We start from the raw sequence: 143,610 nt of genomic DNA on the forward strand, positions 1-143,610 counted from the left end.
CTTGATTTCCTCTGATTCTACCCTTGGCTCTGCATTACCAGACCTGCCTAAAAGGACAGAGAGAGGACAAGTTCATCCAATAAGCAAGGGCGGGGCCCATGTGCCGTGCATTGTGCTTAGTTACGACACTCGTGCTGGTGGGGTAGAGACGCACGTAAATCATTATGATTGGGTCGGGAGTACTACAGCCAAGCGGTGTGAGAGCTCATGGGACAGACGAGGCAGAAGTGACTTGTTAGTCTAGGGAAGTTAGGGAAGTTTTGTGGCGGTGACACAAGTTAGATCCTGGTGGAGATGGAGGAAGGAGAGAAAGGGCATTCCAGGCAGAGGGGAGAACATGTACAAAGGAAGGGGGATGTGAAATAGCATGGCAGTTTGGAGTGCAACAAGTTCTGTTTATGTGGAAATGGGCTTCTTGCTTTCTTGATTTGAGTAAGCCGATTTGGGGTCCCACTGCCCTAGATGAGGGGCCAGGTTACCAATTCTAGGTTATCCCTGAGAATGTAACTCTTTGTGACTTGTCTAGCCAAATTCTTGGTGTTCTACGGCTGAGTAGAAAAGATGATTGTTTAGCTAATATTTAGCAAGTTCTACTGTATGCAAGGCACTGTGCTGGGTGTTGTGGATAAGGGATCATGACTCTGAGTGCTATGGGGCCATGGGAAAGAGTCTGGGGCTGAGGGACTGTATGCCGGGAAGGAAATTTTGTAAAAGGGTCACTCTGCCCCTACTACTCTGCTAAGGGAAAAAAGAATTCGTGTTGCAATTTAAAAAATCTCTTTGTTCCCTACTCACCCCTGTCCCTTATGAGCAAAACTTTGTGTAATGTGTACGTCCCTTTTCCTTGCTGCCTCTCTAGCGTTTACCAAACCATTTCCCATCCATTATATGCTTAATCCTCACGATAACCCAATGACGCAGGTGGCCTTGGTTGGTCTCCATTTTATAGGTGAGGAAACTGAGGTTTGGTGACTATCCAAGGTTACATGCTTTATAGCAGTAGAAAGTTTCCCCATCCTGATCTCATGTTTGTTCTATTACACACACCGCCTTGTCTTCTAAGTCAGCGGTCAGCACAGCCTCTGTGCTGTGCATGCCAGGGGTTCCCAATGGCACCCTGGGGTGGGAGGTGTCTTGCTGTACATCCTGAGGTAGGTATTGAGAATGTTAAAATCAAGGCACAGATGGTGTTGCATTGGAACCTAAAGCCCAGCTGTAAATGTCTGGCTCAGTTAGAGCTGAGCCAGGAAATTCTAAGTGACAGAAGTTATTACACTATTTTCTCAATTATAGCTCCAAGGAGTCAAGTTGCCCTCAGATCAGGATGAATATGGACATAATATGACCTAGCCCTTCCCTCCAAGTGACATTGTGGTTTTGGATAGTTTAGCCGGACAAGCCTTGAGGTCAAGAGGCGGGTAGAATAGGCTTGGTGCAGGAAAGCTAATTGTGTGTGCGTGTGTGTGTGTCGTGTGTGTGTGTGTGTGTGTGTGTGTGTGTGTGTGTTGGAGGTACTGGCACAGCTTGCTGTTGGATTAGAGCATCAGATATGTGACCTCACAGCAGACAGTCAACCAAAAAAAAAATAGTTGCTGCCATGCCCTTTTTTTTTAAATAAAGGTATTTATTTTTATTTATTTATTTTTGGCTGCGTTGGGTCTTCGTTGCTAAGTGCAGGTTTTCTCTAGTTGCGGTGAGCAGGGGCTGCTCTTCGTTGCGGTGCGCAGGCTTCTCATTGCGCTGGTTTCTCTTGTTGCGGGACACCAACTCTAGGTGCGCGGGCTTCAGTAGTTGTGGCATGCGGGCTCAGCAGTTGTAGCGCACGGGCTTAGTTGCTCCGCAGCATGAGGGATATTCCCGGACAAGGGCTCGAACCCGTGTTGCCTGCATTGGGAGGCAGATTCTTAACCACTGCACCACCAGGGAAGCCCTGCCATGCCCCTTTAAAGGTGGTTTCAATTAGAGCCGGGAGATTTTTCTGGGCTCCTAACTAAGGCTTGGGGTCTGAAGTCATTGTTGCTCATCAGAGTCCTCTGTCATGTTTTCCTCATGAATCACGTAGGAGCTGTCTGGTTGATACTCTGCCCTCCTATTGTCCTAAAAAGTCTTATTTTTCCTCCAGTTGACACCCAAGACTGATACAGTTCTAGATAGTAGCACTTACTGATGCTAGTCATGAGGGAAGGAACCAAGTGCCCAAAAGCCCAATAAAATTTGGATCCTTCTGCATTTATTGGCTGCAGGTCACTGAAGGAAAGAATTCTCAAGTTAGGAGGGACCAATAGGGCCCACATTTCCAAGGGGCAGGCTCATTTAGTCCCTCTTTCCTAATAACATTTTCTCCTCCACCATCCATGCCATCTGGGTAATTATAGTATTATATTAGGAGGATATTGAAACTCCAAGGAGACTGTGAAATGTCCCCAGCAGAGTTCTTCTCTTATATATGCCTTGTTCAAATTGTCCATTTTGAAGCTAGGCTGTAGATGACCAAGCCCTAATCATTGAACAGACAGGCAACATGGAATCTCCAAGAGTCCGAGGACCAGATATCCTCTATTAGTTACTCAAGGATTCCGAAGGGTCACACTACTAAAAGAGGGGGACCTGGCATCAGGAGATTGTGAATGAGAGGTGATGTAATTTAGTGGTTGAGAGCTCAGACTCCAGAGCCAGGTTGTCTTGGTTCAAATGTCAGGTTTGTCAGTTATTAGCTGCACAGTCTTGGCTCTCAGCTGCCTCCACTCTAAAATGACGGTAATAATAGACGATACCTTGTAGGGTTGTGTGAGGATTGACTCAGATCAGGCATATAAAGGGCTTAGCACAGCTCCTGCACACATTAAGCACCTAAGTGTTAAACGCTATTATTTCTTAAAGGGAGGATTCTTTTCCTGCTCTAGGGTGTTTCTCCTCCTTATGTCCTTAACGCCCCATCCCCCTTGTTTATATTTCTGAAGCCAGCTGCTCCAATATCCTCTCTTCTTCTGGTCAGGCATGCAAAGGAAAAACAGCTTGCACATGGGCATATTTTCTTCTGTATTGCTTACAGCATCACCTTAAACCAATATACTACAGTTTATTTTAATCCAAGAGCTAAGGGCCCTTTAAACCAGCCATTCCTTATTTATTCTGTTAAAAAAAAAATCAAGGTCCTTTTGTTTCACATTCCTTTATCGTATTTTGTAAGGCACCGAGCACATATTGGATGCTATGTAAATGTAAAATACTCTAACAATAGTAACTGAGACAGATGAGAAACTCAAGGAGGCAAAGTTACCATTTTGAGTTTAGCTCTTTATTGATGGGCTGAGTGATTTGGAAGAGACAGTGTGGCTCCAAAGCTAAAGAGCCCACAGGGATTAAGAGGGCAAAGGTTTGAATCTCAGTCACAGCAGCAGCTCTGGCGACCCCAGGCAGGAAGCTTCCTTTCCCTGGACCTCAAATTCTCCCCATGAATACTAGGATTAATTTCACAAAACCGTCTCCCAGGGATGTTAAGCCAGGGCTGCCATATGTGGTTTTACAGACTATGCAGTGCACAAGGGTGCCAACTGAGGGGGTAAGTGGGGGCTGAAATGTAGCCCACACTCTGCTCATCAATCTGTGCACCCTGGTGATGGACAGGGTCCACCTGGAGAAAGGGACACTTTATTCTAATTTGCACAAAGTAGTATATGGGCTCGTAGAGGCCCTGTGTGAAGCAAGGTGATAGTGATAGGGCACAGAGCTCAGCTCATAGAATGGCTGCATTTATTCAACACCCGGTTTCTGAACACCTACTATGTGCCAGGCCCAATCTAGGGGCTGAGGATATGGAGATGAATGTAAACAATTTCTGCCCTTGCGTCCTCTTTCCTTCACCAGCCCATCCTCCCCTAACGTTCAATCATCAGCAAGTCTTGTAGACTCAAACTGCAAAATATATGTCAAGTCCACTTAACTTTTTTCTTTTCTTTTTAAGTCTTTAAAACATTTTTTTTAACTTAAAAATATTTTTATTTATTTTTATTTTTTAGCTGCGTTGGGTCTTCGTTGCTGGGCGCAGGCTTTCTCTAGCTGCGGCAAGCGGGGGCTACTCTTCGTTGTGGTGCACAGGCTCCTCACTGCGGTGGCTTCTCTTGTTGCGGAGCATGGGCCCTAGAGTGCACGGGCTTCAGTAGTTGCGGCATGTGGGCTCAGTAGCTGCAGCACGCAGGCCCTAGGGCCCGCGGGCTTCAGTAGTTGTGGCTCTCCGGCTCTAGAGCACAGGCTTGGTAGTTGTGGCACATGGGCTTAGTTGCTCCACAGCACGTGGGATCTTCCCGGACCATGGATCGAACCCGTGTCCCCTGCATTGGCAGGCGGATTCTTAGCCACTGTGCCACCAGGGAAGTCTACCACCCACCTTTTTCACTGCCAGCCCTTCATTTTATAATTTCTTACCTAGACTACTGCAGCAAATGGGCTTCTACTTCTACTCTGGTCTTCCAAACAAAAGCAAGAGTGACTGTATAAAAATGTCAATCAGATAACATTACCCCCTTGTTTAAACATTTTGTTGGCTATAATTTAGTCCAGGGTCCTCATCATGTCCTCAAGGCTGTGCACATCTGGTCCTAATTACCTTGTCACGTCATCTGGATCACTCAACCCACACTCTTGCCATCTGTATGAGTCAGGGATTCTTCACAGAAATAGGAACCGATAGGATATATATGTATCTCCTACATATGTGTATATAAATAGGATAAATATATATCTCCTATATAGCTGTATATATGTATGTGTGTGTATATATGCATATATAAAAGGAGATTTATTGTGAGGAATTGGCTCATGTGATCTTATTGAGGCTGAGAAGTCCCATAATTTGCTGTCTGCAAGTTGAAGACCCCAGAAAGCCAGTGGTGTAATTCCAGTCCAAGTCCGAAGGCCTGAGAACCAGGGAGCCGATGGTGTAAATCCCAGTTTGAGGGCAGAAGAATACCAACAGACTGATGTCCCAGCTCAAGCAGGCAGGCAAGAAGGGAAGGACTCCTCCCTTTTCCCTTTTTTATTCTATTCACACCCTCAGCAGATTGGGTGATGCCCACCCACATTAGGGAGGGCAAATAAGCTACTTATCTGAGTCCACCCACTCAAATGCTAATCTCATCTGGAAACATCCTCATAGACACACCCAGAAATAATGTTTGATCTGGTCACTCAGTGGCCCAGTCAAGTTGACACATAAAATTACCTTTCACACCATTCCACAAAACTGACCATACTGTCCTTCAAACAGCCTAGCTCATTCTTTGTGTGGTCTCATCCCTTTGGCTGGAACACTGATTCCCTGGTTCTCCCCTTGATCATCTCTTTCTCATCCTTCAGTGCTCACTGGAAATGTCACCTCCTCAGAGAAGCCCTCCTGGACCACCTTGTTAAAGTAGCATAGTATTCTATGTCCACCGCCACTCATTGCCAGTATGTTCTACAACAAAGCAGCCCAGCTCAATTTGTAAGCACACAGTTCTTTGTTTACATTCTGTCATATCTGCTAGACTGTAAGCTCCATAACAGTAGGGACCATGTTTGTTTGTTCTTCACTGTAAATCCCTTCAGCATTTTGCTAGTCTCAGGTGCACAGTGATAAATATCAAAAAATATTTGCTAAATGAAGTCGTTACAAAGAATTTGTCTCTCACATGGGAGTAATCACTACAATACAGTGTAGAGATGCATTTTGAGACACAGGCAGTGATATGCTGGTAAACTGATGCTCAAAAGCAAACAAACAAACAAAACCCCCCTGATTTGTCATTTGCTGATTTCCATGGTGGTGTAAATACTCCCATCACAGCTGATTTCAAGTTACCAATGGTTTAAAAACGGACTTGTAATATTCCTGAATATTAAACAGCTTTTCAAAGCTGGAATGAGCTGGCTCTAGCCTATCACTGAAAGAGAGGTCAGCATGGGTGCAATGAGAACCCAGGAAAGAACAATTAGTTCATCCTGGGAGAGCTCAGCAAAGGCTTCCTGGAGGAGGTGACACTTGATTTGTGTTTTGAAGGTTGGGTATGTTGGCTCAGGCCCTTTGCCTCCAAAGTGGCTAACACAGCCCTGCTGCCAGTAGCCCATGTTCAAATGTGCCTGGCTCCTCTACTCAGCTAGCTCATCTCTGCTTGCCCGGGAGTTATCACCTGACGTAGTCCAATCCTCAGAAAATCCTTCCATGAGCCTGGTATTCTACTGGTTTGCTTCGAATGCAGCAGAGTAAGACAGAAGTTAGTCAAGGGAGAAAGGGAAGGGTTTTCCAAACAGAGGAACAATTTATGCAGTTCAGCATTTCGGTAAATCTAGAAGTATATAGGAGGCAGTGGGAGGAGATTAGCTCCTGACAGGCTTTGTTTGATATGCTGATTCACACCATAGGGTGGGTGGCAGAGGGAAAGGGAAAGGAATTGATTACTTTTCCTGCATAATAATTCCTGCATAATTCACAGCTGGTAATTGTGGGGTTTTGTTTTTGTTGGTTTCATTTTTTTGGTATGGGATCATTTGATTAATATCTATCTCTTCCAAGAGACCATCAACTCCACAAGGGCAGGGACTGTCTTGTTCACTATTATTTTCTCAGTACTCAGCACAAAGCCTGGTATATAGCATCAACCAAATACATCTTGCTGAATGACTGAATTATCTGGGGAATGTTTAAAACATGCCGATATCCACCTACCCTGAAATAAGATCTGCTATAAATCTCTCTTCTCTGAACCTCCGAACCACAACATGTGTAAGGATGGAGAGTAAGTAGTGGGGCTGGTGTCCATATTTTGTAAAAACCACTTAGGAGATTCACTTCCATTTCTCTTCCCAAAGCCAATCAAGTGGATCCTTTAAATGCTTTAACCAAAAGTGTGATATGATTAATTTTTGCTGGCTGCATAAATAGGCCTGATGGCAGTAGGGAGGACTCAAGAGGTGCTGAAGTGCTGGGACCAGTAAGGAAGCCCACACTGTGACCAGGTAAGAAATGAGACGGGTCTGAGTTAAATCTCTGGCAGTGGTGTGAAGAGGGAGCAGATTCAAGAGATACTCAGGACATAGAATCTACACAATTTGGTGCCCATTTGGACATAAGTGGATGAAGGAGTGAGACAGAGGGAGGAATCTAGGTTGAAGGTTGGAGTGAATATTAGTGAATAGGGAGGAGGGAAGAGTCACTTTGAAATTGCTACATTTGAGATGCCTGTGGGACACTTAAATATTAGTGTTCTCCAAGAATTCTTGTGAACACTAATATTTAAGAAGCAGGTTAGAAAAAGAATTGTTGAAGGAGACTGAGAAGAATGACCGGAGAGGAAGAAGGAAAACCTGAATAGTGTCAGAAAATAAGTGATAGTGTCCAACAGCGTCAAATGGTGCCTAAAGCTTAAGTTAGATGACATGAGTGGTGGCAACAAGACCACTTTCTGTGGGGGCAGAAGCTGCTGGGTAGAGGACGAAGGAAGCGGAGACAGCAAGTTTAGACTAATTTTTTCAAGAAACTTATCTGTGGAAAGAGGAGGGATGGTATGATTGAGCTGTATGTGAGGAGATTTGAGCCCGTTTACAGCTAACAGGTAGGGGAAGGGTTGAGCAGACGGGATCGCAAACATCTGCCCTCTCGCGCCACTTTGACTGCCTCCTCCTCCCACGTGACCGGGAGGCGGCCCGCGGAGGCCGGCCTCGCGGAAACTACAGCCCCCAGAAGGCCCCGCGGCGCTGGGGGGGGGGGCGGAGCTGAGGCCTGGCGTGCGCCCCGACGGCGCGAGCGGAAGAGCTGGAACTTTGAGGAGGCGGCGGATGCGGGGATCGACTGTGCCGCCGGTAAAGATCCGCTGCGCGTCCTTGTCCCTCCCTCTCGCCGCACACCAGACTGGGGCTCGTTGCTTCCACTTCTTTCTCCACACTTGGCACAAGCTTTCTTTCCCCTTTGTTATCGGTGTTTTTCTTCTCAAGTGAGGCGTGGGGCCGGCCCCCTCCTGGGGCGGAGGTTACTGGGAAGCTCCCGCCCTTCGACCCCAGCGGGCCCTGGGTTGCTGGGGACCCTCTCAAGGCCCTTTTTACTTCCCAGGGCTGCGTGCTCGCTTGGGGCCCTCTCCCCAGTTACTGTCTGCGGAGGGGCCGTTCCTTTCCTGGTTTCAACAGGTACTGAGCGGGGACGTGGCGACCCCTTTCTCTCCCCAGGGGTACGGGGCTGTGGACGGCGGGGGCCGCCCGAGACGACCCCGGGGCTGCCGGCGATTTCTCTGGAGCGAGTCTGCCGCGCTGCCAGGGAGCCCCGGGCTGTCGGCTGGGAGTGAGCAGTCTAGTAGAGAGGGTGTACTTCCTGGTTTTCTTGGGCCGCCCTCGGAAAACTCCAGGTCCGATTTTTAAAGTTTTCTTTGTCAGTAAAGCCTCCTCTCAGGGTTGAGTAGGGAAGAAGCACGGGATTTGGAATCTGACGTGCTGGGAGGAGTTTCGGGTATGTCACTTGCTAGATTTGTGGTCCTTTGTAGCACATTTACCGCAGCCTCGTTTTCCCAGTCCGAAAAATGGGGGTAATCGTCTTTGGCCTGCCTGCCTTGCGGTGTTATGGGGTTCAGCAGAAGTGACATGAGCGAGAAAGCACGTTTCAAATACAGCAAGCTCACTGTCTTTCTGTCTACACACACTCTCACTCTCTCTCTCTCTCTCTCTCTCTCTCTCTCTCTCTCTCTCTCTCTCTCTCTCTCTCTCTCTCTCGCTCCTCTTTTGCTTTGTTATAGCCGTCCTTTCCTCAGTGCTACACAGGTACGAGTATCCCAGAGAGCGCTTAATGTTCCTCACATGCGCTAAGCTGATGCCTGTCTCCAGATGGTCTGCTGTCTCTTCCCCGTTTTCAGATACTGCTTGTACTAAACCTAGCTCTGATTGTAATACGGTACCCCTATCCTGTGTATACTAGCTGAAACAAGAAATATTGGGGTTATTTTCACCTCCCTAGGTATATGTGTTCAGAGTCTGTGTTACCTTACAGTTAGAATTCAGAATCTAAACAGCCAATATTCCAGCCTAGTTTTTATTCTGGCTGTTCAGCTCTGAGACTCTCTATTTTTCCCCTTGTAGAGAGAGAGGATTTTACAAACAACTTTTTGTGGGTTTGGAGATATAGTAATGAGGTAATCTTGTATTTATTCTGCAATCATTGGTTGAAGAATACCTGAATGTGGTTCTAAAAACAAAGAGGATGGCAGTACAGTGACTTAGTTGAATATACAAAGTTGAACAAATTTGAGTTCAAATCCCAGTGCTGTGACTTCTAGTTTATGACTTTTGGCAAATTATTTCTCCTCTCTAAGCCTGTCTACTAATTTCTAAAATGGAGATGATAGCATTTACCTCACAAGGTGTCTGTCTATAAGGATTAAATGAGATGTGAATATAAAGTAGTGTTGGAGTGAGTACGTGCTCATTATTTTGTTGCTGTTGTAATTGATGACTATGATGATGGTAAAAAATGACGATGATAATTTTGGGTAAAGTATTTTCTTGGGATTCCATTTCTTTTTTGTTGTTGTTTGTAAAATGAGGATAGTTATCCTTAACTGATAAACTTAAAAAAAAAAGCTGTAAGTAGAAGTGCTCAGATTGCAGGGTTGTTTTTTTTAAATTTTTTTTTTTTTTTTTTTTTCGGTACGTGGGCCTCTCACTGTTGTGGCCTCTCCCGTTGCGGAGCACAGGCTCCGGACGCGCAGGCTCAGTGGCCATGGCTCACAGGCCCAGCTGCTCCGTGGCATGTGGGATCTTCCCGGACCGGGGCACGAACCCGTGTCCCCTGCATTGGCAGGCGGACTCTCAACCACTGCGCCACCAGGGAAGCCCTCAATTTTTTTAAGCAATTGCATTTTATCTAAAGATTATATTAGGCTATGTTTTACTTTTAGAGGTTTCCAAAATGCTCATGTTGTTGGGGTGTGCTGTTGGACTGGTGCTTCATTTGTAACCCATAGTAAGAATGCAGTTTTCTGTCTGAACAGTTATCTGTGTTTATGACTTAGATATTGACTATTTACTAGGACAGAGTTTTTGTTTTTTTTTTTACATCTTTATTGGAGTATAATTGCTTTACAATGTTGTGTTTCTGCTGTACAACAAAGTGAATCAGCTATACATATACATATATCCCCATATCCCCTCCCTCTTGACCCTCCCTCCCTCCCTCCCTATCCCACCCCTCTAGGTGGTCATAAAGCATTGAGCTGATCTCCCTGTGCTATGTGGCTGCTTCCCACTAGCTATCTGTTTTACATTTGGTGGTGTATGTATGTCCATGTCACTCTCTCACTTCGTCCTAGCTCCCACCCCCACCTTGTCCTCAAGTCCGTTCTCTATATCTGCGTCTTTATTCCTGCCCTGCCCCTAGGTTCATCAGTACCGTTTTTTTAGATTCCACATATATGCGTTAGCATACGGTGTTTGTTTTTCTCTTTCTGACTTATTCACTTTGTATGACAGACTCTAGGTCCATCCACCTCACTACAAATAACTCAGTTTTGTTTCTTTTTATGGCTGATTAATATTCCATTGTATATATGTGCCACATCTTCTTTATCCATTCACCTGTCGATGGACACTTAGGTTGCTTCCATGTCCTGGCTATTGTAAATAGAGCTACAGTGAACATTGCGGCACATGACTCTTTTTGAATTATGGTTTTCTCTGGGTATATGCCCAGGAGTGGGATTGCTGGGTCACATGGTAGTTCTATTTTTAGTTGTTTAAGGAACCTCCATACTCCATAGTGGCTGTATCAATTTACATTCCCACCAACAGTGCAGGAGGGTTCCCTTTTCTCCACACCCTCTCCAGCATTTATTGTTTGTAGATTTTTTGACGCTGGCCATTCTCACTGGTGTGAGGTGATACCTCATTGTAGTTTTGATTTGCATTTCTCTAATGATTAGTGATGTTGAGCATCTTTTCATGTGTTTGTTGGCAACCTGTGTGTCTTTGGAGAAATGTCTATTTAGGTCTTCTGCCCAATTTTGGATTGAGTTGTTTGTTTTTTTGATATTGAGCTGCATGAGCTGCTTGTATATTTTGGAGATTAATCCTTTGTCAGTTGCTTCATTTGCAAATATCTTCTCCCATTCTGAGGGTTGTCTTTGTCTTGTTTATGGTTTCCTTTGCTGTGCAGAAGTTTCATTAGGTCCCATTTGTTTATTTTTGTTTTTATTTCCATTACTCTAGGAGGTGGATCAAAAAAGATCTGTCTGTGATTTATGTAGGACAGAGTTTTACAGAGCATTTTTTGTTAGTTCCCCATCCTCCCCACCTTTCTTTTTTTTAAAGCCAGAGTATTTGACTGTAAAAGTTCATTCTAGTGGGTAGTGTCCAGAAGATTTGGTGACCGTCATTTTTGAAAGTGGAAACACTTAGTGACAGGTGCTGATGGTGGCACTGGTGTGTGTGTGTATCTGTAAGGAGTGAGAGTTCAGAGAAACCAAGGAGGAGTGCCTAATAGAGAAAACTGATGTGTTGGTCAAAGCAAAGTCTTAGAGTTAAGAATTGAAATGTTTACTTTTCATTCCTTCAGATGCTGTGTTGACTACAAGATGTCTGCACATGCAAATGTTTCCTTTACTGTCTTTTTTGATGTAGTTTTCCCTGACTCTGCTTTGCCAGTTTCATCCTGACCTATAGTTAAGAATCAGCAAGATAACTATTTTTTTTTACTACAGACTTGTGTATAAACTATGACAGTAGAGAGTCATTTCCATTAAAATCTACTTTGTGTGCTATAATGTGTTATTTTTTCCTTTATGTCTTAAACATTTTTGTTCTTGATTGGTTTTTACTTGAGTTTTTGGAAGGTAGACCCATTTTCAGGCTTAGTGAAAGATCGTATTATTACTATATTTAATTTTATTATTATATTTTTTCTTACAGTCATGAATTTTGGTGATACATATATATTCATTCCCAAAATGCTTCACATGATCACTGTATTTTTTTGTTAGTCAAGGTTAAGTTTGTTGACTGTGACCATTGAACCCTGAGAAACAGCAAAATTAATTGGCTAATAATTTTGAATCTGTGACCCTGTCCTCATTAGCTCCATAAGCTCAGTGTTCACAAAATATCTCACCAGAATGAATGATAAGACTGGTATATTGTTGATTTGGCACCTGTGCACTCATTAGATATAGTAGAAGTAAATGAACTAGTGGCAGAAGTACAAGTATATATTTTTAATTATAAACCTATAATACAAGACTAGCCGTCACACTATGTATAAAACTGGTGACCTGTAGGATGATCTTTGACAGTCACTAACCTGAACTATAATTTAGACGTTTCTTTTAGTTGTTGAATTGTATTGGTTGCAGGCTTCCCACCCACAGGAGAAGTGAGAAGAAATGGAACTAGGCTGTTCATGTCTTGAAGGGGAACCCTACTTCTACTATGCCACCCACCGAAAATGTGCTCTTACCTAGTGGGGAAAAACATTTAGAGTGTTCTGTTAATGAGCCCAGTAGGATGGATGAAGCCCCGGTAACTCGTAAGAGCTTATTGAATTACAGAGAAATTCCAGTTGTCAGAGGTTTAGATAGGAGAGAAGTTATAGGGTATTGCTTTGCAGTGGTAAGCCTGCATTTGAAGAGGATTTTCTCCTCTCAGTAAAAACATGGACCAGTTTCTACCAGTTTGTGGTGTGTATTTTTCACGATCTCATGCTAGCCTTCTGTCTAGTTTTTCATTCTTCCAATTTGCTCTTCAGTTTCATTACTATCTATTGTCCCTCCTGTATCTCTTTTTTTTTTTTTTTTTTTAAGTCAAACATGGCTGGTTTTGGACTAGGGATAAAAACAGACAAGCAGAGAAACACTGTTGGAAACAGCAGGTTCTGGTGTCTAGTATTCTGAGGTTCCCAAATAACACGGGTTAACCTGTGCATATGATAATGGATTTCTGGAATGGGCAAGTGGCTGACAGTTCATGACTGTTTAACCTGGTGAAGAGGCAAAAATATGGGCAAATGGTGTGTGGTGCTCCTTAATATCAGGTTTGCCTCTAAGGAAAAAATATGTGTAGTGTTAATACTGGCTTGCATCTGGGCTGCTTCAAGTTCTTTGCCACGGAATACCAGAAGAGTATTAAAGAAAGAAGGGAAGCACTTGGATTTAAATCTTCACCTCTCAAATTTATACCAATAATCCTGTTTGTTTTTCTTTATCATCTGTAAAATAGAGTTAATAATATCAAGCCTGCTTATTTATAAAGATTAGAGGGAAAAGTTAACAAGAATTTCTTGGAAATGGGGTAACTATAGGGGAGAGACTTATAGAAAGGCAGAGTCTGAGAGGGGAAAACACACACACTGGGGTGGGTCACTTAGGAGAGATAGAAAGAGGAATACACACACACCAAAGGCAGAGAGTTAGGGTCAGTCAGAGATAGAGAGGGGACATTGGAAACACAGAGGGACAGTCAGACTGAGGCATTTAGAGTTAGAAAGAAGGGTAATCAGAGATGTAGAGAGAAGGGCTGACTTAGAAATGACAGGTGGATGCAGGGAGGGAGCTGGAGAAAGAGAGACTATGAGGGGGAACAACCAGGAGGGCATGACCAAGAGATGGGAGCTTATTGAGTTAGTTTTTGTCTGTTATTTGGGGAGATCTTGTAGACATTTGTAATTAGCCAGGAAAGGGAAGAAATGCAGATATTAATAGTAAATCAAGTAACATGTTTATGCAGTTTTTATTACACTAAAATTTTCCCTTAAACACTAACTTTATTTTGCATATTAAACATATAAACACCAAGCCAACTTTTGTTACAGGCTTGTTGACTACTTACTTGACCGCTTCATAGTATAGTTTAAACACATTTTAAAAAATGAAATAAAATGATTATTTTCTTTTTTAGAAATATTTTTTCTTAAAAATATCTAATATATGCTTACTGTAGAAAACTTGGGAGATCCAGAAAAATTTAAAGAACAACAAAACTCATAATCTCGCAATCTAAGCAACACATAATGAGGCCTGCATTTTTCATGTTTACTTACAGTCTTTTTTTTTAGGTATTTATTAAAGTTCTTCTTTCCTAACAGAACCAAAAAGCTGTTTATAAGTCCAAAATCATTTTTTAAAAATTAATTAATTAATTTTTGGCTTCGTTGGGTCTTCATTGCTGCATGTGGGCTTTCTCTAGTTGTGGCGAGTAGGGGCTACTCTTGGTTGCGGGCTTCTCATTGTGGTGGCTTCTCGTTGCACAGCATGGGCTCTAGGCGCACGGCCTTCAGTAGTGTGGCACGCGGGCTTAGTTGCTCCGTGGCATGTGGGATCTTCCCAGACCAGGGCTCGAACCCGTGTTCCCTGCATTGGCAGGTGGATTCTTAACCACTGTGCCACCAGGGAAGTCCCCAAAATCATTTTTAAATTAACTATTTGTGGTGGAGTTAACTTTATATTCCTATTTTGGCACTTAGGTACTTCCATAAACTGTAGTATTTGTGTACCTATTTTTATTTCCTACCTCCCTAGGTTAGATTAATAACTAGGCTATCTGTTATTCATATTTGTGTTTTAGACTAACCAAGTGTCTTACATATAGTAAGTACTCAGAATATATTTGAGATGAATTGTTAAGTTCTCTAATTAGAAACTTTCCTATTTAAATAGTTCTGTCCAATTTCTCATCGGCAGACTGGATCTTCCTTAATGTTGAGAAAAGCTTGATTTTAGGCTGTGTGTGTGTGTGTGTGTGTGTGTGTGTGTGTGTGTGTGTGTTTAATATGAAGTTACTGAACTAGGAAAAGGGTGCTTTTTCTGGTTAGCTTTCGTTATGTAGCAAGCTACTCTGAAATTTAGTGATGTATCAATAAAACAGCATTTTATTATGCTATGGATTCTGCCAGAATTCAGACAGGGCAGTGTGGAGATGGCTTGATGAACCTTAGCTAGAAAGGCTTGAAAGCTGGTGGTAATTTTGTGGCTGGAAACTAGAATCTGGAGCCTTCTCCACTCATGTGCCTCATGATTGAAGTTGACTGTCCCCTGGAATACCTACATATGGTCTCTCCACATAGGCTAATTGGGCTTCTTCACAGCATGGTGGCTGTGAAATCTTTGACATTGAGTTGTACGAGTTCTTCATATATTTTAGATATTAACTCCTTATCGAACATATCATTTGCAAATATCTTCTCCCATTCAGCAGGTTGCCTTTTCATTTTGCTGATGCTTTGCAAAAGCTTTGCAAAAGCTTTTGAGTTTGATGTAGTCCCATTTGTTTATTTTTGGTTTTGTTGTCCTTGCCCAAGGAAACAGATCCGAAAAAATATTGCTAAGACTGATGTCAGAGAGCATGCTGCCTGTGTTTTCTTCTAGCAGTTTTATGGTTTCAGGTCTTACATTTAAGACTTTAATCCATTTTGAGTTTATTTTTGTATTTGGTGTAAGAAAGAGGTCAAGTTATATTCTTTTGCATGTGGGTGTCCAGTTTTCCCAACATCATTTATTAAAGAGACTATATTTTCCCCACTGTGTATTCTTGCCTCCAGTGTCATAGAGTAATTGACCATATAAGTGTGGGTTTATTTCTGGGCTGTCTGTTTTGTTACATGGTCCGGTCAATCTTTGCAATTCTTCGCATTCTACTAGATGAACTGTATGTTGAGGAATGCAAAATATAGCAGTATCTATTTGAGGTTATTAGGCCTTCATGGAAGAGGAGGATCTTGAAGGAAGTGATAGAATGACAAATTGACTTGAGAGGACAGAAGAAAATTCCACATAGGGTGATGAGACGTTAGAAGCCAAAAAGTACAATATATGTGAACTGAATGAGACAAAAAGGGTATTTTAAAAATATTGCACAAATGGAAGGTTTGATTTTACTAATGATGATGAGTAGTAAAGAGATGTGATTTGTCAGGTTTACATGTCTGTGGGGGTAATGAAGAATTAATGGGAAGCTTTGAGGCTAGGCTGAAGAACTTAGATTTGATCCTATAGATGATGGTATTTTTGTTGAAAGTCATATGATTAAAACAGTATTTGAGAAAGGTTGTCCTGGTAGCTTTGTGGGATAACCTCAAGCAGGGAGTGGCTGTAGGGTATCTCAATAGGACAATCATGGAATAATATGGAAATAGAAAACATGATAGCTCTTGTGAAGGAAGAGGAATAAGAATGGGGTTAGAAAAGCTGAAAGAGTCGGAATACCTCAAAGTTTTGAGCCTGACAAATCAAGTGTATTGTGGTGTCTTTTTTTTTTTGCGGTACGCGGGCCTCTCACTGTTGTGGCCTCTCCTGTTTGCAGAGCACAGGCTCCGGACGCGCAGGCTCAGCGGCCATGGCTCATGGGCCTAGCTGCTCCGCGGCATGTGGGATCCTCCCAAACCAGGGCACGAACCCGTGTCCCCTGCATCGGCAGGCGGACTCTCAACCACTGCGCCACCAGGGAAGCCCCAGGTGTCTTTTTTTTAAAGATCTATTTTGATGTGGACCATTTTTAAAGTCTTTATTGAATTCGTTACAGTACTGCTTCTGGTTTTTAATGTTTGGTTTTTTGGCCTCGAGGCATGCGGGATCCTAGCTCCCTGACCAGGGATTGAACGTGCACCCCCTGTATTGGAAGGCGAAGTCCCAACCACTGGACCACCAGGGAAGTCCCTGTTGTGGTGTCTTGATAATGACATTATCTGAGAAAGGATCTCAGATAGGTCTAGGGAGAAAGATAATGAGTTCAACTGCTAATACAAGTTTTAGGTATTGGATAATTTGAGTGGCAGTTGAAAAAATCTGGTGCTTTAAAAATAAAGAACTTAATAATATAAATGAATGCTGTCCCTTTGAAAGTAATCCATTTTTAAGACCATGCATTTATTTTAGCAAATAAGTATTCTTTGGAATTTGTCTTTTGGAACTGCTTTCAGAACCAGTAGAACCATATAAGAAAACCAGGCTCATTACTTGATGGTCATATCTTTTGTGCCCAAGAGTATTATCTTGCTTGATCACTCATCTGATCTACCATTGTTATTTCTAAGTGATATTTCACACTTCCTAAAAGTTAATCTGCAGAGACATGAAATTTATTACCATGGTGGATATTTAAATAACTGTCATCGTTAATGAGGACAACCTTAAAAAGCTGTGACAGCATCCTTAGAAAAGGTGCTAGTGCATGCTGGTTAAGAGGGTGGGTTCTGGAAGCCTAGATTTGAATGATCTCTTTAGTGCATTAGTTCTGTGTATTGAGTTACTTAACTTGTCTGGGTCTCAAATGGTGATAATATGCCCTACTTCATAGGATTATTGTGAGGGTTAGCTCTTAGAACAATGCCTGGCAAATATTAAGAGCTCAGTAAATATTAGCTGTTTATTACCATCACAACAACTACCACTACTGCTACCACCACCACTTTGGCTATTTATCTTTTTTGTTTTAAAAATCACTTGTGTTCCTGTTTAATTATGTCTTGTACAAATGGAATGATAGACAGCTGGAGATAGAAGTAGAGCTCAAATAAATGATCAGACATATAGTGATGAGGTTTTATAGAATGTTTGACCTAGAACTTAGTGAGAGGAGAGCAGAAAAGACCAAGGATGGAATATTGGGGAATATTCATAGTAAGGGAGTGGGAGGCAGAAAACGAGCCGGCAGAAGGGCAGTGGAAGATTGTTTAGAGAACAAAAGAAAACAAGGAGTGTTCATTAGTATAGAGGTTATATTAATTAGGATTAGACTTGTTTGCAACCAAATAACAGAGACTTAAGCATGATAGATTTCATTTCTCTTGATGTCATGAATTCCAGAAGTAGTCTAGGACTGTCATGGTGTCATGTTGTTGCTCCACTGTGCATGGATTCACTTGATGGTCTAAGATGGCTGTTGGAGTTCCAGCCTTTTCATCCACGTTCGAACCAACAGAAAGGAGGAAGAGAAGAACATATCTCCCTCCCTTTAAGGATACTTCCTAAAAGTTATATGTACCACTTTTGCTCATATTCCATTGGTCACATAGCCACATCTTCCTGCAGGAGAGGTTGGGAAATGTAAACTATTTTGAACGGTCAGTGCCTGGGAGGAAAAAACAGGAACAATAAGGATAATCCAAGGGTAGCTAGATGAGGACTATCAGGTAGATAACAGAGTTAATTGTCTTTAGGATAGTTTAATTCATTATTGGTAATCCTTGATAAGAGTTTCAGTACTTGGCGAAACTATGAGTATGAAACTACTCTTATCAGATTGCATCAACAGTACTTTATTTTTAGGGTATAATCCCTTCATGAATCCCTACTTAATTAGGATTATCAGTCTCTTATAATGAAAAAGATTATGGGTATGTATATATACGTGTGACATATACATGTATATATCTTCTCACTTAACATTAGTGTTTGCCAGAATTTCTTCATATGGCAGCAGCATGCAGTAAAATTGATGATAATTAAGCCTCTGATATCTTTCTTTATTTGTTTTCAGCTTCTAATTTACCTAGCCTTCTATCCACTCTCCAATTTGGTTGTTTTGGGCCACTGTTTTTAATCTGTCTCTGTCCTTTTATATTACCACTCTCTCTCACTGCTGTTAATACTTCCCAAAATAGATAAATGAGCATATTTAATTAAATGTGTTATTTGCACTGTCCTGATCATTAATCAATTTGTAAGTAACCTACAATCTTCCTAGTATTACCATGATTGAATTCTATCCACTAAATTGGTAATTATTTGCTTTAGAGTTTTTTTTTTTATTTTTAAAGCTTCTATATTTTGTATGTTTATGTTCTTTTAGTGTTGGAAATATGACGGTCTTCTAACAAAAAGGAGACTATGTTTTCCCTAGGATTTTTGTCCCTTTCAATTGAAAATGTTTTATTTTTATATGTTTGAATGATGAACAATATATTTAAGATAAGAAATTCATATGTTGCTATTTATATTTTGTCAACAGACATATAGTTTAAAATAGATGTAGTTTAAAAAGGGTTTATAACAAAATACAGTGAATAGTTACTGTGTCATTCCTGCCCATTCTCTCTAGTCCTCTCCCTAAAGGTAACCACTTTCAATTCCTTAAGCTGTTCCTTCTGGCATTTACAAATCTCCGTATTTTAAAATAATATGTGTGTAATGCTGTCTTTTGATTCACCAATTTATTCATTATATGTTGTGTTTCTGTTATGATAAAGTTTTATTGTTCTTATAAATTTATTTATTTATTTATTTATGGCTGCATTGGGTCTTCGTTGCTGCGCGCGGGCTTTCTTTAGTTGCAGCGAGCAGGGGTTACTCTTCGTTGCGGTGCAGTGACTTCTCTTGTTGCAGAGCACGGGCTCTAGGTGCGCGGGCTTCAGTAGTTGTGGCACGCAGGCTCAGTAGTTGTGGCTCACGGTCTCTAGAGCGCAGATACAGTAGTTGTGACGCACGGGCTTAGTTGCTCCGTGACATGTGGGTTCTTCCCAGACCAGGGCTCGAGCCCGTGTCCCCTGCCTTGGCAGGCGGATTCTTAATCACTGTGCCACCAGGGAAGCCCTGTTTTATTGTTCTTAAACCACAGTCACCACTGCTACTCCTCCCCTGGCCTCCCAGTTTCTGTTACAATATTTGGTTAAATCAAATAGTTAATGTTGTGTTTACATTATGTCTGTGCAAATTTTATTTGCTTATAGTGTCTTAAATAGTGGCCTCTAAGTGCAGTTTTCCACAAGGTAAGTGACAGTAATCTGTCATTTCAATTTTTCTTTCTTTTTTAAAAAAATTCTTGGAAATTTCTCTTCTGGAGACTTTCTTTGTCCTCCTGTCTGAGCCTACTGTTTGGGCCTGCTGCACAGCTCTTTTCCTGGGATGATTTTCCTTTGTTGTCATCCTTAGACTTTTCTCTGTTTTGGGTATGATTCCCAATATTGTTGGAACTCTTATCTTCATTCTTCATTTACCCTCTTGCTTGAGTGGAGCACATCCTCTAGTAGTTGTGTTGTATTAAAAAGATGGTACTATGGCGGAGAGCCTGGGGATGACTGCCTTCAACATGCCTGTCTCTGTCACAAAGCTTTAATCTGAAATGGTTGCATTCTACTTCTAGTTCACAGTTAGCATCCTGGAATTCCCATTCACCAATATTCCTTCACTTCTCTCTTGTGTTGGATATCCTGTTTTCCATATCCCGTGTCTTTCTTTGTTTTGATTTATGTATTTGATTTATGTGCCAGGTACTGTGCTAACATCTTTTTTCTGTTTAGTTTATGTTGACATTATTTCACACTACAGAAAATTACAAGAATGAACAAAAAATTTACCCAGATACCCCAAATGTTGCCACTTTACTGTATTTCCTTTCTCCGTCTCTTCCCCCCAACCTGCCATATTTGTTTCTTGAACTGTTTGAGAGTAAGGTACAGACCTATTCCCCTGTGTACTTAAATACTTCAGAGTACATTTTCTAAAAACAAGGACATTCTTGTATGAATGCACAGTACAGTTGTCAATATCAGGAAATTAACATTGATTTAATATTATTATGTAGTCCACAGACTTTTTCACATTTCACTCATTGTCCCAATAATGTACTGTTTTATAGCAGAAGGAAATTCTGGCTCATGAAGTGTATTTGGTTGTCATGTCTCTTTAGTTTCCTTTAATCTGGAACATTTCCTCAGTCTTTGTTTTTGCATGAGATTGACATTTTTGAAGAGTACAGGCCAGTTAATTTGTAAAGTGCTTGTAATTTGGGTATATCTGCTGTTTTCTCATGACTGGATTCAGGTTATCCATTTCTGGCACAAGTACCACAGGAGTAATGTTATGCTTCTCAGGGCATCATGTCAGGAGGCACAGGATGTTGAAATATTAGTAATGTGATCTTGGATCACTTCATTAAGGTAGTATCTGCCAGGTTTTCCACTATTTTTCCTTTTATAATTTTTCTTGGTTGTAAAATATACATAACAAAATTTTATCACTTTAACCATTTTTTTAAATTTATTATTTTTTTAACATCTTTATTGGAGTATAATTGCTTTACAATGGTGTGTTAGTTTCTGCTTTATAACAAAGTGAATCAGTTATACATATACACATGTTCCCACATCTCTTCCCTCTTGCGTCTCCCTCCCTCCCACCCTCCCTATCCCACCCCTCTAGGTGGTCACAAAGCACCGAGCTGATCTCCCTGTGCTATGCGGCTGCTTCCCACTAGCTATCTATTCTACGTTTGGTAGTGTATATATGTCCATGCCACTCTCTCACGTTGTCACAGCCTACCCTTCCCCCTCCCCACATCCTCAAGTCCATTCTCTAGTAGGTCTGCGTCTCCATTTCCGTCTTACCCCTAGGTTCTTCATGACCTTTTTTTTTTTTCTTAGATCCCATATATATGTGTTAGCATACAGTATTTGTTTTTCTCTTTCTGACTTACTTCACTCTGTATGACTGACTTTAGGTCCATCTACCTCTCTACAAATAACTCAATTTCATTTCTTTTTATGGCTGAGTAATATTCCATTGTATATATGTGCCACATCTTCATCCATTCATCCGATGATGGACACTTAGGTTGCTTCCATCTCCTGGCTATTGTAAATAGAGCTGCAATGAACATTTTGGTACATGACTCTTTTTGAATTATGGTTTTCTCTGGGTATATGCCCAGTAGTGGGATTGCTGGGTCATATGGTAGTTTTTTATTTGTAGTTTTTTAAGGAACCTCCATACTGTTCTCCATAGTGGCTGTATCAATTTACATTCCCACCAACAGTACAAGAGTGTTCCATTTTCTTCACACCCTCTCCAGCATTTATTGTTTCTAGATTTTTTGATGATGGCCATTCTGACCGGTGTGAGATGATATCTCATTGTAGTTTTGATTTGCATTTCTCTAATGATTAATGATGTTGAGCATTCTTTCATGTGTTTGTTGGCAATCCGTATGTCTTCTTTGGAGAAATGTCTATTTAGGTCTTCAGCCCATTTTTGGATTGGGTTGTTTGTTTTTTTGATATTGAGCTGCTTGTAAATTTTGGAGATTAATCCTTTTTCATTTGCAAATATTTTCTCCCATTCTGAGGGTTGTCTTTTGGTCTTGTTTATGGTTTCCTTTGCTGTGCAAAAGCTTTTAAGTTTCATTAGGTCCCATTTGTTTATTTTTGTTTTTATTTCCCTTTCTCTAGGAGGTGGGTCAAAAAGGATCTTGCTGTGATTTATGTCATAGAGTGTTCTGCCTATGTTTTCCTCTAAGAGTTTGGTACTGGCACAAAAACAGAAATATAGATCAATGAAACAGGATAGAAAGCCCAGAGATAAACCCACACACATATGGTCACCTTATCTTTGATAAAGGAGGCAAGAATATACAGTGGAGAAAAGACAGCCTCTTCAATAAGTGGTGCTGGGAAAACTAGACAGGTACCTGTAAGAGTATGAGATTAGAACACTCCCTAATACCATACACAAAAATAAGCTCAAAATGGATTAAAGACCAGAAATGTAAGGCCAGAAACTATCACTTTAACCAGTTTTAAGTGTACAGTTCAGTGGGATTAAGTGCATTGACATTTTGTTTGTAATTTTGAGGCATCTTTGCAAAAATACTTTGAGATTTTATAAATATCCTGTTACTCCTTGAACTTTTACTCACTAACTTCAGCATCCATTGGTGATTTCTGCCTGAATCATTTTCATGATGGTTCCTAAATGTCGATTTTCTAATTCCATCATGTCTAATACACTTATTTATAATACTTTATTTCATTATTTATTTTGACGCTGTTCCTGATTTGGCCAGTGGGAGCCCCATTCAGGCTGATTCCTTCTCCTTTTGCCTTGCCCTTGTCATTCTTGGAGCACTTCCCCACTTTTTACCACAAGATGTTCTAGGCTTATCTTGCACTCTCCCAGCCTGAGTCCTGCAATAAGTTATTTCCTCAAAGAGCTCTGGTTTGTTTTAGTAGAGAATGACTCTGTAAGCCAGGATCTGGACTCTAGATGTCCATTGACAGTGCTGCTGGGTGTCAGTATCATTGCCTTTAGGCCCTTTGAGTAGACATCTAGGAAATAGAAATATGTGATATGTGTGTGTGTCCACACACGCTCATATACATCTTTATCTGTCTACTGAAAGCAATGAGTTTATATTGATAACCTCTGATTCCAGTCCAACACTACAGGGTTTATTCATTCTGTATTTATAACTCCCTGTTCCAAAAGTGAGAAACCTGCCCCCATTATTCATGTTTTTACTTATTGGTCTAATCCTGGAATACCAGAAAATAGTTTAAGAATTGCTAACTCATACCACTACTTAAAAGACACCTAGTAAGTAGAGTTCAATATTTGTTTATAGTTTTTTCCTGTAGCCTGTGGGCATATAGTCTAAATCTCCACTGGCCAATAAAGTAGCCACTAACCCAGATGAATTGAGATGTGTTGTGAGTGTGAACTGTACACAGTTTGTAAAGTTAGTAAAACTTAGTATGAAATAAGAAATGTGAAATACTCATTAATATTTAAATAATATGGTGGTTATGTGTTGAAATATTTTAGATATGTTAGGTAAAATAAATTTATAAAATAAATTTTACCTATTTTTATTTTAATGTGGCTACTAGAAAATATTAAATTTCATATGTGGCATCCATTGTCTCTCTATTGGACATCACTGAGCAAGAAACCATGTTCAAAAGTTACTTGGATTAGTTTTCTCTCCCCAACATTCTTCCTACAACGTGGTTATGTTAGCTATTTGAAGTACAGTTCATTTCTATTGTATTCTAAGTTTTTCTCCCCATCCTAATTGATCTTATTTATTTTTGAGCATGTGAAACATTAATATGGTTCCAAAAGTCAGAATTGTATTAAAAATATATATATATATACTCAAAACATTGTCACCCATTTCTTCTTCCTTTTCACCCTGTTTCCACCCATCCTCTATAGGTAACCAATCTTATTCTCTGAATTATCCTTCTTGTGTGTTTTTCCCCCAGGAATGAGGAGATACATGTTTATTTTCTTATTTCTTAACTTTTTACACAAAATTTAGCATACTATAGATAGTCTTTTGTACTTTGCTTTTTTAATTTAACATTTCACTTAAATATATTTTGGTATCCATATCGTATCAATTTGTAGAGCTCGCCCTCCCTCCCTCCCTCCCTCCCTTCCTTTGTCTTTTCCTCCCTCTTAGGGTTGCATAGTACTCTATTGTGAGGATGTTAACCATTCTCTATGGCCATTTCCAGTATTTTGTTTTGTTTTTTGTTTGTTTGTTTGTTTTTTGCAGTACACGGGCCTCTCACTGTTGTGGCCTCTCCTGTTGCGGAGCACAGGCTCCGGACGCGCAGGCTCAGCAGCCATGGCTCACGGGCCCAGCCGCTCTGCGGCATGTGGGATCTTCCCGGACCGGGGCATGAACCCGTGTCCCCTGCATCGGCAGGCGGACTCTCAACCACTGCGCCACCAGGGAAGCCCCATTTCCAGTATTTTGAATTTATAAACATTGCTGCAGTTTATAACCCTGTTTATATATATTTTTGTACGTTGGAAATGTATGTTTGGGTAAATCCCTAAAATAGGAGAGTTGGGTCAAAAGTTTAAAAGCAAATATAGTTTTCTTAAGTATTGCTAAATCCCTTTCTGTGGGGGTTGTACGTATTTGAATTCCCACCAGCAGTGCATGAGTTTTCCCACAGCCTCATCATCAGAGTATGTTGGTATGCTTTTAAATTTTTGCTAACCATTTATAGTTCAAAAGATAGTATCTCGATACAGTTTTAATATTCACTTAGTAGTAGTTAATGATCTTTTCATAGAATATATAAAGGCCATTTTAATATCTTTTTGTGTGAATTGTCTTGTATTTTAAAATTCATTTTTCTATCAGGTTTTTGATGTTTTCTCCCTCGATTTTTAAGTGTCTTTAAAAATATATATATATATAAATAAATATATATATATTAGCTGTTTATAGTGATATATGTTGCACATATTTTCTCCCAGTTTGTCAGTTGTCTTTTACTGTGTGTGTGTGTGTGTGTGTGTGTGTGTCTGTGCGTCTGTGCATGTGTTTGAGCTTTTATGTGGTCCAATTTTTCAGTCTTTTGTTGCATCTGAATTTTGGGTTATAATTAGAAAACCTTTCCCTTTACCCAGGGTAAAGAGGAATTCACACACGTTTTCTTCTAGTACTTGTATGGTTTTAGTTGTTACATTTGGATCCCTGATTCATTTGGAATTATTTTAATGCATAATGTATGAGTTACTAATCTTTTTCTAGATGCTAATTACTTGTTTCAACATATTTTCTTTAAAAAGTACAATCTTGCCCAATATCTTGAAATGCCACCTTTATCCTATATTAAGTTTCCATTGAGTTTATTTCTGGACTTCTGTTCTTTTATACCAGTTTGTTTATTCCTGCATCATTATCACACTTTTAATTATAGAGGCTTGGTAGTATATCAAGGGCTAGCTTTAAAATTTTTTATGTTTTATTGGCTATTCTTACAAGTTTATTTTTCTGTTGAATTTTAGTATCAGCTGTCTGTCTCTGTAAAAAAGCTTGCTCATATTGAGATTTTTATTGGGATTACATTAAGTTTATAAATTAATTTAGGAAGAACTGACATCTTTATGATGTTGAGTTTTCCATCCAAGAATGAGGAATATCTTTCCATTTGTTCAGATCTACTTTTTGTCTTTCAGGAATGTTTTAAAGTTTTCTTTATATTGTTTTTGAACACTTCTTGTTAAATTCTCCATTTCTTAAAAACTTATTAATATGGTTTGTAGATTTTTATGCCAGTATTTGTAGAACTACATTATTGTTTTTTTAAAAATAAATTTATTTTACTTATTTTATTTTTGGCTGTGTTGGGTCTTTGTTGCTGCACGCGGGCTTTTCTCTGGTTGCGGCGAGTGGGGGCTACTCTTCGTTGTGGTGTGCAGGCTTCTCATTGTGGTGGCTTCTCTTGTTGGGAGCACAGGCTCTAGGCGCGCGGGTTTCAATAGTTGTGGCACACGGGCTTAGTTGTTCAGCGGCATGTGAGCTCTTCCCGGACCAGGGCTTGAACCCGTGTCTCCTGCATTGGCAGGCGGATTCTTAACCACTGTGCCACCAGGGAAGCCCCACATTATTCTTTTTAATGTCTGTATTGTTTTCCATAGTATAAATGTACCATAATTTAACCTGGCCCATATAGATGGACAGTAAAGTTATTTATAATTTTTCACTATTATAAATAGTTGTGGAATAAGTATCCTGTAGAAATCCAGTTATTTCCTTATGACACATTCTTTGAAGGAGAATTGCCTGGTCCAAAGGTCCTTTGATATATAAAAGATTTTGAAATATTGTTAAAATGCTTTCTACATTAATAAAATGTGTACCTCCATGAACAGGGTGGAGTCCTGTTTAGTCTGTACTTACCAAAACAGGACCTTATTGCTCTTTTTTTCATCTTTACCAGTTTGATGGGTAAAAAAATATATTTATTTTGGATTTCTTTGCTAACTGATGTGATTTATTTTTTCTTTGCTAACTGATAAGGTTTATTTTTTATTCATCCATCCAGCCATCCGCTCAAAATATTCTTTTTTTTTTTTTTTTTTTTTTTTGTGGTATGCGGGCCTCTCACTGTTGTGGCCTCTCCTGTTGCGGAGCACAGGCTCCGGACGCGCAGGCTCAGCGGCCATGGCTCATGGGCCCAGCCGCTCTGTGGCATGTGGGATCTTCCTGGACCGGGGCACGAACCCGTGTCCCCTGCATCGGCAGGCGGACTCTCAACCACTGCACCACCAGGGAAGCCCCACTCAGCATATTCTTACTGAACATCCACCATGTGCCATCCTAAAAGTTAGAACTATAGTAATGACTAGAAGTTGAACATCTTTTTGTGTTTTGATCATTTGTATTATTTTCTTATCTCTCTGTCTCTCTTTTTTTGATGGCAGTTAGTAGATGTTTTGTCCCCCTCAGACTAGTTCTCAGAGGACTGAGAATGAGAGATACATTTCCTTATTCTGTTTTGTTGTTGAGCTTCTAAAAAGTGTGTGTTTATTTTCAATGCACTTTCTATGGTAAATCATTGTGTTAAACTGTTAGTATTCATGAAATGAGATCATGAAAGTTAAATGCACAGACAGGTGTCAAAGAAGTGGTAACTACATATTTTTATAAAAGTAACTTTTATTACTGTTATTTTCCAGGTGAGGCTGCTATCTGTCAGAAGGGAACTTTTTGTACCATTTGCCTCAGACACGGTCTATCTGCACGTTCTAGAGTTTTATTATTCAAAAAATAAATGTCACTTATTTGGTAAGTCAGTTAACTATACTTATGTATATTTTAGAAATATTGTTTATTTACTCTGTTTGCTTATATTTTGTTCTTTTAAGTGTCATTTTATTTTGTAACTCTCATGTAAAACAAGTTTGAAAGTGGCAATATCCTGAAAGGCATTCAAGGTCTTTTGAAGATTTTCTTGCTTCTATTTACTGTCTTTCTTAAATTTTGGTTTTGTTGTAGAGAGAACAGGGGCTGGTTAAATACTGGAATTAGTTCTCAAAGTTGAATTACTATCTTTGCTCTTTTCAGTCTCTTTCTACTGTAAGAACTGAGAATTAACATCCTTCCTGTCCAGCTCTAGCTTCCCTGTAGTTCAGTTAGGGAGCAGCAAAGATGCAGTTTTATTGTAGAGGTTTGATGAACTGATTCGGGAAGACTAGGTGGGCAATTAAATCCTCAGTAAAGCATAATAAAGCAGAATGAGTAATGCTATCAAAGAACTTAGAAATGAAAACTAATTAGATAACTAGTAAAACTGATTTTAATTTTTAAAATATTACTGTATAGGTGTTTATTTTTAATTCTTTTTTCTAAGAAGACTTAAGTTGATATGACCTGCTGTTTTGTGAGAGGTTTTTCTTCCCCACATCCTCTGATGATCTTTTCAGTCTGTTCCAGCTTCTGACTCTCATGTGTAGCCAGTGGCAACCGGGAAGCTGATATATGGGATGAAGGATTTTTCAGAGGGTCAGGCACAGCACCTGTCAGAAGATGACTGTACTTGTGTGCTGCTGAAGCACATGGCAAAGAATTGGATGGAAACTATAATGAAACGATACTGGTGATTTCCAGAATTTCCTTTTAATGTTGATATCGAGAGCTGAGCTTAAAACAAAGTACTGTCAAATAAAATTTAAGGATGAGGAGCCATAGGCACAGAAAAAAGGGGAAGGAAGATTCTCCTTTGATATGTTTTTTGGTAGCCTCTTTGCTTCTGTTAGCATTGGAAAGCTGACTTCAGATGTTCCTAGATGATGTGCATGGCTCGTGTGAGTAGAGGCATGGGATTTTATTGTACCTGACTCTGAAACGGCCCAGATCTCAGAGCAAACCAAGTGAGTTTTAATCTTGGTTATTTAAAATCTCCTTGTACCTGTCTTATTGAGAGTATTATTTTTTTTAAGAAGAAACTAATTTGCAACTGGCTATAAAGAGCGACATTGTGTCCGGGCAAATGCTGTCCTAACACACTGAGCTGTCCTACAGAGGTAATTCTCAAGTCCCCAAACACAGTGCTGACAATCTGTGGCAGCCTGTGAATTGTTGGGCAGCAGTTGGGGAGGATGGACAGCAGAGTGAGGTGGTCGTGTGCAAGTTACAGAGGAGATGGGAAGGGGGAGAAATGAGAGAAGAGCAAAGCATCTCAGGTTCTGTGGGCAATTAGAATGGTAGCTATTCTCCTTGTTAGCTCTGCTGATACAATTGTGAAACGAACAGCTGGAGTTGGTTTTGGTGGGGTAGAAGTAGTGTGTTTTACTTTTCCTTTCAAGCTGTTATTGTTTTATTCTGTCTTCAAAACTGTAAGGTTAGATGTTCTATTGATGAGAGTAGGGATTGGATGGATTGAAAAGTTTTGAAGAGACTAGAAATATCACTTCATGCTGGAAAATGAAACTATAAAAATCAGTGTAATGGGGATGGGTCTTTATCTTTTCTAGGAACTGTTGCAATGGTAGTAAGGCCAGTTACCATATCTAGATCCAAAATGACTGGGCTTTTATCTCAGACAAATGTATATCCTGTTACTTATTTGTTTATTAGATTTTATACACATATCCATATATCACCAGCTATTTGTTTCAGAAACACTTGGCCAACTATAGGAGTCTTCATCAGGTATTAAGGCATGAGTTTCTGGGTATTATTTGGATTGTGGAGTAGAATATGATGTGGGGCAGGCTTCGGTTCACTTCTTTCTCTGGTTCTGAGAATGGTTATACAAAATAAGTGTATTTGATTGCTCCCCTAGATGTAATGTTTGTTACTGAGTATGGGATTAGACTTGGGGCACAGTGTTTTGGAGCCCATCCCTCCTGTTGATCCTGTTTCTGGGTTTTGGTTAAATGTTACACTTGCTCATTGATACCATCGGGTTAAGCAAGCATAAGAGAGATGTCAGTGTTAACATTGTGTGCTGTCTCATCACCTTTACCTGATGGTACCTATTAAAAAAGATGACAGGGTAAATGAATGGGCAGATGGTGTAAGGGAAGGTATGGAGAACTAGAGACACAGTAATAATAGTATCACTTCTCAGGAATTGTCTGTATGGTCTAGACTTGACTCTCCATTGCTTGGGGTACTGAATGTCTAAACCTAGTGTTGAACGCCCTCCAGGCTGAAAACAATCTTTCTGGCAGAATGTTCCACACTTTCCTATATTGAACCTTTGGCTCTAGTAGTTTCTATAGCTGTCTCCAAAATAATGCTTTTTTTAAAAAAATTTATTTATTTAATTTATTTATGTTTGGCTGCATTGGGTCTTCGTTGCTGCACGTAGGCTTTCTCTAGTTGCTGCGAGCGGGGGCTACTCTTTGTTGCGGTGTGCGGGCTTCTCATTGCAGTGGCTTCTCTTGTTGTGGAGCATGGGCTCTAGGCGCGTGGGCTTCAGTAGTTGTGGCACACAGGCTCAATAGTTGTGGCACACAGGCTTAGTTGCTCGGCAGCATGTGGGATCTTCCCAGACCAGGGCTCGAACCCGTGTGCCCTGCATTGGCAGGTGGATTCTTAACCACTGTGTTACCAGGAAAGTCCCAAAATAATGCTTTTTGCTTACTGCCTCTTCAAATTGTTCAGGCTATTCCTTTTACTTGGAATATCTCCCTTCAATTCTCAGTCTGCAAACCAGCTTCCAGTTCCTCCTACCTTTTGACATCTTCTTCAGCTATTCCAGGCCCTAAGTGATAGCTCTCTTTTTATCATTTACAACTTTTCTCTTTGTTTGGCAATTATATACTACCTTAAAACAACTTTTTTTGTTTTTCTAAAATTTCTTATCTTCCCAATTGAGTAAAGATAACTTAAAGAGGAGGCTACATTATTCATGTGGTTCAAACCATGTTCTTGTGGTCCAACTTTACAGTTTCCACTGTCCCAGCATAGGTCTCAGTACAATATGTGCACTTAATAAATATTTGTTTGCTGCAAGAAAATACCATCACCTATTGTTAGCTTTTACCAACCTTTAACATTTATCTTGCTTTTTGTATCATAAAAATAATAGATTAGAATAGGATTTAGTACCTGAGCCATGTTTGTTCAGTAGATTATTCTACTTCGAAAACCTTTTGTAGCACTCTGTACAGTCTTCCTGATCCTTAAAGGGGCAGTTCTCTGAAGATATCACTGTATTCTAAGATAATTGTTTGTTATTCTTGAAACTCTAATTAGTAAACTTTCAATCTGCGTATAAGAGAAGCTTTTATTAATTATCTGATGTTTTCTTTGCCTGCTTTAAAATGAAGCTTGCTTCTTTTGGTGTCTCAGTTTCTTAGCCACATTTGGCTTTCACACTTGGTACTGTAGCTACAAAGAGGAAGGAGACATAGAGTTGTTGTAACTATATCTCTAACATAAGTACTCCATCTCCTTTACAATTATTCTCTTTTGTTATTATTGCACTTTGGTATTTCTGTTTTTTAAAACTATGCTATGCTTTATTTTACCCCATTTTTTAGAAGGTATGTATTCTAGTCTACTGTAGTAGTTAAGTGCAGGGACTTCGAAATCCTAACCAACACTTGGAAGCTGTGTGATCTTAAGTAAGTTTCAGATTTCTCATCTGTAAAATTGAGAAAATAATAGCTACCTCTTAGAATGTACTTGGGGTCAAATGAGATAACATATATAAGACACTTAGCACAGATTAAGCCTAGTAGTCTCTACTTTCAAAATTTACTTAATGGTTTATTAGCTTTAGTTTGTGAATCCTAAAGGGGAAAAAAATCAAGCTTAATGTATGTCAGGTTTGAGGCACAGCCCTGAAAGCCTTATTCATTTCAACTCTTTTATTGTCAAGTACAGGATATCAATGCAACCCAGGAGAGACCCAGGAGAGGAACTAATTTCAAATAAGTCTAGAAGGACAGACCAACCTCCAGATGTATAGTGAGGGAAAGAAATTTTAGGAGGGAGTTTTCCTCTCCTCTCCCTACCACCAGGTATATATACAGAGCTGGTAGCAGACTTTTCTCTCTACATTTCTGTTACACATTATATTGCTGTTGTTCAGTTATATTAAAGCTTTGATCTGACTACCTTTTGAGGTGGTCAACAGTAGGTGCAAACATTAAATTTGGAACAGTTAAGTTGGTGAGCCATGGGGTTACCACATCAGTGGAGTGTGAAAGAGACTAAGTTGCGGACTGTTTCCCAGCCTGTAAAGCATGAAATCAGTTGGTGCCAATGCTTGGCGACTGTGGCCAGTGGAGTGTAAAATAAGTTGGGAGTGTGAATTGTGTTATGTTGTAAGAAAAACCTTTTCATGCCATAGTTTGTTTACATATTTTGGGGCCCTCAAGATCCCATTGGAATCATCTATCCAGACAATCATCTTTCATTGTCTTGATACTCACATTTTTTGTGAAATGTTTCTTCCAGTTATGCAAGCTATATTCTTTGTTCAACTGCATGCGCAGAGGCGAAGGCTGTAAATGTCTGAAGCAGACTAATATTAAAATACTGTAACTGTTATATTCTGTTTAAGATGACATCTGAAAATACCTTCTGCAGCAGGTATTTTATGTACAAGTTTCTTTTCTTTTTAGATTCAGATTTGAAAGTGCACCCTATATTCTGCTTTGAAGGCTCCTGCAGTCTAGGAACTGTGTCATCAGTTTCACTGGTCATTGTTCCCGTGTTCCCATGTGCCTCTGGAGAAAGGGAAGTATGTAGAGAAGGGTAACGTTTTCAAATGGTCAGGGCAGTTGGCAGGAAGAAGTATAGAGATTATTCTTACGGGGAATAGAAGAGAGGGAGTTCCTCTCCTGACACTTGGTGAGGTTCTTCACCATATGGCTTTGAGGATGAGGCAAGGTGAATGAGGAAGTTTCAGAGATTGTAGTAGATTATTATTGTCAGCACTTTTAAGTCTGGAAGGTTATTGGGAGTAGTCATGCCATGAATGCCTTAATCTTTCATTCTTATCCTAGTTGATTTTCCTGTTTTACTGCAGCAGTCTTTGAGCTCTCTTTGGTTGCTATGCATTTATACAGATTCTAAGCAAATTGTTGATATTTATGAAATTAATAGATGATTGTAAGAGATCATCTTGCTGAATATCAGGCAATCTAGTGTAGTAGTTAAAAGCAGGGGCTTTGAAATCCTAACCAACACTTAGAAGCTGTGTGATCTTGAGTTATTTAAGCTTCAGGTTTCTCATTTGTAAAATTGAGGTAATAGTATTTACCTCATAGTATTATAGTTGGAATCAAATGAGAAATTAGATATATGAAATATGTAGCACGGTCCCTGTCATATCTAAGTCCTCATTGAATGGTAGGTAGCTGTTTAATTTTTCTTTCTCTTCCTCTGCTACTACTGTTGGTACTACTTTGCCACTACTTCACTTTCGCTTGTAGAGCCTACACCTTAATGGAACAGAAAACGTAATTAGATGTGATTCACAGCAGCAGATTTTGAAAAATATGTCACTGTTCTCTTGCTTAATCTATTGCTTAATAGATCTTTCTTAACCAAATAGAAACTCTATAAAAAGACTTTTTAGTGAAAGGAAAGGATCTTTGTGTTGGCTTGAGATAGCCTTGTAAATAAATTGATTATTCTAACGTGTATTTGGTTAATGCAAATAAAACAGCTTTTCTATGAACTTAGGGCGTATATAGAAATAAAATAAGAGTTTAAAGAATTGTCATTCCTTATTATTCACCTACCACCAGTTATTTTTTCTGAGGAGTTGCCTTTTTTTGAATTCCTAGGAGAAATGTTTTGTCTGGTCCTAAGAATAGTTGTAGTAGAGTTCTTGTCCAATGTTCGAGGACATTTTTGTGGGAATGGGAGGGAAAAGTCATCCTGATCATTTACTAATGAAGATGTGCATTAGTGTGAATAATATATTTGGTTTTGATGTGTATTATGTGATTTTTTTTTGTATTTTGATGTGTATTATGTGATTATTTTTGCAGCACAATTGACTTCCTGATTAAACTTTGCTCAGCTAGTATATCCTGAGTATATATACTAGGTGGAAAACCGGTTAAGGCAGCTATGATGGTGATCAAACTACTTAGTTTAGTTGATGGGAGATCTGGGCTCTGGTCTCACTTACCACTCAAACAGCTACAAGTCTTAAGTAAATTCCTCAAACAGTTTCCTCATCTTTAAAATGAGGAGGTTATAGGACATGATTTTCCAAGGTCCTTTTCAGCTAGCTGTAAGGTATAAAGATCTGTATGGAGTAGCTTGACAATCAGGAAATGCAGCAGTGACACATTTTCACCAACAGAGGGTGAAGTCCAATCAGTCAGCTTGTGCTCTGTATTTGACCAGTATGTGACAACCTTGGAAATTAAGAGGACACATTGCTCCTCTATCCATTTAATTTAAGTTGTGGAGCTTCTTGCTGTTACGATTCTACTTGAATTAGACATCTTTCTGCTTTTTTTCTTTTCAACCTTCTAGGTAAAGAAGGGAGAAGAGAAAGGTAGCGGTTTCTAGTTGTCAGGGATTCATCTAATTTTGTTCTCTAAGGTAGAGAGTGACTCTCAGATGACCCATTGGCAACTTTGATGGGAAGCACAATAGTATGAGTGGCTAAATTTAAATTACTTGTGGACACCTTCCTCCCCACAAACACACAGGCACACATACAAATGACATTCAGTCCTTATTACCCTCACTCCCTCTGAAATCCCAAGGATGAAAGTGGGATGTCTGAGAAATATAATAAAATAAGCACAATACTTTTAATTGAAATCTGGGTTCCAGTTTTGCTTTGCTACTTAGTATCTATCTAACCATGCACATTACAAGCTCTGATCCTCAATTTCTTTATTTGAATTCTGACCTATACAGTCTTTTTCAATAATGTAATTTAAGATTCTGTAAAAATTCTTTAATGTTTATGTGAAGGACACTGCTATTCTTTTTTTTTAAACATCTTTATTGGGGTATAATTGCTTTACAATGGTGTGTTAGTTTCTGCTTTATAACAAAGTGAATCAGTTATACATATACATATGTTCCCATATCTCTTCCCTCTTGTGTCTCCCTCCCTCCCACCCAACACTGCTATTCTTGATAAGACATTATAATTAAGCAATATCTTATAAAAATAGCACATGATTTTTTTTCTTTTTCTTTTTGCTAGGAATAGAACTATAGGTGTTGTTAAGGCACAAATATTAAAGTATTAAAGTAAACTACCATTATGGCAAGAAGAACGACAATTGCCACTCCACTGAGACATTTTTCTAACCCCCAAAACAAATACAAACAAATTCTCTGAACATTGGCTCAGAGTGGCAGCCAGTCAGTCAAGAAGGGCAGGACCACGAGCCAAGCCAAGCTGATTTGGGGTATAGTTGATAGTGAAGCATTTAGAGACGTCATCTGGGGATGAGTGAGCTTAGAAAGAGAGGGCATGTGGGGTCTAGGAATCTATATCACAAAGCTGGATTCAGAGTCCATTTCTTTAACCACATGAATGGAAGTAACTTTGATATAGAGTCCAGTTGTATGAGTCTGAGGGCACAGGATAACATGGAAGGAACAAAGAGGGCATGTAGTCCAAATAAACAAGCTGAGATAAGTGTCTAGAAGGTGACAGACAAGTGGATGTAAAAGTGTGCTTGTGAAAACAGGCAAGGATTAGTACTTATGATTTGATATGTACACAAGAGAGTAGAAGCCAGCCAGGCGAGCTAGATAGAAACAGCATTTTAGGATTATGTGCAAAAGACAAAATTTTAATCTATCCTGGTTTTAATCACCCTCCTTGATGTTGGTAGTCATGCCAACTTGGTATATCCAGGGCACCACACGTTTGAGGCTAGTGATTATATATCACTGACAAACTCTGCATGGTTTGTATGCTTCTAATAGCTTCACACTCCACTGGATATGCATAGTCACAGATCTGTTCACTACAACTGCAGAATTCATTTCACAGAACTGGCTAGTAAAAAATTTGGCAGGCAAGTTAGCTTTTCAAGTGCTCCTAGGAATGGAGCCCAGCTGTTGGGCTTTGAGCCGTTGGAATTCATTGGGTTAGCAGCTAGAAAGAATGGACTGTAACATTTTCAGCCTAGTTCCTGACAGCAAAGCAGAGGTGTTAGAATTTCTGTTCTAAAGGTTTACACTGCAAGTAACTTAACCTGATTGCGTGTCTTAATATTACTGGGCTTCTGACCGTTGAAATATGGCTTGGATCGATGGTGGTTTGGAGAAAGTAGAAAGAGGGCTATCCATCATTCAGAGGCTTCATAGAAGCTGCCTGATAATGCTGCTTTCACCAAGCAGCCATCTGTCCATCCATCCATCAGTAGGATGAAATGACATTTAGCGGAACAGGCAGCCGTAACTCTGAGACACTTTGTAACCAACGTTTGCAGCCTTGGCCTTAGTCTGACCACAGAGCACCGCGCTGGGGTCTGGCGGGATGTGACAGCAAGTGCAGTCACATTCCCGCCACTGCCAGCCTAGAGTGTGTTCAGTACGAGGCTGAAGAACAGCCGAATCTCCTATACAAATATGACTAAACTTTGGGTGACGAGCAAACAGTAATTCTCTTTCAGGTCCATTCTGTTTTACAAGTTGAGCAGACTCTTTTGATGGAGAATGTTTTGTTTGACTTGGAGAAGAAATAGAATTAAGAGCTGATTTAATTTCTCTGGAATCCTACCACACAGTTTAGCCTTTAACCCATGTCGTATATTGGCAGGCGGCTTTGTAAATGCTAATGAATCAGGAAGATCACCTTTTTCTCAATTGTAAACACTGTGGGTACTTCTGCTGGCAATTCTCAGTTCGTCATGGTAATGAGGGATGAGGCTAAATTAAATTCAGGGATAATTCAATGATTTTATTTTATACAGATTCTTTTTCCTCTAAAATTGAAATTTTTACCTAGGTTGTTAGATAGCAGAAATTGCTTATTTCTCTCTACTCTGTATTAGTGGTGCCAATATGAAAGAAAGGAAAATGTGGACAGGAAAAGCGGTAAAAGATTAGAAGCAAGAAGCTGGATTACCCCTAAAATAGATAATCAGACTCTAAGTATTGAATGTTAACTGTTATCTCCCTGCTTTTCCAGTGCACTGAGACTTCTGAGAGCCTCTTGGTCAGTATAGCTCTGTGCTCATGTTACCTATCCTGGTGACTTCCCTAGCCATGGCCACATTCTTTGACTGTTTTCTTTCAGTGGTCACTTTAGACCTCAGCTCTTGCCCTTTGTTCTGAAGCCTTGCTTTTCATTTTAGACTCGGGGAGGGGTCGAGGGAGCCTAATGTACCGGAGATGCCTCGGAAATGAGAGCCTTGGATGACTTCCTGGGCCTATTGATCCACCGGCAGTTTATGCATCCTGACATTCATAATCTCAGTAGGCTGCTGATGTTCCTGATTAATGGGACCAGGGGCTGTCCATCCGTCACTTCACATTAATTACCGAAGAGGTGTTTTTCCAGTGATTTACCTGACAGTGGGCTGTGATAAATACCCCTAAGCAGAGTGGGCAGTAATTTATCACAGGGCCGCCCCCCACCCCCACTTACCCTTCCACCTAACCACAGGCCAGCATTGGGACCTGACCAAAGAGTAGCCCCTCCCCATAAGCTATCTATCTCCATAATTGCTTGTGGATGCATATTTATTGGGGCATGGGAGCTGGCAGATAGCATTCTAGAATTTGTGCTAAAGATGATAAAAAATAAATCTTCCTAGTAGGAAGAGTAGTAACTGGTATGTTTTTTCATGGGGCAGAGAAGTATATATAAGCTGCCTTTCTGTTACTTTTAAGAAATCGGACAGAAATATTTTCTGCCCTACTGTGCATGTCCTGTAATAATTGCTCTGTGAGCTTTAAAGAGGGGAGAAAGCACAGTTTTGTCTTTTTGATGTTTGTAGTCTGTTCAGGGAGAATCTGAAGAAATATGAGAAATAGAGAACATTTCAAGGCACTAATATAATCTTGGGGGGATTGGGATAGAACTCCAGGGTTCCATTTCCTACTTTGTGGCCTTAGAAAGTGAAATTTAGTTAAATATTTAGATATTTGAGCGTTTTCCATGTGTCAGACATTGTATTCAACTCTGGAAATATGAAGATGAATGTGATATAGCAGCAAACCTCAGGGAGCAAAGTCTAGTGCCCCTAGCTTTAGTCTCTCAAGCTATAAAGTAAGCTTTTCCAGAACGTTGTGTAAGTATTTTAAATTAATTTAAAATTAATCTGAAATTAAAGGGATTTAAAATTAACTTAAAATTAACTTCCACATTAATTTTTTTCTCTAAATATTTGTTGAGTACCTTTTGTATTCCTGAGGATACAAGAAGCATTTGAGAAACAGTATCTGCCTGCAAGAAACTATTATAGAGTATGAGAATGACAGTCATAAGTAAAACAGGAACATAAGGTTGTTTGTAATGACAAATGAATACCATAGGTAATGAATGTACGTGAATTCACAGAAGGGTGAAATCAGCGTGTCTTCAAATAAAGACGTAAGTCTTTTGAATGACTAGTAACTAGGAGTGTTTAAGCTGAGATAATTCATGGAGGATATTTCAGAATTTGGAATGAACAGATCATGAGGCCATTTGGTACAGAATGGAGGATTTGTGTCTGAGAGTGGTAGAAATATGATTGGAACAGCAGATTGACACCAAATCATGGAGAACCTTGAATGCCAGCTAAGTTTAGTGACTCTGGTGAATCACTAATGTTTTTGAGCAAGGAATTATGAAAAAAGGTGTTTTAGAAAAAATTATTATATATTCATGTGCCAATGTCATTTGGAATTGCCAGAGTATCTTAGAATACACCCTTCTTTTCTAAGGTTGTTCAGAATCAGAATATCCAGATTTATATATCTCCCTGAATGCAATGCAAAGAATTGTGTTTTGGTTATATATGGAGTAAATAATAGAGTTGACAGTCAAAGGAGACCAAGTTTTACAGTTTTTACTCATGCAAAGTTGAGAAGACAATGGAAGTTTTAAGTAATGACTGCACAATTAAATTAGGAAAGACTGTAGCCTGAAATCCTGAGCGAAATTGATCTTTAGTCATGCTAATATAACATCATTGAGGCTGCACTGCTTACTCACTGTATAAAATAGGTATATTTTAAAGGCAAGAATCAAAAATTAAAGAGTCAGGGGGGTCAGCTATGTTTTGGTAGGAATTTCTAGAGAATGTGATTATTTTTCATTTAAAAAATTAAGATATAATTTATATGAAGTTCACTTTTCTTAGAGTACATTCTGTGAATTTTGACAAAAGCATAGTCATATAACTCCCATACAGTTAATATACGGAACAGTTCATCGATCCAAAAAATTCCCTTGTACCCCTTTGTAGTCAACCCCTTACTTGAACCTGAGCTTCTGGCAACTGCAGATACATTTTCTGTCCTTAAAGTTTTGCGTTTTCCAGAAGTCATATAAATGGAATTGTATTTCCCTACTGAGATATGATGTTGAGCATTTTTTGGTCTTTATATCTTCTTTGGTGAAGTGTTGTTCAAATTGTTGTTTGTGGGCTTCCCTGGTGGCGCAGTGGTTGGGAGTCCACCTGCCAATGCCGGGGACACGGGTTCGTGCCCCGGTCCGGGAAGATCCCACATGCCGTGGAGCGGCTGGGCCCATGGGTCATGGCCGCTGAGCCTGCGCGCTCTGCAACGGGAGAGGCCACAACAGTGAGAGGCCCGCGTACCACAAAAAAGAAAAAAAAAAAACTTTAAAGAAAGATGTTGAGTATGTAAGCTTAATCTATATATGAAATACTGAGGCTCAAGGTACCTTAACTGTCCTGAGGTGAATATTTGAGCAATTCAGAGTATCATATTCTATTTAATACTCCCCTTGTGTTTCTAATAATATGACAAAGCTGGTATTGACAGAATTTCTAATCTTATAATTGCTAACTTTTTGTTACAGGATTTAAAAACTATTGTAAATATGCCTTTATTACAGTTAAACTCCGCATCTCTTATTTTCATCATCAGTTTCTCCCTTCCTATTGGGTCATTCTTCCTCACCTCATTCCAGTGAGGTGTTTATCTCCCCAACTCCACTGAAACTATTCCAATGTCACCAGCAACCTCTATCCTGTCAAATCCAGTAGAAAATTCTCAGTTCTTACTACTTGACTTTTCAACATTTAATGCAAATGATTACTCTTGCCTTTTAAAGAAATTTCCTTCATTTGGTTTCTGGGATACTACATGCTTCTGTTTTCTTCCTATTTTCTTCCTCCATCTCCTGTGCTTGGCTGCATCTCCCGTTCCTGACCTCTAGAGTTGTAGTTCCCCCATGACTCAATTCCCCCAGCCTTTTCTCTCTCTGTCACTCCCTGGGTAGTTTTATTTCTGTTCTTGGCTTGAATCTTTATGGTGATGACTTCCAAATTTTTATCTCCAATTCTTACACCTCCCCTGAGCTTCAGACTTATATTTCCAGTTGCTTCCTTAACAACTGTACAATGTCCAACAGGCATTCAAATTTAAAGTGTCCATGTCACAACTCTTGATTCCTCTTTTCTTATTTCCTTCCCCAGTCTTCCCTACCTTAGTAAATTTAACCGTCATCACCCAGGTTGATCAGACCGAAACTCTCAAAGTGACTCCTCTCTTCCCGTTACATCCCATAGAACCATACCACCAAGTTTTTGTTAGCTTTGCCTTCAGAATATATGATTAATCCAACCTTTTCTTGTGACCTCCTTTGTTACTACTCTAGACTTGCTGCATGTCTATTGTTAGACTTTCAGATTTTCCTCCTCATTTCTTATCCGTTATTGTCAATTCCTCACATTTTTGCTAGAATGATCTTTAGCAAAGGTTAAGTGAGATCTTGTCATTCTCTTGCTGAAACCTTCCAATGACTTCCCCACACATTCAAAATAAAATCCAAAGACCTTGTCTTGGCCTGCAGGTCCCTGTTTGTTCTGGCCCTTAGCTGTCTTACCAACTTCGGTGCCCCTTTTTGCTCTGTTACTGCACTTGTTTCGTGTTATTCCCGGAACATTTCAAGCTTGGCCTGCCTCATAGCTTTTGTACTTGCTCTTCTTTTTTTCCTGGAATTCTCTTTTCCAGATAATTTCTGTGACTCATTGATTCAACTCAAGTATAAACTCAGGTATTAAATCCTCAGAGTGGTCTTCCCCACTTTTCCATATGGTCTTCCCTTCTAAAATAGCCACACACCCATCACTCTGTATTCCTGTCCCTCCTTCATTTTACTCCATCACATTTACCACTGTCAAACATTATAATATATATTTAAATGTTTATTTTTTATCTCCACCATTACAGTGTAAGCTCCATGAGGCCAGACTTTGTTTTGTTCATTGCTGTGTTCCCTGTGTCTAAGAGGGGACTTAGCACATACTAGGTATTCAATAAATGTTTGTGGAGTGAATGGGACCCCAAATCTCAACTGGGGGTTGGGAGAGCATCACCTATTGAGAAGTCTTACTTGCCACGTTTTAACAGATAATATTTATTTAGTGCCAAATGCAGTGCTATGAGACAAAAAGACACTAACCCTACACTGAAGGAACTTACTGTTTAGAAGAGAGCCAGACATTCAAACACATACCTGTAAAAGCAATATGATAATTGTTTTAATGAAGGTATTTGTAACGATATGTAGTGGGAACTTATGGGCAGGACCGTAGTATATCAGGGAGTCAGTGATGAAATTATAGAGGAGGTAACCTTTAAGGTGAGATTTGAAGGGCAGGTATGAGAGTATCAGGCAGACATCAGACTGAGAAAATAATGTGTCTTAAATCACAGAGATGTGAGAAGGCAGCTGGGCATGTTTCTAGTACTGTCAGGAGTTGGAATCAATGGACTCTAAAGTCTGATATTAGGAGCGGCTGGAGTTGAGACAGCCCGCTGAGGGCAGCTAGGCAGTTTTAGTGTGGCAATGGAGCTAGATCATGTAGGGCCAAATCTGCTATGCAAGATACTTTATGTACGTGATAAAGAGCCACTGAAGAGTTTTGAACAAGGAAATGACCAAATCTGACTTGTATTTTAGAAAATCACGGGAAGCAGTATAGAAGTAGAATGAACAGGGCTTGTTAATTGATTGAAATGTCATAGATAATGACTTCCAGGTTTCTGGCTTGAACTGCTGGGTTGATAGTGATACAATTCACCAGACTATGAAATTAGCGAGTGAAGGACAGTGAATCTTCTGAGGGGATGCCTAGAAGTTAAAAGTGTATAATTATATTTTAGTGCTCAGAAATCTATTGGTTTACGTGTGTCACTTAATATATTTTGTATATTACATTTAATTATAAACGTACTAAATCTACTTTTAGGATACTTTTATTCCTTTACAGATGCACATATATGCTACCGAACTGAAGGCTGTTGGCGCTTCTTAGTTTTGCCCACTTCTAAGTAGACCAGTGAGAATGTGAATGCTCTTGATAGTCCAGTAAAACAAAGGCAGTTGTTAAATGATTCTAAATCTAAGGCCCTGCACAGTTTTAAACATATGTGAAAAAATGCTCCTAAATTTGTTGAGGGTAGATTTCACCACATGGGAATGTCCAATCAGTCTTATTTTCTGATTTATGAAATATAAGTAGACTTTACTTCTTCTGATGCTTTATTTTTTTTATCATTATGAAATTTGGGAAAATTAAATTGTTTGTGCAGAGATAAGCTTATCTATATTCATGTTTTAGTTGATTCCTTGGTTTGGTACATTCCCTTTTTGCTGAAAGTGAAAAAACCTGAAACAGGCAAGACACAAGAGGAAAAGCCAGACTGTGTTCTTGTGGCATTAAGGACATGGCAAGATCTTAGACTAGTGCAACGGTTCCATTAGAAATATAGCACAGACCAAAAATATGAGCCACGTATGTAATTTTAAATTCTCTAGTAGCCGTATTAAAAAATATAAAAATAAACAGATGGAATTACTTTCAATGTGTTTTATTTAATCCATTATATACAAAATAGTATTATTAAACATATAATCAATTTAAGAATATTAATGAGGCATTTTACTTTTTATTTGCTATACCAAATCATTGAAATCCAGAGATATTTTACAAGCACAGCACATCTTAATTTAGACTGGCCACTTTTCAAGTGCTCAGTAACTGCATGTGGATAGTGGCTAGTGTATTGGACAATGTAGTTCTAGATTATTCTTAGACCAAAAAGTAGAGGTTGCTCAGCATTCTGCAACATTTGTGAGATTATCTTTCCAATGTCAAGTAATTTCTGTGCTGTTCGTTTTATTATCCTATGAAGTATATTAAAGAGTTGCCCTTTTCTCCATTCATCATTTTCCTACTTACAGTAATTTTGTCCAATAAGGATCTGTTTGTCAGTTTTCATTACCTTTGCTTTCTCCTACACCAATGTATGGTAATGGCCTCTTATACTAAAGCAATAGCATACCTTTAAATTTTAGTGATTTTGTTTTTAATTACAAAAATAACTACATTTATTGTAACAAATTCAAACAAACTGAGGTAAATGTATAAAAAGATAGTAATTCTTAATTCTTTTCCCTCTCTCATTTTCTGCTCTCCCAGATGTAACCACTGTTAACAGTTTAGATGATAGCCTTTCTCCCCTTAGGAATATATATTTATGAGAAAACTTTGTTAAATGAGAAAATTGGTACTTCGAAAATATGTCTTAAAGTGGACCTATTTAAAATGGAGACTAAAGTTTCATAGTTATTAATGAAAAAAACCTGTTAGGTTTTTTTTTTCTGACATGAAAATGTTTATTTTACCACATATTTAATAAAATTGAGGTTGTAATTACAGTTGTGCTAATTCTTACAATTAACAAAGAATGATATAAGTGCTTTCTTTGTATAATTTTTTTTCACTAAAATTGTGTGATAGTCTGATAGCATCCTTTACTTTGATTTTCTTAGTATTTATCATACAGATTAGACAAGAGCTTCAGTTTTACCAAAACTGTTGAGAGCTTTAACAGTTTCTCAAGAGAGTTTTCTTTAGCCCTTGACATTTCCTTTCTTGATTCCTGTCCTGTCATCATCCTTGTTAGATCTTCCCTTCTTCAGTTGTTCACTGGTTTGATTCTGCCAGAACTTCATTCCCCAAGGGTTTTGCTCTGAGATGAGTACTTCCTTCAGTATTTTTATAGACTTCATGAAATCCTGCATTCTTTTCAATATTTGTATTTTCACTTTACAATTGAATTGCATTGTGTTTACTTTGTATTATTGGATGCTTACAACATTAGACTATTAGTGAGAGATTGATGGGCAAAGCCAGGATACATAGTTTCAGTAGATGTTAGTGTCAAGTAGAAATGGATTTTATATGTGATCAAGGCACATTTTGAATATTATTGTATTATAAGGACTTTTGATTCCTTGTGTAAACTTGTAACTTAAGGAACTCAACTGCCTATTTAAATAATAGCTAACTTTTATTGAGACTTTTAACATGACTAGCAAGTTTCTATATGTGCATCGTTTAATTAATCTGTTCACTGTGTCTATGAAATAGGTCTGTTGTTATCCTCATTTTATACTTTGAGTAAACTAAGGCTTAAAGTGGTAACTTCTGCCACAATAAAATTAAGTAATTTGTCTGATATAAGGGCTAGTCAAACGTTGGGCTGGGAACCATAGCCTATACTTGATGGTACACTTTTGTGCAAAAACAAACAAACAAAAAAAATGAATTGGATTGTAATTTTCTTGTTTCAGTTAGTATTATGTTTTGGATGTCAACCCATTATGTGGATGGGCTGTAATTTTAAGACAGTTCCCCTATTTAGATTTTCTTTACAGTTTTTATTTATTTTTTATTTTACTAATGTTGACGTTCTTGGTAACTAAGAGGCTTGGATTTTAATAGCCATGTGGGAAATAAGAGTGGAGGCATTGGGCCTGAGAGAGATGAGTTGGAACTGAGTTCACCACTTAAAGCCTTAAATCTCAAAGTGTTATACCCTCATTCAAAGAGTAGACGAGGGAAAAAAAATTATTCAGAGTTACAGAAAGAAAATAAGGACGCTTGTCTGTTCTCACCTGGGTTCTGAGTGAGGGGGGAATGTTTCCTGAGATTGTATAGCTACTGTTTTACTCTCATCTGGGTTTGTGTTTCATATTTATATTTACTGCATCATTCAGAAAACTTCAAACTTAAAAATTCACATTAATGAAGAATCACTGTATAGAGGAATATTTATAGTCTGGCTGTATGGAATTCCCACTGATAAAGGTGCATTGATGCTGAACTCACTACCCAAAGTTACAGCACCGCCACCACCAACAAAAGAAGACAGTGCTTTAAGTAAAAGTCAGAGACACAAGAGACAGCAGAGTTAAATCCTCAGGAACTTCACAAAGTAGAACTATTGAATAATAAATATTTAATATTAAATAATTAAAACCAATTAAAAATTAATTTAAAAGTAAATGCCACAGTTATAATAATGAACATTAAATAATAAAATAGAAATGTTAAAAATGATTAAAGATAAAAGAAGAAAACAAATAGAAGAACAACAAAACTATTAAAAACATGAGGCCAGGGAGAACAGAGGCAGGGTGGAGGATAAATAGGACTTCTATAATAAAACTTTAGTCATTAAAATTAAAAAAAAAAAACGGATTGGATAGGATAGAATGCAAAATAGACAAATGTGAAGAGAAAACTAGTGGTTTAGAAGATGGATCTGAAGGTACTGCCCTGAATAAATAGAACTGGTAAAATTCAAAAGCATGGTGTTATCCCAGTAGAAAAATAATACAAAACACAAACTAAAACACATAGTACACACTTGAGAACACCATACACGTAATAGAATATCTTGAGAATCATCAGAGAGGAAAGAGAGACCACTTACAAATCAGTGACAAACTGACAACAGATTTCTTAACAGTAACAGTAGAAGTCAAAATCCATTAAAGAATGGGAGCAATGTAAAGATATTTTCAGACAAAAACTAAGAGTATATATGAAGGGATTGTAAAATAAAACCACTGTACAGTTGTCTAGGAGACAGATACAAATAATGATCAACTTGAGATATTTAGACAAGTACTCATGTTATTGATAAAATGATAACAGACTAGGAATATAGTATAGAGCTTTCTGAGCAGTAGAAGAAGAACTCCATCAACCTGAAAGAAAGCAGGAAAAGAAGAAAACTACAAAAAGTAGGATAAATGGAAAGGAAGCACAAAATAAAAAGGTAGAAATACTTCCAGATGTATCTATTATCACAATAATGTTAATTGACTAAATTTGACAGTTTGACATTGACAGAATGTCAAATTTGATTGACAATTTGACAGACATTAAATAATTCATAATTTGATTGTATACTGTTTGCAAGAGACACCTGAAACATGATGACACAGAAAGTCTGAAAGTAAAAGGATAAGAAGAGATACCTAACTAAGTAATATAGTTGCTATAGCTATATTACTTTTGGGTCGTTCCCCCCCCCAACCCTGCCAATAGAAGGGATCCCCTTTAGGGTCACCAGTAGAAGGGATCACTTCATAATGGCAAAAGTAACAATTTACCAGGAAGACAGAACAATCCTAAATGTAAGTATCTGATAACATTACTTTGACAAATTATATAAAAATTAATATACAAATGTAGAGAAATCAATAAATCCACAAACACAGTGGGTATTTTATCCATATTTTGCAGTGATTAAGCACAGACAGTAAATAGTATGATTTGAACAATACTTTAATAAACTTGATTTTTATGAATACACATACACAGAACCCTAAAATTTAGCTGTTATACATTATTTTTAGGCACAGATGAGACAGTTACCAAAATTGACCATTTACTAGACCATGAAACAAAATCAACACATTTTAAAGACTTGATCTCATTTATACCACAGTGTAATTAAGTTGGAAATCAATTTAAAAGTAATTTAAAAAAATATATATATACATTTGGCAGACACTTCTAAATAACTTATGAGATGAAGAAAGCATGGAAATATGTATTTTCATTATCATGTCATTGCAAAAATCAATGTAAGATTGACTATGAGATCTGAAAAGGCTTAGACACAGTGACTAACCAAGTAGCAGTGAATTCCTGTAGTGCCCATGTTAAAATACTATTTTTCACTAAAGTGAACTAGGGCTTCTTGAAAAAAGTGGCTGATTCCAGCTCTGGTCTAGTATGACAAGCTGTCATACTACAAAGCAAGGAACTATCAAGGATAACTTGGGCTTGTGTAGAAAGGACCTTGAAGGGGCTGCCATTGGCCAAAGATAGTTTGAGCTTCAAGAGGAATAATTATTGCACTGGATTGAAACAAAATAAATGAAAATCTGTGAGGTTTTTTTGTTTTGTTAAAATCAACAACAACAACAAAATGTTGGTCATGGAACCAATTCATTCAGAAACTGGTAAATAAATAATCAAATATTCTGTCTTATCTATATAAACTGTACCTCAGAATCACAAAATAGTTGATGAGGGAAAGTTTACTGTAAAAGAATTCCAGCTAACAAATGCACAATGAATGTCAGAATTAGAATGTCATCATTTTGCAAACCCTGATGAAACAGTGTATCTTGGCAGTATTCCTCTAAAGCTATTAAAACCACTGGGTAAAAGACTGAGAGGGAACTTTATAGTGGACGGTTCAGACTGATGGACCTGAACCCACTGATCAATGTGTATTATTACAAAAAGGAAATAATCAGACATTATTGCTATCTGATGTGATGCAGTAGGAAGTTCATAGCACCACATATGACATATTCTTGCTATAAAAAAATTAAACCCCAATTTTATCAAGACTCTAGATCAACCACTACTTTTTAGGAAGCACAGAGATTATATATAAAAACTTATTAATGCTAAAGAGTACAATGAGCAAACTCGAGAATGTGGGAAATTCTAAAGGACATATAACCCAGTTTCTTTAACAAATGAATGGCAAGATGGGAAAACAAAAACAAAGCCAGTGCAACAGGCACCTATGAAAGACCAATGCAGTGTGTAGATCTTTTTGGATACTGATTTTAACAAAACAGCCAGTGGTGGTGTATTGGAGCATCTTCTACTGCTGTAAGAGCTAACTGTTTAGGAATTTTTCAAACTGATTATTAAACCTATCCATTATTAACAATTAAATTATAGCTCATTATTAAATAAGTGACATTTATAAAAAGTTAATAAATATTTAAAATTCATCACTTCCTAATTATTTCATTTTACTATGATCTGTGCTCTTGAAGTTATTTATGTATAGTGTGCCTTTATGGTTGAAATACTGTGTCATGGTGGGCTACTGTGTGTCCTTTTCCCACCTCCAGGTTCATTGATAACACCACATTGGTAGCTTGAAATTAGCCACGGTAGAAATATTTACATCACAGAGATCAGCAAATGCCATAAACCACAGTTTGATTTATTGCTTATTGATTGTCTAGACTTAAAGTGATGGAGAAATGGTAATAATGCTGACTTACAAAAGTGCTATGTCTTTAGCTATTTATTATATTGTGCATAGCTCAAAAAATTGAGAATATATTCTTTCATTCAAAAATAATTATCCACTTCCATAAAGAAGTCACATCACTCACACTGGTGACATCATTGATATAAGTGGAAATAATACTCCAGACTACACTTGGAAAGCCAGTTGCTAAACATTTACCACCACAGTGCTGGATGGGCATAATTGAATTCAGTGCTTTGGTAAGAAATAGATAATAATATAAATTTATTATACTGTTATTCAGCTTTTGAAATAACCATGATGACATGTAGACATTAACTAAGAAAAAAAGAAGGTTGAGTTTTAAAAGCCATTTGCTGTAGCACAAAATAATTTTAAATTTGAAGCCTTTGATATATGTCTGTTGTGTATGACAAATAGAATCATAATTTAGAGTTTGAAGAACACTTAAAATTAATCCAGACCAATCTGCCTTACAGATAGAAATTCTTTCTCTAGTATTAGTCCATCGTCTAGATTGTATTTAAATTATTCTAGAGACAGAATGCCTGATAATGGCGTTGGAGAACTCTAAAAGTAGAGTTCTTTTTTATATTGAGGTAAACTTTGTTTTCTTTTAATTTCTACCAGTTGGTTCTGGTAACTGACTTCTGAGCAACCAATCTGCACTAAAGGTAGCTGGGATGTTTCCATTTGGACCTTTTTGGGTAAGGAGTATACCTTTAGTTCCTTTAACCATACCTCGTGTTGTATATTTTCTAGACTTTGTAATCTAAGACTGTTGCCTTTCTAAACATCCACATCACTATCTTTTGGCTTTTATTGACTTTGTAGATGAAGTAAAAGCCTTCAGATCTTTTTTTTTTTTCTGTGCAAATTATACATTTTATTCTGTGTTGCTTGATTCTTTTTTTTTTTCTGTTAACCCAATGCAGGTCTTTGTATTTATTCATTCCTAGTCTTCATATTGCTTTCAGCACAGCATTCCAGATTATAGAAATGATACTAAATTGTAATTTAATCATTTTTGTTATTTATTAATCCTGTCGATTTTGTGTCGGTTCACATTCGATAAATACTGTGTTCATTGTTTGCATCCATATTATTGTTTAAAATGTTGAATTTTACAGGGCAATGGGGACATAGTTCTCTGTTACATAACCCTCTCTAAATTTGCTTCTACCCACTATCATTACTTTTTATTGTGAGTCCACCTACCAGTTCTTAGTAGCCCATATTTTACCATCTTACAGTTCATCATGATATATTTTGTCAGGTGTTTTGCTACCTGAGATCAAGATACATTGTGTCTATGGCATCCCCTCCAATGAAATATACTTTAGTACTTCTATTTTGAAAAATAGACGTTTTAAAAAGATTTGGCATGGCTAAATGTTGAAGTCATATTCTTCCACAAATGGAAAGATAGAAAAGCCATGCAGAATGATGAGCTAGATAATAATTAAGACATCAAAAGAGAAAAGGGACAGGTGGATCACTGGAGACAGTTGATGATCAGGGCCATGGTATATCCCTGGGCTGAAAAGAAAATTGCCTGGCCATGAAAGTGGAGCTTCTTCGCTGAGGAAGTATTCTGATCAGGTGAAATTTTAGGGATCTGTAATAGAGTGGACAGGATTTGTTAGCCTTTCCCTCTTACTGTCTTTTTCCTTTGAAAGGTATGGGGTGAAATATTAACAGTGGGTGCTTCTGAGTGTATATGGGTGTTTCTTTGCTATGTGTAGGACCTTCTTATTCTCTTTGCTCTGGGCAAACTAGTATGTACTTCACAGTATTATTTTGAAGATGAAAAGAATAACTCAGTATGAGATTGTCTAGTACATTTCCTCATATTTTGTAGATAGTAAATAAAGTTTTATTTAACCTTTGTTAAATTTTTTCTCCTTGTTAAATTCCATCGACCAACCATGGTAGAGGTTGTCAGGGAGTTACCAGTGAGTTGTCCCATCACATTCCTTGGCCTCCACCCTCCTTTATTCCTACCCAGACCCATTTTATTGCTACTAGAAGGAAGAAAAATTTATAGTAGGTCACTTGATTAAACAGTGTTAATAGAATGATGACTTTTTCTTTCCCACTACCTGTTTCTTTCCTAAAAATCATAGTTCACAAGCAGCATCTTCTAGAAAGCAGTCCATGATTAGTTGTCTCATTTTCTAGCCCACATTCAGGTTACTCTCATTCATATGTTACTCTTAAAATCATATTTATGTATATATATTTATGTTGAACAAATGTTCTTTTAGGGGTTCTCCTTGAATGTATTCTTCAGTGTAAATTTTGAGCTCCTAAGATGGTTGTGTTTTATGAGTACCTGATAGCCTATAATCACTTTTCTCATCTGTTTTAATTCAGCTGAAGACAAAGCTACTTGTTAAAAAGTAGAGAGAACTTGGAAGGTAGAGGAAAGAGGCTATATGGATAAAATTCATGGGCTCGTGAGTTATTTTGGAATTTACTCTCCTTAGTTGCTTACCTGATTGCATTAATTATTTTATGGCAGGTTTTACTTTTTTTTTAACTTAAGGGTTTCTATAGGATGGATTAGTAGGCCCTCTACCTAGTCTTTTAAAATCTCTTGGCTCAATACATTGTAATTAGTTTTTGGTAATTGAATCTTTCTCTCTTTTTTCTTGCAGATTGAGGTGGTGCCATGCAGCAAGAAGCAGAGAGATGCAGAGTTCGAGTCAGGAGGCCTGACATGGCACTTTATGTACCCAAAGCTCGAAGGGGTATAGTAGTGCACAAATCAGGTGATGAGGGAAAAAGCTGTGGTCCACCTAACTCCGTGGTGAAAGAAGAACAAAAGGAAGATTCTTTCTCTCAAAAAGGAATCATTAGAGACAAGTGTGAGGCTCAAAGACTAAGTATTAATCCAGATAAAAAGGAACACAATCGTAGGGAAGGAAAGAAAGCTTCAACAAAATTTAATAAAGATGCGTGGCTTCAAGAAAGAAATAAAGATAGTGTTTGTACTAAGAGGGCAACCACAGAATCCAAAAAAATATTATCCCAAGGACATCAAAGAGTCCCAAATCCTGGGATTATACCTATCGTACCTTTACAAAGACATTTTAAACCAAAGAAGGTAGAGTGTTTGGAGGTTGAAACCAGAGATGTGACAGAACAGGATGGGTTGCTTCAATCTCAGTCTTGTTCAGAAATCAGTAAGGCTCAGGTTCCAAACAAACCATTCCAAAATGTGGAATTCTGTGATTTCTATAGGCATGAACTAAATGGGGAAACATTTGAAGATAGAAATTTGGAAAGCAGAATGGAAACTGAAGCCAGGGTTGCAGAGATACTATCCCAATTTCCTGGAGATTTTAGTTCTGTGGTGAAACCTGAGAGTATGATTACACCAGTAAAACCAAGCTCTGATTCTGGAATTGTACAACAAGGCATGCAGACATCAGGTGGAATGCTGAAGTGCAGCAGTGGAGGCATCACCACTGATTCTGTTCCTGGAAGTCCAGTTGGTATCATTGATCAGACTTGCATAGACTTGGATGCTGAGAATGTTGGTGATACAGCCAACAGTACAGATTTCATCTTGGGTCAGAAAGGTATAGATTCCATTCCTGAGACTGTGGGTCACATCTCTCATCAGATGACTATAGTCAGCAAATTAGAGAGCATAAATGGCATTTTTGATCCAACAATGATTAGAGAGTGTGAGGAGAATGACAGCACTGCTGATGAGTTATGTGTAAGGTGTGAATCTTCTGATACAGCTGTCCTTGCTCATGAAACATATACAAATAATGGGTCTAAGAGTGTAGGTGACATTACCAATAAGACATGTATGATGGACATTACAGATATCATATCTGATCAAATAACTGTAGTTGCTGTTAGAGTAGCTCATGAGGCCTGTAGCAACACAAGTAGTTTCTCAGACTATTTAGAAATAAGTGCAGATACATCCCCTCTTCATGCAGCTAAAAGGGGGAATGACACTGAACATTTCAGCAGCCTGACTGCTTGCTCAGATATTTATGCTGAGAGCGTTTCACCTAGTTTCACAGAGTCAACAGGAAAGTTGATAGAGAGCTTGTCAGATTGTGCTTCCTCCTTACCTGTAAAGAAGATTGCTGGTAGTAATTGTAACACTTTTTTGGACTCTGAACTCAGTATGTTAAATGGGACAAAAGTATTTTCGGACAGTGCTTTGGGCAGTGATCAAGATTGTACTGGTGATATAACAGAGGCATTGCATGAACTTAAAACTGCTGAAGAGTTCAAAACAAAAGAAGATGGCTCAGAGACTACAGAATTTGGTGTAACCTTTCCTCATATAGAATCAGTATCTGTGGAAACATCCATGGAATCGAAAGCAGCTGATACGTCTCACACAGAAGCAAGTGCTGCTACTGAAGAGAGCTGGGAGTCTATGTTTAATGATGATGGTGACTGCCTGGACCCGCGTCTTCTACAAGAGGTATGTTTTAGTGGAAACTGGTTGGCTCTTAGGTAGTTCATCAATTCATAGGACCTAGGATTTTGGGGGTAATTTTGATAGACATATTTATACATTCACACGCATGACATCCAATGTAACAGTTTTGCAAGAAACTGTTAGGTTGGCCAAAAAGTTCGTTTTGCAAGAAACTATTAGGTTGGCCATAATATCTTACGGAAAAACCTGAACGAACTTTTTGGCCAACCCAGTAATAGGATTGTAGATTGAGAAAAGAATATCTGATAGATCTTTAAGAAACAAAGCATACAGTGTTGAACTATATCTATTATAGTCAAATCCTGAGAGATCTTACTGAATAGGTTAAAGATGAATTTAATGGATTCTGGCTAACTGTTGAGAAGATACAGAGGGAAACTTCTTCCAAGGGGCTTTTCTGTGTTGACAAGATGTATTTCACACTGGCCTATTGGAGGGGAGAAGAATAATTTATTATTCATATTTATTTTATTTTTGCAGCAGATGTTGGAATGATGTTAGACACTATAGAGGGAAGGGAAGGGTGTAATGAAGGTATGATTGTTTTTTTAAGGAGTTTGTGCTGAGTTGAAGAGTAAATGATTGTTGAATATGCTGGCTAGTTAGAGTTCATAAATACAAAATGTTGGATTTGAAGGCATCTTAGAAATTATTTAGTTCAATTTTTTTCATTTTCTTAGTTTAGACATTCCCTCTTCCAGCATTTAAATTCCTTACCATAAATAAGAATCATTGGTTTTGAATAGTAGAATCATTCCCCCTTTTATTCCTTATACCTTTGCCCAGAAAGGGAAAAAGTGATTTTCCCTATAAAATCTCCAGTTTTGTAAATGGGGAAATTGAAGGTTAATGGTTGTATCTTTAAGACAAGCGGAATCAGTATTTCAATCTACTTCTGTCTTAATCCAGTATTTATGTTCTTTCTACCAGACCACTTCCTCCCCTATAAAATAGTTTTGTTTGAGTGACTCCATAGAGCCTTTTAAATACTAAGTGATGAGTCTTTTGATTCTGAGAGTTGAACCAGAAGTACAGAAAAATGTTCACAAGCATGTATAAAAGAGACACCTGAGACTGAAGAGGGCAGCGCATTGGACAGAATTGACTTTCCAGTACCATGCACTTCCTCCTTATTCTTAGGAGGTGTTTGCATGCACATTTGTACCACAGTTAGTACTTCTTATGGGCAAGTCAGGAAACAGCAGGTCTTAAACATTTCTTAAAAGAATATAGAGCAGAAGGCACCTACAAATTAACATTCATGAATCCTTTGAAATTGCATGCAAACTTTTATATGTAAGTGCAGTTTTTCATAACTTTTATCGGATTCTCAAAGGTGATAGTTCCCCAAAGTATGGTCCCTGGACCAGCAGCATAAGCAGCACCTGGGAACTTGTTAGAAATGCAGACTCTTCAGCCAGGCTGTCTTTATGTTTACGAGACTTTCAAGTGATTCTGATGCACATAAAGTGAGAATCACAGCTCAAAGACAACATACAAACTTAAATTATATCAAGATGTGAGTGTGGTAACCAGAAGTGGCTGTCAGCTCATAATTAGAAAGCAAAACACTGTTCAGCAGAGGTTTTAGACCCAAATCAGGCTAAGATGTACTAATAATATGGTAAGTTAGGTGAATATAGAGACGTTATTAAGGATCCAGGCATTGGGAGAAGGCCTTAGTCTGGGGAAGGAAGCAGTGTTCTTAGGAGTTGGCAAAGGGACTGCTTAAGGGGGTAGGAGAGCACAGGTGTACGTGGGAGAGAAGAAACAGCTTCCTACAAAAGAAGGGCATGGGACACAGAGCCTTTTGTACATGGTAGACCTAGTAAATATTTACTGAATGGACGTAGGCAGTAGGGCAGAGTTGCTTTCTGCCTTTTTAGGTTAGCCTCCAGGAGCTTTCAAAACATCATTGCTGCCGGAACTTGGATTCTGTGTGGTAGCTTAGGGATATGGCTTCTGTATTGGCGGGAGGGAGGTTTAGGTGTGCAACTCTGTTGTTCAGCTCTTAACACTGTTTAGGTGCCGAAGAATTTAGGCAACTGAGTCTTTTGAGAAGCATAATAATATAGCCAGAGGACACTAGCCTGACCTAAAGCTGGGAATGGCAGGAAAACGGAGCAGGTAGTGTTTTAAGCTGATGACAGCCAGTGCCTGCGTATTGCGTTTGTATATCTTCTGAGGTGTTTGGTAGAGATTGGAGTCTGTGTGTAGGCATGAGGATAGATGAGAGCAAGAAAGAAGTTGGATTGAGAATGCAAGTAATGGATCCAACTCCAAGCTATTGCCTCCTGTGCTCTGGGTTTCAGAAGATGTGATAATAATAATGTTATTAAAAGATGTCACAAATCCAAGAACATTAATAGCTTTGGTGACTATTACTCCTAATTTATTATTTATACTGTTCCAAATGTACGTTATTAAAGGCTAAACCAGAGTGTCTGTCTACCTTGAAAACTTTCCAACCAAAGATTTTTGGCTCTTTTCCCAGCTGGCCTATTTCTTTGTTGACAATGGCTAGCCGTACAGGTATGCCTAGTACTTCTAATAGGCAGGGAAGTATGCTCTAGAACAGGGTGTGGTAACCATTGGCATGTGAAGCAGTTTCCTGTGACATTTGAACTTCTGAAACTGCCTGAAGGGGTTAGGTCATTGTTGAGCTCCCAGAACTGCAACTCTTGATGAGTCTCCAAAGATTACACATCTCCTAAAACCGTGGTATGGGATGCCCAGAAATTGAAGTTGATCATTGATAAAGAAAAGGATGTTGGCATGACTTCTTTTAACCCTTTGAGATCTTGGTACCAGCACACAGGAATTATTGTTGTCTAGATAAAACTTCCTCTGCTGCCTCCTGTACTGATCAGCAAACCTGTTGGTAGGAGGGTTAGTAAGATACCAGCAGCATAACATTGATGTTGATAGACACTGACATCTGGTCCCTTCACTGGCCATTTCTGGTCCTGATGTGTTTTTAGATAGCGGTAAATATTTAGGTAGGAGTTTCCTTTTGTTATAGAAGGTTGCTAACAAGGTATGACCATGGAAAAGAGAAAAGGAACACCATTCATTCCCAAACCATCTTCCTTCTGCGTGTGCCTACTCATGTTCATACTTCATCAGTGGTATCTTTCCATCTGGTCTTCCCAATCATGCTGGGAAGACGAGGAAATCCAGATATGTCTCCCCGGCTTTCTCAGTCTTCCTCTTGACTAAAATTTAATCTGCCACAGTGTTTTCACTGTTCAGTCTGGATAGCATCTTCCCAAGAATGCCAGCATCAGTTTGCCATATTAGCCTTTCTGTACTGTCTAAATAGGAGCCAAGTCCAAGTTGGTTCAGGATATTCACTTGGTCTCTGCCCATATATTCATGTACCATATGTTACTATTCATTAGAGGAAACTAGAGCTCTCAAATTTGTCCTCTGGCACTGGGGTCAGTAAGTGATCATCTGACATGCTTCATTATTGTAGCTTTCTTTTTTCTTACTTCCTTTGGTTCTCCTTTTCTGCATTCTTAATCACTTTTGCCCTTCCTTCTCTTTTACTGTGCCTTAATCCAAAGCTATGGCCATGGATTTCTCTCATTGATGATAATCAGTGATATTGAGATGTTGCTGATACCTATTGTAGAGAAATTTTTTTTTAAGATTTATTTATTTATTTTTGGCTGCGTCAGGTCTTAGTTGCAGCACGTGGGATATTCATTGAGGCATGCGGGATCTTTCCTTGTGGTGCGTGGGCTCTTCGTTGCGGGCTGTGAGCTTCTCTCTAGTTGTGGCATGTGGGTTTTCTCTTCTCTAGTTGTGGCACGCAGGCTCCAGGGTGCATGTGCTCTGTAGTTTGTGGCACGCAGATTCCAGAGTGAGTGGGCTCTGGAACTTTGCGGCATGTGGACTCTAGTTGTGGCACGCGGGCTTAGTAGTTGTGGCACGCAGGCTTAGTTGCCCAGCGGCATGTGGGATCTTAGTTCCCTGACCAGGGATTGAACCCGCATCGAACCTGCATTATAAGGCGGATTCTTTACCACTGGACCACCAGGGAAGTCCCTAGAGAAATCTTTAGATGGCACCTTGAATGGCATTCTACTCATTCTGTGTTAATAAATTTTATGAAGTCAGAGTTTGCATTTCTGGCCTTGGTTTCTTGATAAGGTCAGTGGAGGCATAGCCTAGATATATTAGATAATTTTATTTGCAGATAGGAAACACCACTGAAGACATTATCTACTCTTATATTTAATGTATAAAATGTTAGTAAAGCAACTATACTCTAATAAAAATTAATTTTAAAGAAAGTTGGAGTTTAAAAGTCTGAATTTATCCTTCTGCTGTTGTAAAGGATTTATGCCCAAAGCAGTATAGAAAAGGGATGAAAGCCATAACTTACGCTGTATATTATACACTGTAGTTTTATTATCTTTTAAGGGAACTCTTTTTGGATGTGTTGGAACTTAGGTCATGAAAAATTTGAAAAGGCTTGAAATACTTTTTAAAAAATAGTGTTATTTCCCTATTTGCCAAAAATAGGAAGTTAAATGGGTGAAACATTTTAATTCTAGCTTTTGATTTATTCACATTACCAAGGACAAACATGAAAAATTTACTTTCTTCAGTTTCTACTGAAGAGTAGAAACTGAGTTAGTAAGCAGTTAAGTAGCTACAGGGTAATAGTGGAAGAGAAAATAGAAACAAAAGGTTTGAATAACCTAACCTACATAATTGAGAATTACCTATATGGGTTAATTCTGTAAGTAATTATGTGAATAGACATGGTGATATTTGAAGCAACCGTAGTAATGTTATACCATTAACTCCTGGTCAAGTCTCTGTTGTCCATGTCCCTGTAACCTGATATCCCTAATATTTAAATTTGTTATAGCCACAACTATAGTTTAAAATGGTTTATTATGTTTAATTAAAAGTACCTGGGGCTTCCCTGGTGGTGCAGTGGTTGAGAGTCCGCCTGCCAATGCAGAGGACGCGGGTTCGTGCCCCGGTCCGGGAAGATCCCACATGCCGCGGAGCGGCTGGGCCGCTGAGCCTGCGCATCCGGAGCCTGTGCTCCGCAACAGGAGAGGCCACAACAGTGAGAGGCCCGCGTACCGCAAAAAAAAAAAAAAAGTACCTACAGAAGTGTTCTTATTCCTACCTTCCAAGATCAGAGGCAGGATTATAACATAGGCCTTGAACAATAAGGACTAAGACCTGGAACTTTAACCTGTCTAAGAGAGAAAACTGTATGTCTTTTTTAAAAAAGTGGAATGTTAGCATTGAAAGGGACCTGTAACGTAATGTTTTATGTTTACCTCTTGCTTTATAGATAAGGCAAGTAAGGCCCAGAAAGGTTGTTACTGACCTAGCTAAGGTTAGTGCCAGAGTTGGCACTAGAATCCCAGTCTCCTGGTTTCTAACCCTGGGCTTTTTCCATGACAGTAAGCCTTTGCCTCTACCTAAAGCTCTCAGCCAATCAACAGACATTGTACAGCTATACTGTGCCCAGCTCTGATATTGGTGATATGAGGGATAAAAGAGAAGGATAAGAATGTTTAAGGAGTTTATAGTCTTGTGGAGCTGATGAAACTTATTCTCAGAAATGTCTAGAAAAAAATAAAGAAGTATTCTATCTCATTGAATTGAAAATGCTGTTGATTGTGAAATATACCATTATTTTATGTATCACTAAGAAAGAAATTAAACTTTTACACAATGCTTACCCTTTAGAATTTTAATTTTATACATACTGAAAGAGCTCTTAATTAGACAAATATTTTTATCACATCATCTCTTACATAAAGAAAATGTAGGTGAAATAAATTGGTTCTCATTTCCTAAAACTTTGTGTGTTTATAGTCCAACTCTTTCTAATGATTTCTTTTTTTTTGAATTAGAACCCAAGTGTTCCTTTTTCTTCCTTTTTTTAAAATTTAATTTTATTTATTTGTTTTTTTGGCCGTGTCGGGTGTTAGTTGCAGCACGTGAGATCTCCATTTGAGGCATGCAGGATCTTTCGTTGTGGAGCATGGGCTTCTCTTTAGTTGTGATGTGCAGGTTTTCTCTTCTCTACTTGTGGCGTGCAGGCTCCAGGGCACGTGGGCTCTGTAGTTTGTGGCACCTGGGCTCTCTAGTTGAGGCACATGAGCTCAGAAGTTGTGGTGTGCAGGCTTAGCTGCCCCATGGCAGGTGGGAACCTAGTTCCCCAACCAGGGATCGAACCCATGTCCCCTGCATTGGAAGGTGGGTTCTTTACCACTGGAACACCAGGGAAGTCCTAATAATTTTTTGACTCAGTCATTGATACTGATGTCTTTCCAGCCTGTTACCATCTTCTGTTCCATCAACAACTTTGACAATACAGCATTTCTTAAAAGAATACATAAAAGAAGTAAAAATCATTGTTGCTGGATTCTTAAGCCAGCTTTGCACTTATATAGGGCTATTCTTATATTCAGATTTTCTTCCACCCTGCTGACCACCCTTTGTGCAAATTTTGGTACTGGTGCTTTTGGTGCTCATTCATATTCAGACAAGCAGTGACAATATGCATGATTAAGATGCATACTGGTGTTGGAGATGTTAAAATGTGCATCTTAGAACTGATGAAATACGGTATATATCCAACTGCCAAGAGTTATGATACGGTAGTATAGGGAATGGAGAAACCATCAAAATAGAGTCAATAGGGAACGCTTCAAGAGGAGATAAAGATTGAAGCTGGGTCTTAAAAGAGAAGGATCAGGAGCAGACAAGGCATTCCAGGCTGTGAGAGCTTGTAAAAAATATGGAACGTTCCCAGGCTTAGGTCCTGAATTTGTCACTATCAGAAGTTTAGATGATCTGCTTTGAAATTTTGTTTTTGTTGTTGTTGTTTTCCTTTTATAATTTATTAAATTGGATTTTCTGCATGATTTATATAGCCAGAACAATTAAAGTTTATTGGCAAAGGGAAATTTAAAAAGTGTCATTTTCCCCCAAAATTTCAGAATGCCATCCAGAATCATTTAAAAAATATATATTTCATAAATCAAGTTCTTACTGATGGGGGCTCTATGTAGAATCAGTCTTGATAAGCATGCATTTGGACAAAGTAATTAACTTGGGGCATGTGCATTTTATTCATTCCACAAGTATTTTTTGAACACCCAGTTTGTGCAAGGTAACATGTGCGGGGGGGGGATATAGGGATAAATATGACACATCCCTTGTAGTTAAATTATAGAATCAGAATATTGATGAGGAGACTGAAACTCCAGCCTTTCTTTCCAGCCTTACTCCCTGTATTAGTTTGCTAAGGCTGCCAGAGCATAGTGCCCCAGACTGACTATGGCGAAGTACCACAGAAATTTGTTTTCTCACAGTTCTGGAGGCTAGAAGTCCAAGATCAAGGTGGCAGCAAGAGTTAGATTCTTCTGAGGCCTCTCTCCTTGGTTTGTAGATGGCCGTCTTCCCCCTGTGTCTTTACATGGTCTTCCTTCTGTGTCTGTGTCCAAATTTCCTCTTTTTATAAAGATACCACTCAGATTAGGGTCTACCCTGTTGTAACTTAATACCTGTTTAAAGGCATTATCTCTAAATACAGTCATTCTAAGGTACTGGGGTTTATGGCTTTAACTCATGAATTTTGAGAGGACACAATTAAGCCCATAGCACTCCCCCAAGCCCTCACATTATTTAGTGTAACCACACTGAACTGTTTAATGAATACCACACTCCTTGCATGCCTTTGCACACTTCTGCCTATGGTACTTTTCTCTGTATAATTTCTTTACTTGGGCAGTGAACGAAACAAAGTTCATTCCCCTCTATCCACTGGTAATACCTTCTTCATTCTTATAACTTTATTACATATTAAAATTCTTTGTTCAAGTTCTTTCTCTAATGTTATGTTCAATGTACATTAAATGTTGGTTAGGTGGTCAGGTTGAGGTTGGAGGAAGAGACAGGTCTTATTAATATAGGGTGTTATACACTGAGTACTGTAAAAGTAGTGCAGATGAGGTAAACGCTGTAGAAGTCTAGAGGAAGAGTCAGATTATACATGTGACCAAAAATAATGTGATCAAAGCAATAGGCAGGAAGAAGCAAAATGTGTTTAGGCATAGTATTACTCTTTGGTTGGAATGTAGCATATTTTAAGGGATGACATGACATAAAGCTAGAAATGTATATATTTTAGTACACTGTTAATGAGGTAATAAATTACCACAAACTACTGTCTTAAAACAACACAAATTTGTCTTTTACAGTTCTGTAGGTAGAAGTCCAAAATGGGTCTCACAGGACTAAAATTAGGGTATTGGCAGGATTGTGATCCTTTCTGAAGACTCTAGGGGAGAACCCATTTTCTTACCTTTTTCAGCTTCTCCTACACACTGCCCACATTCCTTGGCTCATGGCCCCCTTCCATTTCCAAAGCCAGCAGTGGCCAGCCAAGTCTTTCTCATATTGCCTCACTCTGACACACTGACTCTTCTGAAACAATTTGCTTTTAAGGACCCTTGTGATTATATTGGGCCCACCTAGATAATCCAGCATTATCTCTCTATTTTAAAGTCATCTGATTAGCATCTTTAATTCCACCTGCTACCTTAATTCTCCTTTGCCATGTATCATGTTCATAAGTTGAAGGAATTAGGACATGGACATCTTTGAGAGGCCGTCATTCTGCCAACCACAGGTGGGTTGGGTCCAGGTTATGAGCTTTAAATACAGCCATTGAAGATTTTTAATCAAAGGAACGTCATGATCAAAGCAGTATTATGGGAAGTTTAATCTATAAGCTATATGGTGTCTCGAATATAGGACTGGAAAGAAATCAGCACCCCTGAGTTCTTTTCAGCTTTGCCATTGATCCTCCCTCCATCCCTCCTTTCCTCCCAGAACTGCTTGTATCCATAAATCCTTAATCAGAGGGAATTAGTTGTCCTGAACATTGATATAGCCACCGTTTCTGATTCTGTTCACTGTAAGGCCATTTCATCATGTTACAGAAGGAATACTAGACTATCGGTCAGGAGACCTGAGTTATGATTCAAACTTTATCAGTAATTTGATTTGTAACCTTAGGGATGTCCTTTAGTCTCTCTGTGATGTAATTTTCCATCCTTATAATTGGGATAACAGTAGCAGCTGATCTAACATGCCCATCTGACAGATATAAATATAACTTTATTCCCAAATAATGTAGCATATATTTATTTTTTGTTTGTAGAGAGTAACTTGTGACTTCAGAACTTTTTGTTTTTCCTTTTGTATCTTGAAGAACCTAGTATCAAACAAAAAATAAAAAGCTCAGTGATCCATGCCTAGTTGACCTTCTGCTCTCTGCACCCTTTTTGTCCCCTTCTACAAATAGGAATCAGGCAATTATGTCATAGCAAGTCAGGTACTATTTTTTTTTTTAACATGTTTTTAGGAGTGTAATTGCTTTACAATGTTGTGTTAGTTTCTGCTGTATACGAAAGTGAATCAGCTATACGTATACATATATCCCCATATCCCCTCCCTCTTGCATCTCCTTCCCACCCTCCCTATCCCACCCCCTAGGTGGTCACAAAGCACCAAGCTGATCTCCCTGTGCTATGCGGCTGCTTCCCACTAGCTATCTATTTTACATTTGGAAGTATTTATAAGTCCATGCCACTCTCTCACTTCATCCCAGCTTACCCTTCCCCCTGCCCTTGTCCTCAAGTCCATTCTCTAGGTCTGAATCTTTATTCCTGTCCTGCCCCTAGGTTCATCAGAACCATTTGTTTTTTGGGTTTTTTTTTAGATTCCATATGTATGTGTTAGCATACAGTATTTCTTTTTCTCTTTCTGACTTACTTCACTCTGTATGACAGACTCTAGGTCCATCCACCTCAGTACAAATAACTCAATTTTGTTTCTTTTTATGGCTGAGTAATATTCCATTGTATATATGTGCCACATCTTCTTTATCCATTCATCTGTCGGTGGACACTTAGGTTGTTTCCGTGTCCTGGCTATTGTAAATAGTGCTGCGATGAACGTTGTGGTGCATGTATCTTTTTGAATTATGGTTTTCTCAGGGTATATATGCCCAGTAGTGGGATTACTGGGTCATATGGTAGTTCTATTTTTAGTTTAAGGAACCTCCATACTGTTCTCCATAGTGGCTGTATCAATTTACATTCCCACCAACAGTGCAGGAGGATTCCTTTTTCTCCACACCCTCTCCAGCATTTATTGTTTGTATATTTTTTGATGCTGGCCATTCTGACTGGTGTGAGGTGATACCTCATTGTGGTTTTGATGTACATTTCTCTAATTCCTCCTGTGTGTCTTTGGAGAAGTGTCTATTTAGGTCTTCCACCCATTTTTTGATTGGGTTGTTTGTTTTTTTGATATTGAGCTGCATGAGCTGCTTGTATATTTTGGAGATTAATCCTTTGTCAGTTGCTTCGTTTGAAAATATTTTCTCCCATTCTTTTTTTTTGATAAATTTATTTATTTTATTTTATTTATTTTATTTATTGCTGCATTGGGTCTTCGTTGCTGCGTGTGGGCTTTCTCTAGTTACGGCGAGCTGGGGCTACTCTTTGTTGTGGTGTGCAGGCTTCTCATTGTGGTGGCTTCTCTTGTTGAGAGCACTGGCTCTAGGCACGCAGGCTTCAGTAGTTGTGGTGCAGGGGCTTAGTTGCTCCACAGCATGTGGGATCTTCCCAGACCAAGGCTCGAACCCGTGTCCCCTGCATTGGCAGGTGGATTCTTAACCACCGTGCTATATATAGTCTTTTCGTCTCGTTTGTGGTTTCCTTTGCTGTGCAAAAGCTTTTAGGTTTAATTAAGTCCCATTTGTGTATTTTTGTTTTATTTCTATTTCTCTAGGAGGTGGGTCAAAAAGGATCTTGCTGTGATTTATGTCAAAAAGTGTTCTGCCTATGTTTTCCTCTGAGTTTTATAGTGTCTGGCCTTACGTTTAGGTCTTTAATCCATTTTGAGTTTATTTTTGTGTATTGCTTTAGGGAGTGTACTAATTTCATTCTTTTATGTGTAGCTGTCCAGTTTTCCCAGCACCATTTATTGAAGAGGCTGTCTTTTCTCCATTGTATATTCTTGCCTCCTTTATCAAAGATAAGGTGACTGTATGAGTGTGGGTTTATAGCTGGGCTTTCTATCCTATTCCATTGATCTATATTTCTGTTTTTGTGCCAGTACCATACTGTCTTGATTACTGTAGCTTTGTAGTATAGTCTGAAGGCAGGGAGCCTGATTCTTTCAGCTCTGTTTTTCTTTCTCAATATTGCTTTGGCTATTCGGGGTCTTTTGTGTTTCCATACAAATTGTGAACTTTTGTTCTAGTTCTGTGTAAAACGCCATTGGTAGTTTGATAGGGATTGCATTGAATCTGTAGATTGCTTTGGGTAGTATAGTCGTTTTCACAGTGTTGATTCTTCCAATCCAAGGACATGGTATATCTCTCTGTCTGTCGGTATCATCTTTAATTTCTTTCATCAGTGTCTTACAGTTTTCTGCATACAGGTCTTTTGTCTCCTTAGGTAGGTTTATTCCTAGGTATTTTATTCTTTTTGCTGCAATGGTAAATGGGAGTGTTTCAGATTTTTCATGTATTCCTATTCATTAGTGTATAGGAATGCAAGAGATTTCTGTGCATTAATTTTGTATCATGCTACTTTACCAAATTCATTGATTAGCTCTAGTAGTTTTCTGGTAGCATCTATAGTATCTTGTCATCTGAAAACAGTGACAGTTTTACTTCTTCTTTTCCAATTTGGATTCCTTTTATTTCTTTTTCTTCTCTGATTGCCGCGGCTAAAACTTCCAAAACTATGTTGAATAATGGTGAGAGTGGGCAACCTTGCCTTTTCCCAATGTTACTGGAAATGGTTTCAATTTTTCACCATTGAGAACAATGTTGGCTGTGGGTTTGTCATATGTGGCCTTTATTATGTTGAGGTAAGTTCCCTCTGTGCCTACTTTCTGAAGGGGTTTTCTCATAAATGGGTGTTGAATTTTGTTGAAAGCTTTTTCTGCATCTATTGAGATGATCATATGGTTTTTCTCCTTCAATTTGTTAATATGGTTTATCACATTGATTGATTTGCGTATATTGAAGAATCCTTGCATTCCTGGGATAAACCCCACTTGATCATGGTGTATGATCCTTTTAATGTGCTGCTGGATTCTGTTTGCTAGTATTTTGTTAAGGATTTTTTGCATCTATGCTCATCAGTGATATTGGCCTGTAGTTTTCTTTTTTTGTGACATCTTTATCTGCTTTTGGTATCAGGGTGGTGGTGGCCTCACAGACTGAGTTTGGGAGTGTTCCTCCCTCTGCTATATTTTGGAAGAGTTTGAGAAGGATAGGTATTAGCTCTTCTCTAAATGTTTGATAGAATCTGCCTGTGAAACCATCTGGTCCTGGGCTTTTGTTTGTTGGAAGATGTTTAATCACAGTTTCAATTTCAGTGCTTGTGATTGGTCTGTTCATATTTTCTATTTCTTCCTGGTTCAGTCTCGGAAGGTTGTGCTTTTCTAAGAATTTGTCCATTTCTTCCAGGTTGTCCATTTTATTGGCATATAGTTGCTTGTAGTAATCTCTCATGACCCTTTGTATTTCTGCAGTGTCAGTTGTGACTTCTCCTTTTTCATTCTAATTCTGTTAATTTGAGTCTTCTCCCTTTTTTTCTTGATGAGTCTGGCTAATGGTTTATCAGTTTTGTTTATCTTCTCAAAGAACCAGCTTTTAGTTTTATTCATCTTTGCTGTCGTTTCCTTCATTTCTTTTTCATTTATTTCTGATCTGATCTTTATGATTTCTTTCCTTCTGCTAACTTTGGGGTTTTTTTTGTTCTTCTTTCTCTAATTGTTTTAGGTGTAAGGTTAGGTTGTTTATTTGAGATGTTTCTTGTTTCTTGAGGTAGGATTGTATTGCTATAATCTTCCCTCTTAGAACTGCTTTTCCTGCATCCCATAAGTTTTGGGTAGTCATGTTTTCATTGTCATTTGATTCTAGGTATTTTTTGGTTTCCTCTTTGATTTCTTCAGTGATCTCTTAGTTATTTAGTAGCATATTGTTTAGCCTCCATGTGTTTGTATTTTTTACAGATTTTTTTCTGTAATTGATACCTAGTCTTATAGCGTTGTGGTCTGAAAAGATACTTGATACAATTTCAATTTTCTTAAATTTACCAAGGCTTGATTTGTGACCCAAGGTATGATCTGTCCTGAAGAATGTTCCATGAGCACTTGAGAAGAAAGTGTATTCTGTTGTTTTTGGATGAAATGTCCTATAAATATCAATTATGTCCATCTTGTTTAATGTGTTATTTAAAGCTTGTGTTTCCTTTTTTATTTTCATTTTGGATGATCTGTTCATTGGTGAAAGTGGGGTGTTAAAGTCCCCTATTATGATTGTGTTACTCTCAATTTCCCCTTTTATGGCTGTTAGCATTTGCCTTACGTATTGAGGTGCTCCTATGTTGGGTGCATAAATATTTACAATTGTTATATCTTTTTGAATTGATCCCTTGATCATTAGGTAGTGTCCTTCTTTGTCTCCTGTAATAGTCTTTATTTTAAAGTCTATTTTGTCTGATAGGAGAGTTGCTACTCCAACTTTCTTTTGATTTCCATTTTCATGGAATATCTTTTTCCATCCCCTCATTTTCAGTCTGTATGTGTCCCTAGCTCTGAAGCAGTACTGTTTTTTAGACTTGTTTTCAAGAGCAGGTTACTAGGCTTATAAGAGTCTTAAAACCCTCACTTTGGGAAGATAATTTAATTTAGTTGATTTTGTGGAAGCAGGTTCTACATATGAAGGAATACTCAGATTTCACTTATGCTTTATAAACAGCAAGCAGGCCCTTGGTAAAAATCATAAAATATTTGTGATTCATAACTCAAAATTATTTGCTGAGTTGTTTGCAAACTTTCCTTTCCTGTGGACTGTAATGGATTAGAATGTATCAAATTGTAAACCTTTCCCCTCTATTGTTGCTCTATCAAACATTTATTAGCCATATGAAAGAAAAATATATGAAGGTTGGTCATAAAATATGAAGGTTTCACATTGACAATTGTGACAAGTATTGTCTCAATACATGTGACTCTCAACAGTAAATGTTTCAGTTGTCTACAGTAGAAATATGATGCAAACTACAAATGTGTAATTTAAAATTTCTATGAGCCACATTTAAAAAGGTAAAAATAAACAGGTAAAGTCAAGAACGTATTTTTAATATATCCAAAATATCATTTCAACATGTAATCAATATAAGAAATTATTAGTGAGATCTTTTATTTTTTGTATTGTCTTTGAAATTTGATGTGTATTTTATACATAAAACACATCTCAATTCAGACTAGCCATGTTTCTAGTACTCAGTAACCACATGTGGCTGGCAGCTACTGTGTTGGACAGTACAGGTCTACTGCAAAAAAGTCATTGCATCAAATCTTAGGGCCTTTCCTGAAATACATCTGTATTACTGTGTCTAACCCCTGTCTGATAGTGGTCTCTACCCTGCCCGCCCCCACTCCCCTCTCACAATCATGCTCTGATCCTCACTTTATACCATATTGTCTTCTCTTAGACATTTCCCCCTTCTGTGCCACGTATTCCTTTCTCTTTACCCTGTCAAGGCCCCCTTGAATGTTTTGTTGAAATTCTCAGGAGAAGACACCATTAATAGTATGGCCTGCTACCTCTCAGCCTACCTCCCCCAAAAATGTGTTGCCAGTAGACATGCAAGCTGATTCCAACAATATCAGTACCATGGGAGTATGAAACAAAGTTCTTCTCCTCTTAAGAAAAGTTAGGAGTCCCTGATAATAGTGGAGTCTTGAGTGTTATAGGAAAAACTAGTCAGGTGTATGTTACTTGTAGGCTTTATATCTATTTTCCCATGAAATGTAGAGTAGGAATTGTGTGTTTTGCTATTATTTACACTTTGCATTTAATCAGTATCAGAGGCTGAAGTGTTTAATAATTACCTCAAAAATGGGATGGAAGTATACAAGTTCAAATTTGCTGACCAGATTAGAGCAAAGGGCCATAATCAAATTTCCTTGCCAGACTATCCTGCCTCTCTTTTTTCTTCCTCTTTATAATCAGTTCTTATAGTTCCAAGGTATTTGTAGTTAGGCATTGTTTACCTCTCACAATGCATTATTTAGCCCCAATTTATAAATGCATGGACATGCAGTGGTTTGTTTGGTTTGGTTTTTGCAAAGTAACTCAAAAAGTCCATGCCAGAAATTAAAAAATGAAGCAAATAGTTCCAATGACAGTAGCATTAAAAAGTTAGAAATAAATTTAACAAAAGAAGTGTAAAACTTGTACCCTGAAACTACAACACATTTTTGGAAGAATTTAAAGAGGACCTGAATAAACATCCCATGTTTCTCTTCTTTAATATTGTTAAGATACTACCCAAAGTGATTAACACATCCAGCTCAATCCCAGCTGTCCTGTATTTTTTGCAGAAATTGACAAAATGATCCTCTGATTCATTTGGAAATGCAAGGGACTCAGAATAGCCAAAATGATTTTGAAAAAGAACAAAGTACGAAGACTCAAACTTCCTGGTTTCAAAACTTATAAAAGAACAGTAATCAAGACAGTGTGGCACTGGCATAAGGATGGACTTGCAAGTAATTGCAGATTACCCTCCTTTCTGGGGCTCTGAGTTATTCTAAACTGATACACCAGTTCACTCTAGGCTTTTAAGAATTTGTTAAACATTTAGCTGATATCTTCTTGCCCACTCATGTGGTGGCCACTTCTTCCCATGATCTGCCAGAGGCAAAACAGTTTATATATTCTGTTTCTCTTTGGAGGGACATGTCATCCTGTGGATTTCAATTTCCTTGTGTACTCTGTGTTGCATACTCAGCTGTATGGTAAACTCAAGAAAAGTTATGATTTTATAGGTCAGTTGGTCTTTTCTCATTGTTACGGTGTGAGGAATATTCTCTTCCTGATTTCTACATCCTAAGCAGGGTAGAAATAACATGGTGATTGGCCTATAATAGATTTAGCACCTAGTTAAAATATGTTTAAATTGGGTTGAAATTGAATTCTTACTTAGGTGACACGTAGTGTGCTAGCACTTACTGCATCATCTCATTTAATCTGCACACCATAGAATAGTAGAATTTTAAGTATTCTTCATTACTATTAATTCCTGTATTAACCTGCTTTATGGAAATTCCTTTAGGTAGCTCTCATGCTAGGGAACTTAAATATAATTACTTGTGCCACTTACATTTGTCATAACAAATTTCTTTGTAAGCTACTGTCAACGAAAGGTAGACTAACAAAGTGTTTTTTTTTTTTTTTTTTTTAAGAAGATGTTGGGTGTAGGAGTTTATTAATTTATTTATTTTTGCTGTGTTGGGTCTTCGTTTCTGTGTGAGGGCTTTCTCTAGTTGCGGCAAGCGGGGGCCACTCTTCATCACGGTGCGCGGGCCTCTCACTATCGCGGCCTCTCCTGTTGCGGAGCACAGGCTCCAGAAGCGCAGGCTCAGTAGTTGTGGCTCACGGGCATAGTTGCTCCGCGGCATGTGGGATCCTCCCAGACCAGGGCTCAAACCCGTGTCCCCTGCATTAGCAGACAGATTCTCAACCGCTGCGCCACCAGGGAAGCCCTAACAAAGTGTTTTTATTCTTAAAAATTTTGTTTTGTTTTTGTTCACTTTCAGAAACAAAACTATGGGTCTGATCAATAAGCTCAAATAAAACAAATGTTATTAATTCATCTCTTCAGCTATTTTCTGAAATTCATTTTCTAAGATGTGTTGTTCATAACTCACCACATTAATCAAAGTATTCCACAAGTATAATATAAGCTGGGTGATAGAGCCGAGTCATTATTGTGTTCGTGAACAGAGACAAATGATAAAGGTTAAGGAATAGGAACATGGAGACAAAAAGGATTGTTTATATATGGGAGGATATTTTACAATGCTCTGACTTGATGTAACAGTCACATATATGCTTCCTCCTCTCTAGTTATCAGGGAATATGAAGAATAGAGAAAGCATCCAAGAACCTATATTTGATTATTACAACCATGAAGTTCCTGATATTGACCTCAGTGATTGTGAATTCCCACATGTCATTGAAATTTATGACTTCCCCCAAGAATTTCGTACTGAAGATCTTCTACGGATTTTCTGCACTTATCAGTAAGTACTTGCAAATGATTGGGGATGTTAGGGAAGGTGGAATGAAGTTTTCTTAAAATGTCTTCTGAAAGATCATCTTTTTTGTTTTTCTATTTCCGGTGTTTACTTTAGCATCAAGTTTGTTTATTGTCTTTTCCAAGTCCATTAGAAATCCGTATCAAACCACTCTTCTTCTCAGTTCCTTTAAAAAATGCTAAATAGTCTTTCTAGACCCCATTTTAGCATTTAAGAAGAATGTCATCAATAATGACTTTGGAATCTGTCTTCATGGTACATTTAGTCCATTTATATTTATTGTAATTATTGATATATTTGGATGTATGCCTGCCATCTTTTTTTGTGTGTTTACTTGTCCCATCTTTTTCTCTTTTCTCTTGCCTTCTTTTGGATTGATGAGGTATTTTTTTCTCCTTCCATATTTTTGGGAAATGATCCTGTTTCTATTGTTTGGTGGTTACTTTAGAAATTATAAAATGCCTGCTTAATTTATCAATGGCTAAAGTTAATATTTTTACACTCTTTCCAAACATTCTAAGGGTTTTAAACTCCATTCCCTAATTCCATTCCAGTGTCTCACGAACCTCCAACTAATACGCTATTGTGATTTAGTATTTTGAATCTTTTTTTCTTTTTAAATTCCATTTGATGTTATATTATTGTTTTATATTATCAGCATTCAGATTCATCCACTTTCTGTATTCTTCATTTATACCTTCTTGCATCTTATACCTTTCATCTGAAATCTTTTTCCTCCTGCATGAAACATGTTCTTTAGTATTTAATTTAGTAACAGTCTCTGGTAACACACTCAGTTGGGTTTTGTTGTCATCATCGTCGCTGTTTCTTAATGGCTTTATTTCAGCTTCATTCTTGAAAGACATTTTTGCTGGGTAGAGAATCCTAGGTTGGTAATTGTTTTTCTCAGAAACTTGAAAATTTTATTCTGCTTTCTCCTGGCTTTCTTAGTGTAGGATGAGAAGCCAGCTGAAAGTCTGACTATTGCTTCTGAGAGTAATCTGTCTTTTCTCTTTGGGTGCTCTTAATGTTTTCTCTTTGTCTTTGGTATTGTACATTTTCAGTATGATGTGGCTTTGTGTTTCTTTTGTTATTATTATTATTGAGCTTGTATTTTTCATTGGTTTTGGAGAAGACTAGACATTCTCTCTTCAAATATTGCCTCTGTACTAGTCTCTTTTATATTCTCTAAGATGCCAGTTAAACGTAGATTAAACCTTCTCATTTAATCCTTGTGTTATCTCTTTCATATTTTCCATTTCTTTGTCTCCATTACATGCTGAGTAATTTTTTTAGCTCTAATTTCCGCTTTCTGATTTCTTCAGCTGTGTTTAATTTGCTGTTAAATCTGTCCATTGAATTTTTAAATTTCATTTTATGTTTCTCATTTTTCAAAGTTCTCTATTTTTCAAATCTGCATGGTCATTAGTTTCTTTTTTTTCTCCAAATATTTTCAAGAAGTATATTGAACATAGACCTTCTATAGTCTATGTCTGGTAATTTCTTTACCTTAAGTCCTTTTAATTCTCTTTCTGCAAATTCTCACTCATAGTGCCTTGCTTCTTTTTTGGAGGTTTAGTTACTTTTTTAAAAAACTGTACAGCTGACCATTTCCTTTGGAATTTTGCTTATGAGAATTGAGGCTTACAGTAAAAGAAGAGGATATCTCCTGAGAGGATATGTGTTTTCTTCTGCCGGGCACCAAGGGCCCTAACAGTCCAAAAGAGCTGTAAATTAAATTATTGATTTGAGGTTATTCTGACCACCGAGATAGAAATAGTCAAGTAGAGAATGATAAAAAAATGATCGTTATACGTCTCAACCAGTTTATTTTAACAGTACATATAAATGTCCATTTACTTGCCAGTCTTTGATGTGGTGCCAAGGCCTTTTTTTTTTTAAGTAACTAGTCTGTTGATGGCAGACTATCTTCTATTGAGTTCTTATATGTCACCCTGATATCACCTGTGTCTTCCAGCAAGAACTTTAGTGTCCCTTCAGAGTTACCTGAGTGCAAATTCCTTATAGGTTAAAATGTTTTTTCTCTCTCTCTCTTTGTAAAAATTTTTTTTGGCTGTGCCGCATGGCTTCCAGGGTCTTAGTTCCCTGACCAGGGATTGAACCCAGGCCACAGCAGTGAAAGTGCCAGGTCCTAACCACTGGACCACCAGGGAATTCCCTCTCTCTCTCTCTCTCTCTCTTTTTTTTTTTTTTTTAAGCTCTTTTGCCCAAACATAATTGATAATAGCTGTTTTGGTTTTTTTAGTGACTTTATCTTTCTCTAGTCTTCCAAACCATAGACACAACTTTTCTTTTTCACACTCATATTTCATCATTTTAATTTTATTTAATACATTAAATTATGTAGTGAAAATGTAAATTAAAACTGATATAATAAGTGGGTTTGAGAATAATTGCACTACCTCTTATATATGTATGTAATTCATACATATGTATGAGAAGGTAAAAGAGTCAGAAGTATACCTCTGTATCTTTAGCTTATAAGAAAAAATAAGCTTCAGGAATAAAGAAATAATCCCAAAAATAAGTTATTAAGAAAAAGATTTTCAGGGTCTGGAAGAAAGTCATTACCAAGAAGGGATTATACTTTAATGCTCCAATCCTGACATTAACAATGAACCAGATCTAACAATGAACCAGGTCTATTGTCTGATATACAAATTTAAAGTTAAAATTCAATTCATGTACATCTTGAATTAGGGTATAGCTCCCAACTTTTCCTTAAGGGTTAGATAGTAATTATTTTAGGCAACTCTGCCATCGTTGCACAAAAGTAGCCATAGCCAACAGGTGTGGCTACAGACAATGAGTGTGGCTGTATTCATTGAAACTTTATGTACAAAAACAAGCACCCTGTTTTTTTGTAAAGCTCTAGAACAGGCAAAACTAGTAGCCAGGTATCTCACTTAAATTTTGTTGGTTGAGGGGACAGGAGTAGCACTTATCAGTTATGTAACTAAAAGAGAGGAGGAGTGACTAGATCATGGAGGACAGTTAACACTCTCTGCCATAGATCTTACACTAAACATATAGTGTAGATCAGTCAGTCTAATTCATTACAATTATGTTAAGACTCGGTATCAGGGTCTGTTCCAGATAAAGTGCATAATAGGTTTTAAAAAGCATCAATGAGATTAAATCCAAAATTAGAACTACCTTAGGTTGTCATTAATAATGATGACTTTTAAGACCAAGGATTGATTTTGTTGATGTCTGGAATTTCCTGAAGATTAGTTATTTCTTAAGAATTATTAACTTCCCTTGCTTTGTTTCTTCCTAATCTTACCTGCAGATCATTTTTCCATGAAACAGGAAAACATTCTCAAAAGGGGGAAAAATTTTAAAGGGTTATGAAATTCTGAAGTCTAAAAGGCCCTCCAGAGCCCATCTAAGTTTTTCTCTTTCTTTTGTCAACTATCTTATAATATAGACTTCCACTGTTGAACTTTCTCATAGTCTTCAACCCCTGTGGTCATTTTACGCCATGGTCAAACTGACCCTTACATTCAGGAAATTGTCTAACTAACCTTCAAAGCCTCTTTATTCCTTTTTCCTTCAAAGGAAATTTTTTCTTGACTAGTTGTTAAAGAGGGAAGATATTTTAGCAGTTCCCTTTTTTTTCCTTTATAGTGCTTTATAAAAAAAAAGAAAAGGTCATGGTGCAAAAGCGTATAATAATAATGCCTGTTGAGTCAAACACCAGAGTCAACTTCATATTTTAATCACATCTTCATCAATATTAATCATCTTCCTGATGAATATTGCTATTAATAATAAAAAATAATGGGCACTATTCATTTATTAGATGTCCACTAAGTGCTCAACACGGTGCCCTTTACCTTGTCATGGATGATCTCACTTCCGTTTTCACAGCAACTCTGTTATGAAGGAACTGTACCCATCTCTACAGATGAGCAGACCTAGCTTACAGAGAGTTTAAACCCGCGCATGGTCTGAAGGTGGCAGAACCTGAGTTTCCCTTTCTTACTTCACTTCTACAACTGGAAAGAAAGACTAGGTCAGCCTCTCTGATTAGAGTTGTCCCTTTTCTCCCTTATTTGATTGATTGATTGATTGATTGATTGATTTTGCTTTGAATGACCTGTCTCCCTCTTCCTCTCTGTCTTGTCTCTGTCCTTGGGCCTACATTTGCATTAAATCCAGGTGACCTTCCCTGCCTACCTCCTCCTCTAATATTCTTCTACCCCTCCTATGCTTTCTCATTCCACCTCTTCTAGTTCCAGTCCCCTAAAAACATCTCTTGTAAATAGTGTGATAAATACTCTACCTCCCCAGTGAACATGTGAGGATTAATTAGTTGATGTCTGTAAACTGGCTTACAGTGTAAAATACTCCCAGGTAGTTTTTTATGATGGTATTATTGCTTTTAAAGTTCAGTGGCTTCTTCTGTACCCCAAGCCATTTTGTGTGTCATTATCCCCATTCCACCTGTGTGCTTGTTGAGTGTTTCTATCTCATCATGAAATGCTTTATGAGACTATTTGAAAGATGTTTTTTAAAAGTAAATTTTATTTTAAGGAATAAAATTCTGTTCTTTTGTTGCAGAAAGAAAGGATTTGATATTAAATGGGTGGATGATACACACGCCCTAGGAGTATTCTCCAGTCCAATTACAGGTATTCACCCAATGGATTTCAGTGTGCTTGTTGTCCGTTTTCTCCTACTTTCTCCTACAAGTAGTCTCCTAAGCACTGCTTGTCCTTATTTGCTTTCTGTTCCAGCCACCTGACATTTTATTCAGTCAATACAGATAATTGGCAGGTAGAGGTTTTTGAGGCATGTTACTTTGGGGCCCATTTGCTCCCCCTCTCCCTTTTTATCCTAATCCAATGGTATTTGGAGAGAGAGCTCCTTCCAAGGTTATTTGCTGCATAGCTGTCAGTTATGATAGTGCATAGACAGATTATAGGTAAAGATTTAAGAAGCCAGTATGACTAAATCTTAAAATATTTTTGGTTCTACCCCCCTCCCCGACAAATGAATTTGCAGTAGCCCTTTAACCTGTCCAGTGAGCATTTGTAATACCTACTTTCTGAATATATGATTTAGCCTTTTCACTTATATCATTGGCCTCATGATAGATCTGATGCAGAGGCATTCAAAGAAATTAGAGATGTTGATTCCTGTCTGAATCACCTAAAATAGGGGTCTGCAGACTTATTCTGTAAAGAGCCAGATAGTAGATATTTTAGGGTATAAGGTTTCTGTCACTACTTAACTCTTGTGTTGTAGCCAGAAAGCATCCCTAAACAGTATGCAAATGAATGAGCATGGCTCTGTTTCAGTAAAACTTTACAGAAACAGGTGGTTGGCTGGATTTGGTCACAAAGCCATAGTTTACTGATCCCTGTTTTAAAATAATCGCTGCCATTTTGTTCCTTACGGATTTTCTAGAGCTTACCATTTCTTTTGCTCATGATGAAAAATAAAGCATAACATCTAGGAAATACTTTTAAGAACTAGCCTTAAATTTTTTTTTTGCATCACTCTTCTTCATGTCTTCTACTTCTTTATATTTATTCTCTTAACAGCTCGTGATGCTCTGGGTAGTAAACATACCATGGTGAAGATCCGGCCCTTGTCGCAGGCCACGAGAGCAGCCAAGGCCAAAGCTAGAGCTTATGCTGGTAAGCCTATAATCTCAGGAGCTTCTTCTTGTTGATAGTGGTGGTATTGTTTTTTCCAGCACTTGTATAGCATCCAGAGTTCTAAGGACATATCACTTTTATTTTTAGTGTTAAAGGAAATATTATTTTAAGGAGAAAAGGCTGTGTTGGAAATATAGCACTGGAGTAGCCACTTGGAGAGAGTGGGAGATACTAACTGCAAGCAATGCAGCAACCATTTTCTGATGACATCCTTATCTAGTTTACCTCTGTGTTTAGCTGTTTGATAGAGTCACTGTAAGAAATTTTGTTAATACAGATAATGAAGGCAGGGTTGTTTGTGCTTTGCCATGTTAACTTCCTCTGCTCTTCATCTATCAGGCTTGTATTAATTACTGCTGATACAGCCCTTGTTAGTCTATTTGGTATGTTAATTACTGAGTTAAATCACTTGGAGCTAGAGTGCTTTTTCTTCCTTACTCCCTCCTGCTCCCTCCCTTTCTCCCATTCAGAGTTTCTCCAGCCAGCAAAGGAGCGTCCTGAGACTTCAGCAGCCCTAGCCAGAAGGTTAGTCATCAGTGCCCTTGGGGTTCGAAGTAAGCAAAGCAAAACCGAACGGGAAGCAGAACTTAAGAAACTGCAAGAAGCCCGCGGTGAGTTTAAGTTGATGGTGTTTTCTTTAGTCCCTTTAGAGTTCACTATAAGGCATGTGTTAAAAAAAAAAAAGAATGAAGCCCATTCCATTTTGGCATTTCCATTTCCTAGAAGCCTCCTACATACATTGGAATTGTTTTCATGCCTTATATTTAGGAGGAAGACATTTTAGAATTTGTCTGCCTGTTCCACACCAAGGCATCTTAATCCATGTTCCTACTGTTGTTTTCCAAGAGATAGGTTCAGTCCTTTTAGCTTATCCATGGCTATTTCTATAGTTCTTGCTCCCGACTCTCAGAAAAATATTCCTATGAAGACATAATAGTCTCCCAGGCAGAAAACATTATTTGCTGTGGTTTTACTGGGCCATGATTGCCATGATATTATCAGATGGTTTAGATCTTAGATAGAAGACAAATTAAGGAGAAGCCAGCATCTGACATTGATGATAATAACTGTAGAAGGTAATTTTTTCTTTAAAGACAGTCCTGAGTGGCTCCATTAGAGCACATCCAGGTTAGCCTAATCTTCTGATTATTTTCCAGTACTTAAGAGTCCTCAGAATATTTCAACTGATCCACAAGCAGGGTTTTTCTTTCCCTATAGTTTGTAGTTGAGGTTAAATGTCTCTCTCCCCTTTATAGGCTGTTGACTTGTACGTAAAGGCTTGGGACTCCGGTTAGCACTTAAGTGCTTTTTATCAACCTTCAGGCTTTAGACAGTCTGATTGCCTTAGCCCTCGATCTGTGGAATCTGTGAAGACAATTTATTCTGAAAATTCCACTTACCGAAAAGTAACTTCATTTTTCCATTAAACGAATGGAAGTTTCAAACTCCTTGTTTATTGCCGGTCTAACAAGGCCATTAATACTTCCTGTCCACTCTGCTTTGGTGATAGCAGGCAGCTTGCAGACTCTCAGCTGCACTGGCCAGATAACCAGTGACAGAGGGTGTCATGGCAGGTGCTAGAGTTTCAGAGTTGAACCCAACTCATTTTTGAAACCTTAATGATTATAATGAGGCAGTTTTGATTTTTTCCATGCATTCTTGACTGAAAGGCTTCCTACAGACTATAGAAACAGGGGAAGATTCCTCTGGTTTTTATACATGGCACTGTCAGAGCTAGATTAAAGTAGAATGTGCAGTGTCCTTAACCCTTTATTAATTGGTTATCTCTGAGGAAAATGATTTCTCTGTGATAACCACAGTTATCTCAGAAAATCAATAGAGGGTAATAACAATGGTATCTATAAAAGGAGATGTGATTCTTTTTGCAATGTTTCCTGCTTCCCTATGTGTGTAATATCACTTGTATTTCTACAGGTACTGCAATAATAGTTTTGTATGGCTATCACTTGAGTATCCCCCTCTGTTTCTCTGTAGGCACATCAGCATACTGTTCCACTTGAATTTGTTTTAAATGCTCAGCTATGCAAAGGACATTTCAGTGATGAAATTAAAAATGAGGCTGTTGGCTAAGTGGGTACCCTGTTACTTACTTTTTTAAAGAAGGCGTTTAGTTGTGAATAGAGACCCACGGTGGTAAGTTTCTCCTATCCATTGGTCCTGAATCTTTACAGGTTATAGAGGACTCTTCCTTTATTATGTTTCAGAACTCTCCCATTCTTTATATCTGAGAAAATGCGTATGGAAAATTCCTGATATAGCTTTCTGGCTTCTTTATGCATTGAGCATATACTTTTGTAATTGCATGGAGCCCAAGACTTCTCACTTAAAGATTTTTTTTCTGTGGAAATTAAAAGTACTGTTTAGGTATTAAACAGAACAGATACTTCTGTTCCAGTTCTTCTTCCACTGGAGGGAAAGGGGTCAGTACAGCATAGGAAATAACATTATAGACTCTGGAATCAGACTGCCTGGGTCTACATCTAAGCTCTGCCATTCACTGGCTATGTCACCTTAGGCAAATTACTTACTCTCTGGAGGCCTGTTTCCTCATCCATAAAATGGAAATCAAGTGAGATAATCCACAAAAGATACTTAGTCATCTTTAAAACCGATAGGAACACTCTCCCTCCTGTTTCTCTAGGCCTATAATAAGTGTGTGATAAATATGAGCTGCTGCTGTTTTTAGTGATAGTAGCAAAATATCATTTTATGGTGAGTCCAGCACAGATTCCAGTACATATTTTTTTCTTGTCATTACTCTTTTTATTTTCAATTGCCTGTGATACACTATCAACTACATTTGGAATTCACTGTGTACCTACCCTGTGCAAGGCATTGTGCTCCCTAATTAGGAGAGTTAGAGAAACGGCAAGATGTTGTTCCTCTCCTTAAGACTTGCAGTCTGGTGGGGATATCTGCCTTGAGTAAGAAAGAAAGTATGAACCTGATACTTTAAGCAGTTGTTTCTCCTCTCTTTTCAGTTCTGAAGATTTTAAGATTAAAAGCCACATAGAGGTTTTTGCAATTAAAAGGATTGGAAGGAAATTCCTGGCAATACAACATGTTATGATAACTCTGGATGGGGATGGTATTATCTCCAGTTTAGAGCTGGCCCAGAGAGGTGAAGTAGCTGGTCTAAGGTCACCCAGCTGGTAAATTGAAAGGAGACATTTGAACCTAGGCCTCTCTAATTAAAACCCATGTTCCTTTTATAATAGTGTAATCCCTTTTGAAGGAGTTTTGGGGTAATTAACATTTTTTTCCAAAAAAAAAAAAAACATTTTAAGGTCTTCAGGAAATAAAATATGACAGGCTTCTTTTTAGTTATCCTTTCCAACGGTTAGAGCTTTTACTGTCAGAAAATTCTTCCATAGGTCTAACTTAAATCTGTACAATAGTTTAAAACAGTTTCCTCTTCTTTTTTATTTAGTAGAAATTCAGGAACATATGGACATCATTCTGTTCTAACAGCCTTTAACTGTAAAGATCAGGGCAGATCATTTAGGAGTGAGAGGATCTGGGCTATAATAGAGTTTTTGCCATTAACTAGCTATATGACCATGGGCAATTTTCTTATACTTCTCTGTGCCCCAGTTTCCAACAAAGTGAAAGCAATGCCTGACTTACCTAACCATGGAGAATTTTTTGAGCAACATAAGTTAACATGTATAAAAATGTTTAAAAGGTGCTTTACGTATTTAGAATACTATTATTTATGTGACTCTTGGGAAATTAGTATTCATTATAATAATATAAGCCAGTAATGACAAATGTGTACTATGTACTGTTGCTCCCCATTCATTATCCATGACAGACAGTGCTAATCAGTCATGACACTCTTGATGAGTTTTGACTTGACCGTAGCCAATAGATCAGAATTAGCATAGAAATAGAAATCGAAATCTTTGTGCCATCCTGATATAGGTACTTTTATTAATAATACTATAGAATAATTTCCTAGCCTTTCTTTTTCCCACTTCAAGAGTCCTGCTGTCTGGCACAGTGCCTAGTTCATAAAGAGATACTCAGTGTGCATATTCATTGACTGAATACATGAATGACATTTGTTACTCTTAATTTTTCTTCATATGTCTTATTTCACTCATGATTCTACTCTGAACCCTTTCAAGTCCTCCATGATTTTCTTTATAAAATCCAGCGTTGAACATTACATATGGAACCCTTCTAATTATTGAATTTGGAATTTGGGATTTTGAGGTATAAATACTTTCCTGATAACTTCCTTTACCCTACTTTGGTCTTCTTACCCTTTTATTGAGAAGTCTTTGTCTTAATCCTTAAAAAGGAGATTAAGAAATTAAAGCTACTCTGGGGAGAATCGAGAAAAAGGAAGTACTCAAATCATTTTAAGCAAATCATATTTTATATATCTGGAAAATAAGAGCTTTAGTCACAAGTCCCTGAGTGTGAGGAACAGATAGATCTTTTAGTCTAGCAGAGCGCATGACAGATTAGAACTATACTAAGAGTGGGAAATGAAAACATAGATCGTCCTTGAGTACTTTGTATTTGACTTAATCACGTTTTAAATCAAGGATTCACACTAAATGATAAAACCACATTTTAAAGACCAGACTCAGGAATACGTGTAAAATTTCCCCGTGTTCCACTTATCAGAACATTTGATTCCCACCTAAAGTTGGAATCAAAGTTTTCAGAATAAGCCACTCTCATTTTCAAAGCCTGCCATAATTTTATTTCATAACTTTGTTCCATTTTATTCTTGGGGAGTATATGATTAATTGGCTGGTTCTGAAAGGCCATCTTTTGGGTCATAGGCCTGAGAGGCAGAGTTATGTAAACAATAATTTGATCCCTTAGTTTGATTAATGAAATCACTGAGAACTTAAAAGTAAAATCATCTCTATAGGATACTTAGTCAACTGTAATAAAAATTTAATCACAGTCAGCTGCCTTCTGAAATCCTTTTTAGGAATTCCATTATTCTGCCTTCAAGAACAGTGCTGCGTTGCTGACTCATAATCTAGGTCTTACGGCATTTTCTTGGTGTCTTTTCTCCCTGGACGTGAAGTTCCCTTCATTTCTAACCACATTTCCTTTCATTTTAATCTGACCTTTTTCTGTGGGATGCAGTATTTATCCATATTTTTGGTGTCACCTGCTGTTTAGTAAACTTACGTCTCTGGCCTATATCAGAGAGGAAAATGTTTATGGACTGACTGACCATTTCACCAATTATTGCTGAGTAAATAACACGTGTTATACTTAATGCATTGATAATCATTCCACCCTCTAGAGTTAAATGCTCCCTTAACACTTACGTGAGCCAGACTATTTTTTCCCAGTATATTAATGATTAATACATACTTGGTAAGCCTGAAATCTAAAACGAAGAGGTTATTTATGTTACCTCTCCTTGATCTACCAGGTCTGTCAGTCCGTAAAAGAAGCAGTTAGATTAGTTTGACCAGACTTGTACTTCAAGTCTTCAGGTTGATTATTACTCTGTAGGTGGCTACAAGTGGATTTTGTGATGATTTTTCTTCATTATTTTCTTAGGTGTAGAAGTAAATTTTGAAGGTTTTAATTTCCATCCCTTTTCTTTATTTTTGTAAACACGACACCAAACTGGCCCCTTTTTCATCTTTAGCACTTTCTGTTCCCTCAGTGAGAAGTCAACTTATTTAATGTAATCATTTCTGCCAATTTATATATTGTACTGAGAAATAAAAGTCTTCAGGGCCAGCTTACGTTAGTGCTTTAGGTTAGTCATTTCATGCTGACACTATATTCTTCTTTAGTTCCTTGCCCTTATGGCTGCTGTTGGGCTTTCTCTTACTTTTTGTAATTGGTGGAGTTAAAGTTAATAGGAGCTTTTTTAATACAGTCTGTCAGCTGTTACCTACTTTCTTTTCTCTTTGATAAAGGGGAAACATGTTTATTCTTTATCTTTTACAAAATACTTTTTTTCTCCCACATTTGTTCCTTTTCTGTGTAAATATTTTCAGATCCTCTCTTCAGAGGTCAGGACAGTAGAAAGTATGCTGATTTAAGAATTAAGGACCTGGATTCCAGCTTCAGGTTTTCACTGATTATGTAATCTTAGGCAAGTTACTTAACACCTCCAAGCTTCCATTTTTTTCTTTAAGATGAAGAAAATATTTTTAGGTCTCATCCTAACCTGTATTTCTGTATTCTGTTCATGTTCTATATTTATAAATTTAAGCCTCACATTTTCACTATTTCTTTGTGCTTCTCAGTTTGTCTCTCTGTTCTTGCTGACTTTATCATATGGTTTACCACCAGAATTCCCTCTTATATTTACATATATTTGGTAATACAGATCTACAGTCTTTTGTTGGAAAGCATTAGTGTAGGAAATGTTTCAGAATTCTAAACTTTTCCAATTTTAGAAAGATAATATATTAATACATGTTTCATAACACCAAAATCGAACACATTAGCATTAATATTTCTGTGGCCTTATGTCCTTTCAGGTTATATTTACCACCAAAGGAGTTTTGACCCCAAACTTTTTAAAAAACAAAAAACTTTTTTTTTCAGTGCTACTTCGATTTTGAAATCGTGGATTATGGACCAGTCATTTGTTTTTCTACTACTCCCGGATTTCTTTTCCTAAAGCTTTCCATATTGCCTCTCTGGTTTAAGTTTCTGAGTTTATTGAAAAATCTGAGTTCTAACAATTCACTTTTCTAGTTTCTTCACTTTTTCTTGGAACCCAGGACCACTTTTTGATTGTTTTCATCCAAGGTTGCCTTTGCCTTTAGATCCTCTCCTAACTTTTCTCTGTTTGTAAGAATCAGAACCACAGTCAGGCTTCCTAAGAAATCCCAGAATCCTTTAGACAAGCCAGTTATCCTTCGTGCTGTCTCCCTGGAGAATCTCAACCCAATTTAAGCCTGCCTTAAAGCTGAGTCACATGACGCTGAGCCTTCAGTTTGGAATTTACTGACCCCCATTTTTTGCCTTTTGTAACTTTGCTGCTATTTTCAGATAATGCCACAAGATGGTGCCCAAATAGCAGCAAATTTCTCTTTCTCACATTTCCAAGTGCCAGTTAGCTTCCTTATCAAGTTCTTTGCCCTTAAAGTTGAGTCAAATACAGTATAGGAATTCCGTAAGGGATTCTGCTGATTTGGAAAGATATGTCAGAATAGCAAGAATTAACTCCAAACTCACCTTGATTTCTGTAATCCCCCTGGTTCATGACTTGCAAAATCTTTTAGTCGAAATAATTGCCCTTGGAAGGAAGCACTTAGGCTTAATCATCTACATTTTATGGTGTCAAGATCAATGACTGACTAGCCATGAAATTAGAACTGGTATTGTGGCACCTAGTGAAGTACTTGGGTCACCACACCGTGTATGGTCTTTATTGTCTCAGGTATTGGTGAAAGTGTTAAATGGAAACTAAGCTTCTGTGTTAAAATTTGAAGATGGATTGCCCAGATTTGTGCATTTTTTGTTTTTAGAAACAGTTCTTAGTTTCCCTCCATTATATGTGGTCATTTTTCCATGTTGGAATTGGTGTTCCAGAAGATTCCTGGCTCCTGAAAGTGCTCTGAAAATATTGAAATTTGATTTTCCTGTGAAATTTTGTTTTGTTTTTTTTTTGTAGAATTGTAGTAGAGAGATATGACTAAAGCCCAGTGGCTACTATTTCCATTTGAGCAAGAAAGTAGAAGAAAAATATTGAAACATATTCTTGATGCCTGTTGAAATATGTATATAGATCAGTAGACTGGGAATAATGGGCAATTTTACTGAAGCACTAACACAGTTTAGAAAGATAATTAAAATAAATATATTATCAGCAAGACAAAAATCTGGATCCTGCTCGGTTCTGACTTATTCCATATGCTTTTTATTTCTATTAGCCACAGATCTTTCTCTATTTATTATATAGTAAGAGAAACATTGTTCCCACTTACAAAGCACTTGGAAAGTTAAAGATATTGACTCTTGGAATCAGGTAAGAGAAAACTAGGGAATTCACCTGTCTCATGATTAAAGTTCGCCTTGTAATTCAGATTAAGCGAAAGTCACTGGTTATGTGAAGTTATACTTAACCATCTTAACACTGCCCTTATTTTCAGAGAGAAAACAATTGGAAGCCAAGCAACGGGAAGACATCTGGGAAGGCAGAGACCAGTCTGCAGTTTGAACATCATTTGATGACAGGGATAATTCCAGGAATTCAGAAAATATTTCCAGTCTTCAGAGGATTTTTCCAGAGCTCTGTGTACATGCAGACGTGCACGTTAATGAAAGAAAGAGATAAGCCATCAAGACAAGGGCTGATGAGGTATAGGAGGAAGACAGACTCCTGTTTGTCTTCACTCCTAAGTGCAGTTCTTTGGAACTGCCTTAACTGTGTTGGACGTGGAAGGAAGCCATCAGCTAGGAAGAAACTTGGAAGATGTGACTTCCAGGAGTCCTCTGGACAGGGCAAGTCACACTTCCAAGATGTTTTAAGCAAATGCAAAACAGAGGATTCAAACCTGTGATGATGGGAGATTAAGGCACCGCAAAGGCAGGGTGTTCCTTAGTACCTCACAAAGCTGAGAACAGCAGTATTGCAGGGGGCGGGTGAGGTCGGCGGTCAGAGGGGAGGGAGCTGTTAGTACAAGGAGATGGAACGGTATCTGGAGTGCTTGGTATTCACAGAATCTGCACTGCCGGTTCCAGAACCCCAGAGTTGGTGAACTGCAGCAGGTGTAGGTATTTGGACTCCAGAGCTTGTACTAAGCTGAGTGCCTGGGGCTGCTCCAGCCGCATGGCAGCATGGGGCACGCCCGCTTCATTCCTTACAGGAAGCCGGTCTTGGGAGCTGTGTGCCAGTTCCAGTTTAAGCAGTACTACCACGTTGTAAGAGAAAGACATTAAAGCCCATTTTATGACATACATCACTCTGCTCTTGGTCAGTTTTGTCATGCCCCTAAAGAAATTAGAGAGCAGTTCTTCCCTTATCTTCACCCCTGTAATGCTGTGCATGGATTCGGTGGGTCTGTTGGTTTTATTGATGAGCAGTAGACTGCTGATCACCTCTGTGCCCCAGAGTATACTACAGAGTACTCTCCTGGGATTGGTCTACAGAGCACTCTCCTGGGATTGGTCTACAGAGTACTCTCCTGGGATTGGTCTACAGAGCACTCTCCTGGGATTGGTCTACAGAGCACTCTCCAGGGATTGGTCTACAGAGCACTCTCCTGGGATTGGTCTACAGAGCACTCTCCTGGGATTGGTCTACAGAGTACTCTCCTGGGATTGGTCTACAGAGCACTCTCCTGGGATTGGTCTACAGAGCACTCTCCTGGGAATGGTCTACAGAGCACTCTCCTGGGATTGGTCTACAGAGCACTCTCCTGGGATTGGTCTACAGAGCACTCTCCTGGGATTGGTCTACAGAGTACTCTCCTGGGATTGGTCTAATGTGGTGGCTCCTCTCCCCTTCTTGTCCTCTTTGCACATCCCCACCCCACCCTCTTGCCTTTTGCCATTTTTGTCCAATCTGACATCCTGCAGGAGGCCTCTGGCACACAGCATGTTCTTGGTATGATCTTCTCCGCCTTTGCCAGAGGCATTTGGCAAAAGCCATACCAGCTCGTCCATTATAGTGAAGAGCAGCGAGTCAAACACACACCTCTGGGCAGTAAGAGATTTCCTAAAAGACGTGGACAAGTCAGAGCAGTCAGCTCAGGCTTTATCCTTCTCATATCTGCATTCTCAGTGTTTTTGAAGAAATCGTAGTGGTAGACCTCCAGATGCTGAGAGAGCAAGAAATGATGTCTCATTGTGCTTTCAATGAGGGCAGCAGCCTCATTTTTGTATGATTTAGTGCCCATGACAATGATGGATTATTAGCATTGCCTAGAAGATGGTGTAGTGGGGCCCCGTCCAAACGTTCCTCAAATGACACTGGCCGTGGGTCTTGATCCCTGCCACTGTTTCGGTCTTAGAGCCCTCTTACAGTTCCTCAGCATTGTTTTTCTCATCCTTTGTCTGTTCTGAAACTGTCCCTTGTTCATGTTCAATACCTCCATTCCAAGTTTGGAGGGGTCGTTAGGTCCTCTCGACCCTCTGCCCCAGCACTGCTTAGGGCAGCTGGCTGTACAGCTTGTGCTGTCATCGTAGAACAGAGGGAAGTCTGTTTGAACAGTATGGCTGCATTTGAAAGGAAATGCAGGAAACCAGCCAGGTTTCATACTGAACAGTATACCTCTGAGGTAGACCTTTGCTCTGTTTTGATTCTTCAAGGCTGAGAATGGCCTTGGGTGGTAAAAAAAAAAAAAAAAGTGATTGTTCCTATCACTTTCCTTTGAGGGCGCTTCCCCTTTCTGGCAGCATTTTGGCTTCCAAGGGCATTGTTAATGGTAACACATAGTCCCGTGTTTATTACCCAGTTTTCTTGTAGTACTCATAATTTCAAGAAGTTACTTTTGTCCTCATTCTAATGCTGTGTACTTGGTGGCTAGTAACTTACACTTTTTTTCGGATAACAGTCAGCCACCTCTAACTTTCAGATTTATCCTTATAAGTAGATCCAGAGAAAGGATTTTTTTAGCCAAAACTGAAAGCTAAGGAGTGCTCCTGCATCGGCCCTTAGTAGAGAATGTGCTTTTTAGTTGTATTTTTCCAGTAGCTGGAATTGATGTATACTGGCTGGAGGTAAGAAAGAGCACCTGCCCTGACCCAGCACGGACTACTTGAGCTTGTCCAGACAGGAATCAGATCCTTGGTCATATCTACACCATGCCTTTGTACACTGAGCTAACTGGAGAGCACCCTGTAGCTGCCACTGGCTCCTTTGGTAGATATTTGAGAAGACAGCTAACGCACTCTGCTGTGTGTTATATGTTGCTTCATGTATGTTGAACTTCTGAATCCCAGTATCACCTGGAATTTATAGTAGATAGATACATTCCCCTTGAGTTCCAGTATACTCCTCATGGAGTGGAAGTCTTTGCGGAATAGGAATAAATTAGGCATCTGAATGGTAAGCTGAGGTTCCTAGTTCTTCAGTTTCTCAGACAAGAATGCCGAGGTGAAAATCATCATTTTTGGTTCTGTCTGGAATTTGGTCGTTGCTATTCTGTTAACATTCCTCATCTAGTTACAAGTCATGCCAGCCGCATCTTCCCATATCCTTCCCTTTCAAGTCAGAGGTGTAACAGCACAACCCTTGTATAGCTTCTTCCAAGAATTAGAACTGGTTGCACCTATCAAATGTGTGATGTGGGCAGCAAGACTGAGACCGTAGCTGGTGGCTGGCTGCCTGGCCTGCTTTTTCTGGCCTTCTTGGAAACTTGGATCCAGCCAGAAGCTGTGGGTAACCTCCCTGCCTGAATCCAGTCATCAGTCACCACACGCTCCCCCGCCAGCTACGCGTTCTTTCACAGACCATTGGGTGCATGTGCGAGTATAATGTTGTTACTGTTTGGGAGATGTTTGCTGGATCCAACAGGAAATCAGTCCTTCCCTTGTTTACCTAAACTGCCATGCCAAAGTATAGTGCTCCCTCTGCCCGAATGAAGGAGGTGAGGGAGTTGAGAAGAGGGATGGTAGAGGAGAAGGAAAAGCGCGCTTCTTTGTATTCACAGAGGATACCCCAGAGCGGGTCCCTTTTTACCGGCTAAGGAAGGGCAGCTCTCATGTGTGAGGACGGGAGGACTATTGTAATCTTGCCCCATCTACCACCATTCGCTCTGGCCTTGCAGCCTTGGTTGTAAAAGTTTACCATCTTTGGACTTTTTCTTCTTTCCTCCTACTTTTCATCCCTTAACCTTTCCAACCCATGTTTCACCACGGAGCCTAGGGAGGGAATTGCGAAGCAGACTGTGGGCTGATGTCAGAGAAGTGCAGTGGGGCTGTTGTGAGTAGTATGTGGGCTCCACACATCTTAGTAACCAGGTCACCAGGAGTGAAAAGGGGTAGAGTCAGGGTGCTGGGAACTGCCAAGAATCACAGCCAGTCTTGTCTTTGTAGCAGTCCATAGTGAGCAACCTTTATTGGCATTAGGGCATCAGACCTATAAGGATCATCTCGCAAGTGTGTCTTAGTGGAGACAGGATTAAGAATCATGTCCAGGAAGACCATGGGATTTTATACCACCTGAGCAAGGGCCTGCCAACAGCCAGGTCAGGCAGGGATGGTGGCCTCTCCTAGGTTTAGTCCTTAACTAAATTAAATGTTCCCCTTCTGACCTCTCCGTAGTCTCCTGTCCTCCACTCTACCAGACCTGTCTTCTTTTTCCTGCAGAGATGAGCGGCCTGTTTGACCCACGTTCTTTCCACTGCAAAACTTTATTCAACCCAAAATTCACTCCAGAAGCCTGGGGGACCCGACCTTTTAGGCCGGTCCTGAGGCGCACAGTGACCTTGCCTGCCGGGGTCAGGGCAAGTGTTCTTCCCTTGGCAGAGGGCCTGGCAGCAGCTGGGGTCCACAGCACCCGGGACTCTTTATGTTCGGCCTCCTCTTGCTGCTCTGCGGGAAGACCATATCTGGCCACTCCTGTGAATCTTGCCCCGTCTCAAGCACTCAGTAACTGGTGGTTTGGGCCCGTCAGGAGATGAGGGGATGCCTGAGGCCTGAGCTTCCAGGGATATTAGAAACACCCGTATGGACAGTAGGACAAAGGTAAGGGCACTAAAGAACAGACTCTTAGAGAGTATGGTAGCTGAATTCTGAATGCGGACCTATCAAGCAAGGGACTGAATTCACCAGCTTCTTTGCCAGTTGTGACTTTGATACAAGTTGTGTTTGCACAGAGCTCCTAGCAGAGAGCTGACCTCTCCTCCTGTGTATTTCGGTCCTCCTCCAAGACATGTGCAAAGCACCATTTAGATGGGGGACTGGGCCACAGTCCATTCCTAAGGAACTGATAGCTCCTGAACCATGAACTCGGGCAAGATCCGGGAAGGACTGGGTCTCCTATGGAAGAGGAGCTCAGCTGAACAAAGCCCGAAGGCCATAGTCCAGAGACCAAAGGCCCTCAGGGGATAGACCCAGAGCCATCCTGAGGGAGCAGTGCCGCCCTGGTGTGGTGATCTTGCCATCAGAAGGCTTCCTGAGCTGGTTCTTGGTGCCCCTTGGCACTGGCCCCTTAACCTCTGAGTTAGGGCTCTGTGAAGGGCATGGCTCCAATAAGCTGAGGTATCTGGTGTGTGGGCAGCAGCTGGGGGTGCGCAGGGGTGCCTTCAGATGAGGTTGTTCCTGAGACGCTGCTCCTGTTCCGGGGAGTGCTCTGTGTTAGCTCGGTGTGCGTCCCCTGCGGACCAGAGGAGGGCAGGTAAGTAGTCGACCTGACCGGAGTCTCATCCCCTCCCTGACAACTTCACAAACACCAAGACATCCTGCCCAGCTCAGCCTTTCCATCAGGTTAGTCGTGGGCACGAACAGTCCGTTTTATGGAAATAGATGCCAACAGATGCGTAGCTGCAGGGACATCGGGAAGATAGGCTGTTGAGTGGAAAGGGTTGTGCTGGTCACTCTCCCTCGCCCCCTCCCCAGGTTCATTCTCTACCCTTGTTCTCTCATGCCCTGGAGACCTGACCCCTAGAGACTGCCGACTGATGTAGGTCACTGGGAAGAAACAGCACGAGATTAGAGGATGGAAGGAGAGAGGCCGGGGCATTTCTTCCCCTGTTTGTGCAGTGATGGTCTCCTGCCCGCTGCTCCCTCCTCCTCAGTGCTAGCGCTCGCCTGGCTCCAGGACACACTTTGCCCCTTCAAGCCCAAGGTGATAACAACATTCCACTCTTGCGTGTCCCTGGACATCTCAACACTCCTCATCTTAGTCCCACTCACACCTCAGTGTAGTCCTCTCATTAAATAACCTCCTGCTCGCACCTGGGTGTGGCCTGTGTTTCCTGCAAGGACCCTGGAGGGGTCAGAGCTGCGTAGTGTTCTTTCCTTCCTCGCTGCCCTGGTCCCCTTGCAGCCTGCCAGCAGCATCACAGAGGCTGTGCCTCCACGCCGGCAGCCTTAGGTTCCAACCCCTGATCGCTCTCACGCTCCTGTCTCACTTAATGGCAGCGGAATCTACGCAGTCTCACGATTTTCAAATCCTTACATTCCTCTACTCACTGTCTTCCATCTGTTGCCAGAGTTATCTTTTGAAAATCTGATCTGATCTTCCTGCCTCCTTGGCTGAAATTTGTTAGTGGTTCCCAGAAGCCCACGGGATCAAGTCCATTCTCTCAGCAGGAGCCACCGTAACGCTCCCTGCAAAGAGCTCTAGTAGGTGTGACTGCATAGCCCTATTTTACAAAAGAGACAACTTCTGAGGAGGAGATTTCCTGACTGTCTTAAAGCCAGAAGGTGGTGGAACTGGATTTGGTGCCCAGTGAAGCCCTCTGAAGCCAAATCCTATGCGCCTTCTCCTCGTCCCCTCTCTGACCTGTGCCTCTCCTTGCAGCCAGCTCAGATGTCCCTTCCTGTGAGAAACCTCGGCTGGCCTCCAGGTGGTTGCTGGGAGAGCGCTCTGCTTGCTCAGCAGTAGTTCACAGCGCTCTGGGGTACCCAGTAGGACTGGAGTTACCCTTTTGCATGTCTGCTTACCCTACCTGACACTTAGCTCTGCCTGTTACGCCTATTTATGTTCCTAGTGCCTGGCAGTGCTCAACACAGAGGTAGGTCTTAATAAGTGTTTGTGGAATAAATGAACACACCTCCACCCTCTGTGTGCAAAGCGTGGGAGTGACTGCACACACCCCACAGCAAATACAAGCACTTTAAACTCTAAGGTAGAGGCACTGCTTCCTTTCTGTACGGGCAAGTGAGGCAGCCACCTCCTTACTCTGCTCCCCACTGGACTGTTGCTTCTTTGCCTGAAATTACCAATCCTGCAAGTGTCCTGAGCCCTGTTCTCCGTGGTCCACGTCCTGTAAGCAGTGATCAGGGCTGGCGGTAGCAACACGGATCCGGGGGACTTCTACGTTTGCCTGTGAGGCAGTCAGCCTGGGATGGAGGCAACTAAGAAAGACCCTATGAAAGGAAGGGGAGAAATAACAGACTGGAAAGGGGAAATCCTGACATGGCCTGAAGTAACAGGTAAGATTCCAGGACAGATGGCAGACTGAGATTACAATCCAAACAACCTTAAGGACAAAGAGGGATGTAGGAATAGTTACTGGGTGGGGCTGATGCAGCTTGTTCCAGAAATCTATGAACTTCTATGAAGTTGTCAAAGGCAATTCATCTCTGTCCCCTCCCCAGCCTTGTACACACACTGAAGTCACACACAGGGACACAGGGTCTTCCAGCTCCCCGAGCTCGCACAGGGCTGGTCTCACAGTGGCCCGCAGTCACCTGTGTGGCAGTCGTGCAGCCAGACCCGTTGCCCGTCGTATTTGCAGCGGCACCGCATCACGTTGTTCGAGAAATCGGACTCTGCCACCTCGAGCTTGGGGTTCACGACCACCTGGAGTGAGAGATGGGCCAGCTGAAAACAGGTGACTTGGCTTCTTGAGTTGACAGTGGCTGTGACATCCTTTACATTTCATGTAGTCTTGCAAACTGTGCTCCTCTTCTTCATTAACCCTTACAGCCACCCCAGGAAGTAGGCATTAAGGTCCTTATTTTATAGATGGGGACTGAGTTGTGACGTGCCCCTTGTTCACTGAATCCGGACTCAAACCTAGGTCCCGGATTCTGATCCCTTCCCCTATGGTGTAGCTCCTTCAAGCGCCAGACATGTCAGAGATCCTATTTATGAAGCTCTCTTTCTTCATTTGACCTCAGGGAGCTTTTGGAACATCTGGAAGAAATGGAACTCCTGTGGGGAATCCCTGAGCTCACTTACCTGGAAGATATAATCCCCAGGGCCCACGTCTGTGATATCCACCCACTGGCAATCAATGTCATGCCGGTAGGTGTCCCAGCAGCCAACGGTCACTCCCTGTTCCCCAAAGTTGGCACATGCGTAGCGCTTCTGCATTCCTGTAATGGAGGGTGCTGACAGTTATTGAGTCCCTGAATTGCCAATTAAATGCAATCAGACTAGGGGCCTGGGCTTCAGCTAAATATCTTGCCTGTTGGAGCCAGAATTCCTACTAAGCGTGAATCCAGCACCATAGCAAAGCCCATCTGTGACAGAGATTATTTCTTTGGATGCACTAGTGGAAATTCCTGTTGGCCTAGGAAACGTGATTAGAAGATTCCAGCCCTACTACGCTGATTCATTTGCCCATACAACCCTGAGGAGAGCCAGTGTTTTACCATGCCATTTCTAAGGGCTAGGAACTGGGGGTGTGCGAATAGGAATCAGACTCTCAATCCATGCTAAGCCCCAAAGGACCTAGAAGTGAAACAGGTCTGCAACTATTATCCAGAAGAAGGTGTTACGCATTCCAAAAGTGGTACACGGTACGTCGGGAATGCAGAGGAAGTAGAGAGCGTAAGAAATTTATCTTCTTGAATCGCCTTCAGTGCTGACTGTTGCCAGGCTGGAGTCTCCAGCTGCCTGAGGCTGTTAAGCAGGGCAGAGGGTATCCTGAGCCCAAAGGGGCCGAGGAATCGAACAGAGGAGGATATGCCAACAGGAAACCACATACCTGTAGGGCAGTTTGTGTCCTCTAGACAGAAGCTGGCCTTGTGCCCCTCAGCCACCTTGGAGCCGTTGGGAGTGAGCAGGTCATAGTGGGTGAAGACCTCAATGCTGTGGTAGTGCCTGCAAAAGGGGCAGAGCTGTCCGGCCGGCGGCAACAGGAGAGGGTCCTCCCAGAGGAGCTGGTAGGGAAGGCTGAGGCACTAGGCCCCATCCTTACCCAGAGAGGAACGTTACAATAGCAGGGCAGTGCCCTTCTCTCCCCCAAACCCAAGATGAGTGTAACCCGTGGCCTACTTTCCTGGCACCCCTGCCAGGCAGCAAGACAGCTGCCCTCGTCACCTAGGGTCTCACCCGGGTGAGGAGAGGTCAAAGCTCCAGGAGGCTGCCTGGCTACAAGGCCTGAGGCCTGCAGGTGGAAAGAAGAGACACGTCCAGGAACCAGCCCAGGAGCGGAGTTGCTGAGTGAGGAGGGATGCTTCCTCTGCTCCCTGCCAGCCTGGGCCCAAATTGCTACCATTGTTTCCAGTTCTAATGACAGCTCTTCATGCTGCCGGGAAAGGTACTTATTTTCTCAGCAAGGCCAAGTCCCAAAGTCACTGCCTGTTCCTCTCAGCTTTCCCCACCCACGGCTGTGTCCTGAAGAAAAAAAACACCCTTTTCCATTCTGCCTTTGTCACAGACATCATCTCTCCTTCTGTCTGGGCTGGAGGCTCCTGATAGGAAAGAACGCTCATTGTCTCCTTCCAGCGCCAGCAGCTCTTCCTTGCGGGCCTCGCTTTGCTGCTGCAGAAACCAGCAAGCTTTTTCTGCACAGCCAGCATCCTGGATGGGATGGCTATTTTGGGTCTCCAGGTTTCTAGGAGTCCCCACTTCACCTGGCTTTTAAAGACAAGGCCTCAGGGCCAACAGAAAAACTGTCCACTATCATTCTAACAGAGACCAGCTCTGCTGGCAAGGACTGCTCTGTTGGACACTGTGGTGGACATGGACATGTGGGTACCTCCTGGGCAGGCGACGGAGTGATGGAGAGGGCAGGTTGATGCTCCTGGGATTCCTCACTGCCGCCCAGAGGCAAGGCCAGTGAGGCGTCTAGGAAGGAAGGCTCTTTCCCAGAGCGCACGCCCCTCCCAGGAAGGCTTGCCCGGAAGAGACCAGACCGGTTGGCTCCCTGGACCCTGGTTTCGTTCCCCTAGAGCCGAGGCCTAAGCAGGCACTAACCTGTGGCACTGGTGCCAAATCCAGCTGTGGCGGCCTGTCTTGGGACGAAAGTCGGCCCGGCCCAGGTTGTGGATCTGTGAGGAGAAGCGCAAGAGGCGCCGGTGTCCGTAGGGCCAGTCCATGCGGTCAGCGGACCGGGAGAGGCAGTTCTCTTCATGGGCACAGTACAGCTGGCTGAGCGGGCGGTCCTCCAGGTAGGCCGTCTCCTGCACTAGCTGGGCGTTCAGCACGAGGTCTGCAGCACCTGGGCACGGTGGAGACCCAGAGGCTAGGAAGGCAGCCGGTTTGGCTCCCTGGCCTAGGGGACAGCCTTGCCTCCAGACTAAGCTCTATTGGAGGCGCCGGAAGAGTAGGGCGGTTTAGGAGTCAGGAGATGTGAGTTCTAATAGCAGGAAAGATCTATCACCTTAGCCTAAGCTTGCTGGCTTTGGGGCCAGACTGCCTGGGTTCCTCTCTTGGCTTGGTTGTTAGTTACACCATTAACTAGCTCTGGGACTTGCTCAGCCTTTTGTCTTTCATTTTCCTCATCTGGGTGACGGGGAGGAGGAGGAGAAGATTAGTGTGATGGTACCTGTAACGTGCTTAGATCATGGTTGGCCCACGGTAAGCATGCAGTTGATGTAAGCTAGTATTTCTTCTGTAGAATGCGTTTCAGCCCATAAGTGCCTCTGTAGCCTAGCTCATATAACCCCTCAGTAAGCTCTGCTGACCCCTAGCTTGTTACCTCAGCTCACTCTTTCTCTGGGCCTCAGTTCCAGCAATGCGAGGGGCAGAGGGAGAGGGCTGGAGAGCTGGAAGAGTTAAGCGCCGAGCCTGCCCCTGGGTTCTGCCGTTCTGGTGCATTCTGCTGCAGTTCCTAAGCCTGTGCTTCTCCCAAGGTTCCTGTTCTACCCTGGTTGCTATCAGGGGTGTTCCTACCAGGGCATCCTGTGCATTCTCCTCCGAGGCATCGTGGACATTCTGGTGCGTAAAAATCCAACATGCTAGAGCCTGTGTCTCCATAAGCTGTTCAGTGCCTCTCCCGTTCCCTTCCTGTCACGGGGGCTCTTACCCTCCTCAGAAGCCAGCGTGTTGTCCCTCACTGTGTCAGTACAGAAATGAGGAGATGCACAGCTTTTGCATGTAACGTCAAGAGAGAAATTTGCCAATTCTCAACGTTTGTTCATGCAAAAACTGGGTTACACTTTAGATTTGGGGCAGAGCTATCATATGGGTGAGCCTTGCACTGACGGTGGTGAGACGGGAACACAGGTTTATTTCAGGGGACAGGCGTCGAGGGTGGGAGCTTGTCTGCTGGATGGTGTCTGTACTACCACTAAATGCTCTTGGAATTCCTGAGGCATATTTTGGAGAGAGCTAAGGGTATGCCCACTGACAGACCCCAGAATTCCTGAGGGAAAAGAGCGCTTTCAGAGAGAAGAAGAGAGGGTAAAGGCAAGAAAGAAGGGACAAAAATTACAGAGGAGGAATGGGGATGACCACAGAGATGTCAGGTCGGCTGTCTGTACTCAGCCGTTGTGAAGCATCAAATGCATTTAGGAGAAGAGCTGCCACTCCAGGCGGTAGGACAGAGCGGTACAGGTTCCTGGGAGGGGAGAGACGGGGAAGCAGGCCCCAGTGTGCTGGGAGCAAGCCCCATCGCCCTGCAGGGGAGGGTGTGTTGTAAGGGCTGGTGCTCTTCCAGCGTGCGCTGGACAGAGAGGAAGCCCTAGAGCTCGCTGACAAGAGTTAAGGATGTCTTGGCATTGAAGCCTGGCTGGGAAGAAGGTCAAGTGGCCACTCAGGTTGGTGGCAGCCTGCAGCCTTTGGACTGGATACGGTTATCCTGGCCCAGACCAGGTTGGCAGATGTCAAACAGATGCTTCTACCCCAAGAATCTGGGGGTGTGGGGCAGACCGATGCCTCAAAATGGTCTTGACCTAAAGTCTTTTGGGTAAGTCCCACAGCTCACCGTAGGCCCCATGTGTCCTCACATTTCCATACCCTCTACAACAGTTTTCAAACTCTTCTCTTACTACAGACTGTAGTAAGAAATATATTTAATGTTGTGACACACATAAATAATTCCAAGAGAAAAACATTACCCTTACTAAATGTATTACATCATTGTTTTCTATCCTGTCTTTTCTAACTATTGGTCGTGACGCAACGATTGGAAAACACTGTTGTGTATCCTTACATTTTCACATATTCTCTGTTTTAATTCTCACAGTAACTCCATGAGATGGGCAGGGCAGGGTTTGTATCCCCGTGTGGCAGGTGATTTGGCCACGCACGTGGTAAGTGGCGGAGCTGGTGTTCTGCATGCAGCCCTCCTTCCACTCCCTAACCCTGCTGGCCTTGGAGCTGGGACCAGCACTCAGGGCCCTCCCTGAAGACAGGAGGTGTGGGCTTGCAAAATTAGGGGAGCCCGGGCCAGCCTGTCCCACCGGCCCCTCCCGTTACTCACTGTCTGTGCAGGAGACTCCGGCTGAGAAGTGCCCTGCACCGTGGGAGCAGTGCACCGGCCCGTGCCTTTGGCACTGCTGCAAGGCCAGCTCTGTACCTGAGCAGTGCACGCCGCTCATCACCACTTCTCCGGCCCCCGGCGTCCCCTGCCAGTACCAGGTGTCCTAAGAAAACAGCCAGCACCACCCAGTCAGGGCTGAGATGTACTCTTAGAGTCACCTGACTCCCATCTGAGGCTTGGACCCCATCAGACCACCCACACCGGGCTGTGCCCAGCCTTGGCCTGAAATCTTTAGTGATGCTACTTTGGACCCCTCTGGTATTAGAAATGCCTTCCATGTGTCGAGGCAAAAATCCACTACTATGGCTTCCGCCACTGGCCCTGTTGCCATCACTCTCCCTGACGGCAGACCTCAGCTGTTTGAAGAGGAAGGTCCTGTTCCCTTCCTGTTCACTCAGGCCTGTCCCATTTCCCCAGCTGTTCTTCAAACAACCCTAGATGGTCGGTTGTGCTCGGGGTTGAGCCCAGTTCTCCCGGGTGAAGTATGCCCAGCATTGCCTGGCAGGCCAGTGTGGGCGAAGTTGAAGAGGTTTCTCCATGGCAGCCATGCCCCAGGCCTCTTGATTTTGTTTCCTTGATATCTTTTGAATCTATCCACTTGTTTCCCCGGGTCCAAGCCAGCACCATTCTCAGCTGGGCTACTGCAATAGTGTGTTTCTCCGTACTCATGTTAATCTCCACCCCAACTGTTTGCCGAACAGCAAGGAAGAAATCTTTTAAAAATCTGCATTGCGGGCTTTGAATGGTGTGGCCCGTCTCGTCCTTCACCCTGGCGCTTCACACCACCCCGTCTTGATAGCCGCACTCCCCCCCCGGCCCCTGATTTCCTCAACAGAGTCAAGCGTTCTCCGGCCACAAGGTCTTGGCGTGGGCTCTTTATTCCTCCCCCACCTCGTCTGGCTCACTTCTATTCATTTTTCCTACAGACACAATTATGTGCCTGTTGTGTGAACGTTTTATGAATGACTGCATCCCTCACTTGACTGTACGTGGCGACTGACCGCTCCGTTAGGCAGGAACTGTGTCCTGTTCACCACAGTATCCCAGCACCCAGCATTATATTGGCACATAGTTTCACTCATAATTAACTGTTGAGTGAATGAAGGGTCAGCAGCTTTAACACAGGAAGTTTTGGAGCACAGCAAGGACCTACCTTGATGGCATGGTTGGCAAAGCCCAGACCAAGCTGTCGGCAGACCACCATGGCTTCGCGGAGGCCCCAGTGGTCGCTGCACACGGTCCCCCAGCGCTGGACCCCGTTCACGTCCACCTGCACCTCCACCACCCCCTCCTCGGGGCTGCGTCCGCCGGCCAAGCGCACCTGCAATGGTCAGGGGTGTGTGAGGGGCGGGGCCGCCTTAGCAGGGGAGAGCTCAGGGCTGCCGGCCTGGAAACCTGCAGCCCTGGACATGACGCTCCCCTCTCTGGCTTAGTCTCCTCTGTAAAGTGAGGACGTTTTATCAGATAGTCCCTAACGTCCCTGCCTGCTCGAGAAATCTGACTGAGTGCCTGCACCTGGGCCTCTCACTCTGGTACTTGCCCTCCTGCTACCTGAAGTCCTACCACTGACGACAACGTGCCTATTGCCAAGGGCTTTCATAGCTATCGTCCCGTTCACAACGACCCTATGGGACAGCTGACCCCATTTTACAGAAGAGAACCAAGGTCTGAGGCGAGAGACTTGCCCACAGTCCATGTTAGCGTGACCCTTGAACTCTGACCACCCCACTCAGCCTCCCAGTGCCACTCCCGGGTGCTGACGTCCCGTGGCCCTCTGCCCTAGGCACCGTCTCTCTCAGCTTCACAGGGGACCTGAGAGGGTGGGGTGGGAGAGCCCATGCACCTGAAGAGTCCCACTGATATTCTGACATCTCTGAAGGCTAGAACCTGGCCCTGAGGGGAAGTAGGCCAGGCCAGGGGAGACTCCCAGAGGAGAGGGCATTCCAGGCTGGCTCCAGGCAGGCTCTGGGGCCCAGAGCACCCGCTGCCTCTCATGAACCGCTCCCCACTGGCTCCAAGCAGTGTCCCAGGCTAGCCCGAGGCTCACCTGATCCTGGAAGCCCAAGTTAGGGATGTTGCATCTCACGGCAGCATCATTGTCATGCTGGCAACCATTCTGGGAGCCTTCCAGGGAGGGGCAGTCACCGAGGGTCCGCTCATATCCCCCGCAGCGCACCTCACTCAGGTGGATGGGCCCCAGCGCTGCAGAAGGGAGGGAGAAAGGCCATGGGAGGCTCCATCTCCGCAACCCCACACCTGCGGCTCCCCCTCCACAGAAGGGGAGAACCAGCCTGGGCCCTGGCACCCCAGGACCACCAGAGGGTGGACCGGTGGCACATCCAGGCTCTCCCACCCCACCCCGGGCCTCCTCGCTCACCTTGGCCCAGCTGGGCCCCAAAGAGGGCCTCCCGAGCAGAGCCGAAGCCGAGCTGACGACACACGACGCTGGCGGAGATGAGGTTCCACCCGTGGTCGCAGACCGTGCCCCACCGGCGGTTCATGAGCACCTCCACCCGGCCCTCACCCACCTGGGCCCCCGAGCGGAGGCGCACCCTCGTCTCCTGCTGGGAGAAAACCCGGCCTCAGGGAGGGCCGAGGAGGCAGGGGTAGGGGCTACACCCCCGGCAGAGCCCCCTCAGGACAGGCAGAGCCAAGGCCTGGAGTTCTGACTTCTGTGGCTATTCCTCTGAATAAGCTCTTTCTCGACCTCCCCCTAACTCCGTGACAAAGAGCGGCCACAGTAATCACAAATTCCAGCCCTAACAAAAGAGCCTTAGGAGTTGGGGGTCCCTGGGCTTCACAGCCTGCCACCTGCCCACTAGGCGAGTCCCCTCCTCTTGCCCAGCCTCACTGCTGCTTTGTCCTTTGGGGCTGAACCCAGAGCAACACTTCCGCAGCAGATCTGTGAAATGATTTTAGAGACCCGTGGGGACGTGTGTCAATGAAACGCACAGTGGGCAAGTCACTTCCGTTCTAACGCCCTCCCGCCCGCTCCGATTTCATCGAGGAGACCGCCTCACATGGTGCTGCCCTGCCCCAGTGCCTCACCAGCACTTGCTCATTGCTTTTTATAACGAAGGGCCAGGCTTGGGCTCCATACCTGGGGCCCTCAATGGGATGTAGCTACAATGTAATTATAGTTGCCAGCTTTCCATTTATGGTAGGGTTATAAATGTCGCTTTTAAGTAAATCCCAAAGTTCAACGTTCTGTGAGTTGCTCTCCTCCTCCCGGTCTGAACTGATGCCCCCTTGATAGGGGTGGTGCGCCGTTCCTCCCCTGCCTCCCCATCAGCGCCTCCCCGTGGGGTGGGGCCTGTGCCTCCAGGCCTGCATGGGACCCACCTCTGCCCAGGACTCCTTGCTCCCGGGCTTCGCCTTCAGAGGGCGGAAGCGGGGCCCTGCCACACAGCTGACCACAGCGTGCATGCCCCCCGGGCAGGCCGGCCGCAGCTTGCCCTGGGCTGGTGCCACCTGCACCTGGCAGTTGGCCATGTGGGGCTCTGTTCCCAGGCAGTTGACCCGGTGGATCCAGAAGGAATTCTTCTTTGTCAGGCTCTTCAGTCTGGAAGACAAGGGAGACTGAGGGCAGGGGAGGGGTTGAGGGCTGTGCTCAGGACTCAGGGAGGCCAAGGCGCTGGGGCGGGGAGAGGGGACTGGAGGGGAGGAAAAGGGAGGGGAAGCAGGCCCTTCATGCCACACCCCTTTGCACCCTCCCCTGAGGGTGCTGCTTACCTAGACTTGGGATCCTTCATCTTCGAATTCCAGACTTTCCTGGATGGGAACAAACAGGCGGGGAGTCAAGTGGGTGCAGAAGTCCTACCCGCTGTCACCCTGCCTCTCCATACTTGTCCTTGAGTCTGTACTAGACTCACAGTTTGTAAACTTGTTCATTAATCTTACTTCAATGCTGAGCTTCACCACAGTCCTGAGAGAGTGGCCACCCCACAGATAACGATGATCTCCATTTTACAGGGAAGGAAAGCAGGGCAAGCAAGTTCCCCTGACTAAGCCCAAAGTGGGTGTCTCTTCTGCACCAGGCTGCCCTGGGGCAGGCAGCTCCAAGCTCGCCCTTCCCCCAGTCCAGATGAAGGTCAGCCTTCAGGGGGCAACCGGAGAAAAGGGGCCCTGGGGAAAGTCCTCTGGGGACAGGTGGAAGTTGAAGGCCTTTCTGGTGGGAGCTGCCCAGGCAGAGATACTGAGGCTATAATCAGGGCTGCCCTCCTCAGGGGAGGTAGGCAAGCCAGCCAGGTCCAGATGTGCAATTACCGGGCAGCAGGGAGTCAGGGACCCAGATCCCGGTCATCCCCAAGGATGGGGCCACGTGGCCGGCCTTGGAAACCAGGGTCATCTAAGTCAGAGACACTGGACAGACCAACTAAAAGTGACTGGGGATGGGCAAGGGTAGATGACTCAGATGTTTCGTGGGAGGTTTATCCCTTGATGAGAAACATACGAAGTTTTCACTGACAGAGCTGGTAGAACTATGACTCGTCATCATTTACAGGCTAATGCAATCTTGGGACAGTTCTGTCACGTTTCTGACAGAATATTTTTATGTTTCCTCTCCCAAATGCCGCCCCACCCCACGCCTGGCTTGGACGCAACCCAGTCAGAGCCTGGCTTGGATCGCAGTTGAGGAAATTCACTGAGACAAAGTTCAGACAATTCCCTGCGGATTGGATAATTGAGGCCCAGATACCCTACCAAGGCCCAGAGCTCGTTGTTGGCAAAGCTTAGACCAGAACCCAGGCCATCTGTACTTGTGGGCAGCACTCTGTCTTCACGAGTTAGGTCTAATTTTTTAACCTGGGACAATTTTACCTTTGTTTACATTTCACTTGGGGAGTACTCTGTACTATAGTCAATTCTTTTTATCTGATCGGCAAGTACGATGTTTATTTTCTGATTGTTTCTAGAAATTTCCCAGGGTCTCCAAGTTCATCCTCACTCTTGTCTTAATGACTGAGGGATCCATAACCCAGCAAACCCAGGCACATTGCTCCAACTGGGCCTGTTTCCCTCCCAATCCCAACACCCGCTGAATGTCCTCCCACAGACACTACTCCTGCCAATCTCACTGCAGTCTCCAAGGTCCCACGTCACACACAGACACGCGCGCGCACGCACACACACTCAGACGCTTCCACGACCCCGCCTTCCGCGCGGCCCTCCAGCCAGCCGTCCTCCTACCTGTAGTAGTGGCTGACGACAGGCGCCTCGCTGGGGAAGCCCAGCATCCCGCACACCACCCTGCTGTTGTTCCTGGTCCAGCCCTGGTCACACACCTGCCGCCAGTGGCCCTCGTACTTCACCTCCACAGCTCCCTCGGTCACCAGGCTCTGCCTCTTGGCACTGGCAAGGATGGGCTTGAGCCGCACCTCCTCTAGCCGCCGGCCCTGTGGGATGCATGGTCACCGTGGGCCCCAGGATTCCTGCCCCCGCTGAGCCCGCTGCAGGTCTTCACGTGGGAAAGCTGGGGCTCGGAGCACTTAGAGATCACCCCACCCAGCGCCCTCATGGGACGGGCCAGGAAACGGAGGCCACGTGGCTCCGTCCTTGGGGATGATGGGGAGGCATTTGCTGAAAGCCACACAGTGAGAATTAGGCAGAAGCTCGGTTTGTTTAGGGTCCTTTCCTCAACTCCAGAGAGGACCAAGCAGATCCACGCTCTCCTGGGGTCAGGATGGGAGCCCTTGGAGTCTGGGAGGCTTCCACCAGGCACAAGGGGGCCTTCTTCATGCCACCCTGGGGAGGGCAGAGGATGGGCACAGACCAGCTGCCTGAGACCACCAGCAGGATCCTTTGGCCCACGAGACCCCCGCCCTAACCCTAGATGACTTAGGCCAGTGCGAAGCCCCCCGTCAGGGCCCGCCCCATTCAGTGGCCGCGGCCAGCTGTCCTCAGGCTGAGGCTGTCTGGCAGCAGACAGCAGAGTCAAGAGACCTGCCCTGCCTGCTCCTGCTGTTTGGCTTGGGCTGTTCTTAGCTTGGAGCTGTCTGTGCCAGGAAGAGACAGCAACTGTGGCCGGGCCTTGTGGGTGAGGCAAGCCCTACCTGCTGCTGCCTCCCTCGTGGGGAGCAGCTTCAGTGATTCCCAGCGGGCCCAGCCTCTGATTCCCTGCCCGCCCTTTCTCAAGCTGGGGCCCTCTACCCATGCACCCGCTCCAGGCCACAAGCAGACCTCAGGGCCCCAGGGATGCTTCTCAGCCCGTGCTCTGCTCCCTTTCTTCTCCTTTCTCCTCCAGGCTCACCACCTGGAGGCCCTCTGTCCCCTGACCCCCTCCTCAGCTCAGGCCAGGGCCTGAACGGCCTTCTCACCTGGGGCCCAAGGGCATTGGAGACCCTCTCAGAAAGGTAGCCACGCTGGCGCTGCGGGTGGCACACCACCCCGACGTCCTCCGAGTGGCTGCAGTCACTGACGCCCCAGCCATTAGATCTGCACTGGTCCAGGGAGCTCTCTGTGCCCACACAGTGAACGTTGTCCAGCCAGATGGGTCCTGTGTGGGAGGGGATGAGTGATGCTCAGGGACAGGCACAGAGAGGCAAGCCATGGGCTCTACCTCCTGGATAGGACCCCACAGTTATCAACATTCCTCTTCCAAAGCCTGAGTAGAAAATGGGGGTGGAGAGAGGAGTTGGTTCTCCTGGGAGCTTGGTATCTACATCCCTGACTAGTGTCTCCTCTTGGCCTCAGGTCCCATAGAATCTGCTTTTGGAAAATGCCGGGTAGGTCTGTTAATTAGCTCTACCTGTTCCCTCATTCGTCCATCTAGTCATTCACTCAACAGCATTTGCTGAGCACCTACCGTGTGTGATTGCTATATTCAAGGAACTGAGAGTTGAGTGGTAGTGACGGTGGTGATGGTGGTGGCCTCACTGCAGGTGAGAATGGGAGAGCAGGACAGGTCATTTGCAGCTGGAGCACTCAGGAAATGCCTCACAGAGGTGGTCACTTGAGCAGGGTATTAAAGGACTGGTGGGAACGTGACAGGTTCTATTGGAGCCTCAGGGAGCCCAGCCCCCGAGAGAAGCCCGCTACCATCTCCTCGTCATCCTGCAGGGGAGCACCGGTCACTCACCCTCCCCTGGGCCATACTTGGCGCTGTGGGCCCAGGTCAAGGCGGCTTCAAAGCCCAGCTGGCGGCAGGCCACCGTGGCCTCCTGAAGCGCAAAGTCGTCATCACACACGGTGCCCCACTGGCCCTGGTGCAGCACCTCCAGGCGGCCCTCCTCCGGCCTGCTCCCTGGGCCCACCAGCCGTAGCTTCATGCTCGGTGACTGCAGCCTGCTGGGAGGGGTCTGGCCCAGCAGCAGGAGGAGCAGGAGAGGAGGGAAGGCAGCTGGTAGGGACCACATTGTGGGGACTCCAAGGGCCGCTGGGGTCAAGGCACCTGGGAACGAGTAAATGCAACAATGATGACCACGTCTACCCCTGACCTCGGGTCTCTTCTGCTAGCAGAGACAAAGGGTAGCGCAGGTCCCTCCGAGTGTGTGTGTGTGTGTGTGTGTGTGTGTATGTGGTGGCATGGATTGGGTCTGGGCTCTGAGATTAGTCGATCTGGTTCAAACCCACCATTCCTTGGCCATATGACCTTGAGGAAGTTTAAGTTTACCTTCCCGAGTCTCAGTCTCCTCATCTGTAAAGTGGGGGTAGTAATCCTTATCTCCCAGTGTTGTGAGTGTTGAATGAAGTATGGATGGAAAGTGCCTACATAAAGTGCTTATCGCGAGCCTACCACATGGTAAGTGCTCAATGAACAGCTGTTTTTGATGTCGCCTTATATGTAGAAGGTGGGGGTGCCTACACTTTGAGTCATGGGGAGCCCCCAAGGGCTAGACTGTCCGAGCTGGAGGAGATAGAGGGTATTTGGATCAACTTCCTGACTCTAGACATAAGGAATTGGGACCTAGAGAGTTTAAGAGACTTGCCCAAGCCACACAGCAAGCTCCACCTCTAGGTCCACCTACATGCATAATTTGCACATTGAGTCAACGAACATTTTTGAAATATTTGCTTCAGGCCAACTATTAGGCCAGGCGCTGGGACACAGAAGTGAACACATCAGACACTACTCTCTGCCCTCATGAAGCTCAGAGATGAGGAATCAGAGAAGGGACACTTAACCAGGGCCTTGTTGGATGCATAAGAGTTCTCTTATTCCCCTTCAGAGAAGGGGAATTCCAGGTAGAGAGAACAGGATGAGGAAAGAGGGAAACAGGGAAAGAGGTGAGTTTGCGCAAGAGCAGGGAGTGCCCTTTCTTAACCCTGTACTGCAGTATTGGGGGCCTGGAGGGGACTGAGGTGGAGGGACAGGCTGGGGCCAGATGATCAAGGGCCTTGTGCACCATGCAGAGGGTTTGCCCTTCATCCTATAGGAAGTAAAGGGCCCTGGGAGGGTTTTAGGCAGTGACCATACACAGGAGAGGGCTCCCATCTCCAGGAAGCTGTTGCCATATGCTCTCTGGGTCCTTACAGGGGACGAGTTGGGGGCTCCCCCTCGTACATTAGCAGCCTTGCTCCTAGGAGCAAGGTTGGGAAGAGCACAGAGGACGGCCATCCCTGGTTGGAGCTGGTAGAGTATCTGCAGCCATCAGTGCTGAAGCTCCTCCACGGCCAGCTCTACTGCTGATGGGAAGCTGAGGCTGGCCTGGAAGTGGATGGAGAAAGTTCGGGTCCTTGGCTTCCTCTTTGGTGCTTGAGTCTTAAAAGAGCTCATTCTAGGGAGACTCCCTCTTTCTCCCATGGCCACTGCTATTCTTGGGGGGATTCCTTAGCTGGTCAGTCTCAGTAGGGAGCATCTTACAGGGCCCCCTGCCATTCCCTTCCCCACAAGCTGGTTTCTGGCTGAGAATCGGTCCTTATTCCTGGCCGCACCCAGTCCCACCCCCTTCAGCTACCCATCCGCCTGATTTGGTGAGCCCAGGGCTGGGGGCAGTAGGCTCCTAGGAGTGCACATGATAAGCTCAGGAGTGAAGCTCCACGGGAACAGGGACTTTGTATTGCGCCCCCAGTGCCCAGAGTAGTGCCAGGTATGTAGGTGGCACCCCGTAAATATCTGCAGATGCGTGGATGCAAGGTGGCATAGCACTGCGCTTCGGCATACACACTGGGAGTCAGGCTGCCTGAGTTCACGTCCCGCCTCCACCAACTGGTTTCTGGGTGGTCTTGGGCAAGTGATTTAGTTTCTCAATCTCAAGTGATTTCGTTTTCTCATAGAGTCTATCCCCTCTATAAAATGGGGGTAAGATTCTTGTGATGCATTAAGCCCTTAGAAAAGCAAGCTCTCATCTGACAGCTATTATTAACAGCAAGTGAAACAGCTACTACAGAACCATTGGTCTAGGTTGGTCCCCGCCTCTCTTTGGATAAAGAAGGAATGGAGGCCGCGTTCCCAACTCAACATCAAGTCTCCAGTACTGCTACCCTCCTGTGAGACACTTCCTTCTCAGACTTAAGCACTGTTTTCTTCATGTCCCTCCCCACTCAGGAGCCGGGGGAGGCTCCCTGCTGGCTGTCACCGCATGCAGAAGGCTCTCTGCTGCTTGGGATGTTCCCATTCCCTCCTTCCTGCACCCCTAAGGAGGAGGTGGACAGCTAGGGACTGAGCCAAACCGAAGTCACTGTGGATAGAGACCTCCCCCAGATGACAAGAGAGGATAGAAAGATTGGGCTCAGGGCCCACCAGCTGTTAGGACCCAGGGGTCACATTGGGTCTGGCCTGAGAGATGACCCCGCTCCCTGTCAGCAGCAGTCAGGTGACATGATTCAGATGCTTTCTTCTGAGACTCAGGTGCAACACCTCTAAAATGAGGGGGTGGCACTGGAGGTCCCCCACCTATGATATGGGCCAGGGGGTGGGCTGGGCAGGTCAGTTGTGTAGCTGTGGCTGACATCCCCAGAGTACTGTGAAGGTCTTATTAGAGGCTGTGGACACTCCTGGGCCTACAGGCCCCCTCCCCTCCAAGGGGCCTCCGTGGGGACAGGGGTGGCCTTCTGCTGAAGAATCCTGGTGCTAGATCAGCTCCCTTCTATGAGAGCCGCCCAGGAGGTGGATGGGCGGCAGCAGGAACCGAGTCATATACAGGGAGAGCCCACTTCCCGGCCTTCCTGCCCACTGCAGGTGCTCTGCAGCTTTCGCTCACATCACACTTGTCTTCTCACATTTCCCAAACGCATCCTTCAGTTCCCAGCCTCTCACTGTTCCTTCTACTTGGGGTACCCCTTCCCTCAATCTCAGATTGTTAAATTCCTACACATCTTTCCACACCCAGTTCAAATGCCACCCCCTCCATTAAGTCCCCCGCCCGGACCCCCACCTTCCTAGCACTTGGTGTCTTTGCTTCCTGTCTCCACAATCCAGGGGAGTGTCTCCCATAACTGCTCCCCCAGAGCTGAGCAAAAAGAGGACCAGGCTGAGAAGCCTCCCTCAGAGAAGGAAACAGCCTCAAAAGTGGATCTTTTCCAAAGTGAAGGAGAAAGGGCTAGAGTGAGGCTGAGGAGGAGGGCAGGTTAATCACAATAAGTTTATTATACATTTAAAAATATTTATTGAATACTTATCTCCACTTTATAGGTGAGGACACGAGGTCCAGAGAAGCTAAGTAACTTGCCCAGCCAGGATTCAAACGCAGGCAGCCTGGCTCCAGCGCCAGGCTCCCCGTCAGGAGAGAGATGGACACGGGAGCAGGGGAAGAAGGAAGGGAGGCAGGGAGATGAATGAAATTCCACCCTGTTGCTGGTTGATTTATGACCCAGCCGTGGTGTGAGGGCATTGGGCCGGATGCCAGTGCTGAGTGCAACCAAGTGGCAGATCCAGGATCCTGCCAGCTTGGAGGAGAGAGGCACCTGATCCAGGTGCTGCCAGGGGACTCTGGCACCTGGCTTGACCTGGCCTTGCTAGAGAGGCTGGAAGTGCCCAAGGGTATTCAGGAAAGAGCACTGGGGTGCTGTCCTGGTGGGAACCAGGCTCCGGAATCACTGGATGCCTCTTCTCTCTAGCTCTTCGAGGAGGGGGTTGGGTTTCCCCTCTCAGCCCTGATTGCCTCCCTGGGACCACTGATTGTGGTGACCTGACACAGTGCCAGCAAATGTCCACCTGTCCAGGCATAGGACATGTAGAGTTTGAAGCCCTCTGCCCACCCTCCATCTCTGTCCCCAGTCTCCCCCCGACCCCCAGCATACTCAGTTTTGGTCTGTTTTTTTCAGACAGCCCGGCTCCACCCTGCCTCTTTGTCCCCTGTCACAGGAATGACGTCTGAACCCACCTGTCCCTTCCCCTGCCTCCCCCTACCCTGCCCCGGGAGAGGCCAGAGAAATGGCTACACTACACGCGGCGTGTCCACAAACAAGACACGCAGGCACCCCGAGGCCACGACGCACCACCCTGGGCGGCCATGGGGCCAAGCTCCCCAACTCGGTCACTTCCATTGGCAGCAGGTTGGTGAGCGACTAGGGGTCTAGGCTCACTGTTCATGGGACCCCCACGCCTGCCATTCCCAGCCTTCAGGAACCCTCAGAGACTTGCTGACCCCCAGAGAGACAGAAGTCGGACAGACAGGCAGGACAGCGAGAGACAGACCTGGCCAGTGGCCAGGCAGGGGCTCACCAGCTGGAGTGCGACGTTGCGGGGCTGGGGCCGGGGCTCCGCGGCCGGGCGGCGCTTACGGGCCTCCTGGGGCACCCTGGGGCCCTTTTATCCAGCTGCGGCCCATGGGCGCCCGCGCCCCGCCCCGCCCCGCCCCGCTCCGCCCGCCCCGCCCTCCAGCCCGCCAGCCCGCCAGCCCGCCAGCCGCGGAGGCCCGCAGGCCCCGCCCCCGGGCGGACCTGGACGCGGCGGGCGCCCCGCCCTGTCCGCCCCCACGAGGGCCCGGCGACCCCCTACCCCGGACGCGGCCCGGGACGGCCCGGCGCCCACTCGCAGCCCGCCGGCCCGGGAAGTCCCGGGGTCGCTAGGCTGTGGGAGTCGGGGCAGCTGTTTTCCGTGGAGGGAACTGGCGCGCTACAGCAGGAGGGACTGTGGGAGGATCGGCGTTCCCGGGAAAAGACTGCGGCTCGGCGCCAGCTGGCTGCGTTTGCCCGAGTGCCGCTGTGGCCTCGTGAGTGCCTGTCGGAGGCGCAGCTTCCTCTTCTGCAAAGCCAGGTGGTATGGCCACCACCAGAGTTGTCCTGGGGATTACATTCAGTGGGTCCCTAAGATGCGCAGCGCGCTTCACGTGGTAGCGCCTCACTGTCCCACCGGCTTGTTTACTTCGGACAACGCAGGCTCCTTTCGGCGGGGGCGGGCACGGGGGCGAGGTGGCTCTGTTCAGATGAGGTCGGGATGGTGGGGTGTAGGTGTGCTGTCTTTGGGGTAACAGGCAGTCCTCTCCATTGCCCTGGTCCCTCGAAGTTTATTGAGTACTGCGGGGGCATGAGACCCCTTGTACAGTTGGGAATACTGAGCCCCAAGAGACACGACTTGCTTCCCAACGTAATAAACCATAATGGAACAAGCTGAAATCCTCCACTACAACCCCTTACAGAGCTGAATGAGGCAGCCCTGGCCCTTGACAGGCTCGTAGGCGGAGAGTGTATGTGGAGGGTGGGGTGCGGGGAGACGGTGGAATAAGACAAAAGTAGGAGGGGCTGACAGAGGGGAGTCCCATCAGTTTTGGGGGGCACCCAGACGCCTGAATCCCAGCCTGGTTCCTCCAGATTCTTTCCCCCAGTCCTGGTTCCTCCCAGTTCCTCAGTGCCCCGGTCTGTAAAATGGTCAGAGTTCCAGCCTCCCAGCTTCCTCCTAGGCCCAGATCAGTGCAGTTTGATTCCCCTTGTTCCCCCCCACCTTGCCTGACGGTCTTCCAAAGGCTCCATCATTCAGCACATCTTTGATTTTCTCCTACTTGATGGACAGGGGGCTAGAGTGCTAGACATTGCAGGGGCTGGATGGGAGGGGCTTCCCAGTCTGGTCCCAGAGGCAGATGCAAGTAAGCAAACATCACTATAAGGCAGAATGTGATAAGGGCTAGGGTGGCAAAGTAGACCTTTTTGATTCCTGGGTGACAGCCAGGTCACACTGACCTGGCCACTGGAGGACTAGTGTTCACCCCTGGCTGCCCATGCCCCAGATGTCCCCCCAATGCCCTGCCCCACCCCAACTGGGCTCAAAGAGTACCCTGTGATGAATCGACAGCAAAGAATGCTTCCAGCCTTGGTCAGTGGCAGCAGTAGTGGCCCAGCCCCTCCCCCAGGGACAATGAGCCCGCTGTGGGCTGGGGTGCCAGGTATGCCTCGGCCCCCTCCCTATGCCCAGCCACCTCTCATGCTGAGCCAGGAACAACACGGGAAGCTCGAAAAACATGGGCTCCATCTGCTGCCAATCACCCTCCCAGGCCTGGCTGCCCAGAACTAAAAATACCCTGGAGGCCAGGGCCTGGCCTGGGCTAGAGCCCAGGGAATGAACGGATGCTGCCCAGAAGTCCTTTAACCTACAAGTCTCTGGGCAGAGGCTGAGGCTGGTGAGCAGTGGAAGGAGGGACTTCCCAGGGGGTCAGTGTGAGCCCCCTGCTTCAGAAGTGAGGGGCTCGGGTCCCAGGCCCAGCTCCATGACGTGTTAGCGGTGGGATTTTCTCAGCTGAGGGCCATCTCCTCATCCGTAAATGCTGTTGCTCTGGGGGTCAAATGGGACAATTCAGTTCATCTCAATAAGCTTTGACTTGATGGAGACTGTCCGCTTCCTCCTTCGTGCCTGACTGTGCTCACAGTCTCAGCTGCCGCCAAAACCCTCTGCTGCACTCTTGATATACAGGTCTGTGTCCACCTCGACTCTGGGGCCCCCCTTGAGCTTCTTATTTATCTCTAAACGCAGTTTCTATCACAGGGCTTAGCACCCATAGCAAGTGTTCAATAGGTGCTGATGGATTGAATAAATGGGCTGCTTTGTGCTTTGAGCCAGACCTGGTGGAGAAGCAGACAAGCTGGATGTGAGATCCCTGTCCTCAAGGAATTTGCGGAGTGGTGGGGGAGACAGACCCACAGTCAACCAAACAGATGAGGCATCAACGTCATCATAACAGCTTGCAGGTGTGGAGCTGTTGTTCTATGGATCATCTTATTTAATCTTAAAATCCCTGTGGACAATACTTTCATTACCCTCCTTTTACTAATGATGAACTTGGGGCACAGAGAGGTTAAGTGAGTTGGCCAAAGTCACACAGCTCCTATCGGCAGAGGGTAGCAAGTGGTAGATTGGAGCCTAAGCACAGGGCTGTGAGGTTACAGAGGAGGGAAGTGTGAGGACTGAAGCCTTCATGGAAGAAGAGCCTTGGAGGGTGGCTGTGATTCACTAGCTAGAGAGGTGGGAACGTGGGGTGGTCATGAATAAAGCTTTGAAAGTCATGGAGCACTTTACAGATGTCAGGAATTTCCCATGTCCCCTCACCCCTCACCCAGTCCCCCAGGGCCCCAGGTGTAAGCTTTGCCATCTGCCCACCCCTCTGAGTGAGGAGCTGAGAGATTAAACAGTAGCTAATACGAATCCCTTCCCCATGGGGTGTTCCTCACCCCCGCCCAAATCAGAGCCTGGCCTTTCCTTCCAAGTGGGAAGGCCCGAATCTCCTGCACAAAGCTGTGATCTCACACGTTGCCAGCAGCCGCCCGGGGAGAACCTGGCTAGAGTACCCAGTGCCATGCCCACTGGGCAAAACTTCCTCCTCAGCAGCCTTTGGGACTCAGCCCCACCTCCCTTGAGACTCAGTATGGAAGAAATTGTGCATCTTGGGAATTGGGGACCTGAATTCTAGTTCTAACTGACTGAGCCATGTGGCATCAGGCAAGCCATTTTGCTGAGGCCAGTGTACGGCCTCCAGCATCCATTTGTCCTGCCTTTGCACTCCTGCCCTCTGACATCCCAGGGCCAAACTGCTCTCCTCTCTTCCCTGCATCTCGGCTGACCCTGACTTCAGTAAATCCTGCGCGGATGGATCTTCCTAATGTGTTGTTATGCCCTAGCTCAAGAATCTTCAGTGGCTCGCTGTTGCCCACAGGATACAGTGACTCCACTGTTGCTTCTCCTGTCCCCTCTGTTCCTTTCTTCTCCTGACTTCATTTTCCACCTTCTACCTGTTCTCCAGGCCTAACTCCAATTCTAACTTCTCCACGAATTCGTCCATGAAACCTTGCATAAATGGTCTCAAAATATAAGGCGCTGGCCGAGTCACGGAGCTGAACAAGACACAGTCTCTGCTCCCCGCCTAGTGGGCGAGATGGCTCGAAGACACAGCAGTGGTGGAGAGCAGACCGTGATAACAAAAAGCAGGACAGATGAAGGAGGAGAGACCATTTCAACAGAGGACAGGTTTTCCCTTTGCTGAGAGCTGTTTATTAGGCTTGTGTTTAGAGTGGGGTTTGGGGAGTGGGAGCTGAGGGGACCTTAAGAAATCTTAGGGATGGGGGAGCGAGGAGGTGGATCTAGCCAGGCTGGAGAGGCTCACCAAGGAGATGGGCCCTGGGGAGACAGGAGCGAACGGTCTGCTGGGTAAGGGGAGGACATGTGAGGGAAGAGCTGGCTCAGTGGAAACGTTAGCAAGCTTTGCTTTGTGATATGGAATGTCGTCTTCCTCCCTGTTCCTCTGAAAACTTCCGAGAAATCTCTGTTACTCAATAACATTTGCAGGGCTTGGGCATGAGTCAAAGAGGGCCTCATACCGTATGTCCATGTATCTAAGAGTTAAAAATCAAACTCACTCACTGTCAAATAAAACATGGTCTGTCCTCCTGCCTTGACAAATACACCTTTGGAAAGCCCTGGAATAGGCCAGGTGTGAATCCAGAACTTTCTACTTCTTGGGGTACTGTGTCAAACATGTTATTACAGGGAGTATCTACCCCTGGCCCTGATCCCCAGCCTGGCCCACCTGCCTCCCTCTCCCACCCTCTGCTCCATCCCACATGGCAAGGGTCCTTCTGCTGTGACAGAAACATGAGCACACCAGGCCCTGTCCAGACCTCTGCAACCGTGGCCCTTTGGCCCCCTGAGCCTGGGCGCACAGCCTGGGTGAAGTCTACCCTCAGGAGGAAGGGCTGGGGGCTGGCTCGGGCCTCTTGGGCAAGAATTCCCCGAGCCTGGGTTTAGAACTTGGGTGTGGGCTCCAGTGGGCACGTCCCCTGGCCCTGTGAACGCCACGTCCTCTGGGGGACCATGATTGGACAAGGGCCACAGTGATGCCTCCTGAAGCAGGGAGTCCTTGCCCAGTCTAAGGACCGTCTTAGGGGCGGGGGGGAGGAGGTGCCATGAGGAGGCGGGGATGTGGCTTCGAGGTGGGCTCTGGGGCTGCGGATGGGGTATCAAGTCACTCAAGCTCTGCTTAGAAAGCCTCGGGCCGGGCTTCCCTGGTGGCGCAGCGGCTGAGAATCTGCCTGCCGCGGCAGGGGGCATGGGTTCGAGCCCTGGTCCCAGAAGATGCCACATGCTGCGGAGCAACTGGTCCCGTGAGCCACAACTACTGAGCCTGCGCGTCTGGAGCCTGTGCTCCGCAACGAGAGAGGCCACGACAGTGAGAGGCCCGCGCACCGCGATGAAGAGTGGGCCCGGCTCGCCGCAACTAGAGAAAGCCCGCGCGCAGAAACGAAGACCCAACACAGCCAAAAATAAATAAATAAAAAGAAAGCCTTGCGCCATCCAGCCCCAGAGCCAGGTGTGGGCCCCGCCCTACCTCGGCAGGTATGGGGCCATGGAAGCTTTCCCAGGAGGGCTGGGGGCGGGTTTGATTAGAGCTGGGCTGTAGGAACCTTAATCTTTCCGGTACTATCTTGAGCTGGTATAACTCTTCACGGATTCATATCTTTTGGTGGGAGGGGGTAGGGCCTGGGAAAGGCGGGGAGCTGGGGCGAGGACAGGGGGGATCTTAGTAACCAGTAAACTGCTAAAAGGCAAGAGCCCGACTGAGACTCCCCCGTTTCCACCTCCACCTCTGCATCCCCAGCACAAAGGCCCTGAGTTCCCACAGATGTTTGGCTGTTCATCTGATTTGATACCAATAGTTTTCCCTCATCTTTGCCCCATAGCCTTTTTTCTGCCACCTCCCTCCCCAGGAAGATGCGTGCTCTCAGCTCATTACCTCGTGTCTCAGGTTAAGTCCTAGGCTGAGGAAGGCTCTCATCCTCATCATCGTCCTCCTCCCCACCCATCATCATTCCCTCCCTTTCCCTCTAGACCCCTCCCCACGCCCTGCTCCCCCCTTTCCTTTTCTCTCCCTGCCTCTTCCCTTTCAGCCACACACCCCTCTCTAAACTCTCCCCCAGGGAATTCCCTGGCGGTCCAGTGGTTAGGACTCCACGCTCTCATTGCCAAGGGCCTGGGATGGGTCTTCTCCAGGCCCCTTAAGAATATGCCCCCATCCCGTTCTCCTTCTTCCCCCCCAGTTCCACCTGCAAACCCCAGGTTTCCCTGTCTCAGCAGCTAAACATGGGCACAGTGCCTGGACGTGCTTCTACTCAGGTGAATGAAAGTCATAAGTTCTGGGGGAAATGAGATGCAATGAAGACTCAGTGCCACAGTCCCGAAGCCCCCGAGGTACCTTCAGAATCTCACGCAAGTCTACTACGCTGACCTCACCCGCCAGTAATTGAACCCCTTTTTCCTCAAGTGACACCAGACAAGTTAAATTAAAAACCATTTCTTATTCCGTGCTATTTTCCTGGATCTCTTAAAATGACTCATACAGTAACCTCATTGCTTCTCCAGGTTTCCTGTGGCAGATGAGGTCAGCTGGCCTTAGTGGGCTAGACCGGGAACCTCGCAGTTTGCACAACACTCCCTTACCCAGGGCCTTGCCTCTTCTTGGCCCCTTTGGCAAGATCGTTGACTACTTGGGGGCTGAGCCAAACTGAAGACGAAAGTATTAGTTACCACTCACAGCCCCAGATCGACCGTTTGTGGATTATCTCTGGAATTAATTGAGGCCGTCAGTGAGAAATGTGAATGAGTTCTGGAACAGAGCTATAGATCAGAGAGAGGTACACGCAACCTAAACACGGTTTTGTATTCTGTTGCATTTGACTCTGTTGATCTAGAGCTTTGCACACGTTTTTAAGGTTCTTTGTGAAGAATTGGTTTTATCTCCCCAGCTAGGATGTAAGATCAAGGCTGGGACTGACAGACTACGATGAAGGGTTAATTTTCCACGCACCAGCCAATGTTCAGCTTCCAGGAGCCAGGAGGGGGCAGCAAGGAGCTGTCCCGTGGGGAATTTCCCTGACCAGGCCTGCCCCAGGGCAGAGGGTGGGACCTGCCACGATAGAGGTCAAGGGAAATCCCTGGGTGAAGCAGGAGCTAAGCCAAGATGGGGCCGAGAGCCAGAGGTGACACGGGGAGCCACGGGCATCAGGGCAGTCAAAGGCCCAACCAGCGAGTCTGGGGATCTAGGGGTGAGAGACAAGCCGCACCAGAAGGCAGGGCTAATCTGATGGGCCTGTTCAGACAACACCAGACAGGGCAGGAAGCAGGCTGGCAATCTCAACTCCAGCCCGGCAGCGCTCCGAGTGTGGTCCCAGACCAGCAACATCAGCGTCACCTGGGTACCTGTTAGAGACGCCAGTTATCAGGCCCCACCCCAGACCCACTCCATGAGGAGCTCCCTGGATGCGGCCCAACATCTGTGTTTTAACAAGTCCTTCAGATAATTCTAATGCCTGCTAACATTTGAGAACCACCTCTAGACCACACCCTCAGAAAAGGTTTGCCTGACGGAGTCTGGGGCCCTGTGGATGCCATGTTCCTAGGAGTCTCAGACCTGTCTGGTGGGTCAGCCCTCTCGGCGTCCCTCCTGCATTATGAAGGACCCCCTCCTGTACGACGGGCTGATTTTTGAGGGTCACAGTCTTCTATATCGCAGTTATTCCCAAAGGGATTTCAGTCCCTTCATGGTGGGGTGGGAGGGCCATATCGTCTGTCCTATGTAGCGTTCTGCCAGAACCTCCGTGTCCCTGAGGAGCACATCATTGGCGTGTGTGGTGGTGGATTCCTTGTTATTGTCCTTAGGAGGCCCTATGTGTGCTGGGCCAGGAGTGGGAGGTCAGGCCAGCATCTAGATTCTGGCAGAATCTTCCTCCATGACAGGAAGTTCAACATCTCTCTAACCCCACAAAAATCTACGCCGTGGTGAACATAAGACTGAATGGGGTTGGCCAACAGGTGTCATTGCCGTCCATCAGCTCTGGGCAGGCAGAGGGGCCTGGAGCCCCGTGCAAATGCCCTCTCCTTCCCCTTGTAGGTCTTGGCTTTCATAATGCACAGTGAATCCTGAGTTGCAGGAATAATTCTTAGTCCTGGACCATTCTGGATACACCAGTGGCCAGAGAGGAGTTAAACAGTTACAAGGTTGTTGATTTGTTCACAAAGGAAACTGCCCAGAAAGTACAACAAAAGCTTCATTTCCTAGCCATTAACTGAAAACCACTCTTCCTAGGACAGCTTGACCCCTAAAGTGTTGACTGAACTATCCAGAAAAAATGTAGATAAATAATGTCTCCTTTTAGCACTGAGTGCTAGTAAACACGGTGGGAGAGAAGGAATTCCACCAAGATATCAGCAGAAACTTAACTTCTTAGGGGAAATAATTTCCTCTCCTCATTACCAATTAATGAGCATATGATTCTGCCCACCAGCCCTCTTTGAATTACTGTCACTGTGGTGAGGTGGTGTGACGGGAGTTTGGTGTTAACGCCTTATGCTTTGGGCAAGGATCTGTAAACCGGAGCTAATTGAATGTTTCATTGAGATGGGAGCGTTATCCTGTACGAAATATTAGGCATGGATCTGTCATATTTGCACAGAGAACACATTGCTAGGCACAGGCAAGGGGCAGACACAAAGGCATAAAGACCCAGTTCCTGCCCTCAATATAAGTCATGAATTATATTTATATCCTTATGTGAGTTATGTGAATTCCATCAGCCAGTGCAATCTGTTTATGTGGATCAGATGGTTCATTTACTTATTTGTTCAGTGATATTTGCTAAGCACCTATTATTTATGTAGCCACTTTGGGAAATCCAGAAAAGTAAACTTAACCCAATTTCCCAGGCTCCAGGGTACTACTGGGGTCACAGTAACGGTAAAGGCCATATTTTCCAGATTCTTCTCTCTATTATTCCGGTAACACATTCAGCACCCACCGCCCCCCTCCAACCAATCTCACTCAGTTTATGTCTAGGAGTTTTCAAGGTGTGGGCAACATGCGCTCATAAAGCAGACTGTAAGCTATGCCGCCTCTCAATGGTGCTACCTGCCCACAGAGTGAGGAAACGCCTCTCCCGGACGGGGCTGTGCTGTGTTCCCTGTACTCTATCCTGTTTCCCTGGCCTCTGGCCTATTCTTTCACCAATATCACACTGTGTTGTCATCGCTTTAGAGTAAGTCTTACAACGGATAGTGACTCTTCCAACTTGGTTCTTTTTCAAAATTGTTTTACTTATTCTAATTCCTTAGCCTTTCCGTATACATTTTAGCATCAGCTTGTCAATTTCTACCAAAAAAAGTCTGCCAGAATTTTGACTGGGATTGTGCTGAATTTATAAGTCGGTAAGGAGAAGTGGTATTTTAAGAAAATTGGGCCTTCTAATCCATGAACACGGTATAGGTCTCCGTTTATTTTTCTCCTTTTATTTAATCAGTAATTTATACTTTTTGGCATAAAGATCCCACATATAGCATACATTTGTTAGATTTATGCCTAAGTATTCCACATTTTGGTACTATTGTAAATGGCACTTAAAATTTTTTAAATTTCCACTTGATCCTTGCTAGCATATAAAAATACAATCAAGTTTTACATATTGACCTTGTATCCTGTGAAATTGGCCAAGTAAGATATATCCAAGTCCTAACTCCCTGAATCTATGAAAGTGACCTTGTTTGGAAAAAGAACCTTGGCAGATGCAATTAGGTTAAAAACCTAGAGATGAGATCATCCTGGATTTAGGGTGGGCCCTAAATCCAATGACTGGTGTCTTTATAAGAGAAAGGAAAGGGAGATTTGAGACACACAGACAGGGAAGAAGGCCATGTGAAAATGAAGTCAAAGACTGGAGTTAGGCTGCCGCAAGTCAAGAAACCAGAGCTGCCAGAAACTGGAAGAGCCAAGGAAGGATTCCTGAGAATCCTTGAGAGGGAGTGTAGCCCTGCCGACACCTTGATTTCAGACCTCTGGCCTCTGACTGTGAGAGAATAAATTTCTGTTGTTATAACCACCTAGTTTGTAGTAATTTGTTACGGCAGCCATGGGAAGCTAGCACACCAGCCACGGACTAAAACTTTTGCTGTGAGAGGACCAAGTACCCCAAAGATGTAGCAGCTACCCCATTGCTGTGTCACCTCTGGTTGCTGGGATGTGGCCACTCTGTAGTCTGCTGGCCTCATGGACCTCATCCCTGATGTGACTCAGCTGGCCATATCTGTGGTTTTTGTACCCATTCAATATGGCCTTGACCTGCAAAAATGTTCCTATAAAAGGTTTTCATCTTCAAGGAATTCATGGAAAAGACTCTGACAAGTACAGGTTTCTGGTAACTGACTAGACTGCTGAACTGAATGAATAAGCATTTTCAGAACTCCAGTGGAAAACTGATGAATTCATAAAAGTGCCGACAAAAGATCAAGATGAAAAAAATTAACTACATGGGACAGTGAACTGATGAGGATGATTATAACTTTTGTGACTTTCCATTTGAATAAAAAAAAAAATCCCACAAGGACTCAGAGGCAATATGGCCCTGACCTGCACGGTGACCCCACTTTCGGTAACCCTGAAGTGGCTTAGTCGCCCAGGCCCTGCCCTGACAGAGACATGGGATACAGCCTCTTATCCGTCATCCTTCTGACCTTTCAGACTATAGACACCAACTTCCGCTAACTTAAACAAGAAAGGGACTTACGGGAAAGAAACAGGAAAAGCTAAATAACGCAGGCTGGTTAAAGGCAGGTTAACAGCTTCAGGGAACCTGGTTATTAGCAGGAACGAAAGGGCAGTTGACTCCGGCTGCTGCCCGTGGAATGGCCTCAGGTCGTCTCACTCAAGTTTAAATTCAACCCGAGAAGGTCTGATTGGGGCTGATGCTGTTCTGTGCCAGAGCTTGCTCAGGGGCAAGGGGGTGGGGTGGGAAGGGAGCGCTTCGACAGTGTTACCAAGGCATCCTGGAATGGAAGGAGCGGGTAGTTCCTCAAAGGGAAACTGGAGTGCTGATACCACAAAGGGGAAAGGGCGCTAGGCGGGCAGAAACCCCAGCTGCCCAGGCCAGGGGCAAGAGCCAGCCCCCTGTTCCTCTTCCCACCCTGATTCCCCTCCCCCAATCTTTACTCCTGCTCAGTCCCTCAGAAGGAGTAAGGAGAAGCCACAGACTGTTTTTTATAACTTCAGAGGATACCTCGGGCCAGCGATGGGCGATAATTAGACTGTGATCGGTCTATTTAAGCATTTCACTTAATCAGTGACAGTCGCCTATGCTGTCTCCAGGTATTGGTGATAGAGCCCCGCCTTCTGGAAATCTCAGAGCGTCCTCCTGCCATGCTACCACAGGCGCTGGGGCTCTCACAGGCGTGTGGACACCCTGTGCTGAAGCCAACATTTCCATGTGGTTGCTTGAGATACTTTTTCATCTTGATTGTTTCTGACGACAGGACAAAGTAGCAGCTCCTCTTGCTGATCTGAATCTAAGTGGGAAGGAGCGGCCCAGTTAATGGTGCATACAGACGTTCCCAAGTGGGAAGGATGGAGTTCGCTGTTCCAGATGCCCTCGCAGAGAAGAGACGGGACACAGCCTCGAGATTGGCCGTGAACCCTTGTGAGGATGACAGTTGAGAAGAGGTGACCCTGGACAGACACCAAGTCACCCCATCCACCCATAATCATCGTGGCAGCAACAGGGGCTCAGGCCTGTCCAGGAGCCCCACTGAGCAGAAGGCCTGGAGATGCCACAGGTACAGGCAGCGTAGAAAGGGGAGGAAGGGCTAGGTCAAAGCAAGGAGGCAAGTTGCAGCGTTTCAACCTGGCTGCACGTTAAAAAAGACCCATGCCTCAGTCTAGCCCAGACTCACTGTATCAGAATCTCTGCAGTGGTGGGGGCAGGGGGGCGTTTCAGGGCATCTCTATTTTCTAATTTCCCAGGTGACATTTTATTGGGTATCGAAGGTTAAGAATCACTGAGTTAGCATGGTCCTCAACCTGAGATCTTTGGCGGGCCTTGGGGGTATCTCTGATGTCCCCTGATGCAAAATTATCTGTATGTAAGCTTTTCTAGGGAGAGGAATTTATTGCTTTCATCAGATTCTCACAGTCTTGTGACCTTGCAAAGGACACAAAGCACTGAAATAAAGGGGATAGAGGGCCTGAGCCAGGGAAGAGGAGGGGGGACTCGAGCCACGGTGATTCTGATGCCAGGAGTCCCTTGAAGCCCTTCTATCACGACCCCACAAAATGGCCCTTCCTCCTTTAGCTCAGCAGCCAGAGAGCCTGGCCACCAGCCCTGCCGGGTAACTTCTCTATCAGCTGCTTAAAACCGTCTGCAAAAAGACAAGATTTGGAGGCAGATGTGAAGTAACCAGGGATCTGCCTCAGGCTCCTCTGACCCAAAATTAGGGCAGCAGGAACCAATTCCAAACCCTGAAAGGCAGTGGTTCTCAAAGTGTGGTCCTCAGATCAACAGCTTCAACATCACCTGAGCACTTGGTAGAAGTGCCAATTACCAGGCCCGACCCTAGGCCTCCTGAATCAGAAACTCTGGTGAGGCCCAGCCATGTGTGTCCTAACAAATCCCCTGGATGAACCTCATGTACGCTACAGTGGAGAACTACTGCCATGGGGAGTGAGCACCTCGTCGTTTGTTGATGGATTTGTTCTGGGTCAGCCGAGTGCTCTGGTAAGGCTGATCCAGTAGGCTGAGAGCCTCCTTACTCCCACTGAGACAGGCTCAGCGGAGGAGGCTGAGAATAAAAATACTTCAGAGGCCTGTGCTGGGTGAGAAGAGGGTTGGGCGGCCATGCTCGTTCGCTGCATCAGAGACCCCGGAGGCTGGTGAGTGCAGCAGGTTCTATATCCTGTTTCAGGCACACAGAGACCTCCGTATAGATAGTTCTAGCAGCCAGCTAAGGAGTGTTGTCTTTACCTTGGGAGATGCAGGGCCGGAGATGTACTTACTCATCAGCAAGTAGGTTTAGGTCCTGCGCGGGAAGTGGGAAGGGGTGAGGGAGCTGAGTGCAGCATCCGTGTCCTTCAGAACCCGCTCACCGGGGCCCAGAGCGTCTGCACTGTGCTGAATTAGCCCTGATGTCTGCAGCACAGAGGCAATCCTGCCCTTGAGGGGCTGCGTCCAGCTGGGAAGAGGAGACCTGCACGCAGGGAGCAGCCCTGTTTGGAGGGAAGAACTTCAGTGGAGGAGGGGACATGAGAGCCTGGGGAGTGTCTGGGAAGGATGGAGGGGAGTCTTGCACTACGAGCAATCCCAGAGGGATTCCCATGCGGATACAAACAGGGCGGGCGGGCATCTCCACAGCCTCCCACACAGGCCTGAGAACACGGAGACTCCCGGCCTGTCTGGAGCATCAGATCAGTGCAGGGGACCAAAGGGAGGTAAGGCTGGAAAGGAGGGTCCGGTGCTGGGGTGAGGGAGCACGACAGCCCGGGTGTGGATTCGGGACCCTGCCCTCTGCTGCAGGCTTAGTGGGGCTGCAACGATCAAGTGGTGGGTCAGGAAGAGCAGTTTGGCAGCGCAGGCTGAGACCCCTGAGTGGAGAAATAGCTGGGAGGTTACCCCAGGTGTGAAGCGAAGAGGACCTTCAGTTAGGGCGGGGGCAAGTTAGCGAGAGAAGCTAACACCTGAGCTAATGGCCTGGTGATTAGTTAAAGGTTTTTCATTGACGTGCGGAGCATCAACAGCTCAGGCCATTGCTCCCTCCTCCTGCCCCCAGCCCAGGGCCCAGGCCTGGGAAGAGAGACATTGTGAATGAGCCCAAGGACCTGTGCAGAGAAACATGGTAGTTTACCAGGAAAGGACGGAGGGAAGATGAAATAACCCATGGCACAGCCCTGGTGTGGAATATGGTGCAAGAGAAAAAGAATGAGGCCGATCTCCACGCACTGATGCAGAGTGGTTTCCCTGCACTTTGTAGAGTGAAAAAAAGCAAGCTCCATACCAATGCCTGTGGAGCGGTGCCGTCAGTGCACATGGTAAGAACCTCATACCAATGCCTGTGGAGCGGTGCCGTCGGTGCACATGGTAAGAACTTCTTGCCATATGTGAATGTGCAGATACATTTTTAAAAAGTGGTCCAGAAAGATGCACAGCCAATGACTGATGGGGTTACCTCCAGGGAAGGGAGGGTAGCTACAGCACGGTGTGAGGAGGGCCCTGACGCCCCATTTTTTTGTAGAGCTGGGGAACAGTGGTGGCCTGCAATGCATGGCCGGGAGGGGTGAGATGAGAATGACCCCCATTTCAGGGATTCTTAAACCCCGCTGTGCACCAGAGTCACCAACGGTCTGGTTTAATGCAGGTTCCTCGGCCCCATCACAGCCATACTGAGTAGGATGTTAGGGTGAGGCCTAGACATCTGCATTTTACCCAACTTCCCATGATTCTCATGTTAATGGTCCTTCGCAACACTCCCAGGGCAACTCTGTAAAGCTGCCCTCCCTCCCGTAGCTCGGGCGCTTGGCCCCCAGCCTCGCTGGGGAACTGGGCGGAGTTCAGAGGTGGAGAGGCCGGGGGAGTGTTGCGTGGGGCAGCCCTTCCTTTGGTACATACTCTCCAGTGGGATAAACACCATTCTTAACAACCAAAGTCACTCAGCTCCGAGCCGATTGCCTTGAGCTGGGTGCCGCTGCCGCCTCTGGGGCCTTCATATATATTGAGGGACAAAGGTAACCACTCAAACTTCCCTGGGCAGTTTTTAAAAGAGATCTGAGCTACCGAAATCATCCTTCCCAAATTCATTTGGAATTCAAAGCAAGTGGGGGAAAACTGGCATTAACTAAATATTTAATTGATGCCCATTAAGGCCGGAATATTGGTTTTGTTCAATATTATTAGTTTAGTTCAATAATATTAGTTCAAATTTATGACATGGGTGTATTTTTTATAGCTGCACATATATTGCATATAGGCCATTGGTTCCTCTCATGTAATAAAGTGTTGGGTATATTTATGCCCATTTTATAGGACCTGGAGCATAACTGAAGTACTACAGGTGATTATGGAGACATACAGTATTTGCTTTTATGATGCTGGTGGTGGTATAAATTTGCTGCTAAGTCACCACTGATCAGACCAGTAACCACCAATTACAACCCTGGGCCTCTGGGAAAATGTGGGCCACTTTACTACGATCCATTTTATCATGCAGTTTTCAGGTACCTGTTGAGACAAAATGGAGTCTGTTTGTATATTTACAAGGTCGGGGGTGGTTGAATGTCCCCTCACCTCATGTGGCCGAAACAAAGTCCAGAAGCAAACTTCTGTGACTTAAAACATGAGTTTGGAGGGTCACTGAGGAGCGGAGTGGGTTATGAGGGGTAGATGCACATGTGGATGGGGGTGGAGGAGATAGGAACACGCAGCTCCCCTCTTGCATTTTCGCTCAGCCTCAAGAAGCCCTTGCCCTGGGCCCCTGACCTCTCAGCTGTGACTCTTTCCACCTGCGAGGAGGAGATGCTGAGGAATTCCTGGTCTTCTACACTCAAGGAAACTGATGCTGAGTCAGTTTGGGTTCAGTGGTTAAAACGGGGCCAGAACTAGCCCTTCTTCCGGAGCAGCTCTTGTTTCCAGTAAATCAATTTTACGTAACTTTAAATTTCTAGAATGGCTGAAGTAGGACCCAGTCTGTTTTAATTAACACAAGAGCTGGGAGAGAGTTTGGAGATCTGAGGTCCAACATCCATCTCTGAAGTTTAAAAAACAACAATAACCAAAACCAGGCAACAAACAGAACTGACCTTTTGCCTCATTTGACCCTCAGAACAGCCCTCCAATGGAGGTACACTTATTACCCCACTTACAACCAAGGAAATTGAGGCCAGTGAAGGTGAGTGATTTATCCATGATCACCCAGCCAGAGAGTGGCTCAGCATCGAATGAGGTCCCCCTGGTGCCAAGCCCAAGCTCTCAGCCCTCTGTTGTTGAGTTGGGAAGGCGGGCGGAGGCTTAGATTCTTGAGATCCAGACCTAGGGAGACAGGCAAGGGCAGAGGCATGGCATGGTCCAGAGGGAAAGTCCAGACACAACCATAGATATATTCTCCACTTGTGCCAGAATGGGTCTCCATCCTCTGCATCACATCTGTCCCCTTAGGGTTCCCTGTCCCCTAAGTCTGAGAACAGTTCCCATAGCACCAGAGACTTCTGAGCTGTGCAGCACAGTTTTTGTGTAGCTACAAAGTAACTTTTGCTCAATATTCCAGGAGGTGTTCTTTGCCTCAGCATGGTTTGGAGGTCAGCTACTTGCCGGGCCTAAGCCTTTATTTAGACCTTCTTCTGATGCTCAGTACAAAGCCTGGCCACTTCAAAATCGAAGCGCCCTTATGAAGCCTACAAGAATCAATCCAGGAAACTGAGGCTCAGGGAAGCCAAGAAGCCTGACGACAGGCACACAGCCGAGTCCAGGCTGAGACCCAGTGCTCCCGTGACCGAGCCCAGTCTCTCCCCGTGATGCTCACGTCCACCTGCATCCGCCTGAAGCCTCAACTTGAGGTGTTCTCAGCCTTAAGCGCACCTGGGATTTAGTGGAAAGTCCCAGATGGTTCACAAGCACCCGGCCCACCACGTTATTCCTTCTTAGACTTCCTTTTCATTGCCGTTTACTGGGTTCCCCTCTCCCTACCTTGACCTTGGCAGGAGGTCATTGGTTGCCAGGGGATATGGCAGGGAGAGTATGATTCCAAAGGGCAGCACCAGTTTTGGGGGAACTGGGACTGTCCTGTATCCTGAGAGTGGTGAGGGTATGTGAATCTATACATGTGCTAAAACTCATAGAACTCTACACCCAAAACAAAACAAAATGAAAATAAAAAAGAAGATCCACCACTGCTGGAACACATCTAGCTCTGACAGCCACAGGAAGGGGGATTTCACGTGGACGAGGGTCGTTCCGGGGCTATCCTCGTGGGAGCTGCCTTTCTGTTCTCCAAACCAGCAGGACGGAGCCCTGCTTCTAGCTCTGACTCTGCTTTGGGCTCGGACCTATTGGGTGGCACTCCCCTCAGCTCTCGGAGGAGTGTCCACCTCCTTCCCCCTCATGGGGTTGGGGTGGTGTGAGGGCAGCAGGCCCCAAGGCTTTCTCTGGACTGGCCGAGACGCTCCAAGGCCCTTTTTCCTCTGGGTGCTGGGGAGTAGCTGGGTGGCCGTGGGGACTGAGGTGTGACTGACGTACTGTTGTCCCTCTGAGCCCTGCTGGGGTCCTGGAGAAAGGAAGTCAACCCTCCACCCGACTCCCTACCCCCAAATCACACACATACACAGGGCCACCGACTCCCGGTCGCTCTACCCTACGAATGGGAAAAGACTTCCAGAATCAAGTCCGCCTGGATTGGCCAACCGAGCCCGGAGGACGTGGGCACGGATGACCCAAGGATGCAGGACAGGGCCCCCAGGGTGGTGACACCGACGTTGGTAGTGGCCTCTGGCCCTGTCTGAGCTGGAGCTCTTGGGGTGACCCACATACCACAGGGCCATACTGGAAGCAGGAGGAGAAAAGGCCGAGGCGGTGTTTTTAACCAGCTGCGGTTCCAAGACGGGGGCTCCGTGCGTGGCAGCTCATGTCACGAATGACAGGCAAGGCCTTGGCACAGAGTGGGGCAACCCCAGGCGGGCCTGGGCCGCTGGCCTCTCAGCTGCCAGTACTTTTCCTCGCTTACTCACCAGTCTCAAAAACAACCCCACCCGCTGGTGGTGAGCGAGGCGCTGCATTTTTCACTTTGGGCTACAATTCTGTGGAAGAAATATCAGCCTGGGAGGAAACTTTTGGCTAAGTTCAAAGGGAAAGCCTTGGGGGATAGAAAGTCCTCTGAAACCACCCTTGGATGGTGACTGCCTGACCCAGATTTTTCCTTTTCAAAAGTACACTCAGAGCTCAAAGCCCCGGGTGTCATGGAGATACGGGCACGACGGTCTTGGGGAAAACACAGCAGTCAGGCACAGCTGCAGGCTTGCTCAGAGAAACTTCAAGCCTGAGGGTCAGGCCAGACGCCAAAGGGCAGGCCGGCTGCGGACACTTCCTGAGGGGGCCGCTGGGGCCGCCTGGAGAGGGTGAGGCTTCAGCCCACCACACTGTCCCCGGCTGGCTCCTCTCCTGGGGCTGGCTTCTGTCTGGACACGAGGCCCCTCTCCTTTTTTCCCATTTTCTGGTCTCTTCATTCCCGCAGACCTAGAGGTGGTCCCAGGAAACACTGCTGCCGGAGCAGGAAGGGGCACAGCAGGGAGGAGAGGATGACCAAGCGAGTTACCACCGTGGGCATCTGGGGTTGAATTCTGCTGGGAAACAGCACAGACCGGCCACTCAGACTTAGCCCCTCCGGGAGCAAGGGAACCGGGGTATTTATGCTCCATCAGGCATTGGTTAGGGCGGTTCCGTCGATCCACGGCAGAGCAGCTGCGGTGCCGGCAGCCGTGGGGGCTGGGCTGCCAGCTCGGAGGCAGACGAGGCTGAGGGACAGCGGCCTGGTACAGTGTGGCCGCTCCACTGGGCTGCATTTCTGCGCCTGGCCCGTGCAAGCAGCTGCTTCCCAGGCTCCACACTCCAACAGTGCTGCAGCCCTGGAAATGGGCCGACGCCCCCAACACGCTGCTGGCATCTCTGTGACAAGAAAAAGCGCTCCCGTCCCTCCTTCCAGTGGGCCGAGTGGCTTAGGCCCAGCAAGGACAGCAGCTGGTGGAGGCAGAGGCAGTGCCCCCACCCCCGAGGGGACGCTGTTCAGGGGGAGATTTTCCTGGAGCGGGGCTTGCCCCTCTCTCCCTGCGTCCGCATCGAGTCCTCCACAGGAAGGACGGAGAGGTGCTGGAAGTGGAGGCGATGAGCCTGCAAGCCGGCCTCGCCTTGGTTTCCCGTCTCCAGAATGGGGTTGTCTGGCCCCGAATTCCAGGGACGCCGGCTAGCAGCCCATGGCCATGCCGAGCTTGAGCCTCACCCCAAACCCAGCTACTGGGGGGCCCTTGCCGTTCCACGGGCGCCCGGCAGACTGTAGCTTCGTGTTCACACTGCACCCGGAGCCTTCTTAACTCTCCCCACCGGCCGCAGACCCCACGGCTGCCAAATGTAGGCTCTCAGCCCAGCCCTACTCTTCTAGATGGGGCTTTGGGGCGCCCAGGCTGGGACCCTGCATACCAGCGGGTCCCTGGTAGGTTCTGCTGATGGGGAGGCCGGGGGGAAACAAGGGGCAGGGGGAGGGGGGAGCTGGGACTCGCTCCTCCCGGACTGGATTTGCTTCTTGTTCTGGTCACCCTCACACCAACGGCGGTTCACATCCTGGCAGCAGAAGTCAGTTCCAGTTTCCAGCTTTTCTGCCTCACTTCTAGAATCAGCCTCCTTGTGCCCACTCAGATATGCCAGGCCAGCTGGGCAGCACCCCTCCTCAGAAGCCCGGGGCCCAGCTCCTCCCCCTGAACCCCTCTTTTTAGCTTCAGCACCCCCACACCCCCAAACCTTCCTTGTTCCTGCCCTGGGGTGGCAGCTGCTCTTGCACTTACACTGTGTTTTCTCAGTGTGTCTCCCCTCCCTTTTGTCTCCTCCTTCTCAGTCATCCAACACCTGTTTAAGCAATTCTCTAGATCAAATTCTCTCTGTTAAAATAACTGCTGTGGTTTCTGTTTACCCTACCAGACACTGACTGATACAGACCCACGGCTGCCAACAGACTACGCGAGGAAGTTGTAATTCACTGTCATTTTTCATCCGTCAAAGGCGTAGGTGTCTGCCAGCTTACCCAGTTACCACGCTGCAATGAGGCCGTTCCAGCCCAAAGCGAAAAAACCCGATGCCTTGGTCAGCCTGTGTAACCTGATCACGAGCAGAGTATGTGTTCCCTTCTGTCTTTAGAAGTGGTTAGGCTTCCTTGCAGGGTCCGTTGAGATCCTTGGGGTGGGGGGTTCAGTGGTGAGGGAGGAAGACCACGATGGGAACATTGATCTGGACTCAGGTCTCCTAATTCTTGCAGGCCTCTCTGCTCCCCAGATGGCGTGACACCCCTCCAGGCTTGAGACTCCCACGGTTCCCTCCCAGTGCCACCTTCCGTCCTCCCACTCGGTCATTACAGGTGGTCCCCTCGGTGTGGTGGAAGGGTCCTCACAGGGCCCAGACTGGGGCTGAGGGGGAGATTCCAGCACACACGGCAGCCAGGGATGAGTTTTTCCCAGCTCGGCGGCAACAGCATCCACAGTCTTGGAGCTGGAAGAGAACATAGGGATCAACCGCTCCGACCCTGCCGTTCTACTGATGGGGAAACCGTGACCCAGAGAGGTTAGGCAGCTTGCCCAAGGTCACACAGCTTGTTAGAGACATGCCCATGGCTAAGGCCAAATTCTCTGTCTATGTGGGGGAGTTCCCTCTCTCCATGAGCTACACTGAAGTTACTTAGCCTGCAAGTCTTTGCAGGCCAGCTAAGGTTAGCTTGTTTCTTCGCAGTATCCTTCTCTCCTAGACTTCCTGAGAATTAGCATTTTCCATCTAGTTCTCTCCTTCCCCTGATTTAGCCCTGAGTTTCCTCTGAGCTTCCCTGTCCCTCTAGCTTCTTCTTATTCTCTGCTTCTGGTCCAGCTCTCCTGATTCTCTGATGGTCCTAACTGCCCTCTCCCACCCAGGCCCAGGCCTCTCTGTCCCTCTTAGGGGGGCTGGGAGCTCTCTCTTTCCCATTCCCAATGAACTCTTAGCAATTAGCCTTGGCTGCTGATTTATGTAAACAGTGGCTCAACGCAGAGTATAACCCTATAATCACAGCAAGTCCCTGCCCCGCTGCCCCATGGGCATTGATTTAGCTGTCTTTTGCCCCATGGGCATTGATTTAGCTGTTTTTTCTCAAATTGCAGGCTTGTGGGTACCATTCTTCTGAAGGTTCTTGGGAAGATGGGATGACACCCTTAAGAGTACAGATGCCATCCTCCTGTGGGTCAGCCTGGGGTGCTCCCCAAGGCGTTGTTTTCTGGCGAGCTTGCCAGTGCAGAAAAAGGAAAGCCAGCATTTCCTTTGAGGAGTGAAGCAGAGGCAGTTCTTAGAAATCACATCTAAAGCTTTTACACCCGGGCATAGCACAATAGAGCCTCAACTTATGTTTGCGCCGTGAGACCGTTTACCCTAGTTCAGGGCTGTCAAGTCTGAAGTAAATCCAAATCACTGGGGATGCTGTTTAAAAATAAGTTTCTGTCCCTCTACCCCCTGACCCTGTACCACTGAGCTTTCAAAACAGTCCTTGGGAAGGGGAGGGGTAGTGGTCTTAGGATCTGTCTATATATTTTTTTTTAATTTATTTATATTTTATTTAATTTATTTTTCTGGCTGCATTGGGTCTTCGTTGCTGCCCGCGGGCTTTCTCTAGTTGCGGCAAACAGGGGCTACTCTTCATTGCGGTGCACAGGCTTCTCATTGCAGTGGCTTCTCTTGTTGCAGAGCACGGGCTCTAGGCACGTGGGCTTCAGTAGTTGTGGCACACGGGCTCAGTAGTTGTGGCTCTCGGACCCTAGGGCACAGGCTTAGTAGTTGTGGTGCACGGGCTTAGTTGCTCCGCGGCATGTGGGATCTTCCTGGGCCAGGGCTTGAACCCGTGTTCAAGGCAGATTCTTAACCACTGTGCCACCAGGGAAGTCCCAGGATCTTTATATTTTAAAGACTCTCTGAATGATTCTGATGTTCAGCCAAGTTGAGAAGCACTGCCTAGACAAATAACAGAGGCTGCTGCAAGGCTGTTAGGACTCATTGGTAGGAGAAAAGGATGCAGGGAAGGGTTTGAAGAACCTGGAGGATGAAGCTATGCAGTTAGGCATTTTCGGGCTGAACATTTCTCCTACAACAGGCTGTATGGGGGCAGATGCTAGATTCGGGTCTCTCTAGGTGGGTCCAGCCCTTCTTGATCAGGAGCATCTCGTTTGGGGTCACGCTGCCTCTGGAGCAGTGACAGAGGCCCAGTCACTCTGACATCCTCCCTGCCAGGGACACAGGATGACTCTGGGGTCTTCTGTGAAAATACAAGGTTGCAATGTTTCCCTCTGCGGCCCCTACATAGTGAGAGTTATCAGATGGCATTGGTATGTCCCACTTTGACAAGACCATTAGCTTTTTATTTTGCGTGAGTCTGATGATAAGAAAAACACATGTAAAATATATGTGACTAAAGTACCTTTGTGTCTATCACACCTAGAGCCCTATCTATCTACCTATCATCATCATCTATTATCTATGTACCTATGGTACAACATTTTAACAGCTTTAATGCGTCAACCAGCATCTGAAAGTGGTTTGGACTGGAAATCCAAATGATACTACTGGATGTGCATTCACCCTGTCTCCCCTGGGAATGGCTCTCCCTGCCCAGTAGTCATCTTCCTGTTGGGTGACCTGCCCCTAGTCTGGCTTGTTTGGGTCAAGGGTCATTCCAAACTGGTCCGATCTGGGTTTTTTTTTATTTTTATTTTTATTTATTTATTTGGTTGCGTTGGGTCTTCGTTACTGCACGTGGGCTTTCTCTAGTTGTGTCGAGAGGTGGCTTCTCTTATTGCGGAGCACGGACTCTAGGCGCATGGGCTTCAGTAGTTGCGGTCATGGGCTCTAGAGCGCAGGCTCAGTACTTGTGGCACACGGGCTTAGTTGCTCCGTGGCATGTGGGATCTTCCCGGACCAGGGCTCGAACCCGTGTCCCCTGCACTGGCAGGTGGATTCTTAACCACTGCTCCACCAGGGAAGTCCTTGATCTGGTTTTTTTTTTCCTCTCTAATAAACTGGAATTGGGACTGAGAGAATGGAGCCTGTCTGGACCAGTCTCTACTCTGGACCTACAAAGTGAATACTCATAAACGATGGAGGGCATATTCTGCCAGGTAGATGAAATAACAGAGACAACCGCCTACAGATGGAATAAGGAGAGGAGCAGAGATGGGAGATGGTGGCGCATCCTGGTGAGGTCGGTGCATCAGGCTCTTGGCTTCCACCAGACACCACCATGTCCTTGTAATGCAACCTCGACTTTTTTTTTTTCTTACGTAAGCCAATGCCCATTTTCTGATCCTTGCCACCACTGAGTCCCAACTCATGAACAGGGAAAAGGGTCACCGGTCCAGGGATTGACAGGCTGCTAAAGCAGCCTAAGCACAGCATTGACGCTGACTGGATAATAATGTTAGGCATTTGTTATTGAGCCCCTACTGTATGCCAGACACAAGATAAGTGTTCTATATCCACCAACTTTTAAAACATTTACAACGACCCTAAAAGACAAATGTTATTATCTCATTTTACAGTAAAGGGAGCCAAGGCTCAAGGAGAAGAGATAACATTCCCAACTCACACAATGAGTGTAGAACAGATTCAAACCCATGTCTGCCTGACTTGAAAATCTAGCCTCTTCCAACTACACCTCGCAGCTTTTTCATGTGGTATGAGACTAAGGAGGATGCAGACACTGGCAAGCTGTTCATGGTCGGTGTAGCTGGTATCTGGAGGGCAAAGCCAGGAAGGCAGAGGTGGTGGACCCAGCTCAAGGCCTGAGGGTCCACTAGGTCAGAAAGAGTTTTAGCAGAAGCTGTCCAGGACCCTGGAGAGCTCCCAAGGACCAACAAAGCCTAACCCCTTCTGCCTGGTAGCTCAGCCTCTGTCATGAACCTCTGGAGGCTGAAGGCTGTTCACTGGCTACATAGGGAGGGTTTATTCCTCAGGACCCCAGGGATTATCCTGGGCCAGCCCATGCACTCCCATACCCACCGTAAGTGTTTCTCTGCGCCAGCTTTCGGGAGAGAATGATGACTTAGGCTGCCCATGTCTCCATGTTTAAAGAGTTGAAAATAACTTAATCTCTTTCAAGCTAACCCACCTTTTCATAGATGAAGTGATCGGCAAATATGATCTGTTAGTCATGCCAAGCCTCCTTTGGCAGTGTAAAACCAAACTGGCTGCTTTGTGTAATAAAATTATGAACCGTACAGGGAACAAATAAAGCTTGATCATTCAGGCTCGAAATCTGTGACAGCATCCTTGCACTTGCCTTTCACATTTGCTCCATCAGCACATGTCTGCCCTCAGCTAAGGCTGTTTATTTTTAATCCACGTTTTCCCAAAATAGATATTAACAGTTTTACTGCAGCTTTCTGGCAGCACCATCTGCATTAACCAAAAGCAACGATATTTCTTTGACCCTATGCACTGGGATTTGTCTTTGACACCATGAATGGATCCTTTGCTTGGTATTTAAATTGGCTTTTTGTGGGAAGCATTGGCCAGTTCGAACTTCCTTAATAAGTTCTCCATGACTGCATCTGCCATGACGTTAATGAAATCATTCTGAATATCAATGGGCAGATAATGAGCCCAGAGGCAGTGACCGGGGTGAGGGCCCAGATGGAGGGGGGGGGGCGTGGGGTGAATGAGAGGAAGTGGGAGCAAAGCTGTCTTTCTGGCTCCTAAAGCAAGGGGAAAATTAACTAACCACTGTACCCGCCCGGGTCTGACTTTTCTCTTCTCCCCCCATTTGGAGAGATTTTGGTGGAGAGTATCCAACAGTTTAGGCTATTCTTCCCCAGCCTGTGTAGGAGAATGAGACCCAGAAGTCAGCTCTCCCAGCCCTCCCCTCTCATGTTCTCCCTCTGGAGGGGAAGTTAGCTAGAGTTTTCCTTTCCCAGCTTAGAGACCCTGGAGGCAGGGACGCACTTTGGACGCATTTGGCTTTGTGCTTCTATTTACTTCTCTCCCACGCTGTCTTGCCTCCCTATACCTCTATCACCCCCAACAGCATCCTCTATTTACACTGCCAGGGGCAGCTCTCAGGCTCCTGCCCAGCTCTTCTGGTTCCAAGCAGATGTTGGCCTGGGCTCCTTTCTCTGCCCTGGGGCCTCAGGCCATTTCTTTGTGCTGGGGAGGGTGGAGGAGGCACTTAGGGCCACATCAATAGACTGTCCGAATTTATGGAGCACTGCAGGCTGTCCATCCCAGGCTGAGCCAACTGTTCAGGGGATGGAAGGAGACAGTCAAAGGTCTTGACGGGGCCAGCTTGGGAGGATCTGAGATAAGAGGCAGAGCAGGACCATCAGCCCAGGCCACCTCACACTGCCACGCAGGTGATGCATCGCATGGCTGTGGAGGCCCCATTCATATCATATACGTTACAGATTTGTAAATGAGTTATGACAGTTTCCTGGCAATCAGGTGTCTTGTACTAACAAAATCAATATGTTACCACAATTCTCAACAGGTCGTGGAAGGGGAACTATTTTCTACTTTGCGCAAGGATGCTGTGTAGGCTGGAGTGTCCTCTATTTGGAAACCCCATAAGTTTTGAGGGACTTGCCGTATCATGCGTAGAGAAGATCTCACTCCACCAATTGTGCCTGGCCCTGGGAACGTGGTACTAAACTGGTTTCCAAACCCTCAACTCAGTGCAGGAAGTATGGGAGCTTTAGACCGGGCTGCTTACTTGACTGGGCAAAACTCAGCTGATCATCTACAGATTGTGGTGGCTGTAAAGCCCACTGACCTTGACCTCCCAGGGTCGCTGGGAGGCGCAGGCATGAAAATGACACACACGTGCTTTGGAATCTGGAGTTTGGCATTGTCTAAAAACTCTGACCCTATAATACACAGAGCTGAAGCAGGGGCCAGGTCACTCCCCACCGCTACAAACAGCAGTTCCATTTCATCCTTCTAGACATTCCAGAGCTGCTGGAATAACAGTCTGCTTCTCAGAAGAGCCATTCAGTAGCTGTGGCCCTGCCTGGCCCCTCTGGCTCTTCCCGTAAGAAAACAAACAGGAAGGCAATGCTGGCAGTAAACAGAGTGGGACCAGGGGCCAACCATATGGCCGGAAAGGAGTGCCGGTCAAGCCAAGTGTGGAGCCGTTACTCCAGGCAACAGATGACCCGGCTGAACAGCCCAGCCAGCAAGTCCCCAGGGAGATCACTGTAAGGCCAGGAGCTGTGGCTTTGCCTCACTGAGAACGCAGAGAAGAGAGTGCCTTCCCCCTCTGGATGTTAGTTCCCCAGCTGGTCAATGGAAGGGTTGAAAGAGATGATCTCTGTTGTCCTTGCCAACTCTAATAGGTGTGGTTCTGGGCAGCTCTCTTCCTGACGTGGCCTGTAGGTGCCAGGTAAGGGGATGGCTTACATGTGGGTTTGTGACTGTCTTGGCGCTGTCCCTGGAGCTCTCTGGCCACCCTCAGGCAGTTGGGTTGGAAGAAAATGCACTCCTCTCTCATCCAGGACCAGGCATGCCTCAGCCCAGCTCAGTGGCCCCCGCTCCTAGACAGCTGGTCCCCCAGCTAGAGTACACAGAGGTGCCAGGGCAGCAGAAATGGGAAGAGAGGACAGGGGCTCAGACCCTCTCCTTCCTGAGAATTCAGCACAGGTCATGCGCCCCAGCCAGGGGAAGGGGACATCTGTTTCCTGGAGCAATAGTTTCCTGCCATCTCCCATCTCCTGAACCAGGTATGACAGTGCATGGACCAGCATCCTCACTCAGGGAGGGACAACAGGGAGAAGAAGCTCCTGTCAGGAGGAAGGCTCCTATCACTATTTAAGAGAGCGGTTGTCAAGCAGATCACCCCTGGCCGGGAATAATAATAGTAACCATGGTAATAGTAGCAATAGTAGCTAAAATTTAGTGAGTGCTGGCTATATGCTGGGAACTGTTAAATGTATTTTTCACTTAATCTTCATAGCAAAAGTATAAGCTGTTATTATTAGCTCCATTTCCCAGACAAGAAATGGAAGCTCAAAGAGAGTAACTGTCTGCAGCCACCCACCTGGTCCGCAGTGATGCCGGGATTCCAAGTCATGTCTGTGCAGCCATAAAGCCCACGTGCTTAGCCACCTGGTGGTGAGGGGAGCAGACTTGCCTGTGGGGCTTGTGGATCCCAAGCTGCAAAGGGGGAAAGTTGAGCAGCCAGGGGCCATGGAGAGGAGGACAGAGTGATGACAGGTGCTGGTGGCTCAGACAGATGTCCAGCACTCGGGGGGATGTCCTGCAGGAAATAACCAGGTTACGGGGCTGGCAGATGGCCTCGGCTATCTGGAGTCTGGAGAGGCGGGGGAACTCTGGGTAGGTCGTCATGTTTGGACGTCTAGCAGGACAGCAAACAGGTGAGCCAGCAAGCAGAGGTCGGCCCTGGGGAGGGATGCCAGGAGGGGGAGCCCCGCCTCACACTTGGGGATTCTTCTAAAGCCTTCAGATCTTCTATAAACGTAGAACCTCGGGCCTGTCCAATCAGCCTCTCTGGGGAGAGGGTTCTACAGCTGGTTTTGCACAAGCTCCTCTGGGTGATTCTGATTCAGATGCTTGGGAGGGGGCGGCGGGGGATGGCAATACTTCTGGCAACTCCAGTCCAGGAGAAGTGATGAGAGCTGGGAGGGCCCGAATCTCGGAGAAAATGGGCTTTGGGTCAAGTAAAGGCTGAAGCTGGAGCCCCGAGATGCAAGACAGGGGCCGGCCGCCAGGACAGTGGCACTGGGCCTCCAAGAGGTGCCTCCTGCCAGGTGAGCGAGGTCCTCAGATCCCGCCACATGGGGCTGATGGGGCAAAAGTTAGGATTTGGGCTGGAAGTGTCATCTCCCCACTTAAAACTTTGTAGGGGCTCCCTATACCTACGGAATAAACCCAGTCACCTTCCATGACCGTCAAGCTGCTGCGTGATCGAGCCCTTGGGCCTCGTCCCCCTTCAGGCTCCTCATCCTTGTCCTGCTGTATCCATATTGCTCTTCTTTTTTTCTTTTTCTTTTTTTTTTTTTTTTTTTTTGCGTTACGCGGGCTTCTCACTGCTGTGGCCTCTCCCGTTGCGGAGCACAGGCTCCGGACGCGCAGGCTCGGCGGCCATGACTCTCAACCACTGTGCCACCAGGGAAACCCCGTATATTGCTCTTCTTTTAGTTCCCCTACTATACGCTCCTCCCCACCTCGGAGCCTCTGAACACGCGGGTCCTTTACCCTGATGAATCAGTGACAGTCTCCTTCTCTCTGTCCAGTCCTGAACGAAGCTTTGGACCACCTATCTGAGGTGGCTGCCTGCACTCTCTACCCCACAGCCATTTTCCGTCTCTCTCCTCGTTGCTTTCTTTCATGGCTCTCAGCAGTATTTGTGCGGTCTTGCCCCCGCCCATTCCCAATGGACTATCAGCTCCGTGAGGCTGGGGGTATGAGTCAGTCTTGTTTACCTGTATATCCTTAGCACCTCCCACTTTGCTGGCACCTGATTAGTATTCGGGGAGGTGGGGGATGTGGGGAAGCTGCAAGGCTGAAGAAAAACCTCTCTGGGAACTTTTCTGAAACATTTTCTTTAACACGAATTCAATCTTCAGTCATGGGAAAGTAGGGAAAGTTCACATCGCCTTCTGGTTTTATTGTCCGGGTCGGAAAGAGATGACGTGGGGGAAGAGAGGTATACTCTTGCTGGTCCTTAAAAGGTAGAATAATAAATACAACACCATTGACAGGCTACTCTTCTTCGAGGCTTTGTTGGAAAAGCTACCTCCCTCAGGAAGTCCTCCTTGATTACCATCTACCTTAGCCAGTCAGACATGACTGCTCGTTCCCCTGTATCTTTTTTCTCACCTTTCTCACCTGGTATGTCTTCTGTGGTGCTTACTACATTCTGCCTGGATTGTGCTACATTTGTGTGCACATGTCTTATGTGTTATGTGTGCATCTCTGAATTCATCAGGATGCTTTTGATAGCAAACAACAGAAACTCAATGCAAACTAACATAACCCAAGTGGAATTTCCTGACTCACGTAACTAGGAATAAAGAGGAGCCGCTAGCATTGGACTTGGCTGGATGGATACAGGGCAACTATGAGGGGAGCTCTTTTCTCTCTCTCCTGTCTCTCTGTCTCTCTCATTCTCCTCTCCTACATCTCTCTTTTCTTCTCCACCTCTCTCCTCGTTACTCCATCTCTTGGCTCTTCTCTCTGTACAGGGACCTCATTCTTCTTCACTGAAGAGTTTTCTCTTTGTAGTAGGGAATATGACCACTGTCACTGCCAGGCTTATTTCATCATTGGTCACTGTCCATGGAGGATGAACCTCTCTCTCATTGTCCTTATATCAAATCCCCCAGAATATCCTAATTGACCCTTCTTGGGTCACATGCCCAGCCCTTTGACCAGTCACTGTGAATGGGGAAGGGAACTGATGAGGCCTTGGTTACACGCACATCCTTTCAGCCAGGCACAGGCCACTGTTGTTGGCAACCTCACTAGAATCACATGATCAGAGACGGGGAGGAGAAGTTTGCCAAAGAAAGGGACATGGAAAAGGGGTGCTGGGCAGATAAAAGAAGTTTACTAAAATAATCTTATAATGGCTTCTATTTCTATAGTGTCTATGTGTTAGACTTGGTGCAAGACCTTTTCCACTTGCTATTTCTAATCTTTTAATAGCCAATCAAGGCGAGTATGGTGCACCCTATTTTTAAAGATGAGGAAACTAAGTTCAGAGAAGTTAAGTAACTTATCCAAGCCACGTAGCTAGTAAGTAGTTAGTCCAGGACTCAGACATAGGTGTGTTTTCCCCCAAGGCCCAAGCTTGACCCATTGCCTGGTTATTCCTAGTGATAGAGATTATCTATCACTAGGAATAAAGTGATAGGTAACCTAACATATTCCCACGTAGGAATTGTATTAGTCAGGACTGGCTTGGTTAAGATACGGTGACAAACAAGCCCCAAAATCTCAGTGGCTTAAAAGAGTTTTCTTTCTTGCTGGGTCAGCATGTCCATTACGGGTCAACAGGATGTTATGCTCATCATTCTGGCTCAGGGAGCTGGGCTGATGGAACAGCCACCAGCTCAAATGTTGCCAGTCACTGTGCCAGAGGGAAAGGAGCTTTGGGAGGTATAGAACCTTCCACTCTGTCCTCATTGCCCAGAAGTAAACACACAGCCTTATTCAACCATAGGGGCCCCAAAAATGCAACTCTCCCATGGGAACCAGGAAGAGGAAAAACAGAAAGATTTAGAGAACAACACTAACGAATATTTTAAAATCATTTTGTAATTTTTCTGTGATATGTAAGAGAGTGATTTTTAAATGTAATAATGTAATTTTAGTTCAGTGTATTATTAAAGGTTGTATTATAAAGTTTATCTTAATCACTCTTTAGTTATATCCATTATGTTTAAAGCTTGGGCATTTTCCCCATTGAACAAGTGATAAATGTCGTTTAATTTACTTTAATTATGTGAAAAGGTGATTTATTGACACATTTTAATTTGATATATTATATGTTTCATTTGGGGACCAAATATATTTTAAAATGCAGGTTGTAAATATAGTTGCAGTATAAAAAACCGTCATTAGGACCTCTTATTTGGAGTTACTGAAATTTTTGTGTTTTGAAAAATCAGCTAGTTTTTTAAATGTAAAGAGTTCTCTTCCATTGGATATTGAGATGGAAGAGAAAGTTTGAAAGTGCTATTTGTAAGCGTTTTTCAAAAACGTGTTATAGAAGTGGATCATCTTTATTCTTAATAAGTAAAAAACCAAATTGACTATAATTGCCATAGGGTGTTTTCCCTTTTTAGCACTGGTTTATGGAGTCCTAGGAAAATTTTGAGAATTATTCTGTTTTTTATGTTCCTCATTAACTTGATATGGTATTTCCATCTCGGAGTTCCTTATGCTTCTTGTCTTAAACCAATGGTCCATGCTGGGTGTAAATTAAACTGAGTATGACTAAACATAAAAAGAATTGAATACTGCATGATAGTGAAAACCACCAGGATGGTTTTCAGCGATTGGCTGAGTGACGAGCCAACGATCTGGAGTCTGAGTCATGGGCAGACTTATCTGATCTCAGTGGACTCGAGGTGGGTGCCCTCTCATGGCACGCCTTCAGAGCACTCACACCATCCCATCTTAAAAAGTAAATATTTTGTTGATTTAGAAAAGAAAGGGGAAACTATGGTCAATTAATCTATGACAAAGGAGGCAAGGATATACAATGGAGAAAAGGAAGTCTCTTCAATAAGTGGTGCTGGGAAAACTGGACAGGTATATGTAAAAGAATGAAATTAGAACACTCCCTCACACCATACACAAAAATAAACTCAAGATGGATTAAAGACCTAAATGTAAGACCGGACACTATAAAACACTTAGAGGAAAACATAGGAAGAATACTCTTTGATGTAAATCACAGCAAGATCTTTTTTGACCCACCTCCTAGAGTAATGGAAATAAAAACAAACAAATGGGACTTAATAAAACTTAAAAGCTTTTGCACAACAAGGAAACTATAAACAAGACCAAAAGACAACCCTCAGAATGGGAGAAAATATTTGCAAACGAATCAATGGACAAAGGATTAACCTCCAAAATATATAAACAACTCATGCAGCTCAATATTAAAAAAAAAACAACCCAATCCAAAAATAGGCAGAAGACCTAAATAGACATTTCTCCAAAGAAGACATCCAGATGGCCAACAAACACATGAAAAGCTGCTCAACATCACTAATTATTAGAGAAATGCAAATCAAAACTACAATGAGGGGGCTTCCCTGGTGGTGCAGTGGTTGGGAGTCTGCCTGCCGATGCAGGGGACGCCAGTTCGCGCCCCGGTCCGGGAGGATCCCACATGCCGCGGAGCGGCTGGGCCCGTGAGCCATGGCCGCTGAGCCTGCGCGTCCGGAGCCTGTGCTCCGCGGCGGGAGAGGCCACAGCAGTGAGAGGCCCGCGTACCGCAAAAAAAAAAAAAAAAACTACAATGAGGTATCACCTCACACCCGTTAGAATGGGCATCATCAGAAAATCTACAAACAACAAATGCTGGAGAGGGTGTGGAGAAAAGGGAACCCTCTTGCACTGTTGGTGGGAATGTAAATTGATACAGCCACTATGGAGAACAGTATGGAGGTTCCTTAAAAAACTAAAAATAGAATTACCATATGACCCAGCCATCCCACTACTGGGGGATGTAATAATTCATAATTCAAAAAGCCACATGCACCCCAATGTTCACTGCAGCACTATTTACAATAGCCAGGTCATGGAAGCAACCTAAGTGTGCATCAACAGATGAATGGATAAAGAAGATGTGGCACATATATACAATGGAATATTACTCAGCCATAAAAAGAAACAAAATTGAGTTATTTGTAGTGAGGTGGATGGGCCTAGAGTCTGTCATACAGAGTGAAGTAAGTCAGAAGGAGAAAAATACCATATGCTAATACATATATATGGAATCTAAAAAAAAAAAAAAAAAAGGTTATGAAGAACCTAGGGGCAGGACAGGAATAAATACACAGACGTAGAGAATGGACTTGAGGACATGGGGAGGGCGAAGGATAAGCTGGAACGAAGTGAGAGAGTGGCATGTACTTACATATACTACCAAATGTAAAATAGATAGCTAGTGGGAAACAGCCGCATAGCACAGGGAGATCAGCTCAGTGCTTTGTGACCGCCTAGAGGGGTGGGATAAGGACGGTGGGAGGCAGAGGCAAGAGGGAGGAGATATGGGGATATATGTATATGTACAGCTGATTCACTTTGTTATAAAGCAGAAACTAACGTACCATTGTAAAGCAATTATACTCCAATAAAGATGTTAAAAAATAAAAAGGAATGAAATTGGGGCTTCCCTGGTGGTGCAGTGGTTAAGAATCTGCCTGCCAATACAGGGGACACGGGTTCAAGCCCTGGTCCGGGAAGATCCCACATGCCGCGGAGCAACTAAGCCCATGCACCACAACTACTGAGCCCGCGTGCCACAACTACTGAAGCCCACGCACCTAGAGCCTGTGTTCCGCAACAAGAGAAGCCACTGCAATGAGAAGCCCGCGCACCGCAACGAAGAGTAGCCCCCGCTCGCAGCAATTAGAGAAAGCCCGCGCACAGCAACGAAGACCCAACGCAGCCAAAAATAATAAATAAAATAAATTTATTTTAAAAAGAAAAGGAATGAAATTGGGTCATTTGTAGAGATGTGGTTGGACCTAGAGACTGTTATACAGAGGGAAATAAGTCAGAAAGAGAAAAACAAATATCGTATATTAACTCATGTATGTGGAATCTAGAAAATTGGTACAGATGAACCAGTTTGCAAGGCAGAAATAGAGACACAAATGTAGAGAACAAATGTTATGGACACCAAGGGGGGAAATGGGGGGTGGGGTGGTGGTGGGATGAACTGGAGATTGAGATTGACATGTATACACTAATATGTATAAGATAGATAACTAATAAGAACCTGTCGTATAAAAAATAAATAAAATCAAAGTCAAATAAAAAAAATAAGGGGGAACATAGAATCATTACCTTTAAGCTCGTGGGTCCCTTGCACTATCTTCACGAGCCCTTGGGATCACAGCCAACCATTGGGAAATGCTTTGCAGCAGCTTCCATCAGACTGCGGGGCCTGGGGCACATCCCAGAACTCAATCATCTTTGCACGTTTCACCCTTTGTGGGTGCCAGCTCAGTGCATTTGCTGTAGGCTTAGGTGCTGAATAGCTGTGGATTGGAGCTAGCAAAGATAAAAAGGAGGGAAAGATCAATGACCCCTCTTTGAGTATATTCTGCTTCCCAGTTTACAAGGGGGTCGACAGCATTGCCCAGGTCTGGAGCATGTCCACACCACCAGGGAATTAGAAGCGGCAGTTGGGGCAGAAAAATGCCGGCGAGGCTAGAAAGAGAGGCAGACATTCTCCAGTAACCAATGTGTGAACTCCCAGGCCCTGCCCTCCCCCATCGTGAAGAGCCTAGATAATGAAGATAGAGCAAGTTCAGAGAAGGGCAGCAGAAGCAATCCAGGAGACATGACTTACGGGAGGAGAGTTTAATTGGTTTAGCCTAAAAAGCCCATTACGCTCTCTGGTAGACAGGGTAATGCTATAAATATCTGCAAGGTGACAACAAGGGAGAGAGGATGGGATCTGTCTCACTGGGCACTAAGGTGAAGACTGGAGGCTTGGAGGGAGTACAGAACCTGCTGAGGGCTTGAAGGCTTTTTCTCACATTCGGAAGGAATCCTTTGTTTAAACAAAAGCATACAGAGAAGTGAACAGATCCACAGCGCAGCCTCCTGAGTGAAGTGGAGGAGGGGCACAGGGTCCCTCTCTGCCCCCACCCCTGCAGGCACCTTCCCAGGCTCCCAGGGTTTAGTTGGCAAACCTCTAGCCCATGCTCGGGAGTGACCGCGCAGGCAGGAGCTGGGGAGGGGGCACGCACAAAGACAGGGGGAGGGGAAGCAGCTCCAAACAGGGCCACTGGATGGAGAGGGGTTTGGGATGAGATCCTGGTGGCTGTGAAACAGTCCCAATCAAGCCACATGAAGAACTGAGCTCATTGCATCGTGAGTGGAAGCTCAAGGACAGCGGCAGTCTTGGGGGCAGGAACCTGGGATGGCATGCGGGACCTCGTGTGCATGCACATGCCTGTGGTGTTTGCAGGGTCTGGAGAGGAGCACAGCTTTCAGGGAGCACCTCCGGGTGTCCAGGTGGCAGGCTAGTAGAAGGAAATTCCTGGCATCCTCTGGGCTTGGGGGCTGCCCAGAGGGGGCAGGGTGGTGAAGGTGAGAGTCCTGGACCCAGAGTGTGGACGTCTGAGCTGCAAATCCCAGATCTCTGTAAATCCTCTGTGTGGTCCCGGAGGGGTTGGCTCTCAGTTTCCTTATCTGAAACACACGGTCGGATAAGAACAGGGAGTGAATGGAGGGAGAAGCATTGGACTCTCAGATCCAACAGCCAGGCTGTGGGAGCCAGCTGCGTATTCCTGCAAAACCCATTACCTCCTCCAGGCCCTGGCTTCTTAATCCGTGAAATGGGACAGTAGCCTCATACAGCTTCTGCTGAGGATTAAGTAGAGTGCCCCCTGGAGAGTTCAGCGCAATGCCTAGATGTTAGCTCTGGATATTCTTGGTACATCAGTTAATTGGATTCCAAGATTCTTTGCAGCTCGGTGCTGGGATAGGGGTTTTCTATAGGACAAGGGACGTGCCAGAGAGAGCAGGCAAGGGGACAGGCAACTGCACTGTCCCTGAGCACTCTAGGGTGGACAGTAGCCCTCCAAGGCCATGGCTTCTGCTCCGTGTATCTCTCTCACCCCATGCGTACATGCACTCTCATTCAGCACCCTCTTCAGGAACATCCATCGACCACAAGCCAGGTGCTGCCGTGGGTTGAGGCTGCCACAGTACCGACTTGGTCCCTGCCCTTGTGGAGCTTGTGACTGAGTGGGCTGATGGGTGACTAAAACGAGAGTGGTTGGTACTTTGGCAGGGGGACAGAGGAAGCGGAGGGGCACAGGGCAGAAGCTCCTAATTGAGCCCTGGGGAGAGAGGACAGGAGGGCTTCCCACAGCATGTGAGGTTTAAGTGGAGAGGTGATGGACACCTAGGAGCTGGCTGGAGAAGGTGGGGAGGAGATGAGGAAGGCTGGGGACGGACGTACTAGGAAGAAGAGCAGCATGTGCAAAGGTCCTGGGCCCAGAGAGAGCAGCAAGCAGGGCCTTAGGGAATGTGGACTGATGAGGCTGGTGAGGTGGGACAGACTTCAGGGGCCGTGGGTAAGCTGTGTGATTTCTACCCTGAGGGTGATGGGGAGCCACTGAGGAGTGCTAAGTAAGGCACTGACATGATCCGATTGGTGTTTTAGGGACACCTTCTGATACTCTTTTGAGAATCGACTGGGGAGGCAAGGCTGTGGACAGCAGGTGGTTGGAGTCATCCAGACAAGAGAATGAGAGAGAGCAGGACAGAATTAAGAGATATCTAAAGGGTAAAGCAGGCACGTCGGTGATGGAGAGGCTACGGGGGGAAAAGGGAGAGAGAAGAGCCCAAGCTTCCAGCCTGGGTGGACTGTGGCATTCCTAGAGATAGAGAGCTCAAGGGATAGAGGGAATTGGGGACAAGGATATAGTCCTTCTTTTAACGTCCTAGATGAGAAGCTTGGACCTCTAACAATAGCTCTGCAAGGGTAAGGGCTATGCACCCCCCTCAGAGCCTAGAAGGGAGGCTGCCCCCAAAGAATAAGCCATCGTGCTTCTGATCTGCTCCTTAAACAACTTCATAAGGCTGGCACTGTGGTTAGCCTCACCACCATTTTACAGATGAGGAAACTGAGGCCCACAGAGGCAAACTAAATTGCTTAAGGTTGCAGAGTCAGTTCTAGTGTGAGGGGAGCTATCCTAGGAGCTGGTGCAGGGATTCTTGCCCAGGAGGGCTCATGAGTGGCCTTTGCAGGGGCAGGAGGGTGGGGACATCCATTAAGTTCTCTAAAAAGGCATGTAGAAAAGAATGGTGGCTTTTTCTGGGAAGAAGTTCTATTGCTTTCGTCAGATTCTCAAAGGGGTCCGTGACCCCCTGATGGTAAGGATCTAGAGAGGACCCAGGGCTGGCTGCTCCTGTTGGCATGATCTGGGGTGAGGGCAGGGGAGGAGGCCTGAGCAGCTGGTGCATCTGTGTGAGTGAGACTCAGGGAAGCTAATAGCCGCCCCCAGTTGTCACAAGGTAAGAGGAGCATAATCTGATGACCTCTGGCCCACAAATATATATCGAGTGTGAACTGAGAGATAGACCCTCTGTTAGGGGCTGGGAACCCAAAGGAGAGTGACGCAGGGTGGTCCTCACCTCCATGCCCTGGGGGAGTCAGTGAAGGGGGATCCAGTGCCCATCTCCCTAACCCTGTAGTTTTTAAGGAGCAAAGTCCTGAAGGGACAAAGTGGGGAAGGGTAGGGGTAGAGGAAGATAAGTTTGGGGTCTTGATTGTTTCAGGCAACTCCCTGGAGAGGCCTCCTTCTGGGGTCTGTGCTTGGAGACCCTG

The 143,610-nt window shown here is 44.1% G+C and overlaps 2 protein-coding genes across 13 annotated transcripts; one reads left to right on the forward strand and one right to left on the reverse strand.

Annotated features, from left to right (window-relative positions):
* The first annotated feature begins 7,740 nt into the window (after positions 1 to 7,740).
* R3HCC1L (R3H domain and coiled-coil containing 1 like) lies at positions 7,741 to 84,275 on the forward strand. 8 transcript variants are annotated; one of them, XR_004346140.1, is made up of 9 exons: positions 7,757 to 7,836; positions 27,195 to 27,303; positions 50,646 to 52,447; positions 69,465 to 69,640; positions 73,550 to 73,694; positions 74,243 to 74,313; positions 75,229 to 75,324; positions 75,816 to 75,956; positions 77,341 to 84,275. XR_004346140.1 is itself a non-coding variant. In XM_032607910.1 (9 exons), exons 4-9 carry the CDS (start codon positions 50,660 to 50,662, stop codon positions 83,531 to 83,533), a joined length of 2,340 nt encoding a protein of 779 aa, XP_032463801.1. In that variant the 5' UTR covers positions 7,757 to 7,836; positions 27,195 to 27,303; positions 48,616 to 48,692; positions 50,646 to 50,659; the 3' UTR covers positions 83,534 to 84,275. The 8 variants fall into 8 exon arrangements, 6 of the variants coding, with proteins under 6 accessions (XP_032463796.1, XP_032463801.1, XP_032463798.1 ...); XM_032607910.1 differs by lacking the exon at positions 73,550 to 73,694 and adding an exon at positions 48,616 to 48,692 and having other exon boundaries at positions 83,466 to 84,275; XR_004346139.1 differs by lacking the exon at positions 73,550 to 73,694 and having other exon boundaries at positions 7,741 to 7,836; positions 75,816 to 83,341; positions 83,466 to 84,275.
* A 3,067-nt stretch (positions 84,276 to 87,342) lies between these two features.
* On the reverse strand, positions 87,343 to 107,366 carry LOXL4 (lysyl oxidase like 4). 5 transcript variants are annotated; one of them, XM_032607913.1, is made up of 15 exons: positions 107,251 to 107,366; positions 102,724 to 103,035; positions 101,963 to 102,141; positions 100,836 to 101,041; positions 99,378 to 99,416; positions 98,988 to 99,207; positions 98,023 to 98,206; positions 97,693 to 97,847; positions 96,799 to 96,966; positions 95,586 to 95,748; positions 93,137 to 93,380; positions 91,923 to 92,038; positions 91,172 to 91,308; positions 90,679 to 90,790; positions 87,343 to 88,636 (listed from the first exon to the last, which is right to left on the reverse strand). In XM_032607913.1, the coding sequence occupies exons 2-15, from the start codon at positions 102,998 to 103,000 to the stop codon at positions 88,566 to 88,568; spliced, it is 2,271 nt and encodes a 756-aa protein (XP_032463804.1). In that variant the 5' UTR covers positions 103,001 to 103,035; positions 107,251 to 107,366; the 3' UTR covers positions 87,343 to 88,565. The 5 variants fall into 5 exon arrangements, 3 of the variants coding, with proteins under 3 accessions (XP_032463804.1, XP_032463802.1, XP_032463805.1); XM_032607911.1 differs by having other exon boundaries at positions 98,023 to 98,209; positions 107,251 to 107,365; XM_032607914.1 differs by having other exon boundaries at positions 90,613 to 90,790; positions 107,251 to 107,356.
* Positions 107,367 to 143,610: the final 36,244 nt, after the last annotated feature.

The sequence above is a fragment of the Phocoena sinus genome, chromosome 16 (assembly GCF_008692025.1).
Source record: "Phocoena sinus isolate mPhoSin1 chromosome 16, mPhoSin1.pri, whole genome shotgun sequence".
Lineage (NCBI taxonomy): Eukaryota > Metazoa > Chordata > Mammalia > Artiodactyla > Phocoenidae > Phocoena > Phocoena sinus.

Excerpts from the sequence above, each read along its gene's own strand:
- R3HCC1L (XM_032607905.1), top strand. The coding sequence starts at position 50,660 with ATGCAGCAAGAAGCAGAGAGATGCAGAGTTCGAGTCAGGAGGCCTGAC. Across the intron at positions 69,641-74,242 it reads CGGATTTTCTGCACTTATCA|AAAGAAAGGATTTGATATTA; the intron begins GTAAGTACTTGC and ends CTTTTGTTGCAG. Across the intron at positions 74,314-75,228 it reads ATTCTCCAGTCCAATTACAG|CTCGTGATGCTCTGGGTAGT; the intron begins GTATTCACCCAA and ends TTCTCTTAACAG.
- LOXL4 (XM_032607911.1), bottom strand. The coding sequence starts at position 103,000 with ATGTGGTCCCTACCAGCTGCCTTCCCTCCTCTCCTGCTCCTCCTGCTG. Across the intron at positions 96,967-97,692 it reads ACTTGGGCTTCCAGGATCAG|GTGCGCTTGGCCGGCGGACG; the intron begins GTGAGCCTCGGG and ends TGACCATTGCAG. Across the intron at positions 91,309-91,922 it reads GGACACAAACTGCCCTACAG|GAATGCAGAAGCGCTACGCA; the intron begins GTATGTGGTTTC and ends CCTCCATTACAG.